This window comes from Phyllostomus discolor, chromosome 9, assembly GCF_004126475.2.
Source record: "Phyllostomus discolor isolate MPI-MPIP mPhyDis1 chromosome 9, mPhyDis1.pri.v3, whole genome shotgun sequence".
In the NCBI taxonomy this organism is placed as follows: Eukaryota; Metazoa; Chordata; class Mammalia; order Chiroptera; family Phyllostomidae; genus Phyllostomus; species Phyllostomus discolor.
In genome coordinates, this window is record NC_040911.2 from 3,599,166 (window position 1) to 3,743,344 (window position 144,179).

The window sequence follows — 144,179 nt, forward strand, 5'->3', positions numbered from 1 at the left end:
ACTTGCTGCTTTAACTTCGCTATTTGAGCACAACCACTTGCTGTTAGGGTCACCAACTCTAGGTCCATATTTTTTATAACTGTCCCTCAATGAGTTTATACAATAACATGTAATAACTACAGAGAGCTTACAACACATGACTCACCAAAAAGTTCATTCAAGCATACATGAAAATGTAAGTCATGCCCTAGTATGGTTACGAACACCCGTTTGGTACTATGATGAACTAAAATGTGTCAGACCAGAGCAACCGATTTTTATAAGCCCTGACTTTTTAGTGCTTCTTTCAGACCAGAAGAAAAAATAACAGAGTAACAGGAGAAATATTTATTTTTGGAGATACACAAATGCAAGTCCGTGAACTACAACATGAAAAATGGACATGTAAAATTGTTACCCAGACTGATGTCTCAGAGACAGGTATTCCAGTCCTGAAATAAAATGACATGAAGGGAAACACAGATCAGAGTTACTCCGAGGAGAACTCGAAGTAGAAGAGAAAGCCTAGTCAGTCACCTGATGTCACCCTTATCCTGATGGCAGGTTGGGTGACAGGGACCGGGAAGGGCAGCACCAGCCACCACTGCAGCCAGCACAGAGCAGGCCAGAAGGCACGCCACAGCAGAACCACGTGCCCCACTGCGTGCTCTATACTCTGCATCTTAAAGATATATGGAGTACAGCTGTGGGTAGTGTCATCCCTGTGCGTGTGCGAGAGCCCAGGGGCAGAAAAACCGTCATGCATCAGGTGTCTGCTGTCACTGGGGTCCTCTGGCAACACAGGGAGGAACGCTGAAGGACTGACCTCCCTTCTTGCAACAGTGGGGGTGGGGGATGGGACAAATCTCTGTCTCTCTCTCTCTCTCCCTCTCTCTCTCTCCCGCTCCCTCTCTCTCTCCCTCTCTCTCTCTCCCTCCCTCTCTCTCTCTCTCTCCCTCTCTCTCTCTCCCTCTCTCTTCCCCCCCTTCCTTTACTATTTTTAAAGTGAATGTTCACTTAAAATTATACATGAAAACAACCATCATTTACTGAGCAGTCCTTTGCTGGGCCCCGTGCTAAAGGCCTGTCATATGTTCACTCATTCAGTCTCCAAAAGAAACCTGTGAGGTATTGGTGCTCCCACTTTTTTCATTAGCTCAGAATTATGACTGTTTGAAATGAAGCCATTTGTTAGCGCCCTGACAAAGTCTAAATGAGCCTGTGTGGCTGGCGGGAGAAAGCAATGAACAGCTGTCATGCATCAGTCTCTGCATTGAATCCTTACATCTGACTGACTTCATATTTAAAGGCGGGTATTGAGATACTTTCTTTTCATTTATACCTCACCCCAAGCTCAGATTTTGGTTTCTTTGTTACAAGTCCATGCTGACACAATATGGAAATATTACAAAATAAGTTTTTGATTGTGACTCCATCAGATTGATAAATGCATTTAAAAGGGAGAAATGGAGATTATCAAAGTGAAAAATTGGACCACTCAAAGTTTTAATTTTTTGTTGGTCTGGCATATTTTAATTTAGCTAACACTATTCTCTGAATATCTATGTATGGAACCAAACTATTTTTAAATGCTAATATTTTCTTAGAAAATCAATAAAATTACCTACATGTAAATTACTTTCATTCTCTTTTTTATTGTTTTAATTCTGTGTAGCTTTTCTTGTACAGAAAGAACCTCCATAGAGTCCTAAAAAAATTGCCCCACACTGAAAGTACAATTTTGATATGTAAGTGCACTTAAAGAATATTTTGTGGCTGGTGCTGGATTTATTTGGCAAATTAGAAAATTAAACACCTCTATTATTCTTGTAGTTTTCAAAAGTATAATGGTGTGATTTCTCTAAAGAAAATAAAGGAAGGAAGGAAGGAAGGAAGGAAGGAAGGAAGGAAGGAAGGAAGGAAGGAAGGAAGGAAGGGAAGGAAGATAGTAGAAAGGAAGGGAGGGAGGGAGGGAGGAAGGAAGGGAGGGAGGGAGGGAGGGAGGAAGGAAGGGAGGGAGGGAGGGAGGAAGGAAGGGAGGGAGGGAGGGAGGGAGGAAGGGAGGGAAGGAGGGAGGGAGGGAGATAAAAAAGTACAAGTATTTATTTATACAAAGAAGAGTTGACTATCATTTGCTTGGGTTTTTTTAAGAGCACAGTTCATAGGTAGGTCTAGTCATCACATGGGACCTACATAACGCTAGGCTGGCTGATCAGGGGAGCAAATGCTAGAGTTACACAAAGCAATCTGGAGACCACAATCTTACCATTGGATGCGCTGTCATTCAGAGAGAGAATACGTGGGCTGGCTGTATGTAGAATATATTCTGAGTGGTGAGGACTGAAACTGTCCCACACTCACAGAACAGTGTCCTTTGACAAAAATAAAAGCTCTGTATCTGTGAGCAACTGAGGCTTATGCAGAAGAAGAGCAAACCTTTTCATCACTGGGCAAAGACATACAAGCTCAGGGTAGATTTGAAGTTCTGGGGTTCTTTATTTTCCATGGATTTATTTTTGATGGAGTAAGCCCAGTTGCCTAATAATTAAGTATACTGGACACATTATTTGACCCTGCCATCAGAGCTTGCCATTGAGCTAACATTTGGGGACTATCGTTGTAAAATGCTAATTCTTTCTGCAGGTAAATGAACAATTCTCCCGTTCAGTGGTTCCACTGTGAAGAAGTAATATGTTCCTGTAAAGCCAGTCATGAGCAAATTTATTCAGAATTGGTCAAATTGAATAAGTCATACTTTGGTCAAACTGCATGGTAAATTCCCATTACCCATTCTTTTTCATCGAGGGTACAGAAAACAATCTAGACAAAACTAAAATGAAAAAAGGCACACATCTGAAACTTCTGTTTTACAAGAAAAGGAGTAGCTACCATGTGAAACGGAAGCTTCCTCTTAGCCTTGGTCTTCCAAGGAACACCCCCAGACAGGCGAACTTGGGGTGATTCTTACAGAATGAGGCTGAGGGCACCAGACCCATTTGGCTCCCCGGAACACCGGGAGTGAGGATGCATTTTTTCCAGAGTATGCTGAGCTGGGGTAGCAGGAGGGGACGAAGGATGCTAAAATGCCCCAGCGCTCACTGTTCTAGATGAAATTCAGCTCATCTCTAAACTAAATGCTCTCATGTTGTTACACGCCTTTAGGGAATTTCCAGACCATTCAATAAGTTGATTCTGAAATATTTTTTTTTGCCATTTATTGTTGCTTTTACGGAGGGGGTGAATGTTCAGTGGTTCTTACTCCACCACTTATATATTTTTTATTGATTGTTGTTCAAGTACAGTTTTCTGCTTTCCCCCACACCCCGGTCCAACACCCCAGCCCTCTCCACCTCCCCGGTGTTTCCACCCCCACTGCTGTTGTCCACGTGTCCTTCATCACTGCTCCTGCAAACGCTTCACCCTGACTTTTCTGAAGTGAGTCAAGTGATGTTTTGGGTAGATCACCTGCTGCTTCGCCTTCACGGTAAACTTCCAGCGAGCCAGAATGTATTTCTGAATCTCTCCCAGAACAGCGCAGGGGCCAGTCTCCATTTACAGCTGCCCACAGGCAACCTCATGATGTTTTCCCTATAAAAGCAAAGTCTCGGTGGCATTGTCCGCTGGTTAAGGACTTCTAAGTGACGTCAGAAGGACATGTAAGTATTAGCTCTCAAATGTGGGTTATATGTAAATAAACATGGCTGTATTGTATGCTGAATGAACTCTGATAGCTTCCGATTTTTTTTTCTATCAAGGAAAATTTTGGATTTTGTGAAAACAAAGTGAAATTAATGTGTGTGTTGGGTTAAAAAGTAAGGTCTTAGACACTCCACTGGTTTCCTTGTTATAGGTTCTTGTAATAAACGACTTATTTACCAGGATTTGACCCACAAGGTAAATAATGCTATTTATAACCTCTTAGATCAGAGAAATTCTAACTATAAAGTATTTTAAACTCATGGAAATGAAGGCATCACATCATTTTGAAGCATGATACATTTATCAAACAACAGGAGAAAAGCCATTCCACTCAAATTTTTGCTTATTTCTAACTTTTTAATAACCATAGCAATACTTTAAATATCATTTTATATGTCATTCAGGCACTTCATAACCACAAATAACTTATTTCAATCGTGATAATGGATACGTATTTATGTTCCTATGCATATAGCCTTAGAATAAGTTTTGAAAACGCTAAGTAGCTCACACACATTATTTTCCTCTGGCCAGCTTTGTCTTGGAAATAATATTTTAAAGGTTATTCAAATGAATTATTAATACCCATGAAGAAGTGGATAAAGTCTATCTGCAAAGATCAACCCTGCAGCCCGGCTTGTGAGCGCACAATCAATGAAGAGGGAGGCCGGGGCGAGGACCCTTACAGCCAGCCCACGGGCAGTATCGGCGGATGCGGGTCAGGAAGGTATGGTGTCAACAGCCAACAGTCAGAATGGTTGTTCACCGTGAAGAAAAATCCCCTGGAAATGGCATCTGCGAGAGAATTCTCAGGGTCCTTATTGAATCGTAGGAATTACTCATCGGGGCGGCTCGTCTCCAAACCACAATAAGACAGAGCGGGCTGGACCACTTTTGACAGCTCTCCTGGACAGACGCAGCGCATGCGCTGTTCTTCCAGCGCGCACGCCCCAAGGTGCTGGACTAACGTGCAAAACAGCGTTCACATCTGCAAATGTATTAACGTGAGAAGCAGGAAGCCCCTCTTTCCGGATTTTCCTTTCAATAACATCACGTGAAATTAAAATTGGCTTCCACCCAATACAATGTTACTTGTTAGCTTTATTTTTCAGTACTAAGGGTTTGATAATAAAAAATAGTAGTCGTTTAGAGGTCTCCCTAAATAATTCCTCTTCCTGCCTACCTGCACCCCTCTCCCCGCGGCTTCCTATCACTTGGCTGTCTTGCTTTATAAACATGCCCCATTGTACCCTGCCCCTGCCCGACCTGGTCTTCCCATCCCCCCTCCTAAATCATACCCGGCCTTCCGTTACCGTATTTTGCTGTGTGTAATGTACACCCACAGTTTTGTGTGCATTATACATGGGGTTATTATTATACCCACAGTATGTAATCATTATACTCATGTATAATGCATGTCCTTATTTTTCCCTCAAAAATTTGGGCAAAAAAGTGTGCATTATATACAGCAAAACATGGGTAATGCTTTTTGTCGCATCTGCTCCATGAACCGGCTCCATTCCACCCATCAGGTACGACCCCTGCATTGTTTGAACGTCTGTATAGGCTCATTATTTTCTAAGAGTCTACAGAGATCTCCAGGTCCCTCGTTGACTAAGACAAGGGTGCATCCCTCTCCTCAAACACCGACTTTTATCTCCTGCTGAGCATGGCGGCAGGTGCATCGATAAAGTGTTCAGCTATGTTAGCCTGCTCCTGCAACTTAAGCACGGGTCTTACACCCTCTCCCCCTTCCCCTGGTCTCAGAAGGGACAAGCCCACACCTTTCCACGTAAATAATCTGGAATCTTGACACCAATCCACTTACACAAGTCAAGTCAGCCTGCTGACACATTGTAGTTACAGCCTTTAGAACCCCAGAATGTCGTTATTTGGAAATAGTGTTGTCACAGGTGTAATTAGCTAAGGTGAGGTCATCCTGGAGGTGAGTGGTCCCTAATTCAATAGAACTGCTGTTCTTTTTTTTATCTAAAGATTTTATTCATTCATTTTAGAGAGGGGGGAAGGGAGGGAGAAAGAGAGTGAGAGAAATATCAATGTGTGGTTGCCTCTCATGGCCCTCCTCCTGGGGACCTGGCCCACGACCCAGGCATGTGACCTGACTGGGAGTCAAACCAGTGACCCTTTGGTTGGCAGGCCCATGCTCAACCCACTGCACCACACCAGCCAGGGCAACGAGTGCTCTTTTTATGCCATGAAAACTGATACACTAGAATATGCTGACAGAATAGGAGAAACACATGTGGAGTTGGCTGTGGGGCCAAGCAACAGCAGAGGCTGCGAAAGGGATGGATAAACTGTTGCAAAGGCAAGAAAGATAGTGTGAAAATTTCCCTTGCAAGTTTGCATAAGAAGTAATCTTATCGTCTAATAACAATAATGATTCAGCCAGTTGTTTGCTCCAGCAGTCTGGGAAGAGCCACTCATGAATTTGTTGATTCGCTTACGGATGTGTCCTGGCAAAATGTTGAAAGTGTCGTTCATTTAGTGCAGCTCTATGTGATACAGTAAAAGAAGGGAGACATCGATTAACAATAAACTGCTCCACTTGCAAACCAAATATAAAGAAAACACAAAAGTAATGAGAGGTGTTCAGCTGAGGGATGAAAAATTTTTTTTTCTCATCTTCAATCTTTACATCAGCAAAAGATCCTCCAAGTAAAGTATAACCTAGACACATAGATCAAATAAAATGTGTGGTCTGAGGCTCAAAGATTCTTTTCTAAGATTCTTGAAACATTGAAGCAGAACCTGGTTGACCTTCTCAGCGGGGCGAACGAACGGCTCAAATTCTTTAGGGTCTTATCTACACACACCAGGCGTGACTAACCTGGTTATTACAGACCTACCTTGGAAAGAATTATGAATGCGTATTTGGGGGCATGAAGTGTAAAGTGAATCCAATTCAGATTCATGCAGTGCTGAAAAGGGGTTTAGGTGTATTCTACTGGCAAATAGACCAACAGATTGTACTAAGAGACTGGCAGACTTCATAATTTAAAAAAAAAAAAGGTTCTCAATGCCTCCATTCTCTTCACGGGCAAAAAGCAAGCTGAATTATTTATTCAGGTGTGAGCACTGATGGAAAATTAATTATGTAATAAGAAAGACAGGCCTGCAGTCTAGGCCCCCTGGGGTCTGTACTCTAAGATCTCAGAGAGCAGAGAAAGGTGTGCAGAGGTGAGAGGCTACCTTTTATATACAAAAAGAATGCTTTTGTATTTTTAAAAAGATATAAAAATAGAGAAACAGAAACTATATCCAGCAGACATACACACCCTAGAGATTCTACCAAAAACTATGAGAATGAATAAATGAATTCATAAAGTAGCATGATACAAAATCAATATACAGAAGTCTGTTTCATTTCTGTACATCAATAATAAATAATCAGAAAGAAAAGTTACAAGAACTTCTAATTACAATTGCATGCAAAAGCATGAAATATCTGGGAATAGAATTAGTCAGAAAAGTACAAGACATACTTGGATAATTATGAGACATTGAAAAAAGAAAATGAAAAGAATGCAAATAAATGGAAGGATATACCATGTTCATGGATTGGCAGGATTACTATTGTTAAAACATCTTTACTATGTAAAGCAATAAACAGATTCAATACAATTCATATTAAAATACCAATGGCATTATTTCCAGAACTAAAACAACTGTTCCAAAGATTTATATGGAACTCAAAAAAAGACCTCAAAAAGCCAAAGAAATCTTGAAAAAAGAACGAAGTGGGAATATCATGAACTCCAATTTCAAACTAAACTACAAAGCTACAATAATCAAAACAGTATAACATAGGCATAAAAACAGATACATAGATCAATGAAAGAAAATACAGAGCCCAGAAATAAATCGTTGCTTACTAAGTCAATTAATCTACACAAAGGAGGCCAGCATACACAATGGAATGATGACAGTCTCTTCAAATACATGGTGTTAGAATAAAAAGCTTAATAGGTGCATGCAAAAAATGAAATTAGACCTATTTTTACATCACATACAAAAATAAACTCATCGTGAATTAAAACTTAAATGTAAAACCATAAATCCTAAAATCCCTAGAGGAAAATATAGGCAGTGCAGTCTTTGACATCGCTCTTGACAATATCTATTTGGATACGGCTCCTTGAGCAGGAGCACCCAAAAAACAAACAAATGGAACTACAGTGAACTGAGAAGTTTTTGTACAGCAAAGGAAACCATCAACAGAAGTAACCAAAATCAACCTATTGAATGGAAGATATTTGCCAAGGGTAAATCAAATAAGGTGGTGAACACGCAATGCAATATACAGATGATGTATTATAGAATCGTATACTTGAAATCTATATACCTTTATTAACTAATGTCACCCCAGTATATTTAATTTATAATTTTAAAAAATGCCCTGGCTGGTGTGGCTCAGTGGATTGAGAGCCAGCCTGCAAACCACAGGGTCACCAGTTCCATTCCTAGTCCAGGGCACATGCCTGGGTTGCAGGCCAGGTCCCCCAGTAGGGGGCACAAGAGAAGCAACCACACATTGACATTTCTCCCTCCCTTCCCCACTCTAAAAATAAATAAATAAAATCTTTTAAAAATAACTTAAAATGTAAAATATCCACACATATGGGATATACATAGACAGAGAGTATATATATATATGGAATATACATATATATATATATATGGAACTCATATAACCTAACACCAATAAAATAATCCAATAAAAATGAGGAGAGGACTGAATAGACATTTCTCCAAAGAGGACATACAGATGACCACAGATATATGTCAAGATATGCAACATCATTGATCACCAAGGGACTACAGATCAAAACTGCAGTAAGATTTCATCTCACACCTGTCAAAATGGCTATTATAAAAAATAGTAATTTAGAGTAGTGAAAAGGAAACCCTCTTACACAATCAGTGGAATTGTAATTTGGTGCAGCCTCTATGGACAGCAATATGTATATTCCTCAAAAAAATTAAAAACAGAGCTGCCATATAGCCCAGAAATTTCACTTCTGGTGATTCAGCTTAAGAAACCCAAAGACTCCAATAAGAAAAGATAAATGGACCCTATATATATTGCAGCATTATTTCTGACAGCCGAGATATAGAAGCGACCTAGGTGTGCATCAATAGATGAATGGACAAAGAAGATGTGATACATATTATGTGATTTATATTACACAGCGATGGAAAAGAATGAAATATTTCCATTTGTGACAACGTGAATGAACATAAAGGGTATTTTGCTAGGTACAATAAGTTAGATTGAGAAAGACATATATTGGATTGTTTCACTAATATGTGGGATCCAGTAAAACAGATCCAGTGAATAAACCATACAAAAAATAAGACCAGAGAAATCCACAGAGAAGGAGCTGATGGCAGACACAAGGGAGGGGGTGGAAAATGGGTGATATTGTTTAAAAAGTGTAACATGTACTATCTAGACTTCCGCAGAAAATGTTTGTTGAGTACTGACCCTGGAAGGCATACCCACACAGAAACAAGGAATATCAAGCAGGGTTTACTCCCCCGGGGAAGAATCAAGCCCTTGAGCAGGGGCATTATCTCCCACAAGAATACAGAGTTCCGGAGACAGCTACCGAGTTGTATTTCAAAATTGCTACAGGTCGGTGGCGGGTGTGAACCTCTAACTTATTTTTCTGAAAGAAAGTGTGTGTGTTCCTGTAGCTGCCCCTGTTTCTGGTGTCTGGAGGCAGGTAAATGTGGTGTCTTGTTTAGGTCTCTCTGGCACAATGGTGGCCCTTTTCTCCAAGATGAAGGCCATGTGGTGGGTTTTTGGGAAGTGCGTGTTGTGAGACCTTTGCGTTTAGTCACGGTTTAATACAGGGAGGGGCAAGAGCAGGTTTACCACTTTTCATATGGAAAGTAATACAACGACTAACAAATAACAATAGAAGGATAAACTCTGTGTTTTGTGGACTCACAACGGTGAACCTACTTTTGCCCTACCCTGTATAAACACAATGTGAAAACTTTAAAAGTTTTCCCCGACAGTCTAAGTACCATTTTTAAATTTGATACGCTTGTCACAGTGTGTCCTCAACTTGCTTCTCAAGGTCATAGAATGATTCAAAGGATGCTGTCTTATATCCCAGCTAATCTTGGCAGCAGTGGGAAAACAAAATATATTTGATGAAAGTAAGAGTTAGCACGAATGAAAACACACGAATGTATGTGTGTGAGAGAAAGGGAAAGACAAAAACAGACAGAGACAGAGTCAGGGGCCCGTAAACAGGGGCAACGGAAACGCGTTCGCTTCCATAGCAACAGTGGGCGATGCTTCTCTTTCTGCCTCGGTCCACCAAGGAGTCCACACCGCGGAGCCCCGGGCTGCCCCGTCTTATTTCCATCCAGCGAGGCGGTACAATGCGCTTTGTCAATGAGACGCAGCGTAAGCACGCTCTGAAGGTGTCTATGACACTTTTGCGTTTCTGACACAAAGAGAGAGAGAGAGATTCCCACCCTTAGGTTTCCTCTTTTTCCTGCCAACACTGCACACATGAGCCCGGGGAGGTACTAACCTACCGTAACCACAACGCACAAAACATGGGGAAAAGCCGACTCAGCAAGCGCGATAGATCACGATGGAAATGCCTGGTCTTCTCGTGGCTGGGCTGAGGAGCGGGGCCAATACTGAAACTGCCTTACCCCTGGGTACTGAGGGCGGGGGTGGGGGAGGGGAAGAAACACCTATTTGTTTGTTCTACTTCTAGGCAGGTGTTTCAAAAAAAAAATAACCTTCAGTTAAATGCATTTCTTACTTATACATATATTTAGAGAGAAAATCATTGCGTATTGATCCTTGTTTTTAGTCTTCAACCCAATAAAAGCGATGGCCGCCTTGGGGAACATATTAAGCAGAAACCACATATCTGTTGGCCCGCCTTTCCTTCTGTTTTAAAATAGCTCATTATGCTCCACAAGCATACCTTCCCATCAGATTCGCTGACTCATTAATGCAGCCCACCCATCCGGTCTGCTCTCCTGAGTTCCAGGTCTGCCAAGACCCAATGTTGTCCAAGTCAACAAATCTCTCTCCTATTGTGTTTTTCTCCCCTTAACTCTTTAAAAGAACCTTAATTCAGGTTATTTTCTCAGCTCCCATACCTGATCCTCCAACAGATTGTTTTCTGTTCTGCCTGCCTTTGAAGACCATGCCATTTTGGTCTCCATTGCCTGCGTTGTGAACTGCTGGACTTGATTCTTAATTACCCTTTTTTTGTCTCTAGTGTTGCCCAGAGATACGACCCTTTTCACAACGTAAATCAGACAGCAGCACCGCCCTGCCGCCAGCCTCGCCGCGGCTTCCCTTCAGGTGAGCTGCATCCCCAGCCCCCTACCTGTTGGTGGGCTCTCACACCTTATGGGTCCGGCCCCACCAGCCCCTGTTTCCTTAGTCATTCCGCCCCATTATGTCCACTCACCGCGTGGATCTCTAGGCACACCACGCAGACTCTGAGGAAGAGGATTCAGTGAAGCAACGAGGGGCATCGCTCCAATGCAGAACCTTTGTGTGTGTGTGTGTGGAAAAGCAAAGGGGAAGGAAAGGAGATTCCATGTGCGACTAGGTGGCTCTTAATGCCGTCACTGGAACAAATAAATAGTTCATTCCATCCATGACAGGGGTCTAGCCATAAACTGCATAGAGTGTAGGAGTCGACGGTGACTGCCAATGACATTTAGTATGGCCACTCCAGGTGATCTAGCCCCACCTACCACAGTATTTGTTCAATAAACTTTACTTTCAGAGCAGTTTGTGTTCACGGAGAATTGAGCAGATGAGATGATGTTCCCAATATACCCCACTCCCCCCTGGTCGCTATTTCCCCCATTGTTAAAGTCTTGTATCCGTGTGCACATTTGCTGTAATCAGTGAACCCATACGGAGTCCATATTATTCACTGAAGGCTGCAGTTAACGTCAGGATCCATTCTAAGCATTCCATAGTTCTATCAGTTTTGAGAAATCAGTAACGTTATGAGTTCAATCACTAGAGTCTCCCTGTGCTCCTCCTATTCATCAATTTGTCACCAATTGTTTTATAAGTTTGTTATGAAATATTTAATGATTCGTCACATGCATAGCCCTGACTGTGACACCCCAGGAGAGAAAACATCACCCCCCTTTATATCTACGGGGCTAGGAGTGGCACATGTTAGGTGCTCAGTAAGGACTAGGTGGCTAGCAATGAGTTGAAATGTTGCTGTGAAAATTAAGTCAGATCGTGCAATATTCCCCTGCAGTTAATTCTCTTTAGAAGATATAAATGCTTTCTATGAAGAAATCCTGCTTTAAAAGTCCTTAGGCACGTGCGATTGTTTACTGTATGAAGTCTCATAAACGCCACCTAGAAATGAGGGTAGGAGTGGCTGTCATAACCGCAGTGGCATGCAGGGTTCCATGCTCCTTTGAGGCGGGGTGGCAGATGAAAGCTGCACAGTGCTTTGGGGATATTAGTTTAAAGTAGGAAAAAGAGTTATGACCGATCTCATTTTACTTATATATCACTACTGAAAGTCTTCCGGAAAGTATTTTCTAAAATTTTAAATGAGGTTTTATTAACTAGCTTACTTGACTTTTTTCCGTGGTGGTCAGAAGACAAGTTAATCAGGTACATATTCTGGTTTGCATTAAATGTATAGGATTCAGGGAGTGATATTCTGGACCTTTGGGCAGTTACCGTCAAACACTGCTGGCAGTACTTTAACTTAAATACACAGCAGAAGTCACTGAGTAAACTTGATGGAGAAATGCTTTGTTTAGGATTTGGAACACTTCAGTTTCATTTACTTAAGGAAATCTTGTCTTATGGGAGGAAGAAAATCGCCAATTTTAATACACACAGGGATATTCTTGATACATTTGCATTAGCAAACATTAACACTGAGATACATTGTTTAAATAATACTTATTGGTTTTAAGATGCTTTATTGGTAAAAAGGATATAGAAAGTATTCTGTCATTTTTTTAAAGATTTTATTTATTTATTTTTAGAGAGGGGGAAGGGAGGGAGAAAGAGAGGGAAAGAAACATCAATGTGTGGTTGCCTCTCACACGTCCCCAACTGGGGACCTGGCCTGCAACCCAGGCATGTGCCCTGACTGGGAATGGAACTGGCGACACTTTGGTTTGCAGCCCACGCTCAATCCACTGAGCCACACCAGCCAGGGCAGTTCTGTCATTTTAAGTTGTACTTTTTTACTTGAATTTGTTTTATATATTGCCAGTTATGAAGTATAAACTTATTTCTGACCTATTTGTAAAACTGTTACCAATTAATCCTTCACACAGGGAATGGAGAACTTGGTTTTAGCACCTAGCCCGAGGTATGGCTACAGACCCAGCTGCGCCCCCAGCTACAGTTTCCAACTCCCAGACGCAAAGCTGCAGCTCCTCGACCTACTTTCCGGCAAGAAGACACATAGTTCTTAATGTGCTTGTCAACAGCATATGTAAAATGCATTAACTTTAAAATCTTACCTTCGGGGCTTTACATTTAGAGAAAAGTGTGAACAAAAGATATGTTCCTAACATAGGGGACATAGGGCGACATGTTCTTTATAATTAGTTTAGCATAATACACAAAACATATAATTTTGCTAACATGTAATTGATAAGCATTAGTCCAAAGCATACTTTCCCGCTTCAAACGCTGTGGTCAGAACCACCCTGCTGTGCTGACACCACCTTCCGTGACCCCAGCTCTTGGGTCAAACCACAAACCAACCCGTGTTAGAGCCCCCTGCCCCCGCCCCCCCCCCCCGGGGCCTCTGTGGCAGCAAATAGCCATCTTTCCCCTTTTTATTTTTATTTTAACTCATGTATGAATCTACTACTTCCTGAATAGCCTACGTGTCAACTATGGCATTATACCTGAAATGGATACGTAAAAAAGAAAAATATGAAGCAATCCTCATGGTGACGAATTTCTTTGCAAACAGTTGCCTTATCAAACGAAAGATGTTTGGTCCGGTCATGTAACTGGGCCCCCACTCGATGAACAGACGGCATAAGGGTCACGATCAGAGCACAGAACTGTACCCAAATAAGATGTTTTTCCGCCCACAGCTTAGATCGGAGTGATGGATCATATCTCCCAGCCTCCCAGTGTCACTTTCAGACACCTTGACAGGACAGTCATAATAAATGATGCGATTCAACATTTTTATCTGATTTTCCAATGACAATCTATAGAAATATTGGTTAAACGTAGATTTTTACAGATAAAGTGAAAATGTTCTCTAAAAAATAGAAGTAAACCAGTATTATATCAAATGAATAAATAATTTAGTCCTTTCCCTGGGTCTTCCCACAGACCCATACTGTTCACCTTATAGGAGAAACCTCAGATATCATCCAGGTGAAAACTTTCCTTCTCATTATCCTTAAAGGTCTAATACAGAAGGATAACGGAAGGTCAGAGGGTGATAATAAAATTGTAAAATAATTATTATATAAGTCATCTAGATAAAAACTTTTAAGAAGTATTGCAGTTATATATGTGTGTATATCTACATATAGGTATTTAGATATACACATAAAAATGCTACATATATATGTTGGCATACAAGCATATACATATATAGATAGATAGATATACACACATATATATTTTTTAATGGGGCCAATGGGTTGTCTTCATTGCAGCTGCCACCAAAGTGTCGACTTTGATTGACATTCTCCGGGAAGAGAATCCTGAGAATAATAATTGGATATTCTGTAACATTGTTCTCTAAGAACTCTTGGCTGTGTTGCGTTTTCTTAGTTTGACATTTTGCAACACCCTCCTGTCGTCATTTGCAGGATGGAAGTGAAAGTGAGTGGGGACTTGGGCAACTTTTCTATGAAATGTGCCAATTAAATAAGCAATTGAGATTGGAATTAGTGTATGTTCTGATACATTAAATAGAAAAAAATTTAAAAAATGAAATGGAAACATGAACAGCTCTCTATCAGCTCTCCAGGAAAGCACATCACTCCGGGAGCTCAGCCCACCATCCTGATTTAAATACGCTGACATGAAGCAAACAGCGATTGGTGCAGACAGTTATAAGAGCAAGGAATGATCGGGTAACAGATTAAAAATATGCTCAGCTGTCTTAGTATCATTCTTATTTGGTGAAACAAAAACTGTTTCCCCAGGAAACTGAAATCTCGGAGCAAGATACAGACGGTACCTAGAAACATTTCTTAACCTTTGAGCTTGCTCCTTAACGCCTCCGGCCGGGGCCCAGCACTCGCTGCTGCGGTGGGTGTGGCAGACACTGCCACAGGCGAGAAATCAGACTCTTCACGCTCACCAGGCCTTATTTCCGGCCTGTTGACAGAGTTGTGCTGCCTTCCAAAGGTCTGGTTTTCTGCATTCTGAAGTGAAAGGGGACAAAGTGCCTTCTAAAAGTTGTTTATCAAAAGCAATGGTAAGACACTGCTGCCTACCCTTTGGCGTGGCTAAAATACAGGAAACCGGTAGGACCAGTTGCTGGCTGGTACGCGGAGAAACACAGACGCTCACTCACCACCAGTGGGAAGGCAGACGGTACATCCACTTTGGACTGAAGTTCTACAGTTTCTTACCAAACCAACCGTCATCTCATCATGATACACACGTGCCTCTAGGTGTTTCCGCACGTTCTTTGAAAATCTACATCCGCAAAAACGTCCGTCCACACAGGAACACTTATGGTACCTTTACTCACAATCTCAAAAAAATGGAAGCTACCAAGGTGCTCGTCACAGGGGCGTGGATGAACAGTAAAACACGACCAAGGTTCCTTGAAAAAAAAATCTCTGAGCCCTGGCTGGCATAGCTCAGTGGATTGAGTGCAGGCTGGGAACCAAAGTGTCCCAGGTTCGATTCCCAGCCAGGGTACATGCCTGGGTTGCAGGCCACGGCCCCCAGCAACCGTACATTGATGTTTCTCTCTCTCTCTCTCTCTCTCCCTCCCTTCCCTCTCTAAAAATAAGTAAATAAAATCTTTAAAAAAAAAAGTCTCTGGTTCTAAGCCTGGGGTGGGGCCAGCTAAGCCATTAACTCGAAGCGTCTTCCACCACCAGAGAGGAAATTGAACACGGGTGGGGATCCGCCACAGGGTCCCCAGGGCCGTGGGAAAGGGCTGGGGCAAGTTTAACTACAAAACAAAGTAACGTCGGGCTATAACATGAAGGATAAACATATTTCTATGAAACCAAAGTGACATAAATTATCGTGATGATTAGTTCATGGAGTACAGACAGACTGCCTGGGCAGACAGAACCCCAAATGGTTTCCCCAGACACTCTGTCCTCACGCAAGTGGGGGACACGCCCTGCTCCCTAAGTGCAGGCTTCCAGAATGAAGGCTGAGAGGGGTGGGGGAGGGGCGTCACGTGGGGAACTCTGGACACTACCACACACTTGGAGATCAAGGTCACCATCAACGGCGACGACTCAGGTTGACAGCATGTGCCCTTCAAACCTGTGATGAAATTGTCTCTTTCCTTTACAATCTCCCTCCCTGAGCCCAGGCAGATTACGAAGCAAACATGACAAATTTTCAAGAGAAGGACATCCCACAAAACACCTGACCCGTATTCCTCCTAAGTGTCAACATCAATGAAACAACGAAAATCTTAAAAGCTGCTACAACCAGGAAGAGTCTACGGAGACAGGACGAACAAATGCCACTCGGTGTCCTGACTGGGATCCCGCGTGGAAAAAGACCACTAGGTAAAACCTAAGAACAAGTGGGTAGACTGGACTTTGGTTGATACAAATGTACCAACGTGGTCTCACTAATTATAGCACGTTTGCCACGCTGAGTTAGGAGGTTAATAATGGAGGGAGCTGTGAGGGACATAGTAAAGTTCTGTAATAGTTTCTCAAGTTTTTCTGTAAAGCTAAGACTCCCTGAAATGTAAAATTTATTATAAAAATGACTACTTCATAAAGCCCTTAATAAAACAAGTGATGTGTGTATTATATATGTGTATTATACATGTATATAGGGTATAAGTACATATAACACACACACATATGTAATGTGATATCAGTAATTTAAGAACAACCTGATCTTCAAACCAACGACAATGACGGCCTGTCCCTCTGGCTTTCCGCAGACTGGGGCCTGAGTGAAGCCACAAAGCAGGATGGAGTGACAGCATTCAAGCAGAGGGAAGCAGGGGTTCGGCAGGGATTAGGGGGAGTCATCACCCCCAACACTTGGGGGTTGCCTGGCGGCCCAAGGTATGATGATGGCGGTAACGGACGTACTGAAGCTATTACATGTGAACTTTACTAGGTAACAATGCACATAAAAAGCTTAAACTATTGTTCTTCGAATAACACATTCAAACAGCATAACAAATATATACGCTAGGTTCAGAGCATGTATTTAACATACCACTGGGAAGCCATTCTTCAGAATCTTCAAAAAGATGATTATCGTACACTGAAATTTCCCTTCAAGCTCTCTCAAAATGCCAGCACATCACCTTGCTTTTTCTTTCCCTGACTTTCTCTCCTTCAGGAGCCAGGCCAGCCCTGCACACCTAAGCTTGCCTTCTTCCCTACCCCCTATTTCCACCCCCCGACCCCGGCAACAACCGGACGATCCCCCTGCAATTACCTCGATGGCAGACGGTCAAGTTGGCAAAGGCCAATGTTCTCTATCATTTTGCTTTTGAGGGGGAACAGGAAATACATTTTGAAATGTAGGAGCAATTTCATATAATAGCTAGTTCAGTTTAATACAAAAATAGTTGCTGGCTAAGAACATCTGCAGTCAGATGGTTTGTGACGTCTGGGGTTCCGTGTTGGAGGGTGTGACTTGCCCCGACGCGGTGCAGGGAGACGGGTGGTCAGAGGAAGTAATGTCGCAGGGAGGACTAACATTTTCACTCCACGCCTCGCTGCCGCCTCGTGGTTATTTTAGCACAAAGCCGGATGACTCCTATCCGGGCCCTTGGCAGGTAATAAATTATAGAAACTCCTTTCTTATGAAATGGCCTTGTTAGGAGCAGGACTGTACACACCAGCAGAAGGTCAACAACTGCGCCCGCCCACGAAAGACGACACTCACGGTCATCTGTATGATGTCCCTGTGGGGTCAGATACAAATGGGATGAAAGCTGCTTCCTGGGACCGAACCTGTCCGTCGGTAACCAGGTGCCTTTCCCTCATCACCACCAGCCATTGGGAGCTTAAGCTGAGGAGCTGATTTCGCTGTGGTTCCATTTCACCCGCACATCTGCGCTGACACACTGTCAAGGTTACATCTGACAAGCAGCCCGCTGATCACCACGTCCGCTCTCCGGGGCTCCCTGAGCTTTTCTAGGGAGACCCCACCTACTCTCAGTGTCACCCTCACACGCGGAACCTTCCCAGGGCCTCACCTGGGAAATGCCCAGGAGTCTTCAGGGGTGTTTTCATTTCACCAGCGTATCTGTGTATCTCCTGCTTGTGGTTCCCAGCTTTGTCCTTCCCTCGGGGACCAAAGAGAAGCATCACAAAGCGACCGTACAACTTGGTGGTCCGGCCCTCCCCTCCCGGGCAGCACCACTGCCTGAAGCTGCTGTCCAGCCGGTGACTCCTCCGGCCGTGGCCATGCGAGTGTCCGTCACCCGGGCACTGATCAGAGTTGTTACTTCTCCAGCCTGTGACTGCCTTCACTATGCGGAGGCCCCGAGCACACAACAAGTAAATAGCAATTATCTCTGTGGAACGATGATTTATCAGCAGCAGGAGCTGGGGAAGCCGGGCTCGTTTGGATGGCCCATCTGGAACAGAGCTGATTTTATCTGAGTTCCCATAACACCCACCAGGACATTTGAATTTATTTCCACTCACGGCTGTTGCGACTTCACATCATTCCGGCTCTGCCCGAAGTGCTAATGAACGCCGCTGCGGCTGGGTCTCGCCTTCCGAGTCCAGCAGGACCACGGAGGGATAAACCAGAGGAAGGAACTGAGGAGTTTGCTCTGGTTTTCGGGAACCTGGTAAACTGAGGACTGTGTAATTCCAGGAGCCCACGGTCCTCCTCCATGCGGGGAGCCCGGCCTGTCCGGCAGGTCACCTAACCCCTTTAGAGAGGGGGTGGGCACTGCGCGGTTTACTTAAAGGCAACTCATACATCCTACTTTTCCTTTTTTTAGAAGTTCAAAAAGACGAACTTGGGGGGGCTGTACTGTGGGTGCTGGTTTCCGGGGAGGACATGAGAGCAAGCGCCTTATCCAGCGATCTCAAGTTTCTCGAATGCATGCTGCATGTGTTGAAATTCCAGAAAGAGGACGATGTACATAAAACAGCATCACAGACCGTCCACTACGTTTTAGGCATGGCGGTTGTTTCTCCCACGTAGAATCTCATGCAGTGTTCCCCCTTTCCCCATGTGTTAGAAACCACAATTTCACTTTTCTTGGGGGAAGAATTAAAAATTTAGAAAGTCTATGTGCTTTGCTTGAGGCCACAGAGAGTGAGTGTTATCAGTTGGAAATGTGTGTGTAAATTGTTTACATTATGGGACTCGTGTTATTTCTAATGACACGCCTCTGATCCTAGTTAACGAGTCAAGTTAAAATTATGCTACAACTTTTCAATTTCTATAAAACAACAGGAAAATTAATTCATCTCCATCATTAGATAACGAAAATTAAAGTTTGGATATTCTTTTTTGTAATATTCGCTACTTATTAGTGAGAGAAGAAGTTCAACTTCTAAGTCATTACAACATAGAGAGCTGAAATATCTAAGATCATTTTGGTCTTGACCTGATGAGGAAAGCAGACAGCGTTGTCACAAATACCCCGAGTAGAGGGAGGACATAAAAAGAGTATTGTCACAGAATCAGGACAATTTCAAAATTATGAACAAAAGGCTTTAAAAAAAGGTAACTACCAAGTGACTTTGCCCCTAGAGAAGAGAATACCCCAACAGTTTGCACATTAGGAGACTGAACGCAGGTTTTCAGGAGACTTGGCTAAGAGATTGAGGACGGAAGGAATAAAAATGGTCCTACTGTCACAGGCATATGTTCCTGATAAACTCTGTCCTATACGTCACCCAGGCAACTGCTCGGCTCGCTGCCCGCGGAGCAGCCCGGCACCAGGGAAGAGACAAGAGTCACACACAGTAACTGTGCTGTTCTCTCAGCTTTTACTGGATGCAGGGTCACTCAGAGTAGAGCATCAACACACATTCATGTCCTACTCACACTCTGACAGTCTAAGAGAATATCACACACACACACACACACACACACACACACACACACACAGCAATCAATGTGGAATAAGAAACTTGAGTCCCAGAGTCTCAGTCTGTGGGTCCGGGACACAGCTCGGTGGGCGAGGGAGTCGTCAGCATCTCACAAGGAAGGGTCCCCGGAGCCGGGTGGGCCGCAGGGCAGGCGAAGTCCTCAGTCCAGCAGGGCAGAGCCTCCGGCGGCTGATGCCCAGGGAGATCAGCGTGGCGTGGGCAGCACTGTGGGGCATGGGGCTCGGCGGCCTCAGCAGTGGTCTGGAGCCTGCCTCAGTCATACCTTGAGAGCCTTCTTGGTCTTTTTATAAGTGTCTTGTCGCCCCGATGGTGACTGTGGACTTTCCCCGGGAGTCTATCTGTGGGTGGTCCTGGTGTGCAGACACAGCTGTTCCGATCACCTGTGCAGATATCCCAGGTGCGTCTCCTTGCCAGGTGTGTCTGCTCTGACTTAGGCAGTTTCCCTCTTGCACCAAAGTGTCACGGCTGACTGGCAGCCGTCCGGTTGACACGAGTGACTCCACTTTGTTTCGTATACTTTGTGCTCTCTTGCCTGGACCAAGGCCATTTTATCGGTCCTGCTCTCCACACGTACCCCAGGTGAGAGAGTGCAGACATGAGACGGAGCATTTTTCAGAGAAAGTGGGGATAACGAGATACGTCCAGCGGTACTCACCGGGATGTTTACGCACAAATCCCTGAAACCACGTGGTTCCAGTGTTCCAGTGCCGGTGGAGATGATGGTAGATCTTTGCAGCAGAAGCACTGTGTTAGTTTTATTTTTCTGCTTCACTGGGGAAGTCATGAAAATTGGAAAAATAATGAGGGTGGGTTCTTCTGTTTCTTTTCAACTTACCCAAAGGTAGTCGCCATTGAGGCACTCACAAACATTCCTGCTTTCCTTCTCCCAGACACACTTAGGATTGCATTTTACCCCGGTGCACCCTTGAGGTCAGGTGAGGTCACAGAGTCATTAGCCAATGAATTATTGTCACAGGGTGCGGCCAAGAAGGGAGTCCCAAATGGGGATCTGTAACAGGGTCCAGAAGAGCTTGGAGATGATTGGCTCCACACCACAGGGCCACACCTGCCCAGAATGCGGGCAGCTGTGGCCAATTGTGGGAGGAGCTGGAAACGGGGCTGCAGAGGAAGATGGGCGCTGGGATTTAAACGGAGGCACGGCAGCCATTGGGCATCTCTCTCTTTTGGGACCACGCGTCTGTTTGGGACCATGCGGCTTGGGTGAGGGTCAGGACCACGAGGCTTTGGAAGTGCTCCCTTTTGCCACGTGGAGGGTGCTGGGAGGACTGTGTGCATTTGTGGGGAACTTTAGTTTGTGTTATTCCCAATGAATAATAAATTCCTTTCCTTTTCATGGATCTCTGGCATTGAGAGATGTCTTTCCTCTGGCGGTGGACATAACGAACCTGGGGGTTCCTTTCGGGTAACAGTATATTGCCTCGGCTGCCCTTGCCCCCCCCCCCTTTTGTACTGTAACATTATGAGCAGAAGCGGCAGGTATCCCATGCAGGTGGAGGTCATAAGGGTCAACTCAGATCCGTCGTCCCCTTCCCCTCATAAACACGAAACACCTGTCAGGACGGACGGAGCCTCCACAGTGCTGTTTTAGCGTGTTCAGCTCCTGGGAATCCGCCCTGTTTGGTCTTGACCATGAAGCCGCCTCTCTGACTAATAAAGTGATGCAACCGGGACATAAAGTCATCCAAGTAACAATGAGACAATGAGAGCAATACTTTGTTTCTCACTTGTGTTTAACACTTTGCTTTGCTTTTTTTTTGGGGGGGGGAGGGGGTAATCATGAGGAAGAAACAAAAACAAAGAAAGAGAATTGGCCATCATTTTAAAACTGCTATATTTCCCCCTGTCCAATTATCTGTCTGCCTGTTTATCTCTATAAAGAGTTTATAAATTAAAAACATATCCGACTGGTTGGTTACCTTAAACTCTCCTCAGTTTTAACAGTTTGAAACCTGTGAAGCGAGTGAAAGACACGTTTTCCACCTGGTGATCCACATTGTCCACACAGGAGGGCATTCTCAGAACAACCAGGGGGAGCGAGTTTGATGTTTGGGTTTATAATGCAGTGCGGATCTCATGTTACTTTGTAGTGTGTTTGTGTAATGCTTCCTAGACGTGTCGGCTGTAAGTCTCTGGAGAGAGGGAATACTTTAAAAAATGTTTTCTAGTAAGGGTTTCATCCTTACAAAACTATGGTAGATTTAATCAAATTCCATGTGTAATAGAGTGATCCATCAAGCGCAATCCCCAAATCTATTATCTCTGGTTTTCAGCCTCCAAAAACGACTTCTCAACCATGCTTTCGACATTCACAACACAATAGGTGTGAATGTTTGCTGTTAACTCATCTCCTTCCCAAGGAAAGTTAGTAAATGAAAATTCAATTACCATTTTTCAACAGGGCACTTCTCATGATACATGACTGCGCGCAGTGCAAGCTCTGAAACCGCGGGAGGATTCTCAAGCAGCACAGACGCACCAACGAGCCTGTTACCCGCTAAACGAAGCATGAAATGAGCAGACACTCCGAGCCCGCTATCCACACCACGGTTGCTGACGCCGTCGGCTTCGTAACGAGCACCCGCGGCGGAGCTCACGTACGGTAGGCAGCGAGGAAAAGAGAGAAACCACCGGGAAGGGAGTGTCGCTGCCTATGATTTATTCGTTACACCCAGGCAGAACCTTCCAGAGGATGAACGGGAGTCTCGCACCGTCTCCAAGACCACGCAAAGGCACCAAATGGGGCCAGTCTGTTCGTTTTAACTTAAAAAAGAGCCAAGGAAAGGGAGAAGGCTGGAGAGACAAGAGAAGGCCCATTCTCAGACAGGGACAAGGAATGGATGGACGAGAGACAATGTATAAACGTGCTGGACCACCCAGTAGTGGAAAGGACCACGTCCCTGGAGAATACATGTATTCGCCGAGTCAAGGGCAACCCGGGAAATCTCAGCGGGGCCAGCAGTGGGACTGACGGCATCAGGAAAGGGATGCACGTCCAAGCCATGTTAGTGAAGGGATGTCGGCAGCAGCTCGTGGGTATTTCATCCCGTCTCAGGGTCGCCACTGCACTTGCTGGGTTTCACCTCCGGGGGCCCCTCCAGATTCCCAGCACGCAGGGCCAAGGGTCATCTTCCTGCGCCTCCGACAGGGGAGGGCGGTGTGTCCCGTTAAGTACGTGGATCAGAAAACAACACGTCTCTGACCAAAGCTGTAAGTTCAACCTGAGCCAAGAGAAAGCAATGTAAGCGTCAAGAAAGCATAGAAAAGGATAAAAAAAATTTCAGTGTAATCGATGACATTGAAAAAGTGATGGAGAAGCAACCGGACTGAAGGAGGGCTGCCTCCTGAAGAGTCACTGAAGTTGGTGGAATCTCCGCACCCAGACTCACCGGGAAACACAGAAAACAGGCAGAAATTACTCACGTCAGAAAGCACAGAGGGGCCATCGCCACTGTTCGCATGGACATTACAAGGACAATACAACAAGACAAAAACTATGAACCCCGTGCTCACACACCTGATAAACTCTTGTTTAGCTCAACATAGATACAAGTGGCTCCATACAAAACTGTCTGTAGGTAACTGTGGATGTGGGGTAACATGCATGTTTCCTTACCCTGTCCCCCCCGGACCCGCAAGCAGCGGCCCAGCAGCAAAGAGCTCACCACACCCTTCTCCAATGAGAGCCACCCGCCCCCCCATACCCCAAGGGCTCTGGAGAAAATGCTGATTCCAGGAGGAGGGCAGGGAACTTTCGGGAAAAGCCTGGAGCCCCAGGTAGGGCCAGAGGGAGGAATTTCCAACACTCCCTCACACTCACACACACTCACACACAGATGGGAGCAGGTCAAGGGGGCACCGGCACTCACCCAAAGACCTCCCAATGGCCAGATCTTGCCAGATCTTGGCGAACGGGCGCAACACATTAAACAAAACAGCACTGGTTTATAAGCCAAAGTATAAAGTGAGTGTTCATATGCTAACAGTGATATAAATGCACAACTGAATCAATAAGGAATTGGAGACGAGAAAAACACCCCACACAGAAAAATTCCAAATACTATTATTAGTAATTAATATTATGTAGTGTATTTTCTGATTTATAAAAAATGTATTGAAATGTATTTAAAAATATACTTCACAGGTGGACTCCTATATGTATATAAACATGAAATTACAGGGATAATTTTTAATTCATTCTTCAGCTTGTAAGGGTGCACAGTTGTATGCTTTTTTTTTGTAATAAACGTATTTGCCATTAAACTTCCAAGAGACATGTCCTTGAGCACCGTGTCCTGCAAAGGTGACCTGGAGGTCCCATGGTCAGCGGCTGTAAAGGTAACAGGTGAGCAGTCAGAGAGGCGGCCGGAAACAGACTGCTGAGTGATGGGGCTGCCAAAGCCAGATGTTGCCATGCAAATTTTCACTGAAATGAAGTCTAAGTTAAATGACACAGCAATTAAGAAGTAAAGATTGAAGTTTAAGTTCTGTAACTGCTTTGCTGGAAAAAAATATATATGTAGACATAAAATAGACAGTCTAATTTCTGATACAGGTGATTTAACATCGATCCCACGTTTTACATGTTGCCAGTATAAAATTTGTAAATTCTCACACTATGTGCTTTGGCAACTTAAAAAAAATGAAGAATCACCACAAAATAACTATTTAATTTTGGGTTCACAGAGCAGGGATCTAAATTTCACTTCAAACAAAGACTTTACCCTAGTAGATTATACATCTATCCCTGATAAAGTGTACTAAGAGGTCTGAGATTTATTGTTTCACTATGAACTCACATGTTCATTATTCAGTGACTATATTTCTAAAGCTTTTTAAAAATGAAAATAGGACAATTTATTAGAGTATTTCATGTCAACATCTTGCCAGGAAAACATAATGTAGCAACTTGATTTGGAGTCAATAGAGCAAAGATGAATTTCATTTGCAAGTGTTGCTTCATTGCACAGAACAATTTATTTGTGGAACAAAGAACTATTTCAATGAATGCGTTTTTAAAATGACATTTGAATAACTGTAATTTTAATAGTTTTTAAATGATAGTAAAATCATCCAGGGACCTACATATCTCATAATCCATGGTAAAACTCCCCAAGTAATGCATGGGAATCGAATGTACTTTTCCCGTTATCCTTTGTTGCTGCACACATTAAACTCATTGCATTTATTCCAAAAGCAGTGCACATACATTTCTTAATAGAATATACATTAGAAATGGTCTCTACCCACAAAATTGCCTTTTAAAGCCCATCAAGATAGTAAGAAACTTTTTGAATAAAATTTCCTTAAAAATAAAATATATTTATGTATACATGCATTTTTTTAGGGCATGCAAATCATTTCCCACTGAAGAATGAGTTTGCATATAGTGATAATTTCTGGTGACCAGACTTAGGAAGAATACGTAGTTTTATAAATCATCTTTAATTTCCTATTTCAATATATTTTATATATTTAGTGACTCATAACCTCCATATATATATAAAAAGGGAGACCCACTTGCAAAGCAGCAGTTTGGAAAAGATTTCCACCTTCCCATTCCTCTCGGAGGAAGGACCCAGATGAGCACAGAGGCGGACCACAGAGACGCTTATGTGTGTGTTAGACTCTAAGTCATGCACCTGATTAAAGAGGAGGACAATCATGAGGAGAAATCATGCCCAGAGGCAGGCCTGGGAACGCACGCCAGCTCCGCCCTGCGGCCCGTCTCCGCGGCCAGGAGGAGCAGTCCCAGGTGGCGACGGCACACTTGATCTGCTTCACAGCTGGGCATTCTGAGCATCGGTTTACTGAGCTGGTCCTTCCAGGGAGCCTTACAGAGCGCTGGGACCAGACGGGCGCTCTAACAAGGGCATCCCCCCGTGTGATACCAACTGCCATGCATTACTGTCATCATTCGTACCTTCTAAAAGGGCGAAATGGACTTTTTTGCATTGTGAGCATTTTTTAGGAAAAAAACAGTTCAGATTGGTAAAACCAGAAATTGTAATATTTGAGTTTGTGTCCATTACAATATGTGCGTTGCACAACATAATGCCCCTGAATCTTTGAATAGAGCTCTTGGTTCTGCATCCGAAACACCTTTTATATCTCGGAATCCATAATAGAAGATCATGCAATAGAACAAAATGAGGGTGGAGGGTGATTACACTCCCATCAGCTCCTCTGACCCATTTCAGATTGGGGAGGGCACTAGAGAAGGCCAGAGACTGCGTCTCCAGTGAATACATTGTAAAACAAGGACTGGACTCTTTGGATGAGGGAAAACATCAACTGTACTTCCAACGAGTTACATTAGGGACTGAATTGGGCTAATAAAAACGAGCATCTAGAATAGTTTACCTTACACAGTGCCTCTGGGAAGCTCCCTATTCAAAGAGAGGCGTGCTCTCTCCTAATTGCTGCAGCCCTGCAGTCATTTCCAGCCTGCTCTCCAGACTGTTGTCCGAACAATGGCGCCTTCCCTCCCTGACCTGGATCTTGTTGAGGCGTGCGTGGGCTCGCTCGTTGTCACCTCCACGGTGGAAATGCCCCAAGGTCACCTGAATGAGAGGCAGCAGAGGCTCCCTGTCCGGGGCCTCCCAGGGCCAGGGCGTCCACCGTCAGGTGCAGGGGACAGAGTCCCAGCAGCCAGTGGCTGAGTGTGGGAAAGCTACAGGGCAGCCAAGGGGAGGCCCTGGGAAACCAGGAACCAGAGGAGTTTGGGCTGTGCTCACTGGGGGCACATCCTGACGGGCAGTTTCTCCTTTAGTGGTTTTCAGGGTTCTCCCAGGAAGAAAAGGACAGTGCAGAGGCAAGAAAGCTCAGGACGCTCTGGTCTCCCCTGGAGGAGGGCTGCAGATACAGCACACTGCATAGCGTGGTCCACCTTGAAACAAACGTGGGGCTGAGGTCTGAACCCCCTCATCAGCCAGTCACTTGTGAGGCGTCCCCCTGAAGGGGTGCAGCCTGTGCGGGGAGGCTGTTCCCCTTTGGTCAAGAGCCACCTCCCCCCACCGCCCCGAGAAGATGAGAGCTGTGATCCCTTATGGGTCCAGGACAATGACGGCAGTGGGCACCCACACATGGGGAGGGCTGGGGACGGGCACCAGCGCCACCTTCCACAGGTATCCTTCACTGTCACCTGACCTGTGACCCGGCTGTGAGTTAACACTACGGGTCGCCTGCTATGAAACGACCCTCGTATTTTAATACAACCTCCCAGTTCATTGTTTTGATAGCAGTTAATCCTCTTCGGTTTGGCTGGAGTTTGCATCTCTATTTGGGATGCTAATAATTTGGATCCTGCTCCACTTTGACGCTTCAGAACCTCTCATTGTGACCACTGGCGTCTGTAAGTTAAAGCCCTGTGCAGCCCACTCTGCCAGGTTACATTTCCTGACGCAGAGGGCGTGGCGCTCGCTTTGCGTTTCACCTCCACCGAAACGAATGTCCAGTCACAGCATAAGCGTTAGAAAAACCCACGCTCGTGGGTTTCACCGTGAGGCCATTATTAGTTAAAGCATCACTAACAACAGCTATTGTTTTCACTGACTTGGCTACACTCCACTCCAAAAACATCAGAATGCTTTTTATTTGTCAAATACAGCCAATGTCTTATTTTTTTAACAAACTGTTTTTTGCTGATCTTTTATATATTATGGCCTTTGCATATATTGTGTTTATTAAATTAAGGATGCATGTATTTAATAACCTTTGACAAGAGTGATTGTGAGCAAATGTAGTGTCTGTGTGTGTGACTGCGTGTCAGAACCAGTTCTTCAGCATCTACGCCACCACGTGACTCTGACGGAATGTTTCTTGTAGCATTCGTCAGTGACGCAGGGCTGAGTCTCCAATTATTTTAAATTTACTTCTAGACAAAGGGGAAGGGAGGGAGAAACACAGGGAGAGAAACATCAGTGTGTGGTTGCCTCTCGCACATGCCCCACTGGGGACCTGGCCCACAACCCAGCCATGTACCCTGGCTGGGAATTGAACCAGTGACCCTTTGGTTCACAGGCCAGTACTCGACCGCTGAGCCACACCAGCCAGGGCTCTGCCTCATATTTCAGCCAAATTATAATATCTTGGAGAATAAAGAAAGAACCTTGTTTATATTTTTATTCTTGAAAATGCAAATATATCACTAACTCAATCAGTTCTTAGTGAATTTTTTAAATTGAATTAAAGTAAACTTTTATTTTAAAAAGTGTTATCTTGAGATGTGGTATCAGCTAAAAATTATAGAGGTAGGAAGAAAACTGTGAATACTAGAACTACCCGAAATACTAATAGTGAGTGGAGGCATTGGCGTGGGAAGATGACAGGGCAATGATACATATAAATAATGTGAAATATTTTGGAGGCAGAATACACTCAAGTTAAGTCATCTTTGTCTTCTCTAATTGTTTAATTAGGCCTGTTTAGATGGCTTTGAATTGATTTGGCAGATGCAAAAGATTTTGTAAAGAGCGTCCTGCCCTTTTGAGCATGTCTTATCCGACTTCGATCGGCCCCAAGGCAGAAACGGTACTCGGGGGAGACCCTACTCCTGGGATCAAGGCCTGTTTGCATGGCCCATCTACATCTCTCCATCATTCTTTCCACCGAAGTCCTTTGGAGCCACAGGTTCTCTGCATAGGCTCCCAGTAATTAGTGTAAAGTGTTTATTAATAGAATAGCCCGGACATATATGCCCTGGATACTTCTGGGCCAGCTCAGTCATTGAAACAGAACACGCAGAAGAAAACCAGTCAGTCTATAGCAGAGAAATCTGGCACGCACACTAGCTGAGCAATGGATGCTAACATCACCAAACAGGAAGTCATGGTGATAGCATTCCTCCCTAAGATAGTGTCATCAGACGGGCGTTTGCCCCCAATCCAGTCTGCCCCTGAGAAAACATTACAGAGGCCCAAAGGAAGCCCGTTTTACAAAATAAGCAATGAGTACTCCTAAAGGATCAAACCGTACCCCCAGCTGTTGAAGAACTGGAACTCGTAGGGACAGGCCTAATGACCAAATGCTGCCTGGTGACCCTGACTGGTGACCGACACTGCACAACCATCCATCAGCAGAGAAGGAGCTCCTGGTATCCGAGAGAGTCCATAGTTTAACTAATAGTTTTGTACCCATGTTGATTTTTAATGGTGTCAAACGGGTCACTGTTCTGTAAGGATACTACTAGGGGGAGGTGGGCAGAGGGCATCGGGGGTTTTTCTGTGCTTGCTTTTCTTCCTGTCCAGAGCTGGCACCGGACCCTGGGCACACAGACGGGCCGGGTCCTGCACCACCGCCCTGCTTTAAACAGTGAGGCTTTAAACCTGTTCTCACTAAAAAACTTGCCGTCAGTTTAAACATCCAGAGGACACAATTTGTGCAGTAGGAACTAGCTAACTTCAAAATCTATATATGATCTGCCAATAATTTTAAACATAAGAATTTGGGGGTTATATGGGATTCAAAATGTACTATAAAAATATTCTATAAAATACAGAATGTGTTTCAAAAGAAATAAAAAGTTCAGTGAATAAGAATAAATATTTCCACATACAGATCCAAGCATATTAGGGACTTAATATGCAATAAAAAAGACATCCAACTTAGTGGAACAAAGCCTAGATCGCTGAAAGAACAAAAATAGAATTGTCATAATTGTGCTGTAATAACTTGCGTAAGGTTTACTATTTTAATAAGTATAAAATAATATGGTAAACTATTAGAAGAAAATAGAGAACGATTGTTAAGTTACTTGTTGGTAAAGATAATAGCTCTGGAGCAAGTTATAATAATCAAAAGCTCTAAAAGAACACATGGGAGGACTGGATAACGTACACATACCTTTCTGAAAAGTAACCATACAAGTAGGCTTGGACAAAATTGTGACATGCTTGTGCTCATTTGTGGTTTTCCTGTTTAACAGTTAGCCCAAGCCCATGTACAGATGTCTGACTCGATCAACATCTCATTCTTAAGATTTCCAAGGCCAACCGTGAAAGATTAGATTAGAAACTTCTGGAAAAACAAAAAGCGTATCGCGTATGCTCAGTTTCCGGCACAGAGCAGGTGTCAGGAAGTATTTCAGTCGACGGATGGGTTTATCTGGGTGGAGAAAGTGCTCTCTCTCTCTTGGTAAATGCGGCCCTTCATTTTTCATAGTTGATAAATATGCTGGTAATGCTTCTGAACTTACTCTGCTGGTAAATTCTTTTTCATCTTGCATATGCAAATGAAGATGGGTGTCAATTTTGATTGAATGAATCCCACAAGAGCATGCCTTATGTATTTGAAAGAGAGTTAAGGGGGTAAAAAAAAAAAAAACAACCCTGAACGGGGTTGATGTCGTTTCCTGGCTGTTTTTTTGTGAGCGAGTCAAGGAGAGGGGTCTGCGCCTGACAGGGTGCCATATGCTCGTCTTCATTGAATGCCGACAGACCTGCTTCTTCTGCGAGTCATGCACACGAGGAGGAACAAAAACGATACTTCTAATATAACAGTTTCAAAAGCCTGCCATAGGAAAGACTACCAGTTTGCAGAATAATTTATTTTTTTGTCTTCAAAATCTGATCATACAATAAAACGATTCTCTGCCTCTCAGCACCCCACTGAAAACTGCACTTTCATGCACCGCATTCTACTTGGCGAACTTGAAATCGTACTGTTTAAGAAATCCTATGAGGGCGTCCCACATGCTACTTTTTACCACCCGTGACCTGAGAGTGCGTGCTGTTTTACTGGGAAAGACTGTCTGCATGAACGTTACCACCGAAATGAAACCAGCACAGATCAAACCCCCGGAAAGCATCTGGTGTAAAATTACTTCAAACTCTATGCAGACGGTTCGCTTTATTTCAATTGTATCACGAGCCCACCGGCGGAGGGGGGCCGTGGCGTGTGGGTGCATGCGCACGAGCGTGGGCCGGTTTCCTTTCTCCTGACATTTCCCCATTCACTGCCCGGCGACTTCATCTGTCACGTGGCTACATTAGAACAGAGACGGTGATACTGTGTGACGGAAAGGAGCTGTCATAAAATACAATCTTACTAGATAAACGTCAAAGACTATCTAGCTTGTTTCCAGACACTGCAGAGGGAATAAGAGGGGTGATGTGGATCGGAGGCGTGGAGGAGGCAAGAGATGGATCCATGGATGGTTTTCATCCTCTGGGGGCGTCTCTGTGGGCGCTGCCACCCCACCCTCGCTGCGCCTGCCTGGGGCTGAGGGGCGGCTGCTGGCCACACTCGGGAGCAATGGACAGACGGGAGGCCTCTCTTGAAGCGCTGAGGTTAAAGTGGGAAGTGACACATCCGGTCCACTGTGTCCAAACTCTTTAAAGACTGTTGATGGGCTCCCACTCCCGGTTTGCGGCAGAAGAGACAGAGGCTGGCAGTTGGGCCGCCTGGACACAGGCCTTAGAGGGACTTGGCACCCGTCACCCGAGTCCCCGGGCAAGGTCTCACGTTCTCACCGGGTGCGTGGGGATTCCTACATGTGGTTGGGCAAATTTTATATCAGCAAACTTCTGTAGGAGAAATCGTTTTCATACTAAATTGCTTTATAATTATTGTATATCTCTATACACATAAGTAAAAGCATAACTGAAGCAATTTCTAATTCTGAGAAGAACACTTGGCTACAGCATGAAACCCCAAAATAGAGTGACTCACCCCAGACCTGGGAGGGCCCTGTCGGCTGGTCTGTCAGTCCATCTGCCAGTGACTCAGAACGGCCGACAGTCATTTCTTTATTTCAGTGCACACGGGATACAAGCACGGGGCACCTAGGTTTGGAGACGTGTCAATACACCCAGTGCCCGTCTCTGCTCTTCAATCTCAGCATGATTCAGCACGAGGATTTGGGTAGTGTAGCCCCTCTTGTACTTAATTGCACAAACAGTCACGACATCAAGAAGGTGGGCAGATTCAATGAAACACCATGGAGTTAGGATCCAGAAGATGAATAATATTTTAAAGCACCACCAGCCTCCCTCCCCACCAACTCTCTTCCCTCCTCTAGCTGCCGTCCTGCTCACGATCACTCCATGCCCGAGAGAATTCCAGAAAAGGGCTGAGGTACGTGGAACAGAGAGTGAGACCCCTCTGGAGTTCTGTCGTGTTCCTTTTATTTCCCATGCGCTCGAGAACAAGTCACGTGGAAATGCCGCAAAATTTAGCTCTGTGACTCTCTTAAGGAAATTAGGGAATACTTCATCAGTCGATACAGCTCCATTCACCAGTACTATTTTGCAGGAATTGTTTTTTTTTTAATGCATTTGGTTTATTTTTTTTTCATTTTTTTTCCTTTGGAACGTGTATATTATTCAGGTATTTGTTTGGGATTTAGATTTTGTCGTCTGATCTTATTCCGATACTAAATGAAATATAATTGCTATTGCAATGTGTGTTTTATTTTTGTGTAGTTTTATAGAGAATTATGTAAAGAGAAAATAAAAACAGCTTGTGAATTTTTTTTCAGTTTTGCCAGGATGGTGACCCTTAATGCTCAGAATATCACAGAATAGTCACTTGAAATCCAACCGGGAGGAACCTTTGACTAAGAGGTTTGCATGGCCCTGGTGACCATATCTGGGGCACAGGAGTATGCGAACAAACAAACATGTCCACTCTCGGGAAATAGCATCTGCCACAGGCCAGTCTTCTCAAAAATGAGAATTTTTCATGGTGACTTATTTTTTTCCTTAGCGACCAATCTGGCTGATAAAAACCACGTGACCTCAGGCCCCCATTTATCCCTCACTTTTGTGTCCTCATGCTAGGCTACCGTTAGACGTCTCTCCTCTCCCCGTGAGGACCTTCCCTTTTGTTTCCGACTTTCCTCCAGCCTGCGGGGTCTGTGTTAGCTCCCTCCAACCTCACGAGCAACCAAGGATTCCCTAATGTCTCAGGACTTGCTGTTCTCTCCTTCACACAGACGCTAGGGGCCCGGGAGTCCTGTCCCCCACAGTGGACCAGTCCCATGTCTCCCCCTTCGTCTCGGCTGGAGAGTCCCACACACACACTTCTGATGGAGGACATTGCCAGCACCTCCAAAACCCATGTCCTCAGAAGCCTCCTTGCCTAAAATGTCTGGTTCCTTCTCCCCTAAAACTTTGAACTTTCTAGGATTCCAGTTGCAGAAAAAATGCCTCTCTATCGTCTGGATTCTAGAGTAGGGGGTCCCTGGCGCTGCTTCTTCTGATGTTTCCTTTCCGTCCCTGTCTTCTTTAATGTTGACAGGCCTGAACTTCACAAACCTTGAACTGCCCACCAAGTGGCTTCCTTTTTCTTCTTTCTTCCTGCCTGTAAGGATAAAGCTGTTCTACTTACTTTCATTTGAATTCCTCTACATCCTTCCGAAATTGAGGCTGGTGAAACTCCTTATGAGCATTCATATTGATGATTCTGATTAAATGAATTATTTTCTATCCAATAGGTGTTGGCCTTATTAAGGGCTCTCATTGAAGTGAAGCATTCTACTCTATTGGCGTGTTACTGCATTCCAGCTTTCTTTTATCCTCTAAGGTTTCCCCTACGGGTTTCCAAGTAATTCTCCATTTCTCAGACAGGACACTCACTGCGTGTCCTATCAGCCAGTTGAATCATGACAGTAACGTGCAGAGTTAGCGCACACGCAATAGATTAAGGGCTCTGTCCTACAAGATGGCTCTCGCTTCAGATACCGGCCACACACGGGGTCCCAGGCTGCCGCACTTCTGTCTGCACAGCTGTAAGCTCCAGGCTTCCATAACGCTCCCCTCCAGGTTAATCACTATCTAGACTGACTCACAGAACTCAGGAAGAGCCACAAGTGTCACCCTTGCAGGAGCCCTCTGTCCCCCCGGGCACAGTAATGTGCCACCTGTCTGGCACATGGATGTGCTCTCCATCCCAGAAGCTTCCTTCACCTCATGGCTTCAGACTTTTGGCCTAAGTTTTATTAATTACATGGACACGACCCATTAAAGGATCAGTTCATGGTGACTGAACTCAAACTCCAACCCCTAGAGGTTGTGGGGGGGGGATGCAAGTGGCAGCCCACTTATCAATCACATGGTTGACCTCTCTGGTGACCAGCCCCGACCCTGAAGCTACCTAGGCCCCCCCACCCTGAGTGGCATCTCATTAGCATATACTCAGGGGCAGTCAGAAAGGCTCATTACTAATAATGAAATAAAGGGCACTCCATCAATCGAGAAAATCCAAGAATTTCAGAAGCTCTGTGCCAGGAACTACGGACAAAGACCAAACCTATTTCTTGTTGCTGGTATTGCTAGACCACAGATCCTAGAGGCTCACTCTACAGGGTCCTCGGAATACAACGCTTTATGAATCTGTAGCACCCTGCCTTGATTCCCAGAAACACGTGTGGAGGGAAAGTGGTCAGAGATGCGGGACCCTCGCCCTCCCCTCATGAAAGGATTGAATCAAAAGCATACTGCGTGCCTAAAATCCATCAGTCAAAGCACCTATCCGCTCAAAATTTCCATAAATGATTCTATGGAAAATCATGAACAATGAACCAAGTAACATGGACTTTTCAGCCTGAATACAATCGCCGTCAACCACCTGGCGCCCAGGTGTAACGTCTGCATTGGAAGAAGCCTTGTTGGAAAGGATGCCCTAAGCGGGCAGTTCTTCATGCGTCTCTGAACATCACACTTGGCCTGCTTCATTTCAGTTCTCCAGGGCGGCCCGGCTCACCTCCGCCAGCAGATAGGCCACGGAGGGCAGCGTTATTATTATTTTTAGTGATAATCATCTCTTACGTTTTGATGTTGTGGTCCACATAAGCGTTCTTTCGCAGGTACTGGCATCTGGCCACCCCACCTGACAACGCGGACTTGTTTCTGGTCCCCGTGGAGCCCCTGCAGCTGATGGCTGTCTCGCTGTCGGGATTCTGGCTGTGTGCCTGTGACGGGACAGGCCACGGCATCATCGGTCTCTGAAACGGCTCTCGGTTCCACTTCTGTCTCTGGTTTTGACCATCTCCAATTTGCTCATTTGGGAAACTCCTCAGCGAATAAACTCCCAGTGGCCCAGCCGGGGCCGGAGTCTTGCTTTAATATTAACTTGTAGGCGTAGGTCACAGAAAAGTGGCGTTTCCATTCAATTGTGCTTATTTAATAATATAATTCTTTTTTTGACTTCAGCTAGGCTCTCCTCGGAATGAAGGTTCTATCTCGGGGTCACTTGAATACACCGATCTTAGTACATACAGAGGGTGGTGCACCGACGCTGAACAAACCGGAAGATGAGGGCATTTATAGACTTCAACGGCGAGCCCGCACTACTGTGATATGTCATGTATCTTTCAAGGGACAAATAAATGGAAAGTTTACTGGATTGAGAAAACACTGTTTTTAAACTTAATGGTAGAAAAGATGACAATGATTAGGTAAAGTCAAGAAAACAAAAATGAATAAATTATATTAGCCTAGATGCTATTCATGCTACTTAGGATAAAAAAACAGTTTTATGAAAATATTTGAGTTTTCTGTTACCTAGGACGATGTCCTTTTAACCAGTGAAATTCAACCTGAAGAATGAATAATGTATTTTTCATAATCCAAATTAAAAGGTTAAAGATAAAAGTTACAAACTTCTTCCCCCCTCATAAATATATAAAAATAAAACCCAATTATCACTAGAGTGAGTGAATCACTAAAAATTATAGCATATCACAAATTGCTTGGAAACATGAAGCATAATAATTCATATTTTAGAATAAATTCTAGGTTTGTCAGTATGTACTTAAAATCAATCTTCCTCTTTTCCTCTTTATAGTGACTTTTAAATCACAGGGTATTATCAGAATGACTTCCACTGAAGATAAAATTAATCTTTACATTTCAGTTTAAAGCATGGCTAGTGGATAACTTATGTCCCTTTATATTAACTGCTAATTATTTCACAAATAAAATTCAAGTTGTTACTGTCTGTGGACACCCCATATAAATCAAATTATTCATTGCTTTTGAAAAACCTAAGTTATTAATGTGCTCATCTCAGCGTACTTGTTTATTTCCCTTCAATATAAATGATTTATGCAATTCATTAGAGTGCGGTAATTATCACTTAAGACTCATAAGGCTCTCGGATGTGCGAGTTTGCTGGTGTTGATGAAGGGCGCGCTGATGTACCAGACGGGTTTGATAAGAAGCACGTCCAGGATAATGAAAACATCCGAGTCTCTTTAAAGGACGACTAGATGCCATTCCTTGGTTGCTGGGAAGCCCAGAGCTGGGAATGATTTTTAAAACGCTTATCAGGTGCCAGGTGTCCTGGGGAGACAGACAGAGGGAGCGAGCCTGCGTCGGTCCAGGATAAGCACCCACTGGAACAGGTAGCTGGAGTTCCCCAAACAAAACGGCGGCCAACTGAACGACCTCTGAGTGCCGGTTTTTCAGGTATTGGGGTCACTACCACCAAAGCCTACTGCAAGCACAAGCTGAAACCTTGGGAAGTTATAATACGTAGATTTTTTTAAAGGTTTTATTTATTTATTTTTAGAGAGGGAAGGGAGGGAAGGGAGGTAGATAGAGAGAGAGAGAAACATCGATGTGCAGTTGCTGGGGGTCATGGCCTGCAACCCAGGCATGTGCCCTGACTGGGAATCGAACCTGTGATGCTTTGATTTGCAGCCCGCGCTCAATCCACTGAACTACGCCAGCCTGGGCAGATTTTTTTAAATGTCTTAAAATGGTAACTTAGGATCCTTTCAACTCAACATTGAGAGTATGTTTCCTTTTGTTCTCAAATATGTCTCTTTGTTTTCCAGAGGTCGCCAAGATGGCCTAGGAGAAGACCCAGCCTTTGCTCCCACAAAGATCAACAGCCGCATAGACATCTGGGAGTAGTAAGGGTGCTGGAGTTCACTGAAGAAGGGTCGGCAACATGGTGAGACAGAACTCCGGAGCCTTAGCCCAGGACAAGGGCGGGACGAACAGTGCCGTCAGAGGGGCTCCCCGTGGGCAAAGGGCAGCAGCTGGGTGGCCAGCTTCTCCAGGCACTCAGAACGCGCTGCGCCTGAAGACCCGGTGTGGTTTCGCCCCGCCCAGCGACAGGTGCAGCCAGGAGTATGGAGATGGGGAGGAAGGGTGGGGGGAGGGAGGGGGGAGAAGCGCAGGGGCTGGCGGATGCTGCACAGCCCGAGTGCCCCGTGGGGCCCAGTGACAGGCTCCGCAGGCAACCCCCGCAGCCCTGACGCTGAAGAAGCCAGAACTGCCATGGACCCCTGCCACCTTCAAGGGATGTTTGCCTCCCACGTGCACATAGTTGCTGAGGCCGGTTACTGAGTCGCTCCCTGCTCCCTCCAGCCCCTGCCCCCAGCCAGCCCCTGGGATTCACACCAACAGCCATGCCAGGCCTCTGCTGCTACCTGTCTAGTGCCCACAAGTGGAGCTGAAAGACACCTCGTACATGAGGCTGAAACGACAAGATACCCCACACGGGGGCATGGGGTCACCCTACAATTCCCTGCAGGTAACTGAACTTCACTGAGACAAAGAGCCAAGTGAGTCGGCCCACAGCGACATTCCCCCAGGAGTTCTTTTCTTGCCATTGAAAACATTTTCTGTTATACAAATTTTGTTAAATGGTTTGGATAAAAATAGTTGTATTGTTTTTTTTCCTACATAGACACAGTCTCTCTGTTAATGATTGTTTCTAACTTCACTAAATTGAAAATTCATCATCCTTGACACTGTATGAAATGTATTGAAAGACTACATAAAGGAAAAAGGTGCTAAAATGTATTATTATGCAATGAAATTTCCTATTATTATAAATAAAAAATAGCATGTGATGGTAAAACAGAATGCTCCTAGGCTGAAATGAACAGTTTTAACACTTGGTAACTGTGTCAATTGTGAGAATAACTGGAATTATATGCTTATATTCCAACAAAGGCCTTGTATTCCCCTGCAAGGTGCTCAGCTCACTGATGACAATGAAAGCAGAATCCTAATTGGGCGCTTACAACGGTGAAAGTTGTGTCATAAGAAGTGCCAGAGCAAGCAATTAAAGACAAAAAAAGCGCCACATTTTAATGAATATTTTTTAAGGGACTGAGCTTTACCACAAAAAGAAATCGATGCTGCTTTTCTACCTTTTATTCACTCTCCTAAGTCTTATTGCCCAGTTAAAAATAAAAAAGAAGGTTTTAAAAACCATATATGAATTCCAAATTCCATTCGATCAATACCGATTAAATTACAGTTTAGCTGCAGTTTCTACAGATTTTACCGGAGCGCTTTCTTTTCGCCAACCTTGTCCCTGGGCAGACCACTCTGGTAGGAACTGTTTTAATCTCACTTTCTGACAGGCCAAGGACGACTGTGCAGTTTAACTTGTCCCTCTCAAATACCGGCGTTTGTATCCTCTTTGGCTATGGCAAGTCCAAGTTCAGACACAGACGACAGACACCGTGACTCTGCAGCGCGGGTCTCACTTGGGGGTTCCCTCGTTTCACTCTCCCCTGGGGAGGTCCTATTTGTCACCCCCCTGAACGGCCAGGCTCTCGTGTCTCGCTGAACGATAAGGACGAACTCTAACCGTGCGGCACATTTCGGAATCCAGATCTGCACTTTGCCTCGCTGACCGACTCTGGCGAGGCCGCTGGCCGCGGGGCCAGAGACAAGACAGGGGTCACCATCCGTCAGCCTGTAGTTTGCAGCGGCGCAGGGACAAGCCGAGAACTACAGTTTAGCGCCTGCTGTAACATCTGCCGGAGGGTGCGGATCAGGTGACGCACCTGGCACTGACGACCCTATACATCTCCCTGTACAGGGAATCTGCTGTCACACGACGATGTCCACCTGTGTTCTCAGGTGGTTGCTTCTGACTGAGGACTCATGACTGGAGCGGCCCACGTGTCTTGATTCAGGAGCTTACACAGATAGTTCTGAAGATGGTCTATGCGTCACACTTGCCTAGACACCAGGGGACGGTCCTGAAATGTGCACTGGGACAGCCTGAACCAGGGACAAACAAATAAACCGAGGACTTACTGTCCCCCGAGAAGCCCGCGCCTGCCACCCAGCCCACTCCCAAGTCACTGAAATGACTTAGTAGGCAACAGTTTAGTAAATGAAGATGCTTGGAGAAAGCTCTTCTTGAAAACACAAGTGGTAATTATTGGATCCTCCAACGCTGCTTAATATTCTTTTAACTATTATTGGGAAACAGTTGAATCTTTTTTTAAAAAATTATTTATTTATTTTTAGAGAGGGAAGGGAGGGAGATAGAGAGAGAAACATCAATGTGTGGTTGCTGGGGGTCATGGCCTGCAACCCAGGCACGTACCCTGACTAGGAATCGAACCTGTGACGCTTTGGTTCGCAGCCCGAGCTCAATCAACAGTTGAATCTTTTAATGCTGCTGACAAACCTGGCAATTGTTTCTTAGCTCATGTAATATGGAGTCAAATAAAGACAAGAATAACAACAACAAGAGAAAGCCACTAATAAACAGAAGACTCATTAAGAACATTGCCTTGCTTCAAGGGCATCATCTCATTCAGTTCTACCGAGCGCTTCCCTGGGCCGCCCTCCGGGCAGACCTCAGGAGCATCCCCCTGCTGGCCTACTTCTCCGCTCCAGAGCCAGTGCCTCGCACTTGGGGTTCTTGGATGTGGCAACACCCCGTTTCAATGAACCAGTTTCTGAGTCTGATTGCATTAGATTATGCTGAAGTGATATAACAGCAGTAAAAGCTCCTTGGCTTGCAACAATAAATCTTTTTCTTACATTCATGCCACATGCCCTTTGCAGGTTTGCTCTCACGCTTTTCCAAGTTTTATTCTTCCCAGCTGAACTGTGATTTGGCCCCTCAAACTTCTTGGATAGGACAAGAATCACTTTTCATGTTTTACTTACCGAAGCGCACCTTCTGGTCAAGGGAGAATTTCTCTGACTATTGCTTGCTGCTATAATAGGATGTATTATCCTTCCACAGGGAGGGAAGGTGAATATTTGGATACAATGAAGTACTTTAGCACAAGTGGCCTTTTGTGAGAAAACAGAGTGAAGCTTAAGTATAGGGAGAGGAATCTGTTAGCTGGTAACCGTGGTAACCTAGGTGACAGCTGACAGTGGTTCAGACCAGGAAAACGACAGGAAAGAGAAACGGCCACCTTAAGGATATATGTACTCGGTGCATGTTCTGAAAAATTGGATAGAAGATGAGAGAGATAAAGAATCAGGATCATCTGAATTATACCGCTTGAACTAGGATTCAAACGCCGCCCACTGAGGTTGGAGAAGGGGGAGGGTTGTGGGAGGGAGTGAGGAGAGAGCACAAGGCCGTTGCGAATGGACCACAGACGGAGGCACAAGAGGACTCTGGATTTCTGTGCTCTTATGCTTTAAATAAAGTCAATGGGTGTACCCGTATATTCTTCCAGCCACATTTAACCAGGATGGAAATCTTCATCACACTCATAGCAGAGAGACAGAGAGAGAGAGAGATTGGGAGAGAGAGGAGAGAGAGGGAGAGAGAGGGAGAGAGAGGGAGAGAGAGAGAGAGAGAGAGAGAGGGAGGGAGAGAGAGAGAGAGAGAGAGACAGAGAGAGAGAGAGGGAGAGGAGAGAGAGAGAGAGGAGAGGAGAGAGAGAGAGAGAGAGAGAGAGAGAGAGGGAGGGAGAGAGAGAGAGAGGGAGAGAGAGAGGGAGGGAGGGAGAGGGAGAGAGGGAGAGAGGGAGGGGGAGGGAGAGTACACAATAACTGAAGCACGTATCACACCCGAGGACGTGACTGCCAGGCCTGGCCAGGAGTTCAGTGGGAGGAGCACGGGCGAGCACGCCAGCTGCTGAGACTCGCCCAACAGCCAAGAGGCCGGAAGGTCCCGAGGGCCTCAGACAATGGCTCGGGGTGTGGGTTCTGGCGCAAGGGCACTGGGATTCACAGAATGAAAATAGCTGGACAAGGGGTTCGAATCTGTATAAGAAGGCCCAGGCTGTGATTGTGACTGCAACTCACAGGAGCAGGATGGAGGCACAGTCACTGAGGCAGAGCAGGCGGGGAAGCCGAGTGGCCGGGAAGCTGGGAGAATGATTGGCCCGGCGGCCCACGGATAAGGCAAGACTCTCCTGTGTTTCTGGCCCTTCCCACCACGTCTCAGTCCACCACGCTCTGACTCTGTGGTTAACGTGATCTGACCAAAGCTGTATTTACCCATCGCATCAGCACTGGAGTTAAACATTCCCGTTTCTGTGTGCCCTTTTTACAGGAGTTTACGGTGGCCTGCTCTTTGTCTCTGACCTGGGGCCATGAGAACACCTTCGGATGCACCTGAGAGCTGCTCTCAGTGGGACTTCTGGGACTGTGGACGGGCGTGGAGAACCGGAGAGCCATCCCCATCCTCCCCTAGCCGAGTCCAAACCAATCCTGCGCCTCTGAATCATGGGAAAGAACCCAGCCACGCTGGTACCACAGCCTGGCCAGGGGACAGCTTGTCGTCACGAGCCCATGAATAGCCCCAGATGAGGATGGAAGAGGCACAGACACAGACCGCAGATGAATGAGCAGCAAACTGCACTCTGGGAAGCCGCTGGGCTCCATAGGGTCGGTGACACGGCAAGGGCTCAATCTCTGAGCCTTGAGGTGAGCAAAACACTGGAGGATAGACCATTGTTAAGGTCCTCAAATGTATATTTAGTGCACAGAGCAAACGGTGGGGGCAGGAGAAAATCTGGGTGGCCACAGGCTGCCTGTGCTTTCTCACCAGCTTTCCCCAAAGGGAAGGGAAACTTTCTCACAACAGCAGGCAGTTGCAAAGCTTGGAGCCAGGTGCCGGTGGAAGTGAGGCTCCTCCATCCCGCGGAGCCTGGGTCTGGGGGTCGCTGGCTTCCACCATGCCTACATCTCAGAGTTACGGCACCCAGTCCTTGGGAAGGACTTTTCTGGGTTGTGGCACCGGCAAGAGGTTTCTAGAAAGATTCACATCAGCAAAGGGCAGGCAAAATTCATAGCTGCGAGTTTCCTAAAGCATAGTCTCTATATTTCGGATATAAAGGAAACAGAAGAGAAAAACTTTTTTGTAAAGAAATGGAGGCAGGCTCTGTGATTAGAGTTTCTGGGTGCTCCAGGGCCAGGGGTGTTGGAGGGGGGTGGCGGGGAAGGCCAGGACCAAAGGGCAGAAAGCAGCCTGTGTGCAGGGAGTGGAGCTTTGGGGAAACATCAAGTCTTTCTTGGTCAGGGGATGTTCATTCCAAGTCGCCTATCTTGGCTGAAATGTTCCAATTAAATCTTTATGTGCTTTGAGTTGAGCTAATGTTTCTCTCTCAAGAATGATAAAATATTTATCGTAGGAAGAAAGTACTATGGATGGATGGCACCCCCTTGGGAAGATATGCTACAAAATCTTTAAAAACTAAAAAGCAAAGCGGGTAACTGTTTTGTCCACACACAGCAGGAAAGGCTGGAAGGCGACACTGAGGGTGAGTGCGGGAGGAGAGGCCGGGAACGTTTCCCGAAGAAAACCGACGTGGTCCCCGGTCAGTCTGTTCATGGACAGTCCCCCCGGTGACGTCCTTGTGTTGTCACATGTGTCTCGCAACGATGTTTAATGTCTTCATCAGCAGAGCAATCCTAACAATACCATCCAAGTGTGTTTATTTGTTTGGTCATTAGTTCACACTTTTCTATTCTCATGTTATTTCTCTCCTCTCCCCCACTCTTTTCATTTGTTTACCGTTCTGTCTTCCTCCCTGAAAAACGACGACATCTCTGAAAGAAGAAGAACAGGTGTCTACTGGTATTTCCCCTCAAGCCGTCCAAAAGGCGCCACAGTCTCTGAACCCAGGAGCACATTAGTGTCAATTTTGCTTTAGGACACCAGCATAAGGATACTGAGCGGCGCGTGTACACACACACCCACACACACTCACTCACTGTTATGTCAGATATCTTTAAACATTAGAGCTCTTAATAACACACAAACCGCGACCCACCCCGGCAGACAGAGCTGTGTCCGCAGTTTCTGCTCCGGGTAGGAATGTGGCCTCCGCAGGGGAATGGGAGGCTGCGCCAGGCGCCCGGGTGTGGGCTGCGCTTTCAGATGGTAGTGGGTGTGCGAACAACACGAAATTTAAAGCCATGTCTTGGCGAACAGCGGGCTCAGAGATGCTAGAAGGAAAAGACAGTCTCAGCCAAACATCTAGCTCGAAGGGAGGTCGGCGGGCAAAGAGTGCCAACGCCATGCAAGCGCCCCTGGAGGGGGTGGGGGCGTGGAGGCTGCGTGAGTGCGGGCTGAAGTGCGGAGGAGCGGTGGCGGCGCCGCTGCAGAGGGTTACCTGAGCTGCGGGTTCACGGCAGCGTGCGTGCCTGCCTGCTCGGGCCCGAGAGGCAACCAAAATGCTGAGTTAGTTCCAAGACACATGACTGACGCAATGCCAAAACAAGGTATCAGGAAGAAACTAATGTCAGAATGCACGAATCAATAATGTTTGACAGCAACATACCGAGCTGGAGGAGGGTGATGAACGGCACCGCTATGATCAGCCATGGTCAGCATCGCCGAACTCAGATGCTTGTTATGAGACCTTATTTTACTGAGAGCTGTTGGGGGGGGGGGCACGGTACCCTCTTTCTACCTGCAAACTCGATTGCCTTCCTCAGCAGAGAGCTGTTGTATGAATGAGTGCATTTCTTGGAGAGCAAATCGGTGGGATCCCTTTCCATTTCAGAAAAAGGTGTGTCCTTGCAAGGAGAAAGCTCAAAGCATCTGCTTTTTTCTTTTAGACACATTTTACTCTTCCCCAATAGGAGACTCAGAACCACTTGCTACAAAGTGTATATTTCTACAGAACTCTTAATGTAGCAATTTTATTTTCCGTGAAGCCGCTTTTGTGTAACAAAGAGTGCAGAGAGAAGAAGAGCACGGCGGAAACTGCCTTCATGTCGGCGGCTGTGACGACAAGCGACAGGGATCCCTGGGCCTCCTCACTGGTTCTCTGACGTGAAGCGGCGAACTTGAACTCTTGCTGCCCTTCCACTGGGCCCCAGAGTCACCCCTGTTCCATTTTCCCAATCTCCGGGCTTTTTGTGTGGGTGTCTGGTTAGAAGAGATCCAGTGGGATTCTTGGCACTTAAAAATATTCAATAAATATATATATGTACTCATATATAAATATATATATTTATTTTATACGTATGCATGTAATTTTATACTTATGTATTTAGTATATATTAACTACATATATACATATATGTATTTACGTATACATAAATATATATACATTTATATATAATGCAATTCTATTTAGTTGAGTTGTGCAGTTTACTTTCTCTCCAATTCTATTGGTTAAAAATACTCTACACTATAGGATCATTTTTAATTTGTTTTTCATATTTTCAAGTCAACTTTTTTTCATTTTCCATAATATAAATTCAGTAGATAATTTTCGGCTTGCCAGAAATAATTTGACTACTCCCAGACCACGAACATGTGAAGTTCTATCACATTCGGAAGTTCAAAAACAACCATAAAAGTGCATCCAACTAATGCTATTTCTATAGCCTCAGACCAGCTGCCCACTGACACATCGATAAAGTAGGAAGATTAAGTAATTACGGAGATATTTTAGGGAAAATAAAATGCTCCAACTGCAATGCCAAACATTATGTTTAAATGTCTTTTTTTGTCTTATTCATGGAGATTGGGATATGCAGCCCCTCAGGACACGCTCTGAATGATTTAAAACATTTTACGTCATGCTTTATAGTATTCCATGCCATGTTGCATTCTCAGAGAGAGATGGTTTGTGTTTTCCAGGAGTTCAGTTACTGTTTGAACAACGGCAAACGTGTACAGAACATGGAGGGTAGATGGAGGGAAACTCCGAGACATCCCCGAAGCCGCTCTGAACGCAGCAAGAGGCCCGTTGTGGTGCGCCCCCTACAGGCAGGTCCTCATGGGGCTGGGGTCCCAGCTTTGCTGGGTTGGAGCCGCCGCTCTCGGGTGCAGACAAGTTGAGTTGGAAGCTGAACAAGACCCAGCTTTTTCCAGGGGACATCATTATAACCCAAAGTAACTGAAAGCCCAATGACACGTACTCAGACGGCGATTCTGCAGGAGTTTCTCAGAAGCCACCAAAGTGAGTCGGTGCTGTCACTCCAAAGAAGATAACCACAGAGTTTGTGTCCACTGGTAACGTGGGCGGTAGTTGAAGCAGCGGAATACAGAGGAGAAAGAGAATTTTGGAGATCTTTTATCTTCAGCCAGAAGTTTGACACTTTTCCAAAACTTAAAAATGTTTCTCCTGAGAGCCATCGCAGTATTAGGAATGTGAGTTTTTTACACTGTGTAACATTTCAAAAATCTCCATAACTCATTGAGCCAATATTTTATTAATGGACAGTGCTTACTCAGGGCTGTTGCAAAACCGTGTGTGGAGAAAGTGATTATTTATTGATATGGACCCAACTTCCCCTTGACGACTAGTCTCCAAGGAGCAACCAGTTTTTTGTTTTGTTTTTTTTTTAAATTGGGGATGTAGAACCAAAACTGAATATCCAAAGTTATCAGCTGAATATAACAATATCCCTCCCCTTTTAAACTGCATCTCTACCTGGAGCCATACTTTCCCTACATATTTTCAGCAAACATTATTTCCGATCAGACTAAATACAGAAGGCAGACGTGAGAATTCAGCGGACTTCTGCTCAGCTGTTCATTGAAGTCATGTACAAACATGTAAAAAAAAATACCCTTCTTCTCATCACTCACAGTTTTGTTTTGGAAAATATCATTATTTTCATAAAATTACAGGAGCAACATTTCTAATTAGTGCACTATTTTAAAAGGATTAATAAGGAACGGTGTTTGGAATGTCTCCATTTTAATTTTGAGTACGCAACTCTTGGGGCCCCGGGAGTAGGGTGAGGTGTGTTAGCGAGTGTCTGACCATCCAGGATGAAAGAGACAGGAACCCCCGCCCCCCGCCCTGACCAGGGCTCCCCCACCTCAGCTCTGAAGCCTGAGTGAGGGGCTATGGGATTAGCCCAGGGGGGTTGGGCCCTACTTATTAATCAGTAAATAAGAGGCGAACAATCTAATTTGGAGAGAAGAGCTAGAGACTTGGACAGGAATTTTAGAGAGAATTTTACCCAACGGGCATTTATATATGAAAATATGCTGAAGACCCTTACCTACCAGGGAAATGTAATTACAACTTCAAGTTCACTATGCATCCACCAGAAGCGTTAAAATTGCAAGTTGGCCCCGGCTGGTGTGGCTCAGTGGATTGAGCACCAGACTATGAAGCAAAGTGTAGCCGGTTTGATTCCCAGGCAGGACACATGCCTCATTGGGGTGCCAGGTCCCTGGTAGGGGGCGCTCAAGAGGCAACCACACACTGGTGTTTCTCTCCCTCTCTTTCTCTCTCTCTAAAAAATAAATAAATAAAATATGTTTTAAAAATTGCAAGTGTTGGAGAGAATGAGAAGCAACTGGAACTCTCAGACATTGATTATAGGAATTAAACTTGTACACTGTGTTTAGAAAACTGTTTGGTACTTATTGATAATGTTATATAAATGCCTCCCCTACATTTCACTCCTACTCCTAAGTACTATAAACAAGAGAAATTATTTCCAAATGATTGTACACAATAATCACAGGAGCAAAAAAACAGAAAAAAGTTCATAAATATTTTATATATTCATAAAATGATCTAAAATATTTTATAGTTAAAATTTAGCAAAGTACAAATGAATGCATATCTTTGCTATAAAACTATTGTAAAATACTGGATTAAATACAAAGCATGGACAACAATGATAAAAATACACCCATGAGCTACGAAAGTGGCAGGACTATTGATGTGGAAAAGTAGTATTCATGGGTGGTAACATTTGTTATGGTTGGTTAGGTAAAAGTAATGCCATTCTGGCTTAGTTAAGGAGATATAATACTTTATTTACTGAAAAAATGCAAAGGATGTGGCAAAACAATTTACACTAATAAGTTCAGGAAAACAAATCTGAGCTAATTGCATCCAAAGCTAATACAAATATGCAAAGAGTAAGATTTTAAAAAAGTTGAATCTTACATGATTGTGAGAATATGAAGTCTCTTTATATAAAAACGGAACTCATTGGAATTAGCCTTAAGATCCTATGGAGAACAAGTAATGAGGAGTATGCATTTAAAATAATCCTTATATCTTTTTATTTAATTAAGTAGTTCTGCTCATACCTTTGTAATATCTAGTATATTTTGAAACACAATACAAGTCTGCCTTTTCGCTGGCATGTAAATGATAGAAAACTTTGGAAGGCATACATAGTCTGAAGCCATATATATGGTGATTCGTGATTTCCTAATATCCCAAAGAAAATCACCGTACATGCCCTATCGTTACAAAGTAGCAATGCAACTTCATCACTAATTGAGGGAGAGCTGCAACAGTGTATCCACTCTCTCTGTGAACTGGTGGGACTTCTGGACACTTGTTACTCACGTGCCTAGAATGTTGAGAAAATCCTCTTGCCAGACCCTGGAGCTGAGCCACGATTTCCCTTTTATTTGCCAGGATTTTTATTTCATTCTGTAAGCACTTTGTCTTTGTGGTTTATCTTTCCCTACCTTTCTGGTTTTTATTTTTTTCTTTTTGTGTTTCTTCTGCTTGTCTATCTTAATCTTGCTTTAAAAAAAGATTTTATTTATCTATTTTTAGAGAGGGGGGGAGGGAGAGAGAAAGAAAGACAGAAACATCAATGTGTGGTTGTCTCTCATGTGGCCCCCACTGGGGACCTGGCTCACAACCCAGGCATGTGCCCTGACTGGGAATTGAACTGGCAACCCTTTGGTTCACAGCCCGCACTCAGTCCACTGAGGTACACCAGCCAGGGCATTCGTTAATCTTGCTTTTTTGACGTGCTACGTCTTATCTCATTTTTCTCATGTTTCCTCCATTCACTTTGGAATTGGTACAATGGATAACATAATGTTTCCATTGGAAAATGGAAAAGTGAGTTGGCTGATCAATGTGCGTACACACAGTATTTTTTAAAAATCTCAGAGAAAGACAAGTATTCTTGGAGAATAAAGTCCATGTCAGCCCTCTTCTCTGCCCCCAAACAAGGCGACCCCGTCAAAGCACGAGAGCCACGGAAGAGGCAAGGGAGAGATACACAGCAACTGGGGGTTGCTCTTCAGTCTGGATTTTCCAAATGGTTTTCTAAGTGGCTTTCTAGATGGTTTTCCAAATGACAATGACTGTGGATCCCCAATCACCGTCGCCATCTGCGGTAACCCTTTCACTCCACGAGGCAACAAGGACCTCAGGAGTTACCAACTGTGGAAAAGGACAAATAAACACATTATCCGGTGGAAAACGTGACGATGGTAAACGCTGTGAAGAAAGGCAACCACAGAGCCGGGGCAGCAGCCTAAGGACGGCCGGGCCCGGGGTCCGGTCGCGAATTTGACGAAGTCGGGACGGGTGTCCCTGCGACCCTGATGAAGGGAGCTGCCCTGCACTGTTCACGAGCAGGAGGCCGGGAAGGGAAATGTTCTGTGCGAAGGGAAAGCAAACCATCGTTACTCACTGACCGGCCTATTTCATACCCAAAGGGATATAATTCCTCTAGTGTGTAAAACACCAGCTCTCTTTTGGGTAAGCAGGGACTTGGGGCGGGTAGAACTCTAAGACGACCCTTCAACTGGCGCCCCCTGCCGGCTGCTCCTTGTACAGGCACCTCCTATCTGAGCAGACCTCGCTCTGCGGTGATCGGGTTGGTCCGTCAGGGGTGAGGGATGGTTTCAGACGTGGTGCGTCCTCCAAACCAGGGGACCTGGAGTGCATCAATGGGATGTGGTTCTAAGTGGGCCCAACTCCATTAGGTGAAATCTTTAAGAAGCAACAGGGCCCTTCCTGAGGAAACAGACACCCTTATTCCGACCCTGTAGAAGCACAAGGTCATGATGGACGAGGGGTGACCTACAGGAGCCAGGGGTCCACGAAGACCCGGGCTGGGCCAGCGGCAGAGTTCTCTCCGAAGTCCCGTTCAGGATGTAAGTGGATGAGGACCGACTGTGCACATGGTGACACCAGAAAAACGGGAAGGGAGGTCAAGGACAGAACGTTTAAGGGCAGAAAATCAGCCTACACTTGGCCACCCTGGTTTTATCGGCCGGTTATCTGCCGCCTCACTTTTCAATTACCAATCCAGTTGATGTCCCCTTATTTAGGCTAATTAGGCTTGAAATGACATGCGCTTAGATAGTTTTCATGTATCTACTTAGGCTTGGATTTTAACCAATTTAATTGATGGTGTTCCTCATAGTGAAAGTGAACCTAACTGTACACTGTAGTCATTTTAAAAAGACCAAAGCAAACCACCTGATCCTTCAATTGAAAATCCTGTGTTCTCAATTAACAGTGTAACAGGCACAATTTGAATATTAAGCTCAGTAAATGCTCGAGAATAAGCAAAACAAATATTTGAGCACATCACCACTTTAGTGCAGCACACCCTCTATTAAACTGCAGTTTCTCACTGGCTGACAACCAACCGATGAGCCACTGAACCACATCTTCAAAGATAATTCCCCCATAATATTTTAAGCTGCGTGATGTGATTAATTTACAGTACCTAAGTTATCAAATCCTTCTGAGATAAAATCGTGGTGCTTTGCACTTGAAATAACTTGTAGGGTGGGGTAGCATCACAAAGGAAAAGTCATTTTAAAAATGTTTTCCTAATAGATTGCATACAATGATTTAAAACAAAGACTGAATCCCATTTTATTCCATTGGGATAAACTACTTGATTTATTGTTCAAATTTTACTTTCAGAAAATTTCAGTTGGTCAAGCCGTCATTAAAATGGTACAGATTTTACTAGTGTATGTGCTTAAATAAATCCATTAATGCTGGATTTTAGTCACTGCAGTGAGATATCAGTGTGTGATGTCACTTTGGCGAGACGTCAGTAAGAAAGGTGCCCTCTAAGAGCCTAGATTTGCTCACAGCAGGTAGAGGGACGAACCCGGTCCCCTGGGGTAACTAACTGTTGGGGAAAACAGCGCACGTGAAGTGCCCGGCACGCCCTCTGTCACAGGGTGCCCAGGAGAGCACCTCCGACCCCTGCACCGCGTTTCCCCTTTGCCTCCCCTCCCCCCTTTCTCCCCGGGGCCCACGTCAGGAGCACAAGACGAACGGATGGGGAAGATGCACAGACCCACGCAGGGTCAAGTCCAATGCTTGATGGCGTTTCCATGTGTCAAAATATCAGCCATTCCGTACAAATAACTAGTAAAAAGTTCTCTGCATTTCTAAAGGTGAATATGAAATCATCCATAGCTACGAAAATAATTTTACAATAAAAAGCCGCCCATCCGACTAATAATTGAGGAAATGTATATTATTATGCAAATTGGTGCAACAGAGACCCCCATCCTGCCACCAGGGCGTCACTGCGATCCCTGAGGCCTGTCGGTGCCTGAACACCGCGACGCTGACGCGCAGGCGCAGCTCCTCACTGACCGCAAACGTGCAGCTCTGGCCTCTGCTGCGGTCTGAAACGAGATGCACTTGAACACGTGCGACTCTGCATCTCATGGGATTTAGCAGAACTTTAGATAATCGTGTTGTGGGGATGTTGAATCCCGTCTCACCACGACGGACCTCCCCTGGCCCTCCCAAGGCCGGTTCCTCTAGCCTGCGCTTCCCACTCTTCTTCCTCTTCCACGTCCCTTCAAGGGCAAAGCGGCAGGTCCCAGCCTGGGCGACCCGGGAGCCCGAGTCTCCATGAGAACCATCGGGGGTGGGGGGGTGTGAGGCTCAGGCGTTATGGGGCTCCTTTCCTGCAACCAGCGACTCATGGGGGAAATCATCTCGCTTTGATGAGATGGGTAAAACCCCAAATGAGAGATTATATTCCTTAAAGACAAACAAAACTCAATAGAACAAAAGATTGCAGTTGGTTTTAGTGTTTCATTTCGCACCAAATAAGTGAACAAAAGGACACTACAGGTGGTAAAATTATGAGGCAAGAACTAATTGTGGATCCAGGTTAAGAGGTACAAGGCAAACGGATATGGGTTAATCATGGATATCATTCGCTGAATTAAAATCGTGTCAGATCTTAAAGGAGAAAATTAGAAATAGAAAAGAGCGTGGAAAAAAGACAATTGTGAGAGAACGTAACATGGAATTGTAAACTTATTAGTTTAACATTTACAACAATAAAAACAAAAAGAAACGCATACTCTTGCTAAGCTCTATAGTGAATAATGCAAAATATTATTGATTTAAATTATAATAAATTACTTTTTTATTTGATGTGCGATATTTAAAAATAATACAGCAAAATTATACAGGCTAAAATCTGCATGCTCTAGTAATTATTAAATAATTAAATTTCACTTATGTACTTATTACCTGTAACTAGTAAGTTAACAGAAAAGCACATTCCTACGTCATTCTCACTCGTTTCCCTCTTATCCTCGCTTCACAGACGATGACCAGCAACAAATCCCCATCTAAAGTGTGACGCCTATTAGGGCCCTCAGCAAACCTCCATTAATCAGACGCCATTTGGACGGCAGCAGAAGAAAAGGGTTCAAAAGCCACTGGGTAAACGATTGCGACATCAGTCCGACCACCAGTTCACACTTAGCATCCCTGGGTGCGGCTGTAACGCGGTGTCAGAGACGGCAGGGAAATGGCAACTGACTCTCCAGTCTCCTTCGCCGGCGGCAGCTCGCCCAGCAAGAGAGCATCTCCACGGCTCCCTACTCGCAACTGCAGCTGGGCCGCACCTGTGTAAAGTGCAAATCATCCATAGGCGCACGCACTCTGCACGAAACGGTGGCGGTGCGCAGACGACTCAGACAACTCGCTCCCTGCTCCTTATCAGTGGCCAGCTGACCTCCAAATCAGTTCTCCCGCACGACCGCAAGGACGCGCTGTCACTGGCTGATGGAGAAGTCCCCGCACAGTTAGAGACAACTGACACGCCAAGCTAGGCCCCGGATTCCCTCTCCACGGTCACATCTTACCGCAAACGTCACGCCCTTCGAAATGGTGGGTTTTTCAGCAGCGGAGAAACACCAAGTCTCGTGTCAAGAAAATAAAGAGAAGGACAGTGACTGCACAGGAGCGAGTCCTGGGCCCATCAGCGGTTCTCCTGTGAAAAGAGCTATTTAGTAAGTCTGCGCACGGGAACAGGTAGGTATTTTGAACTTGAGTTTGGAGGTAAATAACAAATGAGTGGAACTGCTGGGTAAAATAAAATGGCAGGGATGGTTTTGGTGTGGTTCTGAGAAAATCATCTCACGTCGGGCGGCCTCCAGGGTTACCTAATATTCTAGTTAATGCTTTCGTTGGTGTCCTGGTGTTCACCGGCCATGGGGGTGTGAGAGGGAATTCTGGTTCCACGTTCCCGGTGCAGGAGGCAGGGCCTGGAAGAGGCTCCATGACAGATGAGCCAGGGTGACATTGAGAATCCAGGTGAGGACAGAGGTCTGAGACAGTATCATCCTTAAGAACACAAACCTCCTTGAACATGGAGGAATTCTGAAGCTGTGATTTTGGAAGGCTTGAGTGGGGGAACATTTTTGAAGTCCCCGAGTGATTGTGTAAGACAGAGATTGTTTTTATTGAATTCTCCGTAACACTATTTAAGCATCTTTTAGTAGCCAGTAACCATTAAAGTCCACAAGGCACTTACTGAAGTTGGTCTTATGACAAAATCATTTGCATTTAATATTTAATCAAAAACTTGCTTGGCATAATTCCTGCAAGGTACTTTCGGGCTGATAAGTAAAGAATGCATTTTTTGTTTGTTTGTTGTTTGTTTTTTGTTTTCTTATAACTGCACAGGGTGGTAGGAAGAATGTTGAGAGACTCGCTTATAAACATGACAGAGGAAAATAAAAGGTTAAATCTGTCGAAAGAAATCATTGTTTTTATATAGCTTACATTAGAAGAAAATACCTTGAAATTTTCCAGTATACACTGCATATTCTAAAATTGTTTTTGACAATTTTTCAAGTTATTCTGAAATATTGCTTCAGTTATATTGCATTTCCAAGTGCAGTGTACTACACGGTACTTCTGACCCCTCAACAAATTTCAGTTCATGGAAGGATGCTCTGTACAAAATCTAAAGATTTGAATTGATGATTATCCATGTTATCATCATGCACTCCAAAGACTTTTTGCTTTTAAGTTATTTTTAATTTTTTCTCAAGTTTTGCTCTTTTATACAATGAAACAGCTTGCTACATACAAACCAGATGACAAGTTAGAGGATTCTTCTAATCTAATTATATAATAAATGAAATCTTTTCCTTCCTTCCTGATTTACATCTGAGGAAACCCTTTGCTGGGTCGTTGATGGTGAGAATTGTTTTCACCGTGTGGCAGGGATATTCTCTATTGATAGGTTTATTCTGTTAATGCATTCGAATAATCAATTTCACATGTTTGCGTATTGTCTGATGGTTTAACTGGAAATCCCCCGGGTGCTGATCTGTGAATGGTCTACAGTGATTTGCGTACTCTCACTGTTCTGTATGCATAACAACCCCACCAATTACGGCAGGAAAAATGGAACACAGCAGAGATGGGTCTTCAGAACTATGGGATGAATGCAAGGGTGTTTAACGAGCAATTACTGATGACATTTTGTGGTTTTTACTCCAAGGAAGTTTGCAGGATATGACCAGGGAGATAAATCAATTTTAAATGAAAAGGATGAAAACTCCTTTTCAAGAATCGTCAAAGAAACGGTATCCAGAAGCATTGTTATGTAGTTTTAATAGTTTCTATGAAAGGTCAAACAGCGACTTGTGTTGTTACTTTAAAAAAATAAAATATGGCTCACTGAGGATAATTAATTGATAGAAAAATATATCATTAATAGGAGCCTTCATTTTAGAAATAAACATGACCCAATAGTTTGACACATTATCTTCTAGAGTGAAGAGCCAACTATGTTAATTTCCTGAATATCAAATAAATCAGCACTTTGATATAGGAATATATACATTATTGAATATCATGCATTTTACCATGAAATAAGATAAAGAGAAAGATTTATTCCTTACTTTTTATGAAATAATGATTTGGTCATCCATTATGGATCACTGAATAAAAAGACACTACCACAGAGTTAGATGTTCACACAGCTGCGGGCGGTCGGCCCCATCTGAACTTGTAGTGGCAGGAGTATCGTCATGAAGAGTAGCAGCCCCAGCCCTCCACACTCATGTCTCACAGCGCTGCATGACGCGGGTCTCTGTTCCATGATCATCTCCTTGACTCTCAGTTCCTCCGTTGGTGAAACAAACAGATGCCTTGTAGCTCTGTAGTCCAGTGGTCATTTACACTCGTGTCTTTGTAGAATAGGCGAAGGGCTATGAGTTCCAAATGATTACAAAGCATTTCAAGATGCTGGTTTAGTAGCAGAAATGTTTAAGACTACGTGGCTCCGTGTGCCACTTAGCTCGCTATGGACTACTGCGAATCACATTCAAGTACACAGGCCATTAGCGGCCTGTGATTTAAAGTGTTTCAATATATTAGCCTATAAAATTCATAACATTCTAATGATTCATGTTATTTTAAAACTTTTTTTTTATTTTATGGGCTGAAAAATAAAATATCAAGCTAGGGTTAACAGAATTTTGGGAAAAAAACCTCAACCTCGGTGGCAAACAGATTTATATCAAAATAGTGAGTGAGCGCTGGCTGGTATAGCTCAGTGGATTGAGCATGGGCTGTGGACCAAAGGGTCCGTGGTTCCATTCCCAGTCAGGGCACATGCCTGCCTGGGTTGTGAGCCAGGTCTCCAGTGGGTGCCACACAAGAGGCAACCACACATTGATGTTTCTCTCCCTTTCTCCCTTCCTTCCCCTCTCTCTAAAAATGGACAAATAAAATACTAAAAAAAAAAGAGTGAGACAACACTAAAAATACAAGATTAGAATGTAAGAGGGAGATGAGTCAGTTCAATACCAAAGGATTTTTCTAAAATATAATACGTTCAAAATGCCCGACTACCTGCATAAGCCTGCTGATCGCAGGATAATGCACTTTGAAGTCCCTAAACAAGACCCTGAGAGGGCGGCCTGGGGACCATCAGCATCTGCAGCTCCTGGGACATTGTTAGGACGGTGGATAGACTCTCACACCCCATCCTGAATCCCAGCCGGAGCTTTGAGACGGTACCCAAGTGATGATCCCTGCACACGTTAGAAGTTGAGAGTCGCTGGTGGGTGGAGAGTCACGCATCCGTACTGGGTTGCGTGAGTGGCCAAAGCTGGTAGTGGCACGTGTTAGGGAGAGTGTTCTAAAGTAGCTCCTCATGGCACACGTACCAAATTTTCATGGAATTTGCAGAAAAACTTCGACTTTGAATGTAGTTGAACATTACTACTGTATTAACAATTATAAAGTCATTATTCATGACAATTGGTGTTTACGATACCATGTGATGTAGTCCACGTGTTGGTTTAAAGATATAATTCCAAAACAGTTATAAATGAAATAATTTCTTTTAATTTTCAAGAATTTTTGTTTTTCTTCATTTTTTTATTAACTAATTGTTGTGTAAAAAGTAAGTTCAACTGAAGTGCGCCACAGCATTTGGCAGGGGTGGGGGGTCAGGACCAGGAAAAGCCAAAGGCAAACATTGCACCATCATGGCTTATGAGCCTCATTTTCAAACATCACTTTGAGTAAAAAAGAAAACTTCAGGTAATGGGAATCTGGAAAAAAGTTGATGAGACAACTTTTAAAAGGTAATCTGCTTTAACATTTCAAAAGAACTCTTACTGCTTGTATAATTTTGGAGTAAACAATTGGCTGAGTGAAAAGGACATGAATTTCATGTTGTGAGAATTTTCTCTCAATTTTAATGTATGTTGAATGAAAATACTAGCCACTGAGCCAAAAAATACAAACCCATTGCATATAAAGAAGAAGAATAACAATCTTAGGTGTGAGAAAAGTAAAATTTACTTTTTAGCAATTTACAAAAACATAAAAACAGTGATAAATATAGGTAATGCACTCTCTTGGTACATTTACTTAAAATGTACTCAAGTACATTGTGAGTACTTGGTAAATGTACTCAAATGATCTTTCTGTGGATACTTACTTAGCTAATACCTCAATTCTCAGCTACCTAAGATATCTTTTTCTTTTGAATTTCTCAACTCAGTGCTCAGATTAGATTCAGGCTGCTGTTTAGAGTTCCCACTACAAAATGAATGTATTCTATAACACAAATGCTGAATCTTGGAGAAATAAACTAGACACTAGGAGTTTATCTTTCATTTATTTTTAAAACGGCAAATATATATTCACTGTTTTTGATGTCGTTTGACCTTCATATGTCGCCAATTTACTTATCTTGCCTAGTTTCATATTGATCTGTTGTAAAACTCACCCAAAACTGTCTCAATAAAGGCTGTGAATTTTGCCATTGAGAACATTTTTCTTTTATTCAATTTATATAAGCATACATTCAGAACATTGAATTTATTACTTTTTAAAAGAAAAGTGCAGAACAAGGAATGAGTTTGATAAGTTTACTTATCATTCAAAATGAAAATGTGCTACCTAATGTTTTTGTCATATTTTAAATAAAGCCCAGAAATCTACATGTTTATAGCTAATAAAGGGTTGAGAATGCAATTCGGAAGACGAGAGCAATGAAGTGCATCTAACCCCCCACATGTGTAACCAATGTGGGGCGTCTTCTAAATGAGTTGAGAATTAAAGTCCCTTAAGTGTTAGCAGAGGGCTTTAAAATAAATCCACAATAAGTAATCAACCACATAGATTTCAAGAGACAAAGGTTTTATACTACAACATGGCAATAAAAGATACAGAGCTATTAAACATGATAGTTCAAAAGTAGACTTTCTAAATCAATTTAAAAATGACTGGATTTGCAAATGTCAAAAGAGAGACTACTTTTTCCCTACAGTTTTCTTCTAAAATAATTGCTGTGGGAAGGACAAAGTGAAAAAGAATTACATCAGGGGAACAGGCAGTAGAAGGATATCTATGAGAAAATTTTTCTTTTCTTTTTTTTTAAGATTTTATTTATTTATTTTTAGAGAGGGAAGGGAGGGAGATAGAGAGAGAAAAACATCAGTGTGTGGTTGCTGGGGGTCATGGCCTGCAACCTCGGCATGTACCCTGACTGGGAATCGAACCTGCGACACTTTGGTTTGCAGCCCATGCTCAGTCCACTGAGCTACACCAGCCAGGGCCAAGAAAAAATTTCTTCCAGGTCATTGTAGAAATAATGTCATATAAAATATGTGTCACTTGGTTGATTTCCATACCTTACACTATAAATAAATATGTTTCTTATGGCTGCTAAAACTAATTGTAGAATCCATTCCCATAAGCAAACAGATTTTAACTGAACAGGATTGTTGAATTTTAGGGAAATGAATTAGGCTCTCAGATTTTATCATATATTTACCAAGAACACCATGACAAAGAAATACCTGCACACTATCTGTGTACATTGGCAAAATTTTGGAATCACTTTTCTCATTGTTGGAAGAGCAAAAATCTCATCTCTATAAATTATATTGTTTTAAAATGATTTCATGCTTGTGAAAACTCTGTGTAAACTTCAAAGTGGTAAACATGTATTTTATTCATTTATTATATATTTTATTTATTATTGTATGTGTGTATAGCAGAATTCAGTTTTTTGCATCGGTCCAGCAAATTTATGTCCACCTAGTTCTGAGGCGGTGGACTCAGACATCAGCCTCATCCGGAGTCAATTCTCATCCGAAATAAACCAAGTAGAGAAACTGGTCAGTTTTGGACAGGAAATGTGTTTGCTGGATCCTCCAGAAAATAAAACTTTTTGCAAGAACATTTTACAGTGTAATATTTTAAGGTCTTAGAGTTTGGGATTCAGTGAAAAGTTACCAGGGTCTAAAAATAATACTTTTAACTTTCAGAATGGTTGATCTGGAATTATTTCTCTTGAGTGCTCACGGTTGCTAGAACTGGTTGTCCAAGGGCTGTTTTTATTCCACATCTACTTGAACTTCTACGTCTGGACCTTGTGGAGATGATGGAAATAAAAATGTTTGCTGGAAAGAGAAGGAGCAGCTACCACCCAACAGGAAACGACAGGGTGGGCAGAGGAAGGGAAGAGCGGAGGACGGACCACTGCTCTCTGTGCATCTGAAGTGTGTGTTAAAATATTGTTCCGGCCAGGAGAGAATTTTGCAGGAGTATTTCAGGGTCCATGATAAAGTCCGTGGGCTCTGCATTTAGCTAGTTGAGCTGAGCCTGCAAGCAATGTTCATTCATAGAATCAAAGGCTGTGCAAAGGTCAAAGCAATCACGAATAATCTAATGTGCTTCCAGGCGATCTTGTCCACACCACAACAAACGCTAATACAATGGAATGTGGTTTGGAAACTCCGTCCACCGCTCCAGGCCCCGTCTGTGTAACACAGACGAGGAGATCTTGTGGGCAACATTCCTAGTAAACGCTTACCCACGGGGTCACTGGGGCTCCCCGGACTGGCAAGAATGTAATTCGGGACAGGAGGTAAACTGTATGGTGTATTCAATCAAATGAGACTTGGCTCAAAGGACTAAAACAGAAGAAAGGTGAAGCACTGTCTATTCAGTCTTAATTAAGCACCCCAGGACCGAAGGGCAGCAGAGTTGCCCTCCTCACCACACCCACCACCGCACATGTGTCTGGATCAGCCCTCTGAGTGGACCCTCAGGGACCTGTGCCTATGAGAACGGTTTAGGTGCCAACACACCTAGCCATAGGGCATTAAAGATGGTGTAACTCTGTGATTTGAATTAACATAACCTCTTGATGAAATTGACCAACATATAATCAATCAAATGAGGCAAGAATAAGTATGCAAAGATAGCCAAAAGAGGAACATCAAAATCAACTGAAAGAATATGCAAAGAATTTTTCAAAAGTTATGATGAGAAGAGATAAAAATTAGCTCAATCATGAAACAAAAATGTAAAATTGGCTCTGTAACTATAAAAATTATTTTAAAAATCGCATTTAGCAAATAGTAATGGCTCAGTAAACATGATCTCATTTAGCAAGTATTGATAGAAAAAATGGCTCCCTTCTAGACTAAATGTCTATTGAAGACATTTTGCAAAAAAATCTATATTATTATGGAATGTATATAATCCATAAATCTATAGATATATATCTATATATAAACCTACATTATTATATGCATGTATATAAACTCTGTTATGTGAAAGTAAGAAAAAAATTCACAGTTTGTAGAAAAAAACATTTTTACTATGCTCAACTATAAAAATAAATGGATTAAAGCAATTACAAAATTTGGTGTAAATAGTATGTCAATATTTATTTTTACCTTCCAGAACGTGAGCTCTAAATGTTGCTTAAACCTAAAAATTCTATCACATTATATATGTGTAGATAAACATTTTGCAAATAATCATATAATATGCATATTCTACAAACACCATGGTAAACATTTAAAAATTATATGATGTAATTTCTAAACACTTATGCTGAGCTGACACATTGAAATTGTATGTTTGGGGGCCTGAAAACATCTAGTTATAACTGCTAGAAAATGAAGAAAACAAACACTTTTTCTAGCTTTATCAGAAATATTTTTTGTGGGAATTATTCCAGGGATGCAAGGTTGGTACGATATCTGCAAATCAATAAATGTGATACACCACGTAAACAGATTGAAGGATGAAAACCACATGGTTGTATCAATAGATGCAGGAAAAGCATTTACAATAACCCAGCACCTATTTATGGTTTGATGCCTTTTAACTTTAAGCACATATTACATGTTCTCCTTTTGATTTGTCATTATCTTGTCTCAAGTTCTCCCCAAAGCACTTGAAAAACTAGCGCATATTATGTGTGCCCATATTTCGCAGAATTCATACGGTAAATCAGTATGACGCCATGTGTCATCTCCTCAGCAGAGACGGAAATCTCCCTCTGCGGCCTGCAAAAGTATGACTTCTGTCTCCTCTGGAGGGTCGTCACGGCACCCAACACCCCAGATCACCCTGCCCTGCTCGGAGGGTCCGGTCAAACACATGGAGCCCACAGACTCCTCAGACTGAGCAGCTAACCAGACCCCCGACCTCACATTGCATACCCACTCCAAACTGTGCTCTGCTGACACTCTGTATTTTAACTCGCAAATGGTAAGCTTATTGCTACGGTTGGCATTGCCACTCGATGCCAGCACAACTGTTGGCACTGCATCATGGAAATGCATGTGTTAATTTAAACTGTTTCTGTGCTACGCCAGATGACACACTTGACAAATTGTCATGCAGTATTTTGCTTGTTCAGTTAAGGTCCACTCATTACCATGTACAAACGACTTGCATCTTAATTCCTGCCAAATATTTTTGTCTCACTGATGCAGTCCCCAACTGTGCTGCACAATAACACTTCTTTTATAATTAAATATTCTCCTGGCAACATCAGCCAAAGGGCATTAATATTTAATCACTTCATGCCCTATATTTTGCATGTTCCAAAAGCACTACACAAGTCCAAGCAGCTATTTTTTCCTTTCCTGGAATCTCAACTGAACTTCCACAGCTTTCTCCTTTTCTTGTAGCTTTGTCTAGCCAACTTCTTTCTGCTAAAACCTGTCATTTTGACAGTTTCTTGTAAATCAGAACTGAATTTCATCTCATATGGAGGCTCTTCACCAAAGTGAAACAAACTGTTGAACTTTGCTCCGTTTCCACTCAGCAGCAGCTAACCTCATTTGTCTCCTTCAAACACAGTGATCCCCACCCTCTTTGGGCAATTGGCTCGTAAGTACAGCTTGCTCAGACGGAGGGCTTCCGTTCGGCACCCAGTCGGAGACGGTGCAGTCCTCGCGAGGAGGTGGGACTCATTTCGCCCACGCTGTGATAGCACTGCACTCTAATATCGCAGGAAGATATGTCAGAGCTCCTGCAATTACATTTGAGGAAATGCATAATGAGTGGCCAGTTAACTATGGGCCCAGCGCACATGTTTTATGTCTCGCTCAGGCCCACTCCTGGCATCTGTGGCCCAAGGGGCACATTCAAGTGATTGCATCTAATATCTGCCACCCAGAGTGGGGAGGAGGATGACCCCGGCCAGTTCCTCCCAGGCACCAAGAAGGACACATTTGATTATTAATATGAGTAATTACAATGTCAAGGAGGGTGGACTCACTGACACCCGCTGTACAGAGACAGCTGTACTACAAGACAATAATTTGTATTGATAACTTAAAATTGAAAACATAGAACTTTGCTAATGAATATAAATTAGAATGGTTACCTATTGATTTTTTTTATAGTGTGGTGTATTGTTCCGTTTCTTTTTATTGAGATTCAGCTCAATGTATTAAAATGGGCTTTAAATATACTTTGTTGCTAAGATATTTTACTTAAAGCTAAAATCAATTCAATTACCAATAAATTGTGATGCGGTTCAACTAGCTGTTTGAATCCCTTTAAAATATAATTTCAGTTATGTTCATCTTCTACATGCTGGATCCACAGTGATCAGTGGGAACAGAGGTGGAGAGAAAGTTTAGGAAAGAAGTAAGCTATTTGAGTATTGTATTTGGAATAAATAGCATATATGCGCTAGGAAATCCATTTCAAAAAACAAGAGGCAGGAGTGATTTTCCTTTCAATAACACTTGCTGTTATTATTAGTAACGGTAAATAGTTACTCAGGAAAGCATCCTGCACTGTCAAGGACGCCATCTGCGGGAGGAGTATCAGTAAACACAGGCGGCAGCTGGGCCTCCGGAACAGAGCATCACAGCCCATGTCTTGGAGAGCCGGGTACACCGTGGGCAGAGCCAACACACCGCACCCGAGGGCCGGCTGACATGGAAGAGGGGCCTGGACCTGCATTGGGCACCACGCATGCCGTGAACTAGAAGATAATGTACAACTGATGGATAAAATAATATATTTCCGACCCTGGCTGGCGTAGCTCAGTGGATTGAGCTCGGGCTGCGAACCAAAGTGTCGGAGGTTCGATTCCCAGCCAGGGTACATGCCTGGGCTGCAGGCCATAACCCCAGCAACCCCACATTGATGTTTCTCTCTCTCTATCTCCCTCCCTTCCCTCTCTAAAAATAAAATAAATAAAATCTTTAAATTTTTTTTTTAAAAATTATAATACATTTCCTGAAAACTTTCAGAAAATAACCAAGTGCTCTCGAGTTTTCTGTGTAAGACATCTTATAGCAGCAGGCTTGCCTGGGCTGAGACGGACGTGCAAATGATCACACACACAGGCGCTGCACCCTGCCACGTGCGCCCTGTGTGTCCCGGTGGCCCAGAGCGAGTGTCCACTACCTGAGGGCCCCGCTGTGCCCATCTGCTCTCGGGTCAAGGCTTCACCTTTTCCCAATGCAAAGACAAAGCCAAAGTGAATCCAGAAAATTGTATCTTAAACTAGGTATAGAAAAGGAAAATGAAAAATATACTGGAAAATGTCAGAAATGGTCAGACTCAAATTATACAACGTACTCAAAATCTCAGTGAAAGGAGCAACCTATTGGCAGCAGAGAGAAAATACCCTTTAAGACAAGGCAGAGGCGAGGGTGTCAGCAGTGGGGACAGGAGGGGCCTGGGCGGTGGAACTCGTCCCCAAGGATGAGGGGACTACCGTAAACCACTTCTTAAAAATCTCCTCTTCTACTGATGGGCACGCGGGTGGTGTCCTTGCCTTTGCTGCTGTGAGGGATGCCGCGAGATCTCGTCAAGATCCTGACATTGATTTGTTTGGACACATACCCACATATGAGATCACTGGATCACTTGGTAGTTTACTTTTTAAGTTTATTTTTATTGTATGTTTCCATGACCATTTATCCCCCTTATGCCCTCTTCCCCCCTCCACTCACCCCCTGCCCCCACGATCCCCACACTGCGGTCTGTGTCCATGAGCCCTTTGGTAGTAAGTTTTTGAGGAAGCTCCGTACTGTTTTCCCCAGGGGCTGCCTCAGTTTACATCTCAGGTTAAGTGTGCTTGCCACACCACACCCCTAGCCCATACACACAGGACACACCTAAAAAGAAAAACAAGGAAACGAAACCCACAAAGGGCACAGGTGACAGCTGGAGGTGATGCACAGGTGCACTCACCGGATCGAGGTGACGGTTTCCAAACCTCACATATTAAGTATGAGCCCTTTTCACACACCGTTTCTACCCTAGCGCTGGGGCACTTGCCCTGAATGGCTGAGCTCTATTTTCCAACCTGGTGGTATGATTTTTTCCCCTGTATGTCTGTTTTATTTTGTAATTATAACAGTAGCAATGACAAATATCGATGAGAAAACTGTCTGGAATTATTATTTTATATTATTTTTAAAATAGTGATATGAGAAATCAATTGTAGATAAAACTATTCAAATAATGCCAATGGGAAATGTTACTGAAAAAAAGTAGATAATTGCATTATCATGTATTTCTGCCAACAAATATTTAAAGTCCAATGTAGGAAAGCCAGAATTCCCATATATGCTGGTCTTTCGAGGAATAAATTAAACCAAATATTAAGATGAGTGATCTGATATATACTGACCTGAAAACCTTACATAAAACAATAGTGTCACTATATTGGCACATAGGATAGTTCAGATAAGAGATAAGTAGACATATGATTAGACATCGTTTATAGACAGATCACAGATAAGTAGATAGGTATTAGGTATCTCAATTTGATGTTATTTTTTACAAAATGAAAGCCTGAACATTTTGGTTAAACTATAGGCAAAACTTTCAATTAAGTGATCCTGTTCCCCTTTTAATATTCTGGCCCTGTTTCCGTGCTAATTTAATTAATCAGATTAATCAGGCACGGAATCTCTGCTGCTTGTACTCCGAGTTTCTGCCGCCCCCTGACAGAGGGTCAGAGCCGCCGCTCCTGTTCTAGCAGCGGGCTTTACGCTGACGCTCTCCGCACCTTCACTCCGCGCTTCCCCTCGGCCTGTCCCTCCGACCACCGTTTCGTAGCCAACTGTTTACTATGAACAACAGTTGCCACTTGTGATAATGGCAGCTGCGATTTGCTGAATGTGCAGTCAGTGCAAAGTCCTCTCACGGTGCTCTAGCTGTACTACAGAAGGTCTATAAATTGATCATCACAAAGGCGCCGTGAGATAGACATAATCACTCCTCCTCTAAAGCTAACTTGCGATCCGAGGGACTTCGCGGGGACAAGGGCATGGGGCCAGGAAGCTGCAGGCCCAGCCACTCCCACGCGAAAGCGGTGGGATCTTCAGCCTCGCGGTAGCCTCTTTAGTATACGTCCCACCAGCCGGGACTGCCCTGTGAGCAGGGCTAGCCTATGGGGTTCGCTTACCTCGGAACAGCCGCATTACACTGATCACATTACGGACTTTCTCACACTCGTTCCTTCCGTGTAAAGACCAAGGATAGCACAGCTGATAAAACTTAGGGCCCAGAAGCAAAAAGCCCCTATGGATCCCTTTCCATTTCCTAAAGGTCCTCCCTTAAGAGCCCACAGAGAGACGAAGGTGGCATTTACTCTCTTACCCGACCCAGCGCAGGCCTGGGTGTTAACTTCCTTACCTTTACCGGCTTTAGAGTGTGAGCGTGTGAGTGTGTGAGCATGAGTGTGTGCATTTAGATCCAGCCTCACATACACTACTGCACTTTCTGTTTCAGATCTTTTCCTCCATCCTCTTGTCCCAAGATGTGAAGGAAACCTCATATTAAAATCAAGCTGCTTTTAAAGCTTTTTTCTTCCACTTCTACATCCAATCCTTCTGAAACTCTAGGAGTGGATTCTGGAGGCTGTAACTCTCCTTTTGCAGCTGGGTTCTGAAGACTTTCCAGAAAGAATGGACAACTGAAGGATGCTGGGAGACTGGAGGAGGGACTAAGGTTCATTCATGTTCCAGTCTCTTCCACTTTGCTCTCTGCTTCTGTTAGTTTGGGAGCAGTGACAGCCCTTTTCCCCCACTGTAAGGATCCTATTTGCTTCCCCCTCCCTCCTATCCCTGTCACGGTAAACACCCTAGACCCCCACTCCCCACCCAAGGCATGATTCCCCCAGGGTCAGGGTTGATGTCCTCTGTTTCTTTTCTTAAAGATTTTATTTATTTTTAGACAGAGGGGAAGGGAGGGAGAAAGAGAGACAGAAACATCAATGTGTGGTCACCTCTCATGCGCCCCCTACTGGGGACCTGGCCAGCAACCCAGGCATGTGCCCTGACAGGGAATTGAACCAGCAACCCTTTGGTTTACAGGCCAGTGCTCAATCCACTGAACCACACCAGCCAGGGCGCTTTTTTTTTTTCCTTGATGGTGTCTATGGAAAACTAATTTTTTAACTTTGATGAAATCTGATGAATCTATTTTAATATTTGTTGCTTGTGCTTTTAGCATTGTGCCTGCCTTTAAATATCATCTAAATTAGATATGGGCAAGACTCAAGGTAGGACTCATCCTCGGGCAAATTCCCCTCCTGCTGTGAACCCTGAAGGCAAACAAGCTGTGTCACTTTCAAAATACAGCGACAGCAAAGGTTGAGGATAGAGACTCACTCATTAGACAAGGCAGATATAGGAAAGCAGAAAGGGGTACGGGCCCCACGTGTGTCTGAAACCCCAAGTGGGAGACAATGGTAAAGATTAAGGCTTGAGAAAAATCCTCGTTGACTTGGTGCCATCTTCTGGGCCCACTAGCTAGGGTGCGCCACTATGCCCATGGCTCTGCGGGGTGCTGCCCACACCGCAGCTCTCTGCCAGGGTCCCCCAGCTCTGCCTGGCAGGGTTGCCACGTCACTCGCTCATTCGGCTACCCCATCCTCTGAAACAGGCGGAGGAAGCCAGGCCCCTGGGCTGGTGCTCCCTGGGCCGGAAGTGACAACTCGGATGACCTCTGCATCACCTCCCGCTCAGCCTCCCACTGTCCGGACAACCGGCGTCTGGCTTCTTTTGAGTTGCAGAAGCTACCATCACCTCTTTTTCGAATGGTCATCCAGCCATACCTTTCGTGTCTTCATTTTTTTGCACTATGGGTAGAATATAAATTTTCCAAATCTTTTGGTTCTTTTTTTTCATTAAAATTCCATCTTTAAGTGACTTCTCTCTTCTTATATTTTACGATAAACAATCAGGAGGAGCCCAGCCTCAGCTTCCACACTTTTCTAGAATTCTCTTCAGCTATAAATATCCGATGTCATCACTCACAAGTTCTACCTTCCACAAAACAAGAGCACAAACACAAGTCAGTCAGCCAAGCCCTTTGCCACTTTAAGACAAGGGTTGCCTTTTCTCCAGTGTTCATCAGAAGATCCTCATTTCCATCTGAGATCGCATCGGAATAGCCTTCACCATCCGTAATTCCACCAAAGTTCTGTCTGTGCTTACCTAGGTGTTATTTAAGGAGAAGGCGGCTTTCTCAGGGGGTCCTCTTTTGTTTCTGATCCCTCACCAGAAGCATCCTTCGTAGTCTCTTTACAGTAGTTTAGGTTTCCCCTAGCAAGTCCCTCCAAATTCGTCCACCCTCTACATCTCACCCAGTTCCAAAGCCAATTCCACAGCCAATTCCACATCTTCAGGTGTTTGTTAAAGAGGCTCCTCCTTCTTAGCACTAATTTCTTTCTGCCTTAGTCCCCTGGGGCTGCTGTAACCCCTACCATAGGCTGGATGGCTCCCGTAGGGAACATTTAATTTCTTACAGTTCTGGAGGCTGATAGGTCCGAGATCAGGTTTGGTGGCCGCTGAAAGCCCATTTCCAGGTTCATAGTTAGTGTCTTCTTGCTGTGTCCTCACACAGCAGAGCGGTAAGAGAGCTCTCTTTTATAAATAGGGACACTGGTCCCACCCATGAAGGCTCCATTCTCATGACCTAATCAACTGCCAAAGGTTCCTCTCCCTGAAAACATCCCATTGGGGGTGAGAATGTCAATGCAGGCATTTCTGGGGGACCAAAACATTTAGTGTATCAGGTTGAGATCCCAAAGGACCTCAATCTGAAAAAAAAAAATGTATGTAGAAACAGTCTCAGCTCTTTGCAAAGGAAAGCATTACCACCAAGACGATGACTACAATAGACATGATATTTTAGGTAAACTTATCCTAAAATACCTCACATTTCACTACGGCACTGATTACAGCTTCACACATCTCTTGGACTTACCAGCCTATTAATCCCTCATCTTCCGCTCCCACCCTCCTGTTTGTTCAGTCTTGCCCATGATAAGGAAAGGACTCCTAAGTGATATTTTTCTGAATGTCGCACATTGCATAAAAGACAGGCTTCCAAATGCAGCGTGCCTAAGGTAGAGAAGAGGCACTCCTGTGAGCTTCTGGTGAGCCCTTGCTGTCTTTAACACTTAAACCATTGAATTGCAAATGAGATCCCAGGGAAGATGTGATACCTCCATTTTTATTTAACAAGATTTCTTTAATACTCACGAGATTCCTAAGGAATCGGATGCTATTCGAACAGCGAGGATTTGTAGTAATGGCCCAGGTATTACAGGGATTAGAAGAATCGGAATGAACAATCCCTTAACTCATAAAGAAAATGATAATGGATAAAAGGTAGCATTAACATTCAGTTATGTGGAGGTTCACAGGATGTACAGCTGCATCGAATTAAAAGTCACTTCCTTGATTCATGAGCAAAATAACAGCTTTATTTGTACCTACGTAAAAAATTTCCCAAGTCACTAAGGGTCTATATATTATAATAGCCATGTTTTTAATGCACTCGTAACCATTATTGAAAAATAGTGCTTAATATATTTTCTTATTATTGCTCCTTCAATTTTCAAGAATTTTACTTAAGACTTGGATATGTGTTTATCTGGGAAAATGAAATCAAATGTGTGGTCCAATTTCACATGCAGGCGTATATTTGACAAAACTACTTGCAATTGTCAATGGAAAATGATTAGTTTTGAAGAGTTCATCTTCAATGTTGTTAAATGTATCAACTGTCCTTTTTAGGGAAATGCTTTAGCCTGCTGAATGGTAACCTATGTTACCCCTCATTCATGCACATTGTCCAATTCTTCTTAAAACAAACATTCTCTTTAACATAACCATTTTTGGGGGTTGGTGGCCCTGTTGAAGGAGAGTGATAAATTAAGTTTTAAAAACACTGTCCCTTTTACAGGAATCCAGCCTTGCATTTGTGAAATCCAAATAACTTAGGCTCTTCCAATAGGCATTCCGTTGTCACGTGGTATGGCGTTCTGGGTCACGCGCGCAGTGGGAGAAAGAGTTCACAATGTGATCACCAGCAGCTACTCACAGACCTCCCTTTCCAAGGAACCTGCTTTAATTCTGTGATAAATAAGACACAGAGTCAAAAGGAAACCCTTCTAATATTAGGGATTTTAAAATATGTATTGGACATATTTTCAATATATGTAATTTCCCTTTCATTTGGCAAATGATCTGTTCTCACGAGGCCATAGATTGTGTGTACCTTTCTCTGAACGAGCCAACCTCTGCTTGCCATTGTATCTGAAAGAGGCACTCATGCCACCATTAATGTTGTTGTCTTATTAGACGGAAAGCCCAAGCGGCCCACCGGATGAGCCAACACGGCTGAACCGGTGTGCGGTCTCCCTGCGCAGTGGGACCGCTCCTCCCCCTGCGTCAGCACGATTCTGTCCCGTGTGGACTTCGCTTTTGGGACTGCCACTCTGGAAGGAGGGACACAAAACCTGGCGTGGGGAAGCACTGTATGACAAAGGGACAGGGTGGGGCTTACAAGCTCACGATTACACGAGCCGTCTGTGAAGGTAGGCGGGAAGGTCAGAGGTCGCAGAGCCCAGACGTCTCCAGAGCCTGAGCGTGCTGTGTGCGGTGTCTCGGTGGTAAACATCACCTCAGTGTGTGTCCAGGAAACACAAAAGTCTTCAATATTGTTTGCTTTATAGGCGACACTCTATAGAAGCCTCATTCTCTCTCCGGGATGTGCCACACGATAATGCACTGGGAAAAACTTTAAAGCACAAATCTAACTTGTGCTCACAATGACTAAATTCCAATATTTATAAGGAAACGCTTCCTTTCTCTCACATTCCCCCTACTGCTTCTCTTTCCACTGGACACAGTAGAACCTTGAGGCCCAAGAGGCTGAATGTCGTCTTAAAGTCACAACACTAGTAACCGGCAGAGCACACCTACAGAGCAAGTTCAGGAATTGATCACCAGGCCACGGCTGCTTTAAGACGATTATAAACAAGTCATCTGTGCATCCAATCTATGGGCCCGTTTCATCCCTAGTTTCACAGCAATATTAAGAAAAAGCAAAAATACAGACAAGTCAGCCGAAAATGGTCTTTTCATATATCTACGTGCAAGTTTCTTAGGTCTAACAACAGTGTGGGGCGGACATTTAACACTGCCCTTAAGTTCCATATAATTTCAAATTGTTCTAATAGTTATTCATGTCGAAAATTCTCCTTCATCCATTTCAAATTGGTTGAGGTTTAGGCTAAGTATCATTGGGTTTTGGAATGCATTTACTATATCCATTTAATTCACATTCTAGGCTTCTATTTAAAATTCCCAATTTTCAAGGTAATAGAATAAGAGATTAGAAACTCTAATGTTCTCTGAAATGTTTTCCAAGGCATGAAGATCAAATCTGAAAAGACATTGTTCTTAATTTATTTTCCAAATCTTTTTAGCATTAGCAATAAAATTATGAGGTAGTCTGCTAGGCATTGGAAGTCTGAGAAAGGTGTGGAATGGTACGATAGGTTCCAAATTAAGGTACGAAGAGGATGATAATTAACTATAAAACCACTGAGGAAATATTCCCAACAGTGCTACAGTGTTACAAAGGCCTAGCAATGCGTTCGGGGCTGAACTGCAGTTATCGGTGTATATTGAAAATGTTCTCAGCTGCATTCATCTCAGTTTAACCTCCGTTCAGTGTATAAAATGTAAAGTTTTTTTTTAAATAGCTAAATGCAGAAAAGCTACATGCTGCCTGAGATGTTCTGCCTTTTTCTGTCTGCAAACGTCCCAGAGTGCATTGAGCCGGGGGATGGAGACGCTGCAGTTGTAACCCAGTGGGTCTGGGCACCAGGAAAACGCCCCAGACACAAACCCAGGGGATCCCTACCAGGTCGTCCAAACCGCTGGCGGTGTTTCGGAAGGCACTGCATTTCCCTCTGTTCTGATGGGCTGTGAGGGCCAGCCCTTGAGGGAGGGCCTTTGAAACATGATGGGGAAAACAAAAACTTTGTAATGAACTTGATTTTCCAATATATGATCTTCAGAGTAGAGGTTTTGCATCGATCCAGGGAAAGGCCTTCTCACGCTCAATCTGAGAACAATGCAGCCTGTCCTTTTCTTTTCTTTTTTTAATGTAGGCATATAAACTACTAAAAGCCACTTAAAATGCCTTTAGTGACTTCTATTTCTCCTTTTCAGAACATTTTCTTCAGCCCACACTGGACAGAGTTTTGAGCAAGCTGTGGAATGCTCCCTGTGGCTTTCCTAGTTCACAGTCTGAGAGAATCGCACGGTGCCCCCAGGGTCCGACCACTCTCAGAACAATCGGGGCCGCACATGTTGCTAGAAACAGAACTATGGCTGACTTCCTACAAATCTTTACATAGTGAAAGCTGAACACATGTAACAAATACCGGTCAGGCGACTTTGGCTTTTGACTGTCGTGTGGCTGAGAGGTTATGCAAACCAGCCTTTCCCTTCGGAAGAAAGCGCTGGAGACCTGCTGTGCAGGCCGTGTGGTTGTGACTACGCTCTGCAGTCAAGTCCATTTTAGGGATGCAGAGCTTCCTTAAGTGGACACAGGGACACGCCCCACGTGGCTCTAAGGGGTCACTGGCTGGACTCGGATGGAGGCGTGGCGGTGACAATAGCAGGGGTAGATCTCTGTGTAGTGACGACAAGGTGACATCTGGGCACTCTTCCCACCCACCTCAAGAAAGAAAGGCAACAGTGACGATGTAAATCTCACCTATAAGTGGAACCCAATCCACAAAACAAAAAAAAAAGCGAGCAAAATAGAACCAGAGACATGGAAATAAAGAACAAACTGACAACGGCCAGAGGGGAGGGGAAGAAGGGGAAGGGTCATCAAGGAGCATGTGTACAGGGCCCATGACAAGGACAACGGAATGTGGGAGTGGGCGGGAGATTGAATGTGGGAGGTGGGGGGTTAGGAAGGGCAGGAGAAAGTAACGGGTGTAAATGGGGACAACCGTAATCAAACAACAATAAAAAAGTGAAAAAAATTATTAATTCTACTGTCATTAATATAGCTGAAAGGTGCAAGAAAACTGATCACAAAGTAATTATTCAAGAAAAAATTGTTTCCATTTACTTTTAAAATTATTTAGCATATTTTTTCATGGTAAAATGTATACCATGAATATTAAATTTACCCCTTTATTCATTTCTAAGTGTACAATTCAGTGGTATTAATTACATTCACAATTTAAGTGAATCCAATATGTAATAGAAATGAAAAACTTATTAAAATGTAGTAAAAAAAGACAAACACCAGATAGAAAAAAATTGTGCACAACATTCCAAATGAAATAGACACTCCAAAAGCACACACACACATAATTAATTCATAATCAGATTATATTCAGAAAAATATTTTATATAGTAGACTGTATGTGCTCACAATGTTCACAAAGTAAGGAAAGCATCAAAATTAATTTGGGATTTGAAGACAAAACTCAATGATATGGTGAAATAAATCTGAGAGAAAGACTATCAGCATATGATTTCACTTACCTGTGGAGTCTAGAGAACAAAATAAACAAACAAAACAGACACAGACTCACAGATACAGAGAACAGACGGACAGTCGCCAGAGGGGAGGGGGTTGGGGTGTCTGGTTGAAAGGTGAAGGGGTTGAGAAATACAGACTGGTCGTTACAGAACAGTCACAGAGATGTAAATCACAGCACAGGGAATACAGTCCATGATATTGTAATCACTGCAGATGGATGGCACCAGGTGGGTACAGGGAATATTGGGGGGACACTCTGAAATGTACATGACTGTCTACCCATTATGCTGTACACCTGACACTAACACACAGTAGCATTCAATGCAGCTGTAATTGAAAAGAATAAAAATAAAATAAGAAGATCTTAAAAAAAGGCTTAATGATACGGTATGGAGTCATACCTCCTTGGGGACTCGATCACATACGAGGCTAAAGGTGTTGAGTTTACCTCCACTAGTGCAAAAGCACAAATGTGCAAACTCTTCGGATAAATCTCTATTTTAGCATCTCTCAGATATGCATCCATACACATGTAAATATTATATATGTGTTTCATATTGGTAAATATATATATATATATATATATATATATATATATATATATTTCATGTTGGTAAAATTCCGAGTCCTGTGCTTCCCAGGTCAGTGGCAGAGCCACGGACAACTGTCTCTCCCAACCACACCTGTCACCTGCGAGGGCTCTGTCCGGGTCAGCGCGCAGAGCCGTCCACTCCCCGACGCACTCAACCAGACGGAACCTGCCCGCACTGGACAGAGTGTGCTCTTCGGAAGGCAGAGCCGATTACATGGATCGTGTTTCCTGACACGGGAAACGGCATTCTCCCCAGTGGGCCTTGTAGGGCGGCGGGGGGGGGGGGCAGAAAAGGGCCCCATTTCGTATAAAGTCTTGATCTAAATAAGTGTCAAAAGTGCAATCCAATTTTCCCCACCAAAAGACATGGGGGCTATAAATAGGGATTTCTTTTCTTTCTTTCTGGCCGGGTCGATATTTAAAATGGTGAGAATAAAATACGGTGACTCTTCTCTCCCATGGGAGCGTTGCAGTTTTATGATATTGAAATTGGACCTTGTACGTGATGCAGCTGCCTCGGAAAACCCGTGAGCACTCGACCTGCTAAACCGCTGTGTGCCGAGTGCCGTCTCTTCGCTTGGATTCTGCTGCACATCCAAACCTTTCTGCTAAACCGTACATGCGAGCGGGGTGCCCTTGACCTGCTCTTTGGATTATTTCCATATTCCCTTTTTATTGAGTTGGTTCTAGCTTATGACTCGAGTTGTCACTGGATTCAAAATCAATGTTAACGACCATAATTTACTTCATAAATTCATTTTCATCTGGCCAGCCTGGTATGATGCAGTCAATATGTCAGAGGACAGGGCAGGCCGCCTCCCTTAACCCCTGTTTTTTTCTGCCATCACTAGTTTGCACCAATATTTTTTTCATTAATGTTTCATCGGCAATGTGCAAATAGTCCCCAATTCTGCTAGTGTTGCCTAATAAACAAAAATTTCAAAATAGGTGATCTCTGAAGTGCCTCCTAACTCAAATGCATGGCCCCATGGTCATTTCCCTGAAGGGACTGTCACCTCTCTCCCCGGCCAGTTATTTACTGAAGGCGGGCGGAGTCTTACCATTGGTCCTGTTCCAAACACACTCTACCCCCTTCCCCACCCACTGGTGCATTTATACCATCCTGAAATTATAATTCATCCAAGTTATGTCATAAAAACAATCTTCACAGGTTTCCATAGCTTCACAGATTTCCATAGCTTCACAGATTTCCATAGGACCAATTTCAAAAATATATTTTGGGTCTGTATTTCCTATCCCATAACACCCTCTTATAAGAATACAAATCCTCTTTTGAAGCAATTTAGTCTCCTCATATAAGCTAAAACCATGCATCAGCCCCAATCCTTCCTCCTGCATTTTTTGCCCAGAATGATCTCCCATGTAACTTGCCACTTTTCATCTGTTAGACAATGTCTTTGGATTTTTACAGTATGAGTTATTTGACCCACTATTTTGGTGGCTATTCAGGTATCTTTTCCCATAACATTACAGACTCCTCAATGTTAAAAACCATGTTTTATAGCTCCAGAAATTTCTGAGACTCTTGTGGCTCTAAGTAATTAGCATTAGCAGTTGGATTAGCAGCCGAACCTCTCCTTAGCTAGTTGATGTCTGTACGTCTAATCTCCTACATGGGATGTTCATTTCCTGCATGGCAAGTAGCGACTGAAACCAAACCCAGCCGAAGAGGACAAACGCTGGCCTACTTTTTCTACAGAGTGAAAACATTCCTCTTTAGAGGACAGTCGCTTTTACCTCTTCAAGTAGGTTCCCTGGCTCGTGTGGGACAAGCCTCTGTGGGAAGGCCTTCAGAATTCTAAAAACAACACGTTCCTAACACCCCTCCGCCAACGAGCTTATGGTCTCAACAGGCATTCGCAGGCCTCTTGTTACATCTCGGCTCATGAGCGGTTCACAAGCCGCGTGGAAATGCACCTGAAAATTTCCTGATATTAACGTTACTCTTCAGCATAGGCTTCAGTGATATATTAAGAACTGTACTGTATCAGCGTAATACAGTAAAAACAAAATACAACGCTAATACAACTTGATGAATGGCCACAGGACTTTCCACATCATATTAGCAGTGTGTTAGGGGCACTGAAACAGCAAGAACACGAGGTGATGGATGGGACCCAGGTTACAAATGTGTATAAAAAGGAAGTGCCGTCGTGGATTTGACACTAAGTTGAACATGTCGCACGCTGTCACTGAACCAAAGCATATTTGGGCTCGCCGGCTGCTGTTCCCTCCATAGACTCAATACTCAGCACAAAGTTACCGTAAACCAATCCACAGTACCTGATTCTCTTTCCAGATAGCAGCGCCATGCAGACGCCCCTCTGAGACAGATTTTTAGGGGGCGCCTCCCTCCCAGGGTGGCTTGCTCCCCCTATTGTGAACTCTGTCATCCTGGACTTAAGTGGGGCAGAGGTTTCTTTGTAACCTGGGAGTCTCAGAGTCTGCGACAGGAAGTTGTAAGGGACCGCTTTCTCACTGAATCCCGTCTTAGTAAAAATAAATGAAACAAACACCATACAACCACTTATCTGTCCACCTCCAAATCAACTATTCCTCCCGACTTTCAAGAAAGTTCACGACATCCTCAGACACTTAATTTCAACAGCCTCCTATCAATCTTTGTTTTGTCCCTTGGTACTGCCCAGATACCGAATCCGCTGCTGTCATCCAGAAAGTAATCTCACAACACTTCTCACCTTTATTTCTTCCTTGTGGTCTCATTCCATACCGCCGCACCCATTGGCAGCCCCTTTCTACGCCCTTGACGATGCATTTCTTACCGCCACTTCCTGTCTGACGTATTCATTCTTTTGCTACATTAATATTTTTAGACAGCTCTATTGATGTGTAAGTGATAGAGGAAGAATTGCACGCATTGCTAAGATCAAGATGTAGAAGGATTTCCCCCATATTTTCTTCTAGAAGTCTCATGGTTTCAGTGCCCTCAAATGGTCAGAAAACAGATCTTTTCTCTGAACTCAGGAGCAAGAGAACGATGCCCATTTATGACACAACTACTTAACACACTATTGGGAGCTGTGGCCGGGATGGTTGGAAGAGAAGACACATACAAACGAAGAAGGAAGGAGTGCGTGGTGTCTGCAGTAGACGTGAGCCCACAGTCGGAGAAGCCCAAGGACTCCACGAGAAATTGTCAGAACCGTCAAACAAACTCGGAAACCCTGCGGGACACATCATAAGCATATGAAAGTCCGTTGTGTTTCTGTCCTTTCTCTGAATGTGTGTTTGTGATAACAGTAACATCACTGCTCAAATATTTTGTGAATTCATTGGACCGCCACCTCATACAAACTTCATGTCCCAAGACTCAATACCCTCCACACTACAGGCAAAGTAGTGTGGAGGGTATTACAAAGTAGGTTTACAGTTGTTCATACGGAGAGTGATACAATAATTGATAAATAACAATGCAAGCATAAACCCTGTATTTCACATACTCACCACTGTAAGCCTACGTTTGCCCCACCCTGTATTGCTCAGGTGACATTTCAAGATTTTGTTATTTTCACTCTCTTCATGCATTATTCACTTCTAAAAATCTGTTTGCATTTTTTACCTATTTTTATGGTATCTAGTATCTCTGACAATTTCAAATAGTTCCCCCCGCAATTTTCACCTCTGTGAATTCTACTTACCATTCACGCCTCATTCAGATAACTAATTCCTATTCTTCCCCCTGTCATAGGCTGACATATTATGAGTCTCTCCTTTGTCTGTTAATCTCTTTCCTCCGTGTTTGTTCAGTTGTCTTAGTGACATCTGCTGGTACTGTCAGCTATGAAACCCTTTCAGGGTACATGATGCTGTGGTGGGAAAGAGGCTGATGGTCAGCTTCTTGGCGGGATGGGAGGGCCTGGCGCTGAGCTGTTCATTGAGGAGGTTCCAGGTCACAGACCTGTGTCTCCCACAGGCACATGGCCCCCTGTAGGAGCAGAGAACCGGGGTCCCACCCAGGAAGTGTCCTTTTTATTTTTATTTTTTAAGAAAACTTTGGTTGACCTAAATAAATTGTCCCTTTGACAGACTGCTTGCTTTTTCATTTTGGGGCTTTAATGTCTACACTCACGTTTTAAATTCACACACAAAAAAAGAAAGAAAGAGAGAAAAACAGATGAACCCGAGAAACCCTAGGCACCCCTACTGTGGACCCCAATAAAGTAAAAACGCCAGATTCTAGCTTTCTCTCGTTCCTGAAAACAGACCTCACTGTGTGCGTTTCACCTCCAGCCCCAATGTGCCAGTAGTACCTTCAGGACTCGTGCGCATCAAATCTTGCCTTTTCAAAGTTCCCTGATGGTCGTTGCTTGGGTGTGTCTTATCCCATCATAGTAAGAACCTCAAGGGCCGGTCCAGCCACAGCCCCGACTCCAAAAGGGGAAAAGGCCGTGGAGGCGTGGGGACCCGCCCGGGGAGAGATCCCGGCACCTGCAGCGCACAGCAGCCCTGTCACTCTGCTGGGAGCGGCACGGAGCCAGTGGGATTCAGCACCAGTGTGGGATGAAATCCACAGTTCCATGGAGCACTGTGAAATTATGTCTGTAGTACAAATGTTTTGTCCATACCAAGATGTACATTGCCACATAATGAAAGCTGACTTTCTCCGTGGATTTAAACTCGACCACCTTACAAGGGGAAATTCTTGTCTCTTCCTTAAGGAGGTTCACAGACAAGTGACCACACAGAATGCCTCGGTGCTTAGAACTGCTCATTGTCCATAAACATGGGACTACTGGCTTGAAGGAAACATCTTCGGTGTTCTCAGAATCTTTGCTGTGTGTCCACATGTACTGTGCACGCTCTTTGTTAGTGGGTCCCAGCCAGTGGCATGCTTCTGGCAAATCGTTGCTAAATATTTTTGAATAGTGTATTTAATTCAACATATAATAGTTATGAAAGAACAAAGATGTGCCCGATGTCCTAAGATAAATAGGTCACTTGGTTCAATAATAAATCTGGAGTTCAACTCTCTAAGCATTGTATGCACCAAAGTGCACATGAGGGTCTATTTCTACTAACAATTCAAAAAAGATACCAGTCACCAATAACCTCACAAACTGCACAGCACAAGCAAAGCAAACACTACAACGAGACACCGTTTTTCACCTCTGAGATGACGAACCCTAAAGAAAAATTAACGCCCAGTGCCGACAACAGTGTAAATAAAGCATGACGCTCGGGGCTGTAGGTAGGCAAGTAAACTGGCGCGGCGTATTTGACGGCACCTTGACGATGTCCACCAAGACCTAGGACGAGCGCCCGTGACTCAGCAACGCCCCCGCTGTGTGCGTGTTGTCACGTTAGAACATGTGCGCCACGGATGCACACGAGATTACTCACTGCGCCCTGTCTGCGTTTCCAGGAAATGGGTATGTATTTAAAATGGAACATCATTAGCTATTACAATACATGCACACAGACAGTACTTAGAAGAAACATTCCTCTGATCATTTTGATAAAAATAGGCACGTTTGTCTCCCGTCCGATACACAGGTGTGGGGAACTCGGGGACGTGAAACAGAGGAGACAACAGGTGTATGCATGACGTCTCTCTCCCTGCACAGGTGGGGCATTTCAGGATCGCTCCTACTTCCTCTCTTCTCAGGTAGAATTACCATCCCTTTCATCGCTGGCATTTTGACCAACGGAATGCTTGCCCCGTTGGTGTTTGCAATGTCTGGGAAGCTTTAAAAGCTGATATCTGGCCCACTATTTGTCCCTTATGCTCTCCCATGAGACAGGTGTGTCCTTTATAATAAAGGCTGTTCCGTCAACTGGAGTTTCACAATAAGGGAGACATGTGTAGCTTATACTTACAGCCAACCTGCAAGCAATACGTAACATGAATAATGAAATAACTCTTAAAAAAGGAGACCTATTGGGGTGTGTGAGTTGGTTGATCCGACAGCACCCCCAAGCAGAAACTGCGGTATGTGTCAAATAAAACCAAGGCTTAGAAATGGAGTCTACTGTGGCACAGACAGGACACCTCTCTAAACCCCGTGGATACACGCAGTTAACACGAAGAACTCCAGGACAGATCCATTTATCTTTGGTAAACAGAGGGAATAGTTCAATGTAACCATCTTAGGTTTGGCAGGCTTAATGTGGCTCAGAATGAGCCTATAATCTATAACCACAGGTTCTAATAAATTCCTTCTCATTTTGCTTTCATCAGCTTATCTGGAAATAATTTTAAATTAATTATAATAATCTGCTCTTGATGAATTTGGGAATGATGCAATTTGCCTCCTTCTCTTAATCTGAATATCTCTCATGACAGTAGCTTTCTTGGGAGTATTTTTATCATGGAAGTTATTTACCCTTGCATAATTACTCAATTAATTGTGCTGAGAATAAATTGACAGTGAATTTCTTGTCGAATGACACCTTACAGACTTGCTGATACTGTGAGAACTTTCGACTCACCTTACAGTTTCACAGCCCAGGAAGAATGATGATATGTTTGGATTCTAGCAATGGTAACCCTCTAGCGAGCTTCGTATCCCTCAGAAATATTCATTACTTTATGCATTTTGTTACATAAACTGAAAATTAAAAATTCTGCAAATCTACCTGTCTCAAATGTTGCCATGTTTTTTTTAAGATTTTATTTATTTATTTTTAGGGAGGGAAGGGAGGGGGAAAGAGAGAGAGAGAAACATCAATGTGCAGCTGCTGGGGGTCATGGCCTGCAACCCAGGCATGTACCCTGACTGGGAATCGAACCTGTAATGCTTTGGTTTGCAGCCCACACTCAATCCACTGAGCTACGCCAGCCAGGGCTCAAATGTTGTCATATTATAAATATATGTCTATAGCATGCACCATTCTTTTTGCTTTATTTCTTTATAAGTCATTTTGTTTCAAAGTTCCCACCCATTGCATTCAGACTTTACCCGTAGTTGGAAAACTTACCTATTTAAAATATAATCTCAAAAATTGATAAAATTTCTGACCAAATAAGGTCATTTGTATATAGATAGATAGGTACCTTGAGAAACTAGAAAAGTCAGATATCGCTATAACCTTCACTCTAATGGATAAAACACATTTAACCTAACTTTTTTGAAAAAAGGTAAAATCATCTGCCATGAAACACAAGTAAGCGAGGAAATAGGCCCCAAATCATAACTTTATAATTTCCACTTTTACGCTATCAAGTAAACTCCACACAGTGAAGCGCATGGACGGACTGACCACACATCTGGATCCTCCGTCTCCCCGAGCTCGAACTGATGAAGCACAGTGTTCGTCCACTCTCCCTTTGTCTCATGGCCCCTCCCCGGGCCACCTGAGCAGGAGCTGCAGGAGCTGCAGGAGCATGGGAGGAAGGTGAGCCCCCGTCTGGGAGGTTTCCCATGAAGGAAGCCTGGTATCAGCCACGCAATCATTACTACTTCCCAGGAAATGGGTGAAAGCAATTTGCCTGCATGAGTTTGAAAATCAATGTGTTCCCCACTAGCCGTATCATATTAATCAGAAAGTTGGCTCTTTGCTCATTTTCAGACTGAAAACATTTCCAACACACAGAGAACATCATAGCTGACAGATTAAAGAATAATCTGAGTCTTGGCAAGATCATCAAGCTGCACGAGTGTGCAGATAATTAACTCTGCTTCTCTGCAAATATATACTAATACAGTCTCTGTTGATCTTTTTCATACTTGAATTCAAAAATCATTCTGACATCACCTCCTTATTCAAAGGAGAAAAGGCAGCAGCAATAACCACAACAAAACGTATATGGAAAGGGAGTCTCTTCTGAGAATAACAGGTACCCCAAAGAGAAAGTGTACCTTAAAAAGGCATGGGGTATAGGGTCATATCCCTTCTTGGGCTGACCCTGGAGCAGGATGGGAGAAGAGATACAAAGAGGAGGCTAGGAAGAATTCTAAGCCATGAAAACACCCGTGGCAATCAAGACCAACATATTTCTGATAAACAGAGTCCATGCAAGGAAGGTAAGGGACAATAACTGAAAAATGCATCCGCCAGTTTCACAGGAGGGTGGAGGGAGGAAGCTAGCACAAGATGTGCAGGCCCCTGACCCGAAAGACACACCCAATGTCCACAGCGTTTCAGGAACAAGGCAGCTTTTCCACTTGACCCACGGTTTCCGTCAAAATCAGACGATCTGAAAATACAACTTGATGCTGAACAAGCGACCACTAATGAGTCAAGGGCTCCTTACCTCGCTCCTCACTATGCGGAGTCAGATGTCAAGGGGGCTACCGTTGTGTGTGACTGTGTCAAGGACGCCCAGCTGCAACCACAGGAGGGATGCAGGGACTAGTCATCCAGATGAGCCTTGAGGATGGTTCAGATAGAGATCGTGTGTAGCAATGGTCCCGAGAGAATGCCTACCCCATGCACAGGTGATGACCCACATCTCCCGGGTAAATAACAGACACTTCAAAGACTGATGAATAACGGAGCCGCGACACAAAAGACCAGAAAGTCGCTTCAGTGTGTGATCAATCTCAAATCGTGCGATAGAAAGTCCTCCTTTAATTCAAACCCATTGTATGTTAAAGTTGTCCATCTTTTCGCCAGTCACCACAGTCTGTATTGTTGTGGATGGTACTGTGTTGCCTAGTTTCCACACTAGACTGCACCTTCCATGAGGCTAGGAATTCTATTTCCTATGTAACAAAAGGGAATTTTCCAGTCCCTAAAGAACCTCATTATAAATGTGCAAATGTCCACATTGCTTCCTAAGGAAGGAGGGGAATCATACTCAAATTTATATAAAGCTCACCCATAAAAAAAATAAAGTGCTGATAAATAAAAGGGTCCAAGGTAATATTTTATCTTATTTTTTTACAGTTTGCAAAAGGCTATTACAAAATGCATTCATTAAAGTGTCACCAAAATACTAAAGAAAAGGAAAAGCAAAGGGCATTACTTGGGAAAACCAGTGGCATCTCGTCAGAACAGTGTAATATAAAAATGAAAAATGTAGAAAGCACGGAGCTCCAGGAAAAAGTAGAAATGCCTAAAATCAATAAGTACTTGTCACATTGTAACAAGGATATTGTATTGATTTTTCAAACTTTAGTCTTTGGTCATTTGGAAACTTGCTGTGCCAAGTGTGTCTATAGACTGTTGTTAATGCATGTCAAATACGTTCTGTAGTCATCGCCGGCCGCCCCGCCATCGGCTAATGACGTGAATGCATGATGATCAGACAGACATACACAGACTTGTACCGCATGGAACGGTGAGTTTTCCTCAGAGAGTTGCTATGAATTATGGTATACTTTGTTACCAACTAAATACACACACACTGAAATGACTTCTCAGAATTTTAGAACGTGACGAAATTTGTCTTTGGGGAAGCCCTGGGGAAAGCACAGATCTTCACAAAGCATCTCGGTTAAGAGTCACTTAACACATCATGAGCCGTCCTAGCTCTCTGTGCACAATGAACAGATATTTGGGGGACTGAATGCCTCTGTTTATAGATATCTAGCACTTAATAGGTATCTAACACTCCGTCACATTTGTTTTCCTGAATTAGGTACATCATGTATTTGCACCTCCACAATTTGAAAAACAAATTAGAATAACGCAATACATAAACTTTGAACTACTACAACCTAGAAAAAACACATGTTTAGGTCACCATGGTTACAGATATTTTCCTAGATAGATGAGCACATACATAAATATAATTTAATGATAAAATATAACTTTTAGAATTGGTTTAGCTGTATATCACAAATGATAAAAGAACCTATTGACTGCTCCCAGGGGTGTCCAACCTTTTGGCGTCTCTGGGACGCACTGGAAGAAGAGTTGTCTTGGGCCGCACGTTAAATACACAAACCCTCACAAAAACTGATGAGCAACAAAAAGGTGTCAAGTGAATTTATGATTTTGCGTTGGGCTGCATATGGCCCATGGGTTATGGGCTAGACACCCCTGGCTGAGACAGAAAACACTTGTTTTCTGCCCTGTTCATCACATTGCTGCTGGAAGAACAAGAATAATGCTAGTTAAAAGAATAAAATGATATAATAAAGTATTCTGCATCATTTATTATTGGCTTTTCTCATATTTATCACTTGCATTATGGTATATTGGGGCTAAAAGAACTACTTAAATTGAAGTATTACTAATTCTTGATTCTTTAAGAATTTTATGACTCTCCTTTAATAAATTCCTTACTTTGACTCACCTCTCAGAAGTAATCTTTTATAACCTTCAAGTAATGTTTTATAACCTTTGTTATCTGAGTACATATGGACTCAGTAAAATACATATATATTTTACATATATATTTAAAATATATATATACACACATATATACATACACAGATACACAGTGGCGGGAGAGAGAATATTTTATTCTTTTGAAAGTAACCGAAAACTATTTTTCTTTATTTCCACCCATGGGTACCTTTTTGCAAGTTACATACTTACAAATTTGTTCCTTATCTTTATCCCAGCACCAGAATTACTTTTCAAAAAGCCATGTCTGCTTTTGTTCTCCTTATTTGCCTGGAATCCTCTTAAGTTTGTACACCAAAGGGAATTTTTCTTTCCGTGTGTATTTGTCGGTAACTTTGTGTTCCGTCCGCAGCAGCATTTATTAGCAGAGCGGGTCTAACAGTGTGCGATGGAGAGTTTTCACCCGTATGAAGTACCATGAATTCCTACCGATGCCCCCGTATCTGACTGGACACCGTATGCGTCATCACCCTCACCTCATCTCCTCTGCTCGCCTGTGACCTCCCCCAGCGACGGGGAGGCACCTGACACTCGTCTTCCGTCATCCACCTGCTTATTTTCCAGTCCCAGCAAACGTGTGCGTGGAGTCAGGTTAACTCATCCCCGCGGGAAGCACCACCACCTGTGAGCGCTCTGCTTCCGAACGAACGATGCCCTTTGCCTTGGATCTTACAAATCGACTCGCTTCCAAAGTTACTTAGTTCACTTCCCCCACTCCCTACTTACGGGAAGGCACTTTAATATATTTTTAACACAGAGAAATCATGCTCTTACAGTCTACATTCAGTTTTCGGATTCCCAAGCTTCTAAGTAGTTACACTTTCATACTCTTAGAATGCATAAAACTTATCTATTAGGAAGTAATAATAAGTGAGTATGAACTCTTAACTCTGTTATCCAACTTATTGCTATATTAGGAAGATAAAATCACACAAATTGTTACATGCTTCAGTGTACTTATTCATTGAAAGATTCTTTGTTATGCATTTCATACACATAAGTATAATCAAATATGACTATAAAAATTAATTTCTACAAAGTTGTTAAAGTGACATAAAATGTGTGCTATTGGGAAAAAATACTAAAATATCTTGGTTGACTGTTTTTGTTTTCTCATGAGTCTGGAAGACAATGGATTAAAAAATTAAATCAGATACATTGGTGCTTAGTTTGCATGAATTGCCATATTCTAAGTAAGTGAAAAACCCATATTTGAATTGGTATCAGTTTTATAGACACATCCTGGCACTTATTATATTAAGAAAAAAAGCTTAGAGTAGAATAATGTTGTGTTTCTTCTAAAATATCATAAATATAATAAAATTATATTCATGAAAATAAATGGAGTCTATTTATAAATAAAAGTGATCATTTTGTACTGCTGTATTTTCTCAAACAATTTTTAGAAGCAAAATTGACCCTGGCATTTCCGTTCAGAGTTACTGGCGTTATGTCGTGGAAGAATGCTACCTTAACAGGCGAACCGCACGCCGTTTTTCTGCTGTGCTCACTGATCACCCTTCTGCATACACAGAGCATGTAAGGTTAAACAGCATTTACAGATTTATTACCACTATCGATCTACTTTTTTGTGTGGTTTTGGAAGCAAATATAAATCCAGTTACAGCAAAATATACACGATTTCTGTTTAAAATACCAGAATTTAGCAATTTAAGGAATGTCTCATGATGAAATAAAGTGTACTTATTGCTACTTGTTAGAAGCATAGATTCTTATTTCCTTATCAAGATTTGTCATATTTCAGTGTTCAATTTATTATTGATTTTGCAAAAACTAAACAAATCTCACCTCCAGCCCATGGGATGCTTCCTTGATTATGGATATGTTATTCTAAACTCAGCTCAGCCCCCTCCAAACATGGTATGAATAACCTTTTACTATTTGCATAGACATGCTCTGTGTCTCTACTTCATCTGTGTCCGTTTCTATGTACATGTTTCTCTTTTTCTCTGTCTTATCTGGACGTGTATCATTGCCTATATACAATTATTTAGTAAAATGAAGTATTAGATTATATGTATATCACATTTGCCATATATTGTCCCACATATACTTATGAGTGTGTGTATACAAATCATCGACATAGGTCTATCCAGACATTTGTTGAAGAAGATACGAGATATAAGAAACATCGTACAATTGAAACATTGACACCTCAGTCCCCTTCAAAGTTGGCACCTTGGGACCTAACACAGTTCTCCCAGTCACCATCAGCTGCCCTGTCTTATTCACTGAATCTCATCGATGGTCTGAAATCTCTTCCCTTTCAAGGGTGATTTTAGTTTTGGAAAATTCCAGAAGTCACAGGGTGTCAAATCTGGGCTGTAGGGGGCTGAGTCACTTGGGTGATTTGATGTTTCACCAAAACACTCCGCAGGAGACGTGATGCACAGGTGGGCATGTTGTCTGATGCAGCTGCCAGTCACCATTTGCCCACAGCTGCGAACTTCTAAACCATCCAAATAGTTTTCATGGAGGAATGTTCAAGCTTAACACAAAATTTAATGCAGATTCATTGCTCTACTCACTCAGTCATTTTGTTTATTTTTTCATTTTATTTTTATATTTTACTTAGTTTTAGAGTGAGGGGAAGGGAAGGAGAAAGAAAGGGTCCCCCTTGCTCGCCCCCAAGGGGGACCTGGCCTGCACCCCAGGCAACGTGCCCTGACTGGGAATCGAACCAGCCACCTTTAGGTTCGTAGGCCAGTGCTCAATCCACTGAGCCACACCAGCCAGGGCTCGCTCAGCCATCTTAAATGTGACAGCCACATGCTCACTCAACGGCATCTACTGCCCCCGCTGACCAGTACAGTGAAGGCGTCATTGTTCATGTATGTTCATTCCAGTCCACTCTCCTTGGCTGCCAGGTCACATCGATGCTGTGCAAACCATTCTCATTATATTAACAATGGCTGGGCTTTTTCCAGACAGACCTTGGTATATATATCATATGTAAAATATTGTCTATATAAAACACATAATTGAATATATTCTGCTAAAGTGCTATAGTTTTTAATATGGTGTTCTAAACATATCTTTTTTTAGCTTATATTTTATGAGAACTTTGTTTTTTTAATTTTATTGGGGTAACTGGGGTGAGACTGGTTAATAAAATTCTATAGGTTTCAGATGTACAATTATATAACACATCATCTGTATGTTATACTGTGTATTCACCCCACAAAGTCCAGCCTCCTTTGTTCACCATTTACCCCCACTTCACCCTCTTCTCCTCCCCCACCCTGCTTCCCCTCTGGTCCTCACCAGACCATTGTGTGTGCCTGTGAGTCCTTTTTTCCCAAACCCTTCCCTTTTTTACCCAGCCCCCAACCCCATTCCCTCTGACAGCTCTCAGTCTATTCTCTGTATCTGAGTCTATTTCTCTTTTGTTTGTTAGTTCACTTTGTTCATTAGATTCCCCATACAAGTGAGATCATATGGCATTTGTCTTTGTCTGACTGGCTTATGTCACTCAGCATCTGTTTTCCAGGCCCACCCATGCTGTGGCAAAAGGTAAGATTTCCTTCTTTTTTCGCCAGAGAGGTCTTCCGTTGTGTAAATGTGGGACAGCCTTTTTATCCATTCACCTACTGATGGGCACTTGGGCTGCTCCCCAAATCTGGCGATTGTGACTAACACTGCAGTGGACACGGGGGTGTGTGTGTTCTTGTGAATCCGTGCTTTGGGGTTCCTCACACAGATTCCCAGCAGTGGGATCGCTGGTGCATCAGGCGGTCCCATTTTCAACCTCGTGAGGAAACGCCATACTGTTTCTCACACTGGCTGCCCCAATCTGCATTCACAGCAACATGTGATCTTTAAACGTGACCACGCACATCACCTGACAGGTGTCGAGCTAGGGGAACGTGAAGACGACTGCTCTGTTGACTTGGGATGAAAGGCGAGCAAAACAGTGATGCAATCGGCCAGTCACATTAGCACGTCTGAGGCCCGGGTGCGCATCGAGCCGTTAGTTCTTCTGCCTTGGACATACAGGTGTGAGCAAAAGTAGGTTTATGGTTGTAATGCAAACAAATAATACAATAATAAATAATAACATAATAAGAAACTGTCTCACATACTTACAGCTATAAACCTACTTTCGCTCACCCCCAACTAGTTCTTCTACTGTATGTATTGAATTCTCCAAGCACAGCGTTTTAACCAGGAAACAAAACATTTTCACTACATAATTTATAGTTGTTAGTGTGTCATGCTCTGTAAGAAAACTGGGATGAGGGCAAAAGCACATCTCTACCAACACAACTGGCAATTAGAGTTCACACGTGTGTACTATCTACTCTAAGAGTTAGTGGCCTTCTATAAAGAGAAGTCTATATTTCTATTTAACACGGTAATATGATTATGGATAAATGACATTATGCATTCACATAACTAATAACCTATATAAAGAGCAAAAATATTCTAAATTATCTAACTGAATAACAAAAAGGAACCAAAAAACTATTTCCAATTTCTTTTATGTAAAGCTACACCCAGCAGAAAAAACTGGATTTTGCTAACTAAATCAAACAGACATCCATCTAGTCAGACATCGACACATGTAGAAAAGAAATACCAATATTTTACAATTTTAAAAAATGCTCTACACCTTGTAAGATCACTACTACTTTAATTCTGAAAATAGACCTTGTGCCCCGCACATTTTTTTATTCTTTAAAAGGTTGGATGAACGTCATTTTGTCACTTCAGACCAAGTGCAGACGATGAGTCGCAGAAGCAGCACGATTTCATCACTTCCCGTGTACCCTGTGCCCACCCGTCTTTCCCACTGCACATACGCTCCTTAGGGCGTGGGGTCTGCAGGCTGCTCTCGGCCCTGCCGCCTTCCGCCCGCTGTGCCACCAGACTGCTTCGCTACTAGACCGTTTCACGACGAGCAAACCGCTGTACTCGGAAAATGCATCTCTTGTCCTTCGGCCTGGCCTGCGCTTGCGGTTGCTGATTACAGCGGAACACCATTCCCACTCTCTCTTTCCCTGCTTCCAAAATGCCAGAATTTAGGAAAATACGTCCCCTATGCACCACAAAGCCATACACCCCAATAAGCTAGTCCAGCATTAATGGGCTGAACACGTGATGCCCTTCAACTTGTTTATTTCTCGTGAACGCTCATTCTTATTTTCCAGTGTCCCCCCTGCAAGTCCTCCCCAAGAGCCGCTTCCAACTCCCTTCGGCTCTGCCCGGCCCCGAGGGCCAGGTTGTCTTCTTCCTCCTTCCCCAGCATCCTTTCCTGACACCTTCCAGAGAAGATCAAGCCTACTCAGTGAGTTCTCGCCCAGCGTTAACCCCATTTCTGACATTACCTCTCTGTGACTTCACTATTCCTTTCACCCTTCCATTCTGCCTAAAGGGAAAGACAGAGAACGAGTAGCTGGAGGAGGAGAGGGGGCAGGAGGATGATGAGCAATAAAATTGTATGTGATATATGTTACACACACACACACACACACACACACACCGCTCCCGTTCCCAGAGAGAAGCTTTTCCGCCGGCCATCCCAGTCCCTCTCCAGTGCTCCAAACTGTGACGGTCATTCTCCTGGCTGCCTTCCTTCCCCTTCTTCCTCTTTGCTGGCCCAACCCTTGCTAGTACTCCTGTCTCCCCAGGCAACATTGAAACAATGAACAAATAATCTCTTCCAAAGCCACCGCCCCTCTTCCCTTCACTGCTACCCTTGGCCATCACACAGGAGAAAACTGGCCTGTGTCGCCTGCTGTGACGCTCATTCTGTGACTCTCCGTAGCAGCCTTCTGCTCACCGTGTGGTGCAAGCGATGACACCGAGGTCAGCACTGCAGATCCGGGTGTGTCTGCCTGCAGTCTTTCCGCGGTAACTTTCTGCAGCATGGGAAAAACAGCGACCGGTCCTTGCACCACATGGGCTTCTTTCTTAGCTCTGCTGACATTGGCCTCCAGTTTTCCTGAATTCATTTTTAAAGATGTTTTCCATTTCCCTTCTTACCCTTGCTCTCTAAATGTAAATGCCTCGAAATGATCCATCTGTCTTTGTTATTCACGAGTCCCTGGCAATTGTCTCCTAATAAATCCTACAATCACAATATCCTTATTCTCATGGTTCCCACATTCCCAATCTGATGGTTTTGAATCCTACACATATAGAAAATTCATTTCTTGTGCATGTATGTGCAAATAATAGAAATTTGAAGAAGTTACAGCAAGACTAGTAACCAGTAAATCAATCAGCACCCCAATGACACCCAACACTAAGCATACCAAAGCAGTATATATGTGGCCCACTCTCTCCCTTCCAAAGGAAGCCTTGTGCACCCCTGGGAGACTGTGGTGGGCCAGCCAATGGCTCTTCTGAAAGGTGCCCAGTCACCTGCTTCAGAATAAGCAAGGGCATTCCACGCGCCTGCAGGCCTTCCGGCTCGGACCCACATCCACCAAACCACAGGCCGGGAGCCGTGCCCCCAGTTCCCAGGTTCCAATAGGCACCCTCACTGCCTGAGGATGATGGAGAATTACTGCTGCATACATTCATCATCCCTTTGGAGATATCACTTAATGCTGTAAGTTGTTATATCACATCTAGGAGTATATCTTTCCAAGTTCATCCACAATCCTGACCTTGTTTCTAAACTCTTACTCTGTATTTCCCGGTCCCTACTAGGTATCATCACACACAGTGCCCGCCAATAATCCCATAAGGCTACCCATACTCAAATGAATTTCCCCATTGGAGACCACTGCGCAGTGTAAGTTTTCCTGATGATCAGTGTAGACACACTTCTAATGAAAGTGGCTGTGACCGAGTGACAGGTGGACAAGGGACTGGACAAGGAGCTAGCCGGGTTAATGCGCCACAACGTCATCCTCAACATGGATCACGTTTTTGTTTCTGTGATCATCATCTCCACCCACCTGTGTTAGCACAACTTACTTACTTTCAATCCTCAAAATGTGGGGACGCTGGCCGCCTCCCAGTGTATTTCACACTCTGAGAATTAGTGAAGCTTCACAGAGCTCCCGAGTGCCCACGGTGTCTCTCGGCGCATATAGGAAGGCACCGGAGGTTTCCGCTTGCTGAACGGGATCGAACGTTTTCTATACTTTGTAGGTAACATTGTTTGGAATAGTGGCTTATTCAATGAAGCCCTTGATCACTTAAAGAAAACAAATCTTTACAGGTTGCTGTGCTTGAATTGCCCAAAGATAATGCTCAAGCAGCGGAACAAACGCTGTGCATTGCACAAGCAGCTTGTCTCGGGATGCACGGAGGTGACAGGTCGGTACCTCCTCGCATCCTTGCACTGAATTTGAAACGAGCCCAGCTTTTTTATAAGGGTTCCCTGCATACAGTGAATGACTTGATAGATAAAAACAGATACATAAGTTATTATAACTGATGATGAATCTACTTTGAACGTAACTATCTACATTTGATAAACAGGTGTGACATTCACTCTGCCTATTGTATCACAAAGAGAAATTTAAATTTAAGGAAGTTTGCATACTAAAATCATAACCTAAAATGATCACCAAGAAAAATTCTAATGTTCATTCTACTACAATGCCATCGCACTGAAAATGCCTTAGAGGCCAGAGGACAGTGTGTACGCCTTCTCCCTCCAGTGAACCGTGCCCTGATTAAGGAAACTCCAACACAAATAAGGAAGGAGAGATTGGCATCTCCTATCACTCCCCTCCAAGTCACTCAGGGCAGCCGATAAAGCATGGGCGTCACGCGCTGTTTCCAAGAACAGACAAATGGTGCACAAACAATGGAGCTATTATTTGCACTGCAGTAAAATTACACACAATAAAAATGTGACTGATATGACACCATGGCCTCCAGAGGAAAGGGGATATTTGAAATTATATGTCTCCCCAGTGCACATACAGCCATTCGCCAGTCCTCATTACCCAAAGAATTTCTATTCTCCTGTATGGCCTATGTTCAAAATACACATCTGGTACTCTGGTTTCTCTTCAGAATGAACAAATCTTTCATCTTCTACAAAATACACATCCATTTGATGAAATTGTTGCTACGTTCCATTGAAGAACAATATAACTATTATTATAAAATGCCTGTCCTCCATGTTATGTTGTTATATTTGGTGCAGTAGCTTCATAAATATTAGTATTAATTACAGCAATTTAAACTGAGACTCCTGCCAGAGATAAGCCAACGTATCTATCCGAGGGAGATGTGAGCACAGTCTCTCTTCATTTCTGATAAACATGGGAAGATAGATCTTGCTCTGAGCTGCTGATAAAATTAACATCTTAATGGAAGTGAGAAAAATAACCTCTTTTCCTGGAGTTCCTAGAAGGAGTGAATAAAAAGAAATATTCCATTTAAACCAAACACTGTTGAGAAGGAGTGCCATAAAATTTCAAATATCCATATTCTCATGGTTCCCACATTCCCAATCTGATGGTTTTGAATCCTACACATATAGAAAATTCGTTTCTTGTGCATGTATGTGCAAATAATAGAAGAAGTTACAGCAATAGAATACTTGAAGAAGTTACAGCAAGACTAGTAACCAGTAAATCAATCAGCACCCCAATGACACCCAACACTAAGCATACCAAAGCAGTATATATGTGGCCCACTTTCTCCCTTCCAAAGGAAGCCTTGTGCACCCCTGGGAGACTGTGGTGGCCAGCCAATGGCTCTTCTGAAAGGTGCCCATGTCTGAGTCCATGAAATACCCAACCTCCCACGGGCAAAGGGACTCTGCCGGTGTGATAAAGTTTAAGGATCTCGAGTTGGGGGTGTTAGTCTGGATATCTGGTAACCCTGATGTAGTCACAGGACGCTGTAGCAGAGAAGATCAATGGTTATGCACTCAGAGGTCCTGGCCAGAGAGATGGATATTTGAAGAAGCTATGCTGTTCGCTTAAAGGTGAAGCCAAAAAAAGCCAACAGTCCCGGAGTGCAGGAAGCTTCTAGATGTCGGAAAGAACCAGGAACGGGGTTCTCCCAAGAGGAACGCGGACCTGCTGACGTACGGAGGCTGGCTCGGCGGTGCCCGTTAGAATGTTAGCTTTCAGAACTGCAAGATGATAAGCTCCCGCTGTTATACGCCGCTTAACTTTTGGAAGTTTGTTACAGCAACCACCAGAAACTCATACAAATTTTCTCTTAGTAGACCATCACCTAAACAATTAAATTTGGTGTAGAAAAAATATAGCTAACTTCTTTGTTACTTGAACTTATATCCAACATCCAGCCACCGAAAACACACATTTCCTGGGCTTTTCATTGCTGTCACTCACTGCCACCTAGGACATATTTACTCTAATGTCGAGACGTAGAGATAGATGTCATGACTAGTGCTCTTCTTCCGGGTTCAGTGTTAATATAGTGCTGACATTTGGCACTCTGTACTCGCATTCTAGGATATTTCTCTCTGGAAAAAATGTAGAGAAGCTGTATCTTGTAGTTACAAGATAATGACAATGGCGTCCGTTTCTCACACTATATCCTGTTGAATATGATGTGATTTCCACTTTAAGTGTATCATTGCCTTCCATGGGCAGATCACATCCGAGGGTCATGGCCTAATGGAACAGCCCTACCTGGAGAATTTAGAAGATCTGTTTTTTGGTATTGATTCAGAGAGATACCAACCGCCTAATCTTTGAATCCTCGCTTCCACATCAGAAGTCTCGGTTTCCTCACCGGCGGCTTTAGAAAACGAGACAACTTCTGTGTGAAACTTTATGTCTCAGACTCTCATGAGATGAAACGTCATCCTAGCAGACTGGAAAGAACCACAGTGATTTTCCCTCCCCAGCAGATTTCACCAGATTTATGAAGCCGGGATGTGAAGGATTCAGCTATTAGCCTGTCAGTTCAGTGTGATTGATGAGCAGGATAAACCGCCTACTGTTTTGCATAGACATCACGACCCAACTTCCAGGAGTTTTGTAGTCATCATTGCTGCTCTATTTGCATATTGTTTACATGGTAATTTCTCAGGGGTAGATTTATATTACAGCTACTTGGAAGAGTGGTTAGGAAATCGGGAAAAACAAAACAGAACTTTGAGATTGAGTCCTCCACTCCACTCCTCACATCAATGCTGTGCGCTCAGATTCCTGCTGGCCAGAGCCGGAAGACCCGCCCTGAGCGCAGAAATTATTAAGCGCATCGCTTGAACGGTAGCCGTCACGTCTGTCTGGGCTGACAGTGTTTATGTGCACACAGAAGACTGGGAGGAGCAGGCAGAAAAAATAAGGCCCACTTTGACATCAGCGTGGGAAAGTCTTGTTTCCCATGTTTTTCTCAAAGGGTGTAATTAGTCACCAGGAACTTCAGCTTCTTCATGGATCTATTCATTTTTAAATTCAATTCGATAAAATCACAGGTTCTGGTACGTGGCAACTTGGGTTTGAAATCCAGGCCCACTGCTGTGTGGCCCTGGACAAGCTGCCTAGCGTCTCTGATCGAGTTTCCCCACCTGCCTATAGGATGGCCACGCCCACATAACAGAAGGCAGCGTCACATACGCCCCAACATAGCAGTTCCTTGCCCCGACCACTTTGCCCCTCTCTCTGCAAAACTGTGTTGCATTCGCATCAAGCTGACTCAATTGGAAAACCACGAGTTCTTGAAAATGATGTGAAAACAGAAGTGTAACATGTACCTCCAGATAGAAAGGACCACCTATATAGACAAGGAAAGAAAAATTTTAAACCACAGAGGTATAACAGAAATGTGTTTTCCTGCTCCCCAAATCTCAGGAGGAACCAATATCAGACAATCCAAGTCAGTGCCATTCAATGGGGAGCAAGCTGCGTCTCACAAGTCTCCATCAGGAGAAAAAGTTTTTTGAAATATGAGCCAGAAAATGTTGACCAGTCTTGTTATGAAAGACAAGATGTAAGAAGCTATGCACGGGTTCATTTTCATTCCAGGCTGCTTAGGAAAAAAAAAGAAACCAAGAACCTAATCACAGAGTGAGGTAGGTGCATTTTTTGGGCACAGGTAAAAGGAAATAAATGAGCCAAAATCTAGAATCTGTGTCGAGCTCCCCCCTCTCTCTCATTATGATGAGAAGCTCACTGCAAGATCAGAGCTAACTGTCGAGCAGTGGGCGCCTCATTTACTGGGCTCAGCCACGCGGTGTTAACTCGTTAACAGGCAATGTAAACAAAACAAAAAATTACAATGAGGTGCGATACAGGATAAATTGGAAAAAACGTCAAGTTGCTAAGGCAAGTCCTGAGGCTGAGGAGTGGCTTCTGTGAGGAGATGAAGTGCAAGGTCACAGCTGGGAGATGGGTCAGGAGGGAGGACTCAGCCAGGTGAAGGGGCGGGTGGAGGAGGGACGGTGGGAGGAAGGCAGGGACTTCCCAGACCTGGCCCTGTGTGTGCACGATGCACTGCGGGTGAAAGAGCTTGGTGGTCTAGGTGCTCAAGGTCATCTCCCTTGGAACGTAGATCGTGGGAGGGATGGAGGTGATGACATTGGGAGATGCAGGAATGAAATCGTAGACAGCAATGTCAAGAAACGATGACCTGTGATGACAATAACGCCGTTCTCCTTTAGCTGAGACCTGCCAACTTCCCTCTATCACGTGTTCTGGCAATTCACAGCTCCTCCCATCATCAGTTCCTGCCCACAGTCAGAGAACTAGTCCTGTCACTCTGCCAGTGGCCCAGGGGCCACAGCCCAGGGGAAGGAAGACCGAACTGACTGGCAATTAGCATTACGATTTTTAAATTTCCCTTGAAACTTTAAGGAAAAGAATACAAATGTAGTTCTATTTCATTGTTCTGAAAATGTGTATTATGTACATTTCAGAAACAAACTTTCAGACCAAATTAGTATGAAAAAACATCAAGAAACAATATTTTCTCATTTATAAAATTTTGTCATTATATTAAAAAATACTCAATAACATATTTTTATATATTTAAAATAATGTTACTATGTATATGTTATAAAAGTGCTATAAGGTTACAGCAGAGAAATTGGGTAATAGCGAAGCAATATTATATGATCATAGCTCTCATATTTATTTTCTTATTGTATATTTATTCCTTTGATTTTTTAAAATTCAAAATTAATTTCTGCACTTGAACTGAAATGTTTTAACCTATGAAGTGTATTTCATTTTAAAAGTCACAACCTACTATATGAATTTCTATATTTTTAGAGTATTGAGTGCATGTATACATGCACTCTTATTTCTCCAAACAATACAAACATATCAACATTTCATATTCTCAATATTGTCCATATCCAATAAAAGAATTATTGTCAAGAACTATCAATAATATTATAAAATAGAACTTTGAAAATCTTATATGCTTGAAGTGATTTAAGTATGAATATTTATTAAATAGGTGAGTTGGTGAGGTACTGAATCAGATGACTTTTTGAGATACTGTTATTTTGAGAAAAAGTTTTGCTTGGAAAATGAATACGAGTCAAAGAGAAAAACCAGCATTTCCCTTTGAATGAATCTCTAAACTAAGGGGTACCATTTAGAAATCTATAACGAGATTGATGTTTTTCTGTCTTCCCTTCAATAAAAATAGAAACATTACTATAAAAAGAATGTAGGGAAATTATTTTTCCTCTTTTAGACACACCATTCTTAAGTTTCTGTGAAACTCAGAGAAAATGAGAAAGTACAATTTTGTAAATTATACATGTGACATTTTTTATTCTTAGAAGAACACATTTAAGAATACCATTTATTGCTGACTAACGATACTCAGGAGTGACAGATAAACTGTGCGTATGCTCTGAAGAGTGTTCGCCCTTTTGTGATAAACGTTCCGGAATGGACATTTGTGCACCGAGATTCCACGGAGCACCGAGTGCTTTGGGAGAAGAATGCACCCTGCTCACCATAGCCTCCCACTTTTCAAAGCGAGAACCCCAGTACTTCTTCACGTGTTAACAGCCCATAGCACTCTGTATCATGTTTGCACAAAAGGTCTGTTCCACACTCCAAAACGTGGTCATATCAGCCAGTGACCGCAGACAAGCTTAGCCAATGTACAGGGGCAAATGTACTTACAATGTACTTAGGAACATGAACACAGGTGTGTGGCTTTTGACATGTATGTAAAGTGTATGTGAATGGTGACAGCCAGGAGGTCGGTGTGTAGGCACTTCAGTGCCATTGCCCTTGAGTGAAATAATCCGGGCATAGGCCAAGCTCAGAACTCCCCGCCGTGTGAAGTTCCAAGTGTCCTAGTGGTGACAGTCAACGTGTCAGTCGATCCCTGAATCGCTTCCCACACCTGGCTGGGGCCCCAGCCCTCCCAGACGAACTGCTCTGTGGCTCAGTGTCAGCTGCTGGGGACAGGAACCAGCACCTCACGTCTGTCATTTTATTATGCGTCGTGAAGAGAAGCCACCACACAACTACAGGTAAATAACTGCATACGTATTGTTTCATACGTTTGCCGAGGGGAGATATATTTATTTATATGTTAATCACAAGGTAGTTCACATCATACAGACTCTCTGGACTAGGGATGCAATGGTGTATTTCTCTGGTTCCCTTTTCCCTCCCCAGAGGTTGCCTCTGTACCTACCTGCGTTCCCTCTTCCTTTCTCACCCAGAGGAAAAACTACGTGTGCTGATTCCATCTGTAATAGTCAGTACTTGTAATACATATAAAATATATGTAATACATATATATCCACAATCTACTCAAGTTGTAATATATACAACTTGATATATATATATATATATATATATGTGTGTGTGTGTGTGTGTGTGTGTCTATGTCTCTATATATTTATGGTTAAATAAGTGAAAATAATCTACACTTACTGATGGGTCATATAAATTTTAACACTGCTTTAAACATAAAGAAGTCATATTTTTTTAATTTCTTTTATTAGCAGGGCTGTTGTCTTAATTACAGATGCATTCCCTGGCACTGAAATATTCTCTGAAGAAAATGCACATTCTTATTTCTTTTGATAAATTAATATGGTATACAACAACTTAACATTTTATTGAGGTATATGTTTATTTATAATTTTACCATTGAAATGACTCATTCATATACTTAAATCATTTTATCTTTATTTCCCCAATACTCAGACACGAGCTTCTTTATATGCAGGTTAAGCAAGAAAACATAACCTCACACTGAAGCATGTTAATTGGTTATATCGAACAGGTGTTCGCTCCTTCCCAGGAACACGCTGTTCATATAGACTTACGTGAGGTATTATTTAAACTATGACTTTATTTTTTTGTTCCTTTATGCATTAAAATGAATTTGCACATAAAAGGCAGGGAGCTTGGTATATTAGATAATTTACTGCCTCAGAAGCTAGCAATTTTAAGATTTTAGGAAGCAGGGAAGAATATTGAGTAAATATAACAGTTTTTATAAACTGCAACGAATCTTTGTGAATACATCAGGTTTCATCTTTTATGACTGTGTATTTCTACAATGTGCATTTTCTAGGAATGTGGTAATTGACATTCTTATGTGCAGTGCCCATCCTAGGAGTCCTTTAATTCTCTTGTTCAAAAGCAAATAGAAATGCATCACCCCTACAATGACACAGGTACATGAGGGTGTATGACAGACACGTGAAATAGGCATGTCATGTCAACCTCTGTCATTTCCTTCCATGCACCAACATGGAGTAGACAAAACCTGGAAGAAACACTTGCTCCATTTTTTAAAACACAAAATTGCTTCGGACGTTTGGACTCCGCGGGAATGCCCCAGGGATCGTGTATCTCTGCCTGTAGAATCACATCCCTCTGGTTTAGTATCCTTTTACTTCATGCAAAATAATCCAAAAACGTTGAAAAACTGCTGGTTTGAAATCCTTCTTTGCCAGCTTTTCAAGCCCTTGCAAGGCCTTATATAAACAGCTTCCAAATTTTGCAAGTTTGTTTAGATTAAGCACCCTGAGAAGAACATTTAATCTCTCTCTCAAACACACACACAGGAAATGAACATTTAAAAAAAAAAGAGAGAGAATGAATCACTTTCTTCCATATCTTGAGGAAATAGGCTATTTCGTATTTCCTGCGGGTTCAAAATGAGTAGTGTCAATCTCAAAATATTGTAGTCTATTATCACCAATGCTGGCTTTGTCAAATTATTAGGAAACAGTCTAAGGAGCAATTTTCAACCCGTGTGCCGCAGGGGGTTTTATAACACGCAGTACCTGACTATTTAGTCAGGGGTACTGAGCCCTTTCCCCTTAGAGTGTCAAATAAAAAATGACAACAGCCAATACAACAGTAGCCATCTGGTGTGAATAACTCAAAATTACACCTATTCTTTTTTTGTCAGATTGGCAAAAAAATACATTCTTTGGTGCGCTGCAGAGTTTAGGTAATTAGTTTCTCTGTGTGGAGAGACGGAGAAGGTTGAACATCGTTTGTCGAAGGCAGTTTGTGCTCACCCAGAGGTGTTGCTGGGGGTCGGCGAGGGTGGCAAAGGTCTTCTTCAACAAAACCCGAATACCAGTGCTCTTTAGCCTGGCTCTGGAAAGTGTGTGTTAACAGTGGGCTTTTTGAAAGTCCATTCCACTCGCACGGGAGTCCGGATCGGGAGGAGGGAGAACTGCGGGGATGCGGTCTCTCCTGAGCAGCGAGGGGTCCGTTCGGAGAGCAGCTGTCCCACCGAAGGCCGGCGCGTGCTCCCCATTCCCACGTTCCCGGGGCTCCTCGTTCTCGCCCGTGCGCGCAGGCACGCGCAGGGCTTTCTGCGGTTACTGGTCCCTGGGGCCTTAGTCCACGCTATTGTCCCCCTTATCCCTATGCGGACTCTTAAAATAATCCCTTTTTAAATGCCTCTTCAATTACTCCTTTAGGAAATTATCTATTCATTTTGGGCCAAGAACAACACAACGCACATTGGGTTGCAGGGTTCTATATATGGCAACACAAAACATCACTTACGCCTAGATAATAATGGGCTGGGCATATTGAGTCCTAATTAAAAAAATATATGTATTTAATAAAACCGAAAGTCACTGGTGATGTTAAACTCTCACACTCGGAATGTTTGTTGACCTTTTCCCAACCATCCCATACTTTTCTGGTGTACTAAATACAAAAAACAATGAGATGGGGAATGAAAGGGGGTATTTTAAAATAATATAGTATTCACTTCTTGTGATGTAACTTGAAATTTTGGCATGGGGTACCTTGACCTTCAGCTACCTAACCCAAGAACTGTTGTTATTTGTATTGTTTTGATTTTAAGCAAAGTGTCACCATTGCCTCTCCCTTTGACATGGGGAGACATGACTAGACGTCGATGCCTACCACTGATAACAATAAATTTTTTTTATTAGTTCCACATTTTTAAATTTTATTTATTTATTTTTAGAGAGAGAAGGGAGGGAGGGGGAGAGAGAGAGAGGGGGAGAGAGAGAAACATCAATGTGCGGTTGCTGGGGGCCGTGACCTGCAACCCAGGCATGTGCCCTGACTGGGAATCGAACCTGCGACACTTTGGTTTGCAGCCTGTGCTCAATCCACTGAGCTATGCCAGCCAGGGCTGATAACAATACATTTTGAATGTGGATTTCACTGGTAAGGCTGAGGGAGGCCATTGTGAAAGTAAAACGTTGCAACCTGTATTTATCAGCGTGGTCCCTGGCTACAACAACGCCATTATGACCAGAAAGTGGAAATGTCATAACAGAGATGAACAAAAACTGTGCAGTGAACATTATCCACACAACACAATCCTTGTTGAAAACTTAAATAACGAAGTATGTTAGAGTCTTTCCCCAGGGTATACATTTCCTAGTATTTTTTTTCAATAGAATACAGGTACTAATTAGAATTTCAAGATTATGAATGATAAAACTGATTTTTCATGGACTGATGAAACACATTTTGTTATGAAAACTTCCAACTTAACTGGAATTACACAGGTGATATATAATTTTTATTGTTTACAAAGAATCATGAGTTTCCTCTGAATTCATAGTGGACATATTTAGCTGGAATTTTAAATAAGTTCTCTAATAATCCTCTCGTGTTTCTGCTGATAGAGACTGTGTCTATAATTAAAGTTCATTTGATGGTCTTAATAAAGTAATTGATTTGTTAGAACACATGATGAATTGGATATATCTATTAATCAATCACGCAGATTGTCGGCATGGTGTAGAGGCAGTTTCATTTGTCCGGTTCAGGTACACCAAGTGGGGAGCACAAAAGCCCACTGTGGGGATTCAAGCCCACGCCAGCCGGGGGGCTGACATTGTGATATTCCACACCCGCATGCTGGTCACTTATTTTTAGAGCCAACCTTCCTTGGGGTTTGCAGGTAGTTATGTACATATTTTAGAAAATTCGGATAGTAATTTCTTTATGTTTTTTCACTTTGTCAACTCTTTTTCTCGTCGCCGCTACAAATTAAAATTTCAGATGCTATTGAATCAGAACGACTTGAACCTGGGGGACCCAAGGGACCACTTAAAGCCATCCCCTTCCATCTGTTCTATTCTCTTAACCTCGATTGTTTGAAAAATGATGTAAAGCCTCCAATATTGACATGAAGAATCTAAATATGTCACTCAGATAGTTGACATGGTTGTATTATATAATTGCTGGTAAACCGTGACATACTGAAATAAAATAATGCAACAGTCCCCTACTTCTACCCAGCTGGAGTGTTCGTACACAACAGCAGACTGACCACCACCGCCACTCGGGTGGACCGATTCACAGACACTCACACACCCTGTTCAAAAGTCCGACGGCTACATCAACCCCTCTTCTGCCTCAACTTCTATTTGCAATTAATGTCCTCCTCCACTATACAGTGCACACTTTGATCACGATAAAACCGAAAAGAGAAAGTTTGCTTGAACTTTTTCAATGAGACAGACGTGGGGTTTGTCACCTCGGTGAGATTGTTACTGTAGAATGAGCCAGGTCTCCACACCAACTGTACCTTCAGTTGTACGCGTGGTTTAGAATGCTGAGAAAAGTTATTTACGTGCGTACGTATGTTAGGGTAGAAAGCCTGTTTTCTAGCCGTCTACCTTCACCTTTAAATTCTCTTCAGCTCACATGACAACATCGCCTGGTGGGCCTGGACTGCTGAGGGATCACTTAGCTGCCTCTTCAAAATTATTGAAAGCAAAGTACGCTGAAGCATTGTATTTGCACTAAGATTTGCTACGTAGTCATTAGAGCCTTTTTTCTTCCCATTCTGGGAAAGATATCCAATAGGTATTATAAAGAACAATCAAATTATTATTTATTTCACTTAGAAACCCTCTCCTCTGCCAATCTCCTCAGATCTAGTGAAGAGAAGAGAAGTATTGTTAATTCCCCATCACTGGTAAAATGTCAGTGTCTTTTCATGAGTTTTCCAGTAGGGCATGGGGAGTGAGGGTTTACGCCATTTAGTTTGTGAATCCGTGGGGACTTGGAACGGGACAGAGCTGCAGCTGTCCTGAGACTTGCTGGCGGTTCTCACAGCGGAGGCCCACACCCCCAGGTGCCAGTCAGGGTGGGCGCCCAGTGGAAGGGGTGAGCAGCCCACGGAATGAGACGGCCGGCGCATGCAGACGAGCACCGTGGCTGCAGCCACAGGTTTTTTCCCAGGCAGGACAGTTTTAAGAAACTGTGCTAATAAAAACTGAAAGTTTGTGCAGTGATTCTTAAAAGCCCATGTGCATGTTATGTGCTGCCCTTGGAGAGGATTTGTGGGTATCCAGAGTAACAGATAGCCCACTCTGAACTCTGACTTCTGGTGCTTCTGTCAACAGCAGGAGCTAGTTGCCTGACTCATCCTGCACACACCACCACTCACACAGTGGGCACCTAGATTGCAACATTGTAACCCTTCTCCATCCCCGCCCAGCACCAGCCGACAAGCCAATCCCCACTGCCCATCCGGAACGAATGAGCAGGGATGCCTTGGGGTTCTGCCCAAGGTGATCTCCCCTCAGCGCTGGCTCCCAGCATCACCGCTGCCGGGCCCTGTGCCCCAACAGCAGTTCTGGGTGTTCCCTCATATCACGAACAGCATTTCTGTGAAGCGCTCCACTGAAACCACTAAGAGATGGATGGGTGTGGATGTCCATCGTGAGACAGACTTAGGGACCCCTTTGTTACCTAATCCTCATTTGCCTCTATTCCTGTTGTCGCCAGCAGGGTGCGGTGGCTACTCTGTGTCTCTAGAGACCAGTGTCAGTTCATGTCTTGCACACAGTAGCCCTCAAATATGTACTTTACTTTCCCCAGCATGGAGTTACATGGTCAAAAGATCACAGAGCTGGTGGGAGGAAGACTTCCACATCCCCTTGCAGTGTTACATTGTAACATGAGCTTAAATCCATTCACTTCTCCCCATCCCCACTTACTCGACCCAACCTGAGATCAGATTTTTCCCTAACCCAGTCTCAGCCCAGTGCATTCCTCCAGGCCTTTGCCCCGCCTCTTCTTCTTTCTGCCTGCCCCCTTTCCCACGATGGTCTCCTTCCTGAAATGGAAAATTATCTCAGACCGGGGATCATAAAATCTTCCACTGGCTTTTCGTGATTCTGAAAAAATATTCAAGGTTCCTGGCACACACAGTGGAACCTGTGAGACCACCTCCCCAGTAGCTTTGGCCCTGACCCTCGGTGCATCCTTCGCTCTGCACACAGACTGTATTCCTTCCGAGTCCTGCATACACCAAGACACTGAGCATCCACCCTCGCTCCTTCTTCCTGAACCTCTCCTTGTCAGTCACCCTCTTGGGCGATTCAGGGTGAGAAACCCTCTCCCTAGCACCCTAGATACAATCACACAGTCTAATAATGCTGCTGTCACTCCTCCCGGGCTGCGATTTGTAGGAAAGCGGAGTGTAGATCACGTTACCATTTCCTCACCAGTCCACAGCAGCGAGGCCACTCTGTAGTGGCCGGTATTTAATTTCAGATCTGAAATAGTAAATGCATTAATGAATACAATCATTTGTCTTAATTGTATGGCAGGGGCATTGATCAGGAAGTTTTAGTTTTCACATTCTTGTGAAATTTTTCTACTCGAAATGATTTGTCATTTCTCCCTTGCTTTTCAACTCCATAATAACACTGTTTCATAACTGGGAGGGAAACTATTCCAAATGACTTCCTTTAAGCATACCCTAAAGTATTTACAGCTCTAAGCCATTTTAGCAATTGTAGCTCTAGCTTTCTAAGAATACAGTTTATATTGCTACACTAAGTATTTTTCCCCTAGAAAAAACAAAATGGGAAAAACAAAACAAAAATGTATGTTTCCTTTGACTATAAACAAAATATCATTTTCAGTAAACCTTTGCCTTTTTTATTCACTATTTTTTCTATGCATTTGTCAGGGTTCAATATTTCATAGCATCTTTGTACTTGAGAGACTGAGTGATAATCAATTCAGGATTTTTATGGCTATAAATAACAAAATAATTTCACAAAGTACTCAAATAATTTCTTAAAAATTCTCCATTTTACTCCATTAAATGTCACTAGATGTTAAAATAGTACAATAAAACTGTAAAATATTCCTGGACTCCAATTCGGAATAATAGTTAAACCCTTGTCCTAAAAATTACATCTTGGTAGTAATTGCAGCATTTTCAAAGACCTGTACATGCTGTGTAATGCTGTTTATGGTTACTCTTATCGATTTGCAGTTAGTTGCTTACCAGATACAGGGCACAGGTGAATGTGTTTCTATCACGTACTTAGAAGGCTACCCGCCCAGTGGTCAGCAAATCCCTAAATCTATAACATCCTTTACTGTGACCTTCAAATCATCTTTACAATTATTATGCTTTAGAGATACGAAGCTCACAGAAATCTTAAATTTCTTCACATGCTGATTAAAATTCATAACCATGTTTTGGGGATGTAATTATAGACTTTGCTTTCAGGGAAACAAGCATAGTCTGGGTCCAGAAAAACCTCTCAGAGGAATGAGAAGACATTGGAGAGAGTATTTTAAGGAGACAAGTAGCAGGACCTGACCTACCCCTTAAAAGAATCTCTCTGGCTTTTCCATTGAATATAGATAGAAGGACAAAAGGCAAAGTCCAGAGCACAAATGCCCATGCATCCCCTATTGCAACAAGTCATCTAAGTGAGTCTGGCAATGTGACCCGGTCGGTCACGGTGGAAGTCCTGAGTAATGACGACGGTTCTAAAATAGTATGGAGGTCGAGATACCATGATGTGCTGCTGCTGGCTTCATTGTGGGGTGAAAGAAATAGAGGAAATAAGGATAACTCCAAAATATTTCCCCCCAAAATGGAAGAACGGATTCACCAGGTATACACAAAGGGTTATCCTGGTAGTGGGGAAAGGGCACTAATTGATTACAATTTTTATTTTTGCTATGTTAACATTGATATATTTCTGTGATATCTAATTGCAGAAGTCATATATACACCTAGAGTGGAGATGAAAATTAGGGCTGAGGAAATAAATGTGAAAATTATTATGTATGGGGAAGTTATGTCCTATAAAGCCACCCACAAAGCATCATTCAACTCCTTTTTATGCATCAACTATCATTTATCCATGTGCCCATCACCCCCCAAAATGCCATTACCCTGAGCCAGGCCCTTATAGTATCCAATTGATCGTGTCATATCTGGGCCCCTTAGAATCCTTTATTAGTTTTCCACAGTGCTTGGATAAAATTCAAAAGTGTACTGAAATTTAAAGTGCTCTCAGCCTGAAAGTGTATTAAATTCAAACAGTATTAACATTATCCCTGCCGTGGTCAGAGACGCTTTGAAGGACCTCGGAGACCTCAGGGAGGTTCAAGTTCCCTGGTGCTACCGATGGGCAGTCAAGGCTGAGCCCCGTCATGTCAGGCTCAGGTGGAAGCTTTTCGTAACCGAGCCCTCGCCCTGCGGAGCTCATGCACCGTCACCGCTTCCTCACACACGTCTGTGCCCCGACCTTGACGGGCTCCCTCCTTCACACGCACACATTTTCCTCATCGGGGAACATTCCCTTTTCTGTTTCTGCCCAGCGGACTGGCCTAGCAGGGCCCCTGTCCTGTTCCCTGTCCTCTCCCAGGTGCCACCCGCCCAGCACCTTCCCGTGGGCCCCTAATCTACTGCCAACCTCCTGCAGGTACTTTTTCCACATGCATGTCAAGTCCTTCGAGGATCACAGGTGTGTGTCTTATTGTTGCCAGTCTGCAGGACGGTATCACACAGAGTAAGTGCTTGTGACAGAAGACGCAACGCCTCCCTTCCTGAAGACATCTACTTGCTCATCTGTGACACCTGTAAACGTCACCTTACGTAGCCAAGGGGACCTGGCAGGTGTGCTTGCATTTAGACCTTGCGCCAGGGACTGTCCGGGTGGGTGCAGCAGAATCAGGAGGGTCATTGTTAAAGAGAGACAAAAGGGTCAGAGTCAAACTTTAGTGTGACGACGGATGCAGAGATGGAGAGATAGGAGCAAGCGACAAGCAAGCCAGGAACGGGGAGCTGAAGACGGCGAGGAAATAGACTTTTTCCCCTGGGACTCCCGAAGGTGCCAGTCCCCGAGCACCTTGACTTTTATTCCAGAAGACCCATTTCAAACTCCTGACCTTTAGAAGTCTAAGATACATTTCTGTTGTTCAAACCACCAAGCTTGTAGTGATTTTATGCACTGGCACCAACAGGAAAACTAATACAGTGCTCAAAAAGTTTGTGGAGTTGATGGATGTTCTACTTGTTTCTTCCTTTCCACGGTGTTTCCTGGACCCTTTTCTCCTGCCAGTAATTACGTGTCAGGGGACCGGCCTCAGGTGACCACGTTAGAGCGACTTCAAACAGGAACCCAAACCACAGAACCCATCAGACCAAGTACAGACAGGTTTCCGAGTGGAATAAGGTTCAGACCCTGCCTTTGCAGGCACCGCCTGGGAATGACCTATGGATCTATAAATATTCAGCTATCTAAATTCTGAAAAGTTATGAATCTGAGACGGCTTCATGTTTATTTACTTTGCATTTTCCTGAAGAAAAAAAAAAGTTTGCTAAGGCAGATATTCTGGAAGGAATCAAATGAGTCTCAAAGGTGAGTCATGAGTCCATAGAAGGAATTGTCTATAAAATTTACTATCTATCACTTACCTATCTATGTCTCCTAACCTCTGCAGAACTATTCAATCTCCTGCTAGGCACATACAATCTCCATAGTACCAGGATGGCAATAAATACTGCTGGTAAATCTGTTTTCTCACCAACTCATTGATCCCCTTCCTTGATTTATGTGCTACCTGGAGCCCACCACGGAATGGCTATAATAAAAATCCAGCCCGGAGTAATAGAGTTGCCGGGCCCGGGTTTCCTTCACTCTCCTCTCAGCGTGAAAAACAGGAGGCTTGCTGGGAGATGTCTAGAATGGGATGTGTCTCCAGGTCTCTTCATTCCCCCAAATGTCGACAATGATGGAGCTATTTAGAGAGTAACTCTTCCCAGGACACGTTTTTTTTCCTGATCCATAGATTGTTTAATGATTCAGTAGGTAGCACTTAAAGCAGGTAATGGCACAGGCATGCCCCGCATCCTGCTCTCTCTAGTACCTGCCGTTGCAGAGCACAGCCGCTGACATCAGAGTCCTTAGGGTGGACACCGTCACATGTAGCGCACCACACACTATGGCTTCATCAGCCTGAGCACGGGATAGACTGCTTTACTTCCATTCCGACAGGTGTGAGCTCCTTTTCATGTGCAAATTCACACTCCTGTGACCATTTCTAAATTGTTTTCAGCCCTGGCTGGTGTAGCTCAGTGGATTGAGCGTGGGCTGCGAACCAAAGCATTACAGGTTCGATTCCCAGTCAGGGCACATGCCTGGTTGCAGGCCATGGCCCCCAGCAACCGCACATTGATGTTTCTCTCTCTCTCTCTCTGTCTCCCTCCCTTCCCTCTCTAAAAATAAATAAATAAAAATCTTAAATCGTTTTCATTGTGCCATTTGACTCTTAGTTCTTTTAACTGGAGCTTAGCCAGTCGACTTAATTGCTGCAGGTTCTGACATCATCACCCTCCAGGAGCCCTGCAATTAATGCACAGGATGTGTGAAAGGCTGTTTCAGGTGAAATGTGCTCTCTCTCTCTCTCTCTCTCTCACACACACACACACACACACACGCACACTTACTCATGAAGTGAGATCAGCCTCTTTTATACATAAATAGATGAAGGTAAAAGCATGTCAATGTTTTCATAACTGTGTCATACAATACCTCTGCACAGGTATCAAACACCTGATAGCCAAGCGTTTCACTAGCACAATTAGTTTTCACCACTAGATGTGTGTGGTGTTCCCCACGGCACAGCGCTGCACCTTGGACCTCACGGCAGGTGAAGGAAAGCTTCCTCTAGAAGGAACAGTGTGCTAAGCGCGAGAAGACGAAGACTCAGAACAGTTTTCAGTCCCCATGTCGTTGCCATCTTACCACACTGTACTGTTTGGGAGCAGCTCTGACACAGGGGTTCTGAAACTGCAACATGGGTGTGTGTGTGTGTGTGCGTGTGTGTGTGTGTGTGTGTGTGTTCCCTGTGCAGCTGTTAACGGGAACTATGTGTGTAGTGTTTTGCATCTGCAGTAAAAGGCACTTTCCCCTGCAGGCAGTTAATATGTCATTTAACTGGAAATTAGGGGAAAATCACCAAAACATTGTCCACCTTTTCGGACACAAAGAAAATGTGTCCAAAGCATGTTTTAATATGCAGAAAGGGGGCAAATCAGTATTCAGCAGAAATATTATAGTCGTCAATACCTACCTTTGAAAAAATACACTGTAAAGCCAGGGAAGGTAGATGTTTAGATTAAGTGTGGAAATGAAATAGAACAATACACTAGAAGAGAAAAGTGTCACAAATTGCTAATAAAAGTAGGCAAAATTATCATGGTTTTTAAAATAATCTGACTTAATTTATCAAAGTTATAAATTCACATGCCATTCGCTCCAGAAATCCCACTCGGGGAGTCTATGGCAGAGAAATGCAAGACCCCGACCATGAGTGGGTGTGCCACGCTAGCTCCGGAAACGTCACCGCCAGGACGCCTGGATCCCGGTGCAGACCAGGGGTGACAAGTTAATCCACCGAATGCCAAACATTTTTGCCCCAAATGCCAGTTAACGGCACACAAAGTAACTGGAATGAATTGTGCAGACAGCAGCGGAGCTTAACAGAGTAAATGCTAACCATCTGCGAGAGACTAAAATCTCTGGAAAACCCTTTTATTGAAAATACCAGATGGTGAGCTATAATCTAAAGTGATATTAAATATTAAATAATTTTCAAAGAAAGATCACACTCAAAAATTAACTTTATAGAGTCACTCTGAAACTTCAGAAAGGATATTTATTTCCACAGGAAGCCGAAGTGTTCTTGGCCCCTCCCCGGGACAGCAAGTCCTGCGTTTGATTTATGCGGCTCATACTGGCATCTGTCACCACACTGTTTAGGAACTAATTATGTAACTGTGTTTTTAATTACATTTGTTTATCTGTTAGATCATCTATAAAGCTCTTTAACAAGATTTCCAAACTGACAGAATTAAAAGTGCCCGAAATTATCTGACGGCTGTCTTTGGGAAGTGTCTTCGTTAAGGCAGTTTTATAAATACCGTATTTTTCAGACTATAAGACGCATCCCCCAAAGTGGGAGGAAAATGGGGGTGCGTCTTATAGTCTGAATGCAGCTTACCTGGCTGGCTGGGGGGACAGCAGTGGAGAGGGGTCACAGGAGGTGGGAGCAGGGTCGCCACTGCATGTTCCTCCCAAATGCGGGGGTGCGTCTTATAGTCCAAAAATATGGTAATAGTCCCTATTGGACATTTATGATTGGATTGGAATTGCTGTAAACAGTTTACAAATATAAAATTTAATCCTCTCAACAGACTTTTGAAATGTGTGCCATAGCACTTCTCCAACAGTATAGAAGAGAATAAATAAGCCTCGGGGAATTTGGTGTAGCCACTTAGGAGTGACAACGGTGTTTAAGTCCAGGCGATCTGTTCCCACAGTTTCACCCTCAGGCACCCCCACCGATACCTAGTAAGGACTCAGCCCATCACCCCAATAAATTCAGTAACATTTTGTAAAAAGACTCAGCCCAATATATAGTGCTGATATATGTAGTCCAGTATATAATACGTGTCGCTGAGGAAGTTGAAGACATGTTTCAAGGGTATTGTTTTAGTGTCAGATGTCTCAATGGCAGCGGCATTTCCTGATTTGTGCTGCTACGGAAAAGATTCATGGCCTTTCTGTGGATTCAGATCCTTTTGTCTAAGCCTTGGTTTCCATGCGAAGGGGAGCTGAACCATATCCACACCACAGAGTTGTTCGGAGGAGGAGATGAACGAACGCACAGGAAAACCCTTCCCAGAGAGACCCGCCGCAGGGGGACTTACAGGAAAGCGCGAAGACACCAATAGCATGGAGAGCACTCACAGCACCCCGAGAGTTGCCCAAGGTCAGCAGCCTGCACTGCCGAGGCGCGCTCGTCCGGTGCACAACCACTGTCAGCGCATCATAGTTACCTGGCGTTCCCACTCTGTTCGGCTTCCCTTGGTTTCTTACCCAGCACCGCTTTTTCGGTTTCAGGAGCCAGTACCCAGTATGGGATACCGGTCATGTCTCTCGGCTGTGACGGTTTCTCGATCCTTCCCTATCCCTGGAGGCCTTGACTGTTTGGAGTAGCAGCAGCCAGGCATTCTGGGGAATACAGCTCAACTAGAATTTGTCTGCCATGCAAGCACTAACCAGGCCCAACCCCGCTTAGCTTCTGAGATCAAATGGGATTGGGCATGTTGAGGGTGGTATGGCTGTAGACAATTTCCTCAAAAACCTAAAAATGGAACTGCCTTTTGACTCAGCAATTCCACTGCTGGGATTATACCCTACAGACCCTGAAAAACCAATTCTAAAGAACCTCTGCACCCCAATGTTCACAGCAGCACAATTTACAATAGCCAAGTGCTGGAAGCAACCTAAGTGCCCATCAGTAAATGAGTGGATGGAAAAACTCTGGGACATTTACACAATGGAATAGTACCCAGCAGAAAGAAAGAACACCTATTCTTCACAACAGCATGGATGGAACTTTATGCTAAGTAAGCCAGGTGGTGAAAGAAATACCATATGATCTCACCTATAAGTGGAACCTAGTCAACAAAACAAACAAGCAAGCAAAATAGAACCAGAGACATTGAAATTAGGAACAAATTGACAGTAACCAGAGAAGAGGGAGAGGAGGATAATGAGGAAAAGAAAGGGAAGGGTCGTCAAGGGACTTGTGCAAAGAACCCATGGCCAAAGTCAAAGTAGGGAGGGACTGAGCAAGGGAGGTGGGCCGGCAGGGCAGGGAAGAGTGGTGGGGGGTGGGAAATGGAGACAGCAGTACTTGAACAACAACAACAACAAATTTTTTTTCTGATGTTTGCCTCCTGATTAGACTGGCACTACAGGGGTTTGAAAGGTGACAAAAAGTGCCAACCCGTCCACATCACGCCAAGGGCACATAGATGCTATCCACCCGACATCACTGTTGATGTCAGATTTGGTCACCTGACTAAGGGAGCATTTACCAGATTTCTCCACGGTTACATTACCGCATTCCCCCTTCTCCTGCCACAGCCTTTGACAGGAGGTCACCAGGCGCGGCCTGGACTTAAGGAATGAGGAGTGACACCGCGCCTCCTTAACAGTATCCAGCTGCTACACGGCTTCTTTGGAAGTCTGCTGCACAGGGGGTTTCCCCGCTCCGCTCTCTCCCACTTACTTACCCGGGCAACCCTTTACCTCCGTCAGCCTGGACTCACGACTATTCCTCTCACGCTGTGGGTTGCCGCCGGGTTTTACTTCGTTGCTCAAGTGGAAGGCCCTCTGACATCCCTCCGTCATGAATCAGCTCTAATTTTAACAAATGATGTATCAATTTGCATTTAAAACTTTAAGGACAAGACTGCCATTGCTTTCTTTATTGACGGTTTGTTCTACTTTTCTTATTCTTAAAGAAAATTAATTTTGTGTGGTATAAAGAATACAGTGTTAAATTCTATGCCCAAATATGTATGGATTCATTCTAACCAAATTACTATTTCATTTCAAGACTGGCACACAAAAAAACAACAAAACTCCTATGTAAAAATCTAAATTATTATCTGAAAACCAGCTAAGAATACCCCTAACAAAAATATACTAAAAAACTTGTAGATACCAAACTATGGCACATATAATTTAATTTATAATAATGTAGCTTAAGCTTTCTTATAACCTAACTTTATTGATATTTTAAACAGTTTTTCTGATATGTCAATGTGATTGAAATTAAATGCAACATTCACCATGAGTGAAGATAAGAAAAACATAGTAAAGAAAAATAAATGCTTCTATATGATAGAAAATTCCCAAATATATCCATTTTAAGTCAGTATTGATGATTTATTCAAAGTGAAACCCACCTCAATTCAACATGAACCTGTACATTAATAAACTATAAGGTTATGTTTATAACAAGAAGGCAAGAAAGTCTTCTCTATAAGGACAATTAAAATAATATATATGGTTCTTATTCCTTTTTAGGATAAGCAAGCATTCAGAAAAAAAGTCCATGCATAAATGCCTCCTTATCCAAGATACATAATATATTCTTGTAAACTCAAAGTAAACTGCAAATTACCAAGGCAACCTTATTTTTACTGCCTGTCTTATTATGACAATACTTGATTTTTATATTTATAATTTTAATATACACCTATTTTATATTTTATAAAGTTCATCGTATTCAAATTTAATGGCACAAGGGTTTCATGAGATAACCACAGCCGTGGTAGCTGTCAGCTTGTTGGGGAAATTCCATGATTGATTCATCGTGTTTTTCCAGCTGAAGGAAACTCATGCTGAGCAGAGAGGCATCTGATTGGCTAGTCATCCCTGCTGGAAGCTGCTGTCTTCTGGTAGCCTTGCCTTTCGTAACCTCAAGAAAAAGTGCTAATATTTTACAATTAGTAACATAAGAGAAAAACTGAAAATGGAATCTATGACTGTGGGGTCATTTGAAACTGTGATTTCCTTTATTCATTCAAATCTTTAAAACCGATAGGTCAGTTTGATGAACCCCGGGCAGTATGTCGTGAGCAAGAAGAGGGGAGCTTCTGTGGCAGGGCTATTGAGCTGCCATGTCAATGACACTATTTTAAAGAAGGAAAATTCCATGTCGAGGAATGTTTAAATGCTAACTACGCCTTTTTGCTTCAGACTTTTACTGCAAAGAATATATATGCAGTTTACTGCCTACATATGCAATGAGACTTAAGATATGCAGTTATATTATGTATCATCAAGTAAAACATTAAAAAAACTGACTTTCTAACAGCTAATGGAATGTATTTCTATGCAATGCTTCCCTCATTAGCTATTGGAAATGTGTTTCTATAACAAGTTTTCCAACTATATTGTATCTGTTTTATTTTATTGTTGTTCAATTACTGTTGTCTGCATTTCTCCCCCACCAGGTCCCCCTCCCCAGCCATCCCCACCTCCCTTCCCTGATTCCACCCCCCTTGGTTTTGTCCATGTGACCTTTACAGTTGTCCCTGAACTCTTCCCCCTTTTCCCCCATTATCACCTCTAACTTTCCCTCTGGTTACTGTCAGATTGTTTTAAATTTCAATGTCTCTGGTTATATTTTGCTGGTTTGTTTTGTTGATTAGGTTCCACTTAAAGGTGAGATGGTATGGCATTTGTCTATTTGTCTTTCACCGCCTGGCTTATTTCACTCAGCATAATGCTCTCCAGCTCCATCCCTGCTGTCACAAAGGGTAGAAGCTCCTTCTTTCTCTCTGCTGCATAGTATTCCACTGTGTAAACGACCATTGTTTTACAATAAAAACCAACTATATTATTTTTATACTACCTCCTTTTCAGAATAATTGGAAGAGGAAGACTAAAGTAAGGGAATTTCAAAGTCCAGACAAATAGAAAAGTATTACAAGTAACTGCATAGAAATAAATTTTTTGTCTGAGTATAGTAAATTATCCATTCTCATGCATCTTAAATATTTTATTAAGAGTCTTAAATATTTTTCCATGAAATAAATTTTTAATGGCTGAGAAATTTGTGTGTGTGTGTGTGTGTGTGTGTGTGTGTGCTTGCAGAGTATATCTGTTCTTGACAATGATACAATTCTGAACTACAGAACTCTGTACCTCTTTAGTCTCTGAATTTTCTGACCTCTTGCACAGACTTTCTGGATATTCTTTAGTGTGTTAATTAAAACAATAATGTACATGTATTAGGTCTGTATACTGTTAGAAGACCTGGATTGTACTGACCCACTTTCTGATTGCTGAAACATCTGGAATTCGCTCAGTTCAGTTCTTCAAGATCTTTAAAGGGATGCATTCCATGGCATCTAAACTTCCTTTCCGTCACTAACCTACTGTGCTTCCTGGAAAGTCCATGGCTGACAGCATGCAAGCCTGGACTGAAATAGTACTCATTACATTCAACAAATGTAACAATACGATTTCTCCTTTATTTTAACTGTACTGAGTCATAGGTGTTAAATTAATCTAATAAACATGTCAGGTAAAATCATTGAGGAGAAATATTAAAATTGTAATTTACAATTTTGTGTTTTTAAACCGAAGGAAAGAGATGAAAAGACAAGAATATATAGTGAAGAATGGTTTTCTGGAGATAAAAATATGACACTGATTATGTTCAGTAGGAGTGAAGGTAGGCCATTTAGACTTATTTTCTTCTCATTGCCATCTAATTATTCTAATTGACTCAAAGTTATTAGTTTTCTCTTTTTTGATTTGTTTAAGGCATGTTCTTTTTATTACTGAATGAATTTTAATATCACTACTAAATACTAATGTTATTTTTGTACCTGATAACATTCCCAAGTTAATTCAAAAATCACAGCTGAGGTTTTATTGGATTTCTGCTAAATTATTTCCTTTTCATAATTGCATTGTTTTTTTTCTGTCATATCTTGAATTTCCCCTGAGCAGATAACTTCATATCCTCTTATTAAGAAATGGTATTTTCTCATTTTTGGCAGATTACTGATTGGCATATACAGAGAGTAAAGATAGATCTTGAGTCAGAATAAGTAAGAATAACTATTACTATATTGATTATATTTGTGTTTAGGTTTCTTTAAAAGGATTTGTATTTAATATGTTGATTTAAATAAGATGACAGGCTTTCAGGGCAGTGTTATTTTATTAAGTAGTTTTAGTATCAGATAAAAATAAGCACATATTAGCAAAATTCAATCAGTCATATGCAATAGGAAGCACTGTGAATATTGCACATTTATTCTAGTGCAACTTTATCGTTGGGAATCATTTGTTTCGTTCCCCATCTGAACCCAGCTCCTAGTGCCTGATCTACCACATGCCACAATAAATTGAGAAATTGAGAACTGAGAAATCAATGAACTATTCAATTACAAAAGTGCTGTTGATATCCTGTTACTTAGTAAATCATGTTTTATAAGATTCTGCTGAAATGTAGTAAAAACTCTTCTTTGAATACATTAATCATCCCTCTATTTGAGGAGACACAGGCACATACAAAAGAAAACTACTGACAAAAATTATGATAAGGACCAGCAATTGTGCAAATCACAATTGTGAAGGTGTGTCAGAAATTGTGAATGGCTGGGAAGGATTTAAAGATGACCCAGGACTGAGCTGGGGCTTTGGTGGTCGTTCTCACATAGATAATGGATAAGGCTAGTGAGCATTATTGGTATTATACAGCCAATATACACATGAAATATTTTACAACAATAATGAATGCACCAATATTAATTGGCAAAAAGGTTGATGGAAACATTGAAAACAATTTAATATGGTTTGTTCACATTGAGCTGAGAAAGCTGAACTTCAATTTGTGGTTAACAGCACGGTCCTTTATATGACTGGGTTGTGGTGGTGGGCAGGTTCTATGCCAATCTTAGAAGTAGATTCTGCCAACAGGGTGCAGGAGCATGTGCAAAGAAAGCAGAGAATAAGGGGACCCGTTATGAAGTTAATTCAATGCCAAAATGTCACATAAACTCGAGACAATGAGGGAATGTTTCATGTTCATCCTCAAACCCCTGAAACCAGGAAAACTTTCTAGTACTAAGTAAGCACACGCTGAATGAATGCATTGCATGGTAAAAGGAACGGAGTGTGACATTTTAGTTGTGTCACTTACTGACATGACCATTGACGTGTTATTAATCTTTGATCTGTGTTTTGCATCATGGGGTAATACACAGCACAGTCACACCGATAACAATATGTCACATAACTTTAGTAATCCTGTATATTATTACAACTCACTTCCACACAGTGAAGAACTGGCCTCCTGACACATTGACTTTGACGGTAAAACAGCGCGGCTCAGTCACCATGTCCAGGAGGAAGTTGCACATGTAAGACTATGTGAGCTGTGCCAGTGAGAATGGAAACAATGACTGGAAGTCGTTTTCGCACAGGCAGAAGCAGAAAACAGGAGCGTGACTGACACGTTCACTTCTGAGAGGTGCCGGTCCGCCAAGAACACCGAGCACCCCCTCCTTGTCCCTCACCGCCCCCATGCCCGCCGCCACCTCCCGCCGGTAGTTCGGCTCCCTGCCTGCTTCCAGCTGGAGAAACTACGTGTGTTGTACCAGGCCCCTGGTAGTGAATGACTGGGAAATGTTTCTAGAATATTTGATGAGTGAAAGGCCTGTGTTAACTATCCCTGGGCGTGGTCCAAGTCAATGGACGTACTTTTGTGAAGCACAGAGGCTAGCAGGTTTTCTTCCTGAAGAGTCAGCGCACTCGGGGACTGACGAGGACAAGGCAGAGACGTGATGTGTCCCTCGTTTCATCTGCCCCTCTGCCCCGTGGGAGACGAGACCTGCAACCCAGGCTTTCTCCCTCCAATGGGCTACAGGTGCTAACAAATGTACTGTTAATAAGAAACAAGCAAAATATAACCACAGACACTGACATAGAGGACAGGCTGACAGTGACCACAGGGGAAAGAAGAGGGAATTTCAGGGGACAATGGGAAGGGTTCACGGGAACAAATTTAAAGGACACATGGACAAAAACTAGGGGGGGTGGTAATGGGAGGCGGAAGGGGAGGGTTGGGTGGGTGGGCTGGATTGGGAGTAAAAGGGAAAAAACTGTACTTGAACAATGATTAAAATAAAATATTAAATTAAAAAAAAGAAAAGAAAAAAATAAATAAATCCTCTTGGATCAAGTCTCAGTCAGTGGTGCCTAAACACTCGGGTTGATTGATTTGTTTTCATACGATAGCCAATTCGGGACGGAGGCATTACCTGTCCCAGGTACCGGTGCATCTCAGCACCCATCCCAGCCCCCTCATTGCCTCCTTCTCTGGCTCCAGCCTCTCACTAACCACCTTCTTGTTGGACCTTGCCACCTGCAGGCTTCCCGTCGGAGCAGAGACAAGAGGCTGCATCATTTTCCTCTTATTAGCTAACCCACTTTGTGTAGTTGGGGATTTAGCAATGCTAATAACACCACTGGATGTTACAGAACTGGGTATGTTTTAAACCAGCATATATTTAGTGTCTGAATATTGCTATGGCCTTTGTTTTCCAATAAAACAGAGTAGGGTTGCCATGTCCATATAGAGTATAGCATTAACACGGAACACACACTGACTATTCCTATAGTTTTCTTTTTATTCTGAGTTCCAAAGTTTGATAATGGTAGGAAAAAATGTAAGGTATCCTTTACATTGTTGACATTGGTGCATTGTTTTCCTTGAAGGTGATATTTGTTCACATTTTTAAATTCAGCAAATTCATCATGGAATAAGCCATCTGTGTGTGTGCCATTGTGCCTGTGTCTCTATGTTCACCACACCGAGCAGTTGCCATAAGAGGGTGGTGACGCGGGGCATACCCATAGGGGGCGCTGTTCCCACCTACTTCAGCCACAGGCAGGAGCAGGAGCCAAAAGACTCTGGCAAACTGGGGTTTTCAGCCCCATCATATAAATGTTTCAGAAGCTCCTTGTTGATGACCCAAACTGATGTGAAGTTAAACGTAGGATCAAATACTTTCCTTTGATCCAATGAATGTTGAGGGAGTCTTGGGTTTTCCTGACAATGTAAGTGAAATCGAAGAATGTTTGCCAAGATGTGCCTTGTAAATAAATCAGCTCCTCCGACAACACCAGCTCTTTAGACAGATGGTCATTTAGAACTCAGTGTTTCACTGGGAAAAGGAAAGGACAGGAGGCAGAGGGAAAGGGTAAAACGACATGCTAGTGCATATCTTAAACCACAGGAAACCCACGGTGAACACGCCAGCCGCAGCCCGCCAGGGGCACGGGAAATGCACTCATTTCTTCCGCGTGCGCAACTGGGAGGCATGAGTGAATTCGCATTTAACCTATGCAAACTTAAATTCGTCTCTGTAATCTAGCATAATTACTATGCTTTTATTGCAATATTTTACTACTGATAGAAAATGTTTCAGCAGAAAGCATATAGATAATTTGAGGTATTCACTGAAATAAAGCAGGTCGATACTTACAAATTAGCCAGCTTAGCACAAATTCTTAATTGATTTTTAGGTTAATGGCATCTGTATGTGTTTGTATGATCGCTAATCAAAAACAGTGTCATATGATTTAAAAATTCTAAAGAGGTTTTCATCCTGTGACATTCAATTTTCTAAGACTTACTTTTCTGGAGAAGTTTTAGGTTCACAGCCAAACTGAGGGGAAGGTACAGTGATTTCTCTTTTACCCCCGACCATACGCATTCATAGCCTCCCCCATGATCAATGGCCTCCCAGATGGTGCACCTGCCTCTATCAACCAACTTCCATGGACACGTCAATGTCTCCCAAAGTCTGTAGTCTGCCCTAACTCTTGTGCTGTACGTGCTATGGCTTTGCACAAACATATAATGGTATGCATCCATCACTAGAGCAACATACAGATCATTTTGACTTCCCTAAAAATTCTCTGTCCCCCACCTATTGAGCCCCCCACACAGTCCTTGGAACCAATGATCATTTTCCTGTCTCCATGGTTTTGCCTTTCCCAGAGTGTCATATCATTAAGATCATGTAGTTTATAGCTGTATGCAATTGGCTTCTTTCATTAAGCAATGTGCATTTAAACATCCTGTGTATCTTTTCATGGACTCATAGCTCATTTCTTTTTAGTGCTGAATCATGGTCCATGCTCTAGATGTAGCAATGTTTACCCATTCACCTATTGGAGGACATTTGGTTTCTTCCAAGTTTTGGCAATTATGCTACAGATTATTATTGTTCAGGTTTTTCTGTAGATACAATTTTTCAACTCTTTCTGGTAAAAATCAAGAAGCATGGCTGCTAGATCTTACAGAAATACTATATTTAGTTTTCTAAGAAACTGTGAAACTGCCTTCCAAAGTGGCTGTACCATTCTGTATTCCCACCATCAATAATTCATTTTTCTTGTCAAAAACACATGCACACCTGTGTGTGCACACAAGCTGCCATCCATCCACATGGAGAATTATAACCTCAATTTCACACCAATTTCTCCATCTCAGGCTCTTGGTGTCATTTAAAATGAATACCTCTGACCTGAGCTTTGCTAAAGCAGTCAAGAGTCATAATTTGTTGCTGTTGTTCCCATAGGGGTTTTACTACAGAATCTGTCTGACGTCCTAATCTGGGTCCTCTCCATGGCACCGCACTCAGTTGTAAAGATGCTCGATGTCCCATTGAAGTCTTTAAATGTAATCGTCCTCACATCACTATTTGACCCGAACATAGGGCAAACAGATGCTACGCTATCAAGAAAATCATTCATCCTATGCACCTAAATATCCTGACCAGAGAATAAAGGCAGAGTGAACGCAATGGTATTAGTTTCAAGTTCCACTCTGAGGCTTAACTCTCTGATAAGGATGCAAAGAAGGACCACAGTGAATCAGGCGACTGCTCCCCTAGAAATGTGCTCCCTGGAAGAACGATCCATCAATTTCGGGAAATTGATGGAAATGAAAGTCACCACTGACGTCCATTTCTGGACCGTGTATCGGAGAGGCTCAGAGAGGACATTTATTCACGTAATTGGGCGTGAAAGGCATGCCTGTGGCTGCAGCGGCCCCTTTAACTGTCGGTCCCATTACTGTGCTCTATCATTCCCGGTTCTCTCGCAGGCCCGTGATAAAATTTCCACGTTTTAATATATGTAGTTTTTCATGCATCGAGACACTTTCAAGGTAGAACAATATGTAATAATATCATTTTCTCCTCCTCCAGTTAACAAGAAGAGAGAAGAAGTTCTTACCACAAAGTGTGGTAGGCAGAACAGTACCCACTGCTCCTGCCCAAAGAAAGTCCAGTCCGAATCCCAGGAAATGGCGAATATATTATATTGTATCGTAAAGGAGGAATGGCAGGAATGAATGCAACAAATCAGAGCTTGGTTTACTTTTCGATGTTTTGTTTAAAGGGATGGCAATAATGGAACGCAGGACTAACAAAAAGATGGCATGTCGACATCTGCTACATTGTGAGTGCCACAACAAATAAGAGACTATTCTTTCAGTATCTGACACTATTAATCAGTTCAGCTAGGAAGGGGCTCGTGTTCTTGCTGGACACGTGAAATCCTGGCAAACGCAGAGCCGCAGCTAAAGCTGGTTCCAGTCTATGGAGGAGAGTTGCTTTGGGGGAGGGACAGCTTACCCCTAGGTTCCACGTCAGATTGAAAGCAAGCGTGTTGACCAGAACACACGTGGCAGAAGTGTGTCACTGCTGCATTTGTCCGTGTGTTGGATGCAAACCTGCTTGGCTATGGATACATGGACTTGGCCAAAATCGACGAAAGCATCCTATGAGAATCCCCTTGGGTACATACAATGATAATAAGTGTTACTTTATATTTCACTACTTGGGGTAAATTGTGTGCCTAGTATCCCATATATCAGCAAAATTTATACTTAACTTGTATACATATGTGTGCATTTTTTTCAGAGAGAAGGTTATTAAACATTTTCCAGCACACCCTATACACATATTTTCTTTTACTTCCATATTCCAAGCGTTTTGCCCTTTTTTAGCCATAGATAATGGACAATATAATTTATTGTCAAAATGGGATACATTTTTGAGAATGATAGTGACAAAATCATGAATGGTTTAGAGTACTCCGTACCCATACTTATGATTCTAATATTTTAATGCATATACTTTATTTCTACTTATTGTCCCCCAAATATTGCACATAGCCTTTGTGTGTGAGTGGTCATCTTCGATAATTCCTATATTTTTGTGGAATACAAAGCTGTGATTTTGCTTTACTCATGCTAATCAATTTTTGCCATGTGCTTTGTGATTGAAAAGTTTTATTTAAGATGCTATCTCTCTCACTTGGCTCACACATGCATGTTCTTACAACTTTTCTATTAAACTTAAAATTTTATCCTTCACATTTTTATCTTAAGTGCATGGAGAATCCACCTCCGTAGCTGTTGGGAGGCAGGGGATCATTTCTCTCCTCTTCCACTGAAAGTTCTGCATTTTCCCCAGTGATTTATGGGACTGAATATACTGTACATTGAATTGCCTGGTATTTATGTTTCCTCCCTGAGTTCTACTCAGCCCTTACCTCTGTCTGTGCCTGGGCCAATGCTACACTTATGACTGTGGATTGATGACATGCCTCACCATTTGTCAGAGCAAATCTCCCCCTTTAACCTTATTTGTCAGAAGTACGGACAGGCAGGTGCACACGTGCCCCGGGGAGAGCGCGCCACCCGGGCAGACAGTGCAGTCAGGAAGGAGCAGGCTGCGTCTTCAGGAAGCATTCCCTTCTTTCCTAAACGTCTGATCAGTTCTCGAAACAAGACTACTGTTTCTGTGAATGTCATATTGTTCCTCATAGTGGCCAGAAAGTAACTGCAAATACGATTTCCTAGGGGTTTATATGTGTCAGAAAGAATGGTTTTTAAAAAGGGAGGACTTTATACACCACACACACTCGACCTTTCACATTGTGTACGCGGTTAGCTGCAGAATTTTCCATAGGCGCTACTTATTCCATTAACAAGGTACTCCTCTCTTACAGAGTTGTAATCCAAATTATGTGTTCAAGTTTTCAAATGCCTTTTCTGCTTCAGTAATGATAATGGGACTTTTATCCTCCAGTCTGTTAATAGGGTGCATTCCACAGATTTACTCTCGAGCATTGAACCAGCCTTGCATTCTAATGATGCACCCCAATTAGCTCTAAAGCATGGTTGTATGTATATATTGCAGAATTCTGTGTACTGACTGACATTCTGTTCAGGGTTTCTGCATCTAGTCCCATGAAGGTCCTCGATCTATAGTTTCTTTCTGGGTACTGTCCATGCAATATTGTACACTGGGTATACTATACAATCACGCATTGCACAGGTCTCCTTCCTACTTTCTCTAATTACCCTCTGGCCCCCAGCCTGCAGGTCTTGTCGCTACCGGAAGCCTTCTCCTCTCTGGCCTTCCTCCCTAGCCTCCGCCATGGATTCACCACATTCTGCATCTTCCCTGTCTCCCAAGCGTGCTTTAAAATTCCATCTTGCACACAGAGGGCTCGTTCCTCAAGAAACATCTCCAACTAAATGTATTTCAAGAGGAAGCCATATGTCTGCTGTGAAGGCACCTTCAAGGCTGTATTTTGTCCTAATTTGTATTGCTAAGCAGTTATTTTAAATGGGTTAGTAATACACACATATGCCAAAGGTACAAAAGGGTGTACAAATGGCCATGAGGACCCCTTCCTCCCAATTTCTATAGATATAAAATATTTTTTAGCCCTGGCTGGCATAGCTCAGTGGATTGAGCATGGGCTGCGAACCAAAGTGTCACAGGTTCAATTCCCAGTCAGGGTACATGCCTGGGTTGCAGGCCATGACACTCAGTAACCGCACATTGATGTTTCTCTCTATCTCCCTCCCTTCCCTCTCTAAAAATAAATAAATAAAATCTTTAAAAAAAGAAAGCAAAGATAATGGACAATTCTTCTCATTAAAAAATATTTTTCTACAAATAAATTCATGTTCCACATTATATTTTGATAAGTGTTTATTTGTCTCTATTCACTTTAAGCTCATAAATGCTCAAAGTTTAATAACTGTTCTTTTCCTCCCCACTTTTAGCTTCACTGCCCACCAAGGGAGTGAGCCCTTGGCGGACACCCCATATATGTTTGTTAAATAAATGACTGAAGAATTTGGAGCCTATTTATAAGAGTGCCCACGTGGAGAGAATTCTACAAACGGGCATTCAAGTATCATTCAATCCACGAAGATGCAGAGTGAACAAAATACAGTTTAATAGAGCTAACAGGTTTTTAAACAGGCTGCCATTTTCTTTTCTCCACGCATCCCTTTGACTTATGAGACCATGGAGCTTCGCGTGGCCTGTTTGTGGCATTTATTAACAAGTGCGGCTCAGAGAGCGTGGTGGCTGACCGGCCCTCCTGCCCGCGCAGTGATGTTCCGTCAGGGGACTCTGCCCAGAGACAGAGAAACGCCCGGCCCCATCCCCCCTTCCTCCAGGACTGTGCCCGAGCGCCCTGAGGTGGCCGACTTTCTTGTTTTATTCAAACGCTAAAGCCACCCCGGTGCACAGGTAAGGCAGGAACCGTGAATTTCCATGACAGAAAATAGTCAAGAATTTCAAGAATTTCAGAAACGGCGGGGATTAAAGGGGGGATAAATATTTATAAATGTGAAGTCAAAAATACTGCAGTCAACAGAATTCTCAAGAATTCTCTGCTCCATGTTTTCTTCTCTGTAGAGCGAGCCTGCTCCTTGAACTTTGAGATCTAAGAATGAGAAGGACTGTCACTCTGGGACGCTTCCCAGTTTACCTGTGCTTTCTGGAAGGGGACATTAAAATATTGCTAGCTAGGAGTTTCAGCAAGTTTTCCCCTTCCCAGTGATCTCTCTTTCTTTCTTTCAAGTTCCAGTCTGCTTATATTTTCAGACTTGGATAGTAAGTTCGAAGATTGAAAGTATAAATTGGCTTTTATTTATGTACTTATCTGTGTTTGTCACAGAATTGGCACTATGATTAATATTTCCTGATTTATTTTTATTTAATCTTTACTGTATTTCCCAATACCATTTTGTCCCCCTCTACCCCCTCCCCCCAGCAATCACCCCACCATTGCCCATGTCCATGAGTCCTTTATCCTTCTTGCTCAATCCTGATTTAAATGACAATTTCTAAAAATTTCAATGAAATGCCCCAGAGACAAATATTGTCCTAGAAGCAATGATAATTTCAAGGACTCGAGTTATAGTTTTTAACATAATTCCCCCGTGTTAGGAGGCTGACCCTGAAGACATAGCTGTATTATACTCTGCAGGGCAAAGAGGACAAGACGAGCCTGGTGCCAGGCGGTCCCCAGGAGGAAGGCGAGTGTCACCGTGTGGGAAAGGGAACACTTTCAGTGTGCACGGAAGGGAGGCACCTCTCGGTGAGGAGTTGGGTTCTGCCAATAGAAGAAATGTCACTGAAAAAGTTTTCATTATTTGAAAGAACTGAATCAATTTAAATCATTGAAATATTATTTAGCCTTTAAAAAAAGGAAGAAAATCCTGCCATTTAGGACAATATGGATGACCCTGGAAGGCATATGCTAAGGGAAATAAACTGGGCACGGAAAGGCAAATACTTCCCAATCTCTGTTATACAGAGAATTAAAAAAACAAAACAAAACACCCTGGCTGGCCATAGCTCAGTGGATTGAGCGCGGGCTGCGAACCAAAGTGTCGCAGGTTCGATTCCCAGTCAGGGTACATGCCTGGGTTGCAGGCCATGAACCCCAGCAACCACACATTGATGTTTCTCTCTCTCTCTCTTTCTCCCTCCCTTCCCTCTCTAAAAATAAGTAAAATATTTTAAAAAAACCCCGAGATCATGACCGCAGAGAGCACAATGTTGGTTTCTAGGTCCTGGGGGCTGGTGTCCGTGGGGAGAGGTGGGTCCAGGGTAACAACGTTCCAGTCACACACCCTAAGTGCTGGAGACCGAGCACCTGGCGCTCACTGCCAGTAGTGGTGCTGGGTCATACACATGAAATTAGCATTGGATCTTAAGTGTTCTCACAACACACACATGCACACAGAAAATGTCACTCTGTGAGGTGCTAGACATGTTAATGGGCTGGCTCGTGGTAATCATTTCAAAATGTAGGCATGGGTCAAAACATCACATTGTGAGCCTTCAATATTACAGTTGTTCTTTGTCAGTTACACCTCCCTAAAGCTGAAAAAAAAAGTAACCACACATCAAATGGGCTATTTAGTGAAAATAAAAAAGTAGCACCAAAATATGAATCTTTAATAAATTAAGATATTTGAAAAAAATTAAATGAAATATAAGTGTAGCTTGAATAAACTATCAGTTAAGAATATGCTTAAACCCATTAGAAAAATCTGAAAAAGTGTGGGCATTGGGTCAACATTTAATAAAATAAAACGGTGGAGAATGTCTCATGGAAGGGAGAATATGTTGAAAAAGAAAGAAGATGAACAGTAGAATTTCATTTGCTTTTAACAATAGTAGATGCTGATAGGAAGAACAGAATGACTTCATTGTTTTAAGTTTTATTCTTATTTTCTGAAATAATCCAAAGTCATTACAAAATATTAATCGACTGGCCTGAGTAAAAGACTTTGTCCCTGAAAGAGCTGAGATCAGAACCTTCATTTCCACAGTTCCCTGTGTGTCTTTCCCTCTTACCTCCGCCCTAGCTTATTTTTTTCATTTAAACTCCCTTGGAAATAGTGATCAGATTTTAAAAAGCCAAACAGCATGCACAGGGTGCTTTTATTTAGGTTGCAACATAAAGTGGGTCAGTAACACTTAGTGCTAGAGAAAAAGCAATCTGCTCTCCTGCAGGTGGGGACGAAAGTAACCTCTCTGTGGTTCTGTCTCCTTCCAGAGTGAGGGTGCCACCCCCCCACCCCCCCACCCCCGCTCTGTGTCCTCAGGTGCTCTGTCGTTCACAATAACATGCTCGCGTCCTAGAGCTGTCGTTTCTTTTCCCCCCAGCCTCAGGAAAATTAAATACAGGATGCCTATAATGATCTTGAGGGTGCAGTAAGAATACAATCAATGAAACCAAATTAGATTTCTGTGTGCACACAACTTTCCTCACCCATTAACTGTACATTTGCTCATGGGTTGGCAAAATCCTGCTTCCACTTGCATTTCTTTTGCTGGAGTGTCTACAAGGAAGGTTTCTGTTTAATGACAGGCCGTCTGATGACCTTTTGGAACAATAAGAAAGCCCTGATGAAATAATCTATTATTAACTGTTATTCATTTACTATAGTGGTTTTTATTCTAGACAGTTGGAGAGCTTTATTCACACGTCTGTCCTGACTTCTTCGCTATTGCACCTCAGATATGGGGTAGTTCACGAGGCTTTTGAATGTTTCATGCTCTCTGTGATTTCTAAAATACCGTGTTTTCGGGGTTCTATTTCATAGTAGAATTTGATACTATTTCCAATCTAATTAATAATTAAGTCCTGCCACTTTTCCTGGGTCAGGAGTATGGATTAAAAAGGTGAAGGGATTAAGAAGTACACATCGCCAGATATAAAAACCATCATGGAGATGTCCAGGACAGCATGGGGAACAGAGTCAATAATGTTACGATAAACATGTCCAGTGTCAGCAGGGTACCAGGCTTATCTCCTGGTGGGACCTTTTAAATGAACAATCCACCTTTCTAGTTCAATTACTAAGAAAGAGCAATATCTAATAGATAGGTTGTGTTTGAAACTATCTACCCCGTTTCATAAGTGATACTTCACTGGATGCCGGGATGTTTAAGATCTGGCCCATGCAAGAAACACCGTTTTGTGGAGGACAGCTATTTCCTTCTGCTTAGGGTATTGTTAAAGACCACATACAGACACGAAAAAAAATGGAGCCAATAAAGCAGTGGCAAGTACTAGATAAATTTACACAGCTATAATTAAATTTAGTGATAGTAATAGGCATTGCATTTAAATAATGTATTATTTCAAAGACTATTTTGATACAGGTAAGTAGTAGAGAATACAAATGCCTAGGTCATGTTTTCTTTATTACTATCTTTCTAAGTCAACAAACTCATTGGTTGTACATATGCTAATATCTTCAGACACCTTTACATTTCTATCCTCTTCAATGATTATGAGTATTTTTTATTGCCTCCCCTTTCTGGCAGCTGGCCAGCATCGGTAAGCATGAGCAAGGTCAGTCCTCAGTCTGAGAAACAACAAAAATTGCCTGTTCCGTGTGATGTGCTGTCTGCGCATCACAGCTCCTCCCCCTGACCTTGATCGGATGCTGTGTGCACTGCGGGAGGATCCTGCAGTCCGTACTACTGTGCTTCCACCGCACCTCAGCGCCCGGATCAATGCCCGCCGCACGGTGGCGCTCAAAAATCTGCTTTTCTTTCTTTCAAGAAATATTTATTGGGCACCTACTATATGTAGGTCATTGGTTTCTTTTCTCTTCTTTTCTCCCCCGTCACATGCTGATAATACACTTGGAGTTTATGAGGTACTCCCAGGGGACGAATGAGAACTTTTTGCTAAGGCAAGTGCTGTGCTGTAAACGAAACGGGTGAGGCACAGTGAAGCGTGTTTTGAGAAGGGGTGGTAGCTGGTGCACAGGGGTTAGCCGTGTGCGCCGAAGCCCAAGGAAGAGCAGACGGGGGGTCGTGCAAAGACGGGTTACAGGGAGGGAGGCGTCAGTGAGTGAAGACGTGGAGCACAGAGGCGCCCCTGGAGTGTTCACCAGCCGGAGAAGCCGCACCCTGCCCGAGATGGGTGCACAGCATGGAGGAGTGGGAGGTGAGGTGGGCCGCCATTGCCGGCCAGAGCTGAGTGACAGGGATGTGACTTCCTAAAGCCAGGGACACCTCAGGGGGCCAGGAGGGGCTGGCTGTGTGTCTTTGGTCAAAATCGTAGTGAAAAGGTATCAATTCAGAACAATTTTAGGAAGAAAGAGAGAAGGAAAGAAAAAGAAGGGGGGGGGGAGGGAGAAGGGAAAAATCTCAAGACGTAGATGTCCTGATTTATGCTATTACTAATGAATGCAAAAACGGCCAAGCGCTTTATTTGCACTGTGACTTTCTGAAAGATTAAAAAATAATTTTTAACTCTGATTAAAGAAATACTGAAATCACTTTCATTGCACACTTGATGCAATAGTGCCTTTGAGGTGTGTGTGTGGGGGGGCAGTATTTTCAAAGCGATGGCTGTAATCTTGGGTTTTGAGGCTTCATGTGGGGTGACCGCATCCTTATCTGATAAGGAAAATGATATAATTACATTCTCTTTGAAGGTTTCCAGGCGATGGCATTTGCAATAGAAGCTAAGCCATTGTGTTTGCTATCTTCTCACACAGGCTATTCAACGCCGCGGGGTTAGAGAAAAGCAGAGAACTGTTTCTCATTTGGAATAAATCTCAGAAGGCCCTCAATTAGCCACCCGCATTCCTTCGGCGTTTTTTTTACAGCCTCTGATAAAGAAAATACTACTTTTGTTATGATTAATAAAAAATGACCTGCCAAGTATTTTCTGTTGAGCAGGAAAATAACGGGCAGTATGAGGAGGGAAAACACTAGAGATCCGTGTGATCGCTGAGACGTTACAATTCACTCCGGGCCTGGGTCACTACGAAAGGCAGACAGCCAGGAAAGGGAAATGAAATTCATCAACAAATTGTCTTTCATCTGAGAACTCTTGCCCTCAAACTTGCCCTATTTAAATGGCTGAAGATTCCCAGGCCAGTTATCAACTAATAGCAAACAAAGAAGACTAAGATAGAGTCCATCCTAGATGCGAAAGATTCAGGCAAGAGTCCAGATGGAGTTTGTGGGGTTTTCGTTTTGTGTAGTTTCTCAGTTCAGTAAGCTGTCCCTGACCTCCCTGACCTCTGTCTCTTCCGCCTTCTCTGTGTTGGCCGTTGCTTACCGACCCAGGCTCCTGATGGGTCCTCTGTGCCTGATGTTTGAAAACCCAATGCCCCTACGTGGCTCTGACACTCCCTAACACCGTCTTCCTCGGGATTCCTTGCACTGACCTACCCCCAAGTAGGTCACTGGAACGTGCATGTGTGGTTACTGTGTACACACACCAGTCCACACGCATTCCTTGTGATTACTCTCCCTTCCACCTGAGATATCCTCCAGAGAAATCTCCACTTGCACCATGATCTCACTTTGAATGTTGTATGTGGTCAAATACCCGGTTTACCTACAAATGTCCAATAAATGTGGTTAAAACTGAACTTCGCTAAATCTGGTCCAACCGGAAGACTTTCCCCTATCCCCCCGTCCCTCCGTCTGTCTCACACGCCACAGCCATCCTTCAGGAAACCCTGCCGGCACTGTTTTCCGAAAACATATCTGGCGTTGAACGCAGCCCCTCTTCCCACTTCCATGGCTGCCAGTCTAACCTGGGTCAACCTCCCTTCCCACCTGGATTACCGCAGTTCTCTGCCAATAGCTGTCCCTTTCTTAATGCTCATTCACGTATAGAAACAGCTAAGTTATTCTTCAAAATAAATGTCAATTATGTCCCTTTCCAGCTCCAAACTCCACAATGCCTCCCTGTTTTATGCAAAGCAAAAGCCAACATATCCCAGCATCCTATGATGCCCATGTGATCTGAAAACACACACCGTAAATACTGTCTTTCTGAATCCCCGAGCTTTGGCTACACTGGCTTTCTTGATCTTCTCTGTTGACCTCCATCACTGTCTTGGACTGTAGCCGCCCGATAGCTATCACGTGTGCCTTCTGCACGAAAAGCTTGCCTTCTCTATTCCCACACAGCAGGCTCTTCAAGTCTGCACTCAAATGTCCCGTTCTCAGCGAGGCTTACATGTGATCCTATGAAACATCCAGCTAAAAGCTCGTTGCTATTTCCGTGCATTCACAAACACCCCGGGCACTGCAGTTCCACTCTCTGTCCACCCCGCTCAGGCGAACACCGTGCGCTCAGCCGGCCCATTGCCCGGCCAGGGACACGGAAGTCAGGGCCTCGCTTCTGAGATGCAAGAGAGGACTCCAGTTCGCTCGTGTCAGTCCCACAAGCGTGGGTGCCCACTAGGGTAATGACATGGCTTTAACCTGAAACCCAGCGTTACCTGCTAACCACGCAAGAAGGGCTTTCATGATTTTGTGTTTGCTTGTTTTTGTTTTGGGTTTTGTTGTTGTTGTTGTTGTTGCCATGACAAACAGGGAGTCTAAATGAGAGAACACCCTGACTGTAAGCAAAGCTCAGACTGACCCCATGTTGCCGAAGAGGCCCTCAGTCCGATTCCATCGTTGACGCCCCATAACACGCCAGGTTTGAGGGGTTTGGATCAGAGATTAAGGGGGCCTACAGTCGGTATCGCCAAGGTCCTCAGCCAGCCCAGCATCCGCAAGTGTCCGCACCGCTGTGTTCTCGGGGAGGGGGCCAGCTGGAAGAGGGACACGTACCGATAACAGCAATAGCTGTCATGGAGGAGTGTGTATTCGGCTGTGACACAACCCCACTGAGTGCCCACAGCGGACATCTGTGGGTAATACTGTCGTGGCTGTAAGAGAAAGAGCACTGAGCGCTAACGAACAGGAGGTGTGCGGCTCAGGGGCTTGCCCCAGGGAAGCGGCGGGGCTGAGACTCGAGCTCGGCTCTGCGGGGTCCACAGCCGTAGCCCTGACCACTGCGGGGCAGCGCTTTGTGCAGCGAAACCTTCTGTTGGAGGCGTGACGAAATCGGCTTAGAAAGTTTTAATGTTTAAGAACATAAGCCTATGTGGAGGCAAGCACTCAGACACGGTGTCTCATTCTACTAGTGTGATTCCTCCTTCGGAATCTCAGGGTTAAAGTAATGCATGCTGTGAAAACAAGTAAATAAATAAAATGTGAAATATCTATGATTTCCCAGAAAGACTATTTCTTCTCTAACAAGACAAATGCTCAGTGCTCTTCTTCTGAGAGCACTGAGTTGTGAGTGTGGATTTTCCATTTGGGAAATTTATATACTAATTAAAAGCTGACTCTTTTTATTTATTAAGCTTGGATACCAGCGCATCACTGTGATTTCGCAAGCATCTGCAGTGTATATATATATATATCCTCAGGACAAAATAAACGATTTGAGTTTTTGAACCGTAGAGATCTGTGGAGTCATTAGTTTAACTGCCAAAAGAATTGCGTTGCTCAGTTTAAGGTTTTATACACCTTAATACACCATTACTTACCTTCAGGTGACAGAAATACACCAAAGGTGTATTTCTGTCACCTGAAGGTAAGTATGAAGTTCCACATTAAACTGAAATTACCAGTTTGAAAATGATCTTCAATGTAATTTATATTTAAAATGTTTTAACGGCTGGGTATTTGAGTGTAGGGATATTGAAGTCAGTTGCTTGTTGTATGTGTAGGAAAATATACAGTAACACACACACATACAACCCTATTTTTTTCCTACCGAAACTTCACATGAATGGCCCCTTTAAAAATAAAATTACAGTTACTTCTAGTCTTAAAAACAATTGTTTGCATTATATTTTGTAATTTTTATTGAATTTATTGGGGTGCATTGGTTAATAAAGTTACACAGGTTTCACGGGTACAATTCCATAATCCATCATCGGTGTATTGTGCTGTGTGGTCACCACCCCAGGTTAGGTCTCCTCCCTTCACCATTCACCCCCCCTTTACCCTCTTCAACCTCCCCCAACTCTGACTCCCTCTGGTCGTCACCACGTTGTCATCTGTGTCTGTGAGTTTTGTTTTGTTTTGTTTTGTTTTCGCCTAACACCTTCACCTTTTTCACCCAGCCTCCAACTCCCCTCCCCTCTGACAGCTACCAGTCTTTTCTCTGTATCTACGACTCTGTTTCTCTTTTGTTATGTTATTTCATTCACTAGATTCCACAAATAAGTGAAATAATAGGGTACTTGTCTTTCTTTGACTGGCTTACTTCACTTGGCATAATACTCTCAAATTTTTTTAAATCACACCTCATACCTAGATATTTAATACAATAATTATCCATGAATGCCATCCTTGTACTGGACACTATACAGAAGCACTAGAAAAACATAAAAAGTGAATATTATAATTTTGATCTTGGTCTTGCAAGTTTTACAGGGATAATAACATGTAACACAAATAACCCGAAAGGCAATATACATAATGCAAATATGCTCACCTAAGTAGGAAATAACAGGTTTATACGGAGTACAGAAAATTATTACTAGCTGACACTTGGTTCAGATAAGCCTCAAAGGATGATGGGAACATGACAATACAGGGTAACCTTAAATAAAACTGTTAGAGCCCCTTCGGTATTCAAACACTAATGCACTGACCACTGATTCTGATTTTCCATGTGATGGAAAATGATTGTGTGGTGGATGAGAGTTACCCTATATTTAAGCTGCCCAAAACACGCGCTTCACACACATTCTTGGGGTTAAACAGCTTCTTGTAACTTAGCTACCCAGCATTATCCATTCCATCCAGGAGAAGAAGGTAAAAATGCCGAGTAATTAAATAATTATTGTCCTTTTTAAAAATAACACTACATTGTTACATATTAAATATGTAATATTTACATATGCAATATGTAAATATAAGAAAAACATAATAATGAATAACAAGAATTTAAATTCTGTGTGCATCTAAGCTAATACACCTATATGAATATCTAACTAATATAAATGTTAGGCAGATAAAGAATCAACCTATAACATTGAGACATTTGTAAATATAACAAAGATTTTGAATTGCCTTGACTCCACCTCTACTGTTTCACCATCTTGTATGAAAAAAAAAAAACTAAAACAACTTGAAAATAAGCTTTAATGATCAATTCATTGCCTATCTTTGTTTAAATTTGAGGTAGACCTAACTCAAGCCCTAAAAACTATTTATGTTATGTAATTTCCACACTTTACTAAAGTACCAGAATTTCCCAGAGTTATCCTCACGCTTCTTTGTGTCCTGATGAACAAGAAATAACCTCCCAGAGCTCGCACTAAATGCCCCCTAATTATCTAGAATCACCAGGTTATATGGAGGGCACCTGAGTCCGACCTTCAGCAAACTATACAAAGTGCAATCAGAAAATATAAATTAGACATCTTTCACTTTCTGTGATGCCAAATTTTATTTATATAAGCCTCAAAAACAATTGTTTTAAACTATTTACTGGTTATCACTAGACTCAGGATTCCCCTTCTCAACACTAAAACCATCTGTTCAGTTTTAACTAGAAGAAAGCTAATAATTTCAAAAATACCACTGTGTCACATCACTAATCATTAATTCCCTTTCATTTTAAACCAAAGACTATGTGAAATACAATCTCAGATATACAGAATGCACATATCAACACATGTGCATTAATATGGTTGCAGCGTATACATTTTGAGTGATTTTCATTAACGTAGTAAGGGCAGTACTTCAAATTAAGCTTTGAAGTATAAATGCTCCTAAACAATAGCTCTTGCAACCCAAACCAGGGTCCATGCAACTGAGGTCTCTGATTTTTTTTCTGGAAATGTAACTTTCTGAGAAAACGTTAATCACACAAAAATTAATAATTCATGTATCATTTTGCAAGTGCAGGCTTAATAAGAGAAAATCTTTTACTTCAACTTAACCATTTTGAGAGACTGGTAAATTGACCTTGACATTACCTCCCACGGATCACACGCAGAAACCCAGATTCAGAGCACCCCAACGTGCACTTTTGGCTCATTATATCATCACCGATACACGGGGTGGCAGGTGCCCATCCTGGGCGCGCGTCCCTTCCAGGAAACCCTCATTAGCACTTGTCTCCTGAGAGACAGCTGGCTCTTTCTCTCACACGTCTCCTTTGTTTTGTCTTCCGGACACTGCAGTCTTTATATCTGGGGCCCCGGCTGAGGCCTCAGTGGGGATGGCTGCATGCCTCGAGATTCATTAAAAAGAAGAAGAAAGAAGAAGGAAGAAGAAGAAGGAAGAGGAGGAGGGGGAGGAGGAGGAGGAGGAGAAGAAGAAGAGGAAGGAGGAGGAGGAGAGGAGGAGGAAGAGGAAGAGGAAGAAGGCTGCAAAGGAAACACACACCCTAACTTAAGAAGAATATGAGAAGACATACACAAAACACATTCAGAGCAGCCCTGCTCTGAAATGATACGTCAGCTTTTACAGGAAAAGTTTTCGGGTGATGCATGAGAACAATTAAGCATGAAGTTAAAATGAGAGTAAATTATCTACTTAAAATTTTGAGAAAATCGGACTCCACTACATCGCCATACCTCCATCAGGTTCTAGAAATCTATTTCATTGTCATTATTATGGGAAGTAAAATCTTTTATAACGGTCAGTTTAGGAGATTTTCTCCCATGTCATTCTGATAAACTGATCAACACGTTTGTCACAGGAGAGCAAGCCGAGGCCAGGGAACTGAAGAGCCAGGCGGTGAGAGAGAGTCCCTGACTTGGAGAGGCAGGGCAAGCACCAGCTGCGCACACCCCTCCGTGTGCTCACAGCGCTCCCGACACCACCCGGCGCCGGCCGCGGCCCTGATGCAAACCGCACCGGCCGACGGAATATTAGCCGCGCAAGCCTTCGTGGGAGTGACCCGCATGCAGCTGGCTTAGCACCGTCGGCGACATTAGTAAGAATCTGAACGTAGATTTAGAGAAACTTTGTCTGACGGAGTAAGTGCACATATCTTATTTTAATACTTTTCAGCACCATTTTCCAAATTACGCTGAATGGCGAAGTGGCTGTGTTTTTACGGAATAGGGTAAGAAATGGCCCCTTGGCGCTGAGACCGGGAGAGGAAACACTTCTGCTTAAAAAGCGTTGGAGAGCCAGCGTGCTGCGTTTCTGAGTTGCATTTTGGCAATTTACTAGGCGTGGAGTGAGGAGACTTAGAGTGTGCTCATCCCTAAGCACCCGGGCGGGCAGGTGCAGCGTGCTTCTCCGGGGAGGGGGACACTTCTGTGAGATCTCTCAGCCGGGGGGACAAAGGCGCCTGGGGCAGTAAGGGACACACACCTGCCCCCCCACTCACTTCATTTTCAGTGGTGATGTCTGGGAAGGCAAGAAACTATGTAATAAAATGTGTACCATGATTGGAATAGAGGCATTATATCCATGCACTTTGAATCTGTCATCTTTGGGTTGAAAGACTTTTAAATGCATAATAGTTCTCTTCAGAATATATTCCAGTATATGTGTGTTTAATCAGCTAAAATATATTATGTATTATGTATGATGAACTACAACCTGAAATGTTTTCTTCCCCCCCCTTCTCTCTCTCCCTTTCCCTCTCTCCCTCTCCCTCTCCCTCTGCTTTGTGCTTATGGGAATGCTGTAATCAAGTCTCATTTCCCTTCTCGGTCCACCTGGGGATGAATGGCTACACTTGGTTAAGAGAACAATGTAAGGTTCCAGGAAAAAAGAAATGCATTACGGACTACACGGTGCCTGGGCTGAGAATCTTGTCACCTCAAATGAACACCCCGAGTGGCGTTCAATCACCAGCACCAAGGAAGCGAACTGATAAAGGGCAAGTCCCTCCAAGAGCCCGTCGGGAAGAGTCGGGTACAGAAGGGTCGGACCACCACTTCCCCTGCGCCAGACGGAGCTTTCAGAGGCTCCCAGAAGACACACACTTCGGGATCAGAAGGCTGCAGTGAAATTATATGGTGGGAGGGAAAAAGATCATTCTTACACACACAGATTTGGGGGGCACGTATGAAAAGGCATAAATTTATTCTATATATTACATGGGAAAGGGGTTGGCGGTGTGTTTCTCCAAAGCGATTTGAAATCAAAGAATGGAGATGGGTGAGGGGTCTGAACACTATCTTCCCTCTGCAGCCCCCTCATCTCTGATCTTACCCCTCGCAGCCACAGGACGAGCCGGAGATTCGCACGGAGGGGTCTGCAGTCTGATTGCTATCTTAATGAGCACAGGCCTGCCATCGGAGGAGCAACAGGCATGCGGCTCTGGCATGAAAGTCACTCTTCCGAGGTTGAAATGCGTCTGTGATTTAGAGATATTGTAGAAGAAACTATTAATCCCCACAATAGCTGATACGTTAAATCCCCATCTCGTATGTCACTTCTATGGAGTAAACTTGAAACTAACTGGAACCTCCATGACCCACTGTCGATTCCTGTTTTCAAGTGAAAAAAAAGGATCCTCAGCAGAGGAAAACTGGCAGAACTGAAGAGAGAGAGAGAGGGAGAGAGGGAGGGAGAGAGGGAGAGCGAGAGGGAGAGAGGGAGGGAGGGAGGGAGGGAGAGGGAGAGGGAGAGGGAAGGAGAGAGAGGGGGAGAGAGAGGGAGAGGGAGGGAGAGGGAGAGAGAGAGAGAGAGAGGGGGAGGGAGAGGGAGAGGGAGAGAGAGGGAGAGAGGGAGAGAGCGAGCGAGCGCACAAGTGCGCATGAGAAGAGGAAGAGAACAGCTTTAGGGAAGGAAGCACCTATGAGCACCAGGTAGAAGACTTGGGCGGAGAGGCTGTGGACGGAAACAGCAGTGGCACAACAAATCCTAACTTCCCAACCGGGCAGTCGTGCTGGGCAGTCCCGCCCCAGGCCTGTGACTTCTTCCCTGAAGGGTCATAAGCCAGCACTGTCCGTTGTCACTGTGCGTCCGGGCTGTCACACTTGTGAAATGGCAGAAGTGACACCCCTGGAAGGTATCACCACCCACAAGAGATCACACAACCCTGTTCCCTATCCTGCAATCTGACCCCTGCCCTGCTTTCTCCCACCCGCATGCAATCTTCTTCATGTTTCCCCCTCAATCTCAAATGCAGAAACTAAACCGCAAAACTGTCCTCCGTGGCACTTAGGATCTTGCTTCCTGGCAAATGTCATCAGTTTGACTGAGACAAACACTCCCAGAAATTCTCTGGAGATCTGGCCACCCGTGCATCACCATGGCACCGGAGGAGAGTGGCAGCCAGGCTAGAGGTATAATTGTTTGCTTTCTGCCACCAAGGCTGGTGTCCCCAGCTGAGCTTCCACCAGACAATCTCTGGGATGTTTATAAAAAAATAGAAAGTCCTTTGCCCACACTTCATTATCAGAAGCAAAACAGAAAATACTTTCATCAGTGAAGAGATGTAAGCTAAGTGGCTGAAAGTATATAACTGATCACCATAACCTCCATGTTTTCAAAAATTAATTAGACATGCATAGTTTGAAATAAAGGGGAATAATAGGTCATTACCCTGGAAGTAATAAAATGCAGGTATAAAAGCCAGTCCCAATACTTACTGAAAAACTATTACCACGGACACGGACGGCAGGGTGGTGAGTGTGGTGGGGGGCACGGGGGCATCTTGATAAGATGGATCAATGGTAATAGAGAAAAATACAACAAAAAAGGAAAAGAAAAGAAGAAACATGATTATAAGCCAGGCACTACTGCAGATGGGTGTGGGGAGGGGGCGGTAAACAGCATCAACGTGCTGTCGGTCAGGCACCGACCACACACCGGCGGGATGGCCCGTGTGTTGGTGACAGAGACCCACCAGGCAGCGGAGGAGAGGAAGGGAGAGAAGTGTAAAAAGGACTGTCCGACGACCGCACTACACCGCATGGGCTGGCTGGCTGTTCCCTTGCCAAGTTCATTTTCATCGCACGACCCTGCCAAGGATAGATGTCCTGCTAAGAGAGAAACTAAAAAAATATATTAGTGGAAAAGTAGAACTAAATGTATTAATCGGCAGTAAAAGGTCAGCATACTCCCTTACGTGTCCCCTTTGCAGAGAAGAGGAGGTCACAGCACACATCGGTAACTCATCGGTCTACCTTCAGTGTTTCTGGGACGCACACGGTGCATCAGACTCCTACAACAGGACTCACACCTGTAATGGAACCGCCGCTCCCAGCAGCCCTGCCCTGGCCTTTGTCCCATCTCGCACTTTCCATGCACATAAAACCCACACCATATTGTTCCATTATTTTTGATTAAACAATGACTTTTTTACAATGTCAATAATGAGAGTACGGAATTCCCTACGCATGTATCACTCATGGAGATTCAGGCATGTAGACGCGAGTCAGGCAGTAAAACAGCTGCCCGCGTCACCACAGCGGGGTTGTTCCGACTGATCTGGCTGTGACCCGTGAAATGACGAGGTCTTTCAAAGAAGATAAAGGCCAGAAAAGAGGGCAAGAGCCATGCAGGGTGAGGACTGGACCACTGTGGCTGACTTTGAAGGCGGAGAACCAGGGGTACAAGCCAAGGAGGCAGGAAGCTTCTAGAAACTGGAAAAAGCAAGAAACAAACACTCCTCCTCTCTAGCCCCCAGGAAAACTGTGCGTCAGCCGCCGGCCTGAGTACAGCTCATGAAGACCCACGCTGGCCTCCTAACACACCGGACAGTAAGGGAATACAATCGAGTTGTTTTAAGCCCTTAGCTCCATGGCCATTGTTGCAGCGGCAGAGCTGCCTGAGATGCAGAGAAGAATATTCCTCCGCCCTGGCGACGGGGTGACCCCAGGCTCACCTTCCTCATTTTCTGCATCTCGGGGGTGAGTGCCCTCTGCCGCCTGATGTCCAGGTGCCGCCAACGGTGTTTCAATTACCTGACACATTTTTTATTGCTTCGGGTTGTTTCGGGCAGAACAGTGAATGCAGCCCCCACTGCTTCGTCTTGGCCAGGAGCAAAATACACCACTATGTTTCCCGACGAGAAAATATTAGCGAATTCAAAGCTGTGTTCTTTCTAGCAGAGCAATTAATTTGCGAGATTAATCGAGTTGAGTAATCTCATTTTATTTTAATCACTCCTCCTAAGTGATGTTGGCTGCCACCGTCTAGATGATTTTAGGTGAATGTGTTCTTTAGAAGAAATGTTTGTTCCGTGAGTGTTGCTCCGTCATTTCGTTTTGAATGAAGATGAGGAACCGTGGGCTTCTTCCGGTGCCAGTGATTTCCACAGAGACAGGGAGGAGAAAAGAGGAGTTGTCTCCAGCAGGACTGCAGGGAGGCAATTACCTAATTAATTGGCTGGGAGCTGCAAGCCACCCTCGTCTCGGAGGGCACGGCACTGGATGGAGCTGGCATCCACACCTTGGCCCTGTCTCCCAAGGAGAGAGTCACATCAGCCAAGACTCAGAGATTGATGTCTACCTCGGAGACGCCTTTCAATCTGTTACGAAGATAAATGGACCCAGCCATAAGGCAGCCACCCTTTTTTTCCAGCACATTCTCTCCACAACATCCACATAGGTAGACAAATGATCAGACTTCTCTTTAGTGACGTTAAACATGGAACAGGAAAGGGGGTCATTCTAATATTTACAGCCGTCAGGCTAAAATATCCAAAGGTGTTTGCCTCCGAGAAAGATGACTTCATTTCTGCAACCAGACAGACCCCGTCTGCATCCGTAAGCACTTCCTCTGAGCGCGGCCAGTGTCGGCTTCTGGGGCTTTTATGTTTCCTTTCATTTCTTTGCAGAAAAGCTACCTCTTTGCATTTTTTTCATCAGATAAGGCAGTGTTCCCAATGAAATCCCAGCCACATTCTCTCAGCTTATATTACGCCCCCTGAAGCAAGCTTGGATGGTCTGTGTGCGTAATCTTCCCTGCCCCTTGTAGGATCAGGTGCATCGGCTGACGACGCTTTCGCAGGGGCTGGGGAGAAGAGACGAGACGGGCCTCATTCTCTCCGTGTTGTCACTCTTCACGGGTTTAGGAGCCTAGGGATGGTGCCCCAGGGGGGACAGGCCACAGCCCCTCAGCTGAGACTTGACAGTCCTGGTTCCTCCCCCAAAGGGGGCACGGAGCCTGCACCACGTCCCGTTACTGCGCAGGTGCGGAGGAGCCCCACCTGCGGCACCTTCACACTCTGGTTTTTATGGCAACATTGGTCCTGACGGGCAGGGAGGAGAAGGCACAGCGCCCCCACGAGCCTCAGCTCTGGTCTGTCCCCACGGCTCGGGGGCGGCTGCCCCGCTAAAGCAGAGGCCCTGGCAGGCAGCAATGGTTCTTGTTTTGTAGTTGCTGTCTTCAGTGGGGGTGGGACAGAGCTCCCTCCGGGACCTTGTTGGGGAGAGGAACGCTGGTTGGGCAAACGCTCTCCCCAAAACCATCTCCGGCCTGTGGCAGGGTCGTCTCTGCCCCAAGCTGCCCTGCCGTCCTTCCCACGAGGGTCAAGGGTCGCTGTCGCCTTTACCTCCCCCAGGGGCCTCCGCTCCGCTCCCTCAGCCTGGAGCTGTCCCCTCCCACGTCCGTGGCATCAGCAGGGCGACTGGGAGAGGGAGGCGGCACGAGTGTGACCCCGTCACATTTCCTTTCTCAGCTGCAGTTGACCCTCGGCGCTGTTCTGTGTTAGTTTCAGGTGTCCAGCACAGTGGTTAGACAACCATAAGCTTACTCAGTGTTCCCCCGATATTTCCTGTACCTGCCTAACGCCACACGCAGTTACTGCATCACCGCCTGTATTCCCTAAGTTGCACCTTACATCCCCGTGACTGTTCTGTAACGGCCCACCTGTGCTTCTCCATCCCTCACTTTTCCACCCCTCCCCCCAGCCCCCTCCCCTCGGGCAGTCCTCAGCCTGTTCTCCCTTCCGACGAGTCCGTTTCTGTCTTTGTTTGTTGGTTTGTTCTGTTCACTCGATTCCGCGTGTAAGTGAAACCGTGTGGTGCTTGTCTTCCTCTGGCTGACTTATTTCACTTAGCGCAATCCCCTCTGGGGCCCATCAGTGGACAAGTGGATAAAGAAGGCCGGGGCGCATGCATGCAATGGCTTATCCCTCGGCTGTAAAAGAGAACGGGATCGCACCATTTGCAACGGCGTGGCCGGACCTCGAGGGCCTCACACCAAGGGGCTCTGCCACCTTCTCAGGAAGCAGCAGCCCCGCCCGGCCAGCCCTGAACCCATCCCCTTCTCCCCAGACCCAGCTCCCTCCCCCATGTCCACTGAGCTATCACCTCTCACCCCGGGCCCCCACATCACCCCACTGCCACCCCCAGTCCACATTCCACGCTGAGCCAGAGCTACTTCTGGAAAACCAAAACAAAATGAGAATCTGTGCACCACCCACTTCAGAGACAATGTAACTATATTTTCAGTCTGCCTGGTGCAGCTCCTCACCCCCTGGCCGGCCTGCCTCTGGAGCCAGGGGCCCTTCCCCCCCCCCCCCCCCCCCAGGAAGACTGGCCTCCATCTCCTGACTGTGTGAGTCTCTACCTCTCTCTGCCATGATCGGGGGCTACTGTGTGTTCTCTCTCCCCGCACTCGTTTTTCACGAGTTTCAGTTTATTTCCATTCCATGGGACCCACATTCACTCAGAACTCTCTCTTGCATGCTTTCATCAGCGCCTCCAAAACATCACACTTTGAAGTTTTATGTATACCCACGGGATTTTAGCATATGTTATGGATCGCCACCTTCACCTCCCAGTGAGCACATGTCTATCTGCAGTCCTTCTATGTCTGACGGTTCACGTTTTATCCGCACAGAGTAAACACTCCCGACGTATTTCTAAATGAGAGGAACAGGGTGGAGCTGAACTGTGTGCAACCTCATCCCACTTAAACTGACCCAGCGACAGTGTCCCCTCCCCGTGGGCTCTGAAACAGAGGGATAAGCATGTCACAGGCTGAGGGATGAGAAGAATTCACCCCTCTATTCCACACTCTGTCCTCGGCTCTTTGGACAAATCTTCAAATGAATTCCTCATCCTCCCTGAGATGTAGGACAATTCAAATTTGATTTCACATGGAAAGTTATTTTTTTTGGTTTGTAGGACACACTTTTCCCTTCTTGAGACATAAATATTCCTTAACAAGGATGCGGTCTTGATAATCATATAACATTTCACTATCAATTACTTATCGTTTCCATACATCATGTGTGGAGAGGACAGAGATTGATATGATACAATGTGTTAGCATTGGAGGCAGAAAAGATTATATTTTGGTCTACTATAGCAGAAACAGCAGCCAACTCAGGAGCTCAGGAAACTGCTCATATTAGATAGAGAAAATGTCCACAGATGTTACCCACAGCATTTCTATTATGATTGTGTCCCTTAAGCTCTTGACTGAAGGTTTTCCTGTTTGTCCAACCCCAGGTCAGGTGCGGCTCTGGGGCTGCAGGAGACGAGCCTGGGCCTCCGGTCAGTCAGTGTGTGGTTGCTCCTTCTGATGCGGGCAGAGCGCACGGCTGGCACAAGTTACGTAATGCTTCACAGACGCTACACTGCATCTCTCTGTCTCTGTAATGCACATGCCCAGGCTCGCCAACTCCATTCTGAAATATTCAAGCTCAGAGACCCACACTTATTTTCCTTTGTTGGACACTTGCAGTCCAACCTGGCACATGGAAGACAGCCGAGCATACAGAAACAGGAATCAATGCTTTGCATCTGACCAACCTGGACTTAAATTCCAACTCTGCCACTTTGGTTGTATGAGCTTAGAAAAATTATTTAATTACCCTGACACGGCATCTTTCTGTACACACATCACCAGGTAAGAAGAGAAGATGAAGCCCTGGCTGGTATAGCTCAGTGGATTGAGCGCGGGCTGTGAACCAAAGCATCGCAGGTTCGATTCCCAGTCAGGGCACATGCCTGGGTTGCAGGCCAGGTCACCAGCAACCACACATTGATGTTTCTCTCTCTCTTTCTTTCTCCCTCCCTTTCCTGTCTAAAAATAAATAAATAAAATATTAAAAAAAGTAAAAGAAGAAGAGAAGATGAAATATGTGAGCCATTGCTAAATAGGTCATGACCGATACATTATATTGCCTTTCTTTTTGCTATTGGAAACATACTATAGAACACAGGTGAAAAAGAAAATTCTTAAAATTGACCAAATAGCAAAACCAGGATATGTTCAGGCTCCTGTGTGCTGTTTCATAACAAAACTTTTCTCACAGAAATCAATAGCTGTGAATAAAGTGTATTGGACTCTACTGAATGTTCTAGCAAAACAAAAAGAGTGTTGCATTCATAAAGTTTTTAAAAAATCACTATGCCACAATAGATTTTTTTCTTACATATATTTGTGCAACTTGCTTTTTCCTTTGGAGCATCTAATTGTCTGCAGAGAAAAGAAGCCGTAGCCTTTCGGATGCCCAATAACCTTTCCTGCCTGAAAACCCCTTGAAAGGCGCAGCCCCGTCTGCAGCAGGTGCGGTTTTAATGACGCTTTGATGCCATATGTCAAGTCCCATCACTTGCTGTGAGCACTGACATTTCTCCTGAAAGCCCGGAGCGGTGGCAGGGCGAGGCGTGGGCGGGCGCGGCGCCCGACGCACACCGCTCCCCAGGCCAGCCCCTCTCGGCACCGTGCACGCGGCGCGGTGGCCCCGCCGTCCCCACGACACTGCCTCTGAGAAGGACGGCTTATGGAGTCACAGAACACGAGTGGGATGCGTGTTCTGAGCAATTCACTCACAGTAATTGCTTTAAAGCCCGGCATGTGTTAATTCACTTTCTGTTTGCCTATTCGGCATATTTCTGCCAAGTGTCGTGTGTGTGTGTGTGTGTGTGTGTGTGTGTAAAAGAATAGAACACAGAAAACAAACCATATTGAAGAAATGAAAATGTCCCAATTATATCTTGTTTCTGATGCCAGAATAGACACTTCCCACGTTTAAACGTATACAGCCTTTAGAAATTACAGGCAATTAAAGTGAGAATCGTTTAAAATCCTATCTAGTTAAAGCTGTAATGGGTGAGATATGGAGAAAATATTTAAAAACATATCCTCTGTTTAGATCACTCAAGCAGCTCCGCCGAAATCCACAGAGAGATTGTTCAAGATGTGGTGCTTCGCCACTTTGGCTGCCGGGCTGGGCGGGGCCAGGGGCCAGGGAATATCGTCGGAATCGAGTCTGCAGGTCCCCAGGCAGGGACTGCATTTTCAAATACCCTTAGGGTACTTGCTGAGAATGCAGACTCCTGCCTGATTAAGTGTCTGCATTTATACACAGAGTACAATCGTCCTGCATTAATTTTTTAATGTATTGATTTAAGAGAGAAGAAGTGGGGAGAGAAAGAGAGAGAGAAACGTCCATTTGTTGTTCCACTTATTTTTGCATATTGGTTGCTTCTTGTATGTTCACTGCCTGGGGACCGAACCTGCCACTTCGGTGTATCAGGATGGTGCTCCAGCCAGCTGAGCTACTGGCCAGGGCTGTTTGGCACTAAGAACTCACCACATGTGGGGGGCCACCTTTCAATCTCTCGGGTGGTCACAAAGGAACCCGTAATCTTACTGGGGTTCAGAGTTGTGACATAAAATATTGGTAGAGGAGGGTCTGGAAAGTCAGTCATGGATGAGGATTCAAAAATGTCTTGTCTCATTTATCAGAATATATAATGAGGCAGCATGTCATTTATTCAGTACCTGCTACGCTAAGGTCTCTGACATTTCACTATAAAAGGCTTGAAAGACAGAAAGTTTGCAAGAAGTTTACAATGAGTATGAATATGGACACTAGCCCCCTTCTACAATAATCACTTGATTCTGTTTTGTTTATGGACCACGTATCTGTCCAATCCCACATTCATCCATTAACACTTCTTATTAGCGAGACGGTCACGCTCGGCTGCTTCCCACTTTTCCATGAATGCTATAAACTCAAGTCCAATATTTGTTATGCTCCCTTAATGCTTCATGAAGTTCAAACTTCTTGGGGAAGCTGAAACTTTAATATGTTTAATATATTCGCAGTGTACATATTAACAGCGACACAAAAATACCAAAGAGAATAATAGCAAATCGAATGCAACAGTATTTTCATTTTCGAAGAATTCTACTTGTTGAACATACTTCACCCCCAGGTAGGTAAGATGAAGGTAAAACTAGGAAAACCTAGGAGAGTTGGTTATTGTTGGTTAGGGTTCACAGCAATAAAGATGGTCAACCATTTCTCTGTGTCTTTGGGAGTATAGTTAGAGTAAATTAAATATGACTGTCTGAGAAATTAGTGATCTTGGCATTTCCCCCTCAGCCTCCCAGCTTCCGAGAAAAGCATGGTTCGAGCTCCCTCCCTCCATCCCCATTCTCTGACTCGAGTCTGATGCCTTCCTCTCTTCTCCGTGGTTGCGCAGGGAAAATCACGAAGACCCTGTTCATGAACATTGTGAAAATTTTTTTAAAAAGTAATAAAATATTTTGTCCTACCCTAACATTTAACCTCATCCATGAAACAAAAGTAGACCAAACTCTCAGGAAATGCTTTCTTCCAGAAACCCTATTTTTGTAAAATGAGGCCGAGGGCCTGTGTTTTGCTTCACTGCCCACTCGCTCCTTCTGGGGTCCTCACCCAACAAGGCAGCCCCACCCGAGGGGAGCCTGTCTCCTTAAACATGTAACCGTTGCATCTCTCTCTCCTCCCGTCGTCACTGCGGGCAGCTCTGCCAGGGCTGTTCCCGGGCAGACACCCATTGCCAGCCCCCTGCCGCTGCAGCAGCCCGCATCCACCCGCCGCCAACCCCCTGCTCGATGATTTTCACTGGATTCCATGCT